Source organism: Miniopterus schreibersii (genome assembly GCF_964146895.1).
Source record: "Miniopterus schreibersii genome assembly, chromosome: 11".
Lineage (NCBI taxonomy): Eukaryota > Metazoa > Chordata > Mammalia > Chiroptera > Miniopteridae > Miniopterus > Miniopterus schreibersii.
This window is the reverse complement of record NC_138111.1, coordinates 28,011,287-28,134,678: the sequence shown is the minus strand read 5'-3', so window position 1 is coordinate 28,134,678 and position 123,392 is coordinate 28,011,287. Positions and strand designations below refer to the sequence as shown.

Genomic DNA, 123,392 nt, shown 5'->3' with positions numbered 1-123,392 from the left:
AGCAAACAATAGATACACCAAAAGCCTAGGAGAAAAATCTAGGGAGTGAGATTTGGGGGCGGGGGAGAAATAAAGGCTTTGAAAGGTTCTTGTGTATACTAGGGAATCTAGAAAGCCACATACATGGGAAGGTAAGTACACATGCTTAGAGAAGAACTGAGAAGACCATAAACTTTCACCTTTGGCTGATGTTTAGACTCAGCGCATACACAAAGCAGAGGTCAAGGCAGAGTTGTAAACAACCTAGCTAAGTGTGGAAGGAGTGATCCAACACAGATGATTGCAAAGACCTGGAGTTTTTTGAAAATCTCTGTCAAACTATAATTTTAAAGTGTAGTTATATAGGAGAAGTATTTAGAGGTTTCTAATTTTCCAACATTATAATTGTATTTCCAACTTACTCTCAAAAGATCCAGAAAAGAGAAGAAAGTTCACTAATTTAGTAATCATTTCTTAGGCTCTAATGTGTGATAGTTTGGTAGATAGCAGAGATCTGACTTGGACTTTAGCCCTGCCCTCAAGGAATTCATAGACTAGTAGGGGAACCTATCTAACTAAAATACCAGACAGTTTAAGGGCCATAAGAAGCGTAAAAAGGACCATGGAAGCTCAGTGGAGGAAGACGTTAAGGAATGGCTTCTTAAAAGAGATCACAGAAGCTAATTTTTGAAGGTTGCAGAGTTTCAAAGGAGAGAGAAGGGTAGAAGCTGGCTTTGATTGGTGAGGGAGAGTGACTGCTATATACCCATCTGTCAGTTACTAATGGACTCTCTTCTAGGTTTAGCTGGGTGCTTGGCCGTCAGCTAAACCTCTCTTGCAGATATGTAGGACAATGTGACTACATTCTGGCTGCCGAAAGGAAAGTGAGTGGAAGTGATGTTGGCAGTTCTCAGGTAACACCTTTAATAGGAAGCTACTTGACCTTCTCTTCCTCTTTGTAGTGTATTAATGATGAGTCAACTTTGACCCTGTGGATGTAATGTAATACCATGGGTGGAGTAACAAGTTGGATAGAACTGAGTTCCAGGGAACAGAGTCCCTGACCAGCCCTGCATGGTCTATCAGCTCAAATTTTTACCTGGGAGAGAAACAGAACTTCTGCCTTCATTAACCCACTGATATTTTTGTCTCCATCTAGTCAGTATCCTAACTAATAAAAGCAGGAATAAGAGAAGAAAGGCAATGAGAATATGCAACCTACTTGGAAAGCCAAACTCTCTGTCTCTTCTCTTTTTTTCTTCACTGCCTCTCTTCTAACCCATCTTCCTTTTTCTGTAGTTATATACACACACACACTCCTCCATATCCCACTGGTTCCAGATTTTCAGCTCCAGATATTAACAGACTCTCATCTTCTATGTTTTTCCTGCTTAATCCAGACACTAGTGAAACAGCTCTAAGGATGGAAACCATGTCCTCCCTCAGAGGCTCTCCCCAGAGCACAGTGAAGCAGTAGGCATCTGGCCAACGAGTGGACAGGCACATCTCTTTGGTCACAGTGGGCAGAGGGTATGGTTTTCTTTGTAAAATCGGATTTGTAGAGAACAGAGGAGCTGTATTGTTCCTGGGAAGCTTTCTTTCCATAAAAGAGCATTTTGAGGAAGTCTTCAATGTGACAATTACAAATGCCTTATGTTTCCCCTTTTCATCAAAACTTCTAATTTCTCTTCACTACAGGATATTGTAAGTATTGTTTTGGTCTTCCTAGTACCATTCATTTGGTAACAGAATCTAATTTTACTCTTAATTTTAATTCAGAGGGATTAATATTGAATGTATACTGTAATTGAAAATGTAATTATTTACAATAATATTAATATTATTAATATAACTGGTTTGGGTTGGGGCTGACCCAGCCATTTCACTCTAGGATTGAATATATAATCTAGTTCTGGCTCAAGCTGGAGGTATTAGGAAAAAAGGCTTTCAAAATCCTGGGGTTAGTACACTAGGAGGATATAAGGCTGAAGCTGCTGGGATCAATTTACCAACCCATGGAGGGAGCCTATCTAAGAATAAAGCGAACACCAAGGAAAACAACCAAGAGACAGAAGTCAATCCTGATGACTTTATCTGGGAACCTCAGACTCTATTCTATTTTATAACCCTTTATGCTTCTTAAAATATTATCATAGCACTGTTGTGCTTGAGCCTTTCAAAAACCCTGAGAAATAGTATCATCTACATTCTACAGAGGAGGAGTTCGAGACTCAGAGAGATAAGGGAACTCGCAAAAGCCATATGGCAAATTAGTGGCAGAGGCAGAACTAAAACCATATCAATTGCTACCCAATCCAACAGCCTTTCCCCTACATTACACTGTTAGGGATATCGTTTACCTCCTGTGGTGGGGAGATCAATACCAAGGCCCATCGAATTCTAGGAAGTTCATTCTAGGCACACGTAGCTCTGTTAAGTCATTTATCCCTTTGGTCCTTTGTAAAGCCCCTTCTTCGTCTTCCTTTTCAATGTTTTTATTGATTTGAGAGAGAGGAAGGGAGAAGGAGAAAGAGAGAGAGAGAGAAACATCAATGATGAGAGAGTCATTGATTGGCTGCCTCCTGCACGCCCCCTACTGGAGGTCGAGCCCGCAACCTGAGCATGTGCCCTGACTGGGAATCAAACTGTGACCTCCTAGTTCATAGGTTGATGCTCAGCCACTAAGCCATGCTGGCCAGGCAGCCCCCTCTTCTTGGTCAGAGCCAAGGGGTATCTCTTACACCAGATCTTGCACACCTGTCACTATGAGTGTACGGTCAGTGCTAGTGACAAAGGGTTCTCTCACTCTTCACAGCTAGTTAAGGATGGGGTCAGAATCAAGCAGTATGCACTATTCCAGGCTCTCAGGTCAAGTCTTAACATTATTGAATATGTTGATAATGGAATTGTCTACTATTAATGGGAATTCAGCTGAAATAATCACCAGGAACCCACAAGAGAGAAATTTCTGGCTGCAGCCAAGAGATCATATTTCAGCCAATTCTCCTTAATATATGAGCCAGATGGGAGAGGGTGGAGGCCAGCAGAAGAGGCAAAGGATGAAACATGATTCAGGAAATTGAAAAAGAGGGAGATGAGGAACCCTAGTGTTTCTGGGAAGGAATATCAAGATGTAGCACTTTGCCCAAGCAAGGGCCTTTCATATCTTCTATGTTTTCCTTCCTTCCTTCCTTCCTTCCTTCCTTCCTTCCTTCCTTCCTTCCTTCCTTCCTTCCTTCCTTCCTTCCTTCCTTCCCTCCCTCCCTCCCTCCCTCCCTCCCTCCCTCCTTTTTTTTTTTTTAGTAGTCTGGCTGTACAGGGATTAAAAAATGCTGGGGATTTAATTTCTCTAATTACTTGGACAACCATCTGTGCCCCACTTTGACACATGAGCCACTGCTCTGACGAAAGAACTACATGCTAATCTGTCCAGTCCTCCCTTTCTATAGCCTTCCCCACTCCTATCTCCTACCATCTGGCTATGGGATCGCTTTTGTCAGAGAGTAGGGCTGGGTGATGAAGCTCTAGATGGAAATCCTCTCTACCCAGTTGTGCCCTGATACACTGGGGACCGGCAAACAGAAGAGGACCATTTGACATCAGCCCACAATTTTAATTTTAGTATATGTGCTGCTGAAGTGAGCACCAGCCCACAATTTTAAAAGAATATATTTTTATTGACTTTTAGAGAGGAAGGAGAGGGGGAGAGAGACAGAAACATTGATGTGAGAGCAAAACATCTACTGGCTGTCTCCTGCACGCTCGTTCCTGGGGATCAGGCCCAAAACCCAGGTATGGGTGTATGAGATGATGCCCAACCGAGCCACAGCCCACTCTTGACCACCAACCAATATCCAAGTAGTGCATCTAGGTGGAAATCTACTCTGGCTGAAGGAGTATTTTTCCCCCTCCATGGAGACTTTTACAGCTTTATCTCCCTTTGCAGACCTGACTTAAGCTCAAGGCTGAGTCATCATGGTGAGCATGGGAATATGTTTTCTAACTTAAATATAGGCTAATGACATTATAGCAGAATTTTAGTAATGATATTATATTGAACTGGTTAAAATAATTTATTCCCACCCCACCAGGCATGGCTCAGCTGTTGAGCATCGACCTAGGATCCAGGAGATCACTGTTCGATTCCTGGTCAGGGCACATGCTGGGGCTGTGGGCTCGATCCCCAGTCGGGGGTATGCAGGAGGCAGCCGATCAATGATGACTCTCCCATCACTGATGTTTCTCTCTCTCTCTCTCCCTTCCTCTCTCTGAAATCAATAAAGATATATCTTAATAATAATAATTTACTCCCTATAATGAAATATCATGAACAAAGATGGATTTTTCAGGTTCCTATTTTATCATCTAAAATGAGACTATTGGTAGGCTGTTTGGAAAGAGGAGAAAGTTGGTTTAAATTACTGTTTTGTTTTTCTTTTCCAGTGAGCAGCAATTTTCCTTCATCTTTATTTCATCTCTTCCTTTCTACTCTCCTAAGAATATGGGGAGGAAATAAAATAGAGCTAAATGAAACAGGAGGAGTAGAAAATGAAGCAAGTTGCCTGCTTTTCTGATCAACTTATTCTTGCATGTCATTGTTCACTCTACCCAGCCAGTGCTGACTAATCTGCAGCCCAACTCCTCACCACAGTCTCCCAGAGCATCCCCTTCTTTACTGGAATAAGCCACACCTTTTGGTTCAGGGCTGGGACTGGTCAGGCACAAAGTCCATTAGGCGGATCTTGTTCTTCCCTCTATCAGTGTTTTACAAGAACCTCACTGTGAATCAGCATAAGCTCAGAGTTTTTCTTTCTTTCTCACAAGTTGGAAATGTTTCTCTTTTTCCTGGTAAACTTCCTAGCCTGAGATAGAATCATGAGAGTTCTGATCACATGACCAACAGGTTGTTTCTAGGAGCCCTGAGGTACAGGGGCTAGGGCCCCTAAGATCGGACGAATCAATGTCTGAAACACTCGGTAAAGTACAAATGTCAGTTTTAGGCAATTGTTTTAGGCGATGGACAACACAGACCTCAGCTCTTTGCCTTGCCAGTGGAAGCAGAAATCAGAGTTAGAGGGGCTTCAGAGATAAGCAAAGCCAACCCCTTTACTATGTAGGTGAGGAAACTGAGACTACCTCCTCTCATCAAGAGTGGCTGGGAAAGTGACAGCCTTCAGATTTCGGGGGAAAAAGGGCAAGAGAACTCCAGATGGGTTGTGTGTGCTGTGTAGTCGTTTGGAGCACTGGTTTTGGAGTCAGCAGGACTTGGCTTTGAAAGCCAGTGATACTGGGCAATAACATCCACTCTTTAAACCTGTTTCTTTCACTGTAAATTTGGGTTAATATTGTCTGCCTTATGAGACTATTAAGAGAATTAAATGCAAATATGGATATAAAACACTATGCTTAGAACATATTAAGCTTTTGAAAAATGGCTAATATTATGTGTTTCATTGCACCATGCTTTCTTCTTCTAACCACTGACAGAAGAAATAAAGGAAATAGGAGGGCACTCACTTCCAAGGGAGCCCTGGCTGCTCTGCAAGCCTAAGTTAGCTGGAATATCCAAGCTACTCAGGAGACCCACAGCAAGTAATTACTTCTTTTTATTTATTTATTTTTTAAATATGTTTTATTGATTTCAGAGAGAAAGGAAGGGAGAGGGATAGAGAGACAGAAACATCAATCAGCTGCCTTGTGCACCCCCCCACACACTGGGGATTGAGCCGTAATAGGGCATGTGCCCTGACCGGGAATCAAACCAGCGACCTCTTGGTTCATGGGTTGATGCTCAGCTACTAAGCCACACTGGCCAGGCTAGTAATTATTTCTTTTTATTGATAAGAAAACCAAGGAAGAATGGAAATTTAATCTTCTACCATGGTATAACAGAGCATGAATTTTGAAAGCAGGGTTTTGACCTGAGTTCAAATGCTGGTTATGCTGCTTAGTTGCTTTATGATCTTGAGAAAATTCAATAACCGTTCTGAGGCTTTCTAAGAGATGTTAATACCTATAACATAGGGTTATTGTGAGGAGTAAATGAGATGATGTATGTATATGCCAGACACATAGTAAGTTGTGGTGAAATCTATTGTTTTTGCCTATTCTAGTATCTAATTTCCCTTTTTCTAGTAGCATATTTTTATTTCTCTTTGGGGAACTACCATTCATTCCCCTGCTGCACATTTTAATAGTTGCTCTATTAATAAAGGTACCCTATTGCCCAAGCCCAATGGGCATATGATCCAACTTCAACCAGCCCAACCCTTGTTTACTGTATTTTGAATCCTTTGTAGAGTGAAATGGAGATGAAAAATGGTTGAAGATGATTCATCCCAGATGTCACCCTGAAGAGGCTCTCCAATATTTCTTGCCATCTGGATCCTTGGAGCCACCTGGTTCTTGTCTTTTCTAAGGCCTTGTGCTGCATTTGTTCTTTCAAGGCTATGAGCACCCCCATGTCCTTCCAATGACTTTCTTTTTCGATATCATATTAGCAGGAGTCAGTTTCTGTTACTTGCAACCTTGGAACCCTAAATTGCTGCACAGATGTTTAATAAATGTTAGCTCTCTCTTACCTTCCTATTGCCAGCAAAGCCCCATACTGTCATGTTCCTCCCACCCCCAGCCCCGCCCATATAGAACAGTCCAGTGTTTCACCCAAACAGTGGACTTCTGTTGTATTTAGGCTGGAATTAGGTTTAGGTGTTGATTCAGTTGATGTTGCCAATCCCTCTGCAAATCTTATTAGTTCTACATTTAAGGCATGCAGAATCTATTCACCTCTTTCCTCTACTACTTCACTAGTGTAAGCTGCCCTCATTCCTTGCCTAGACTATGTAATCATTTCCTAACTGCTTCCATGTTCTCATCCTTGCACTTCTATGACCCATTCCCCACCCAGGAGCCAATGTGATTCTTTAATAAAAATAAATAAATCAGATCATTCCACACCCCACTTCTCAACCCTCCAAGGATTTCCCATCACATTTAAAATAACAGGACCTTGTAAAACTCTTCATGATCTGGCTCTTGGCCACCTCTTTGATCTCATTCTCTCCCACCCTCATCCACCTTCACGGCTCTTCACCAATACTGGCCTTGCTACTCCTTGAACATGCCAAGCACATCCCTGTCTTAGTCCTTTGTACTTGCTATTCCCTAAGTGTCCCCCTCCCCATGTATTTGTATAGGTCTCTGCTCTCCCACTAGCACATAGTGGATGTGCAAAGATAGACACTTGTGAAATTAATGAATGGATAGAGTTCTGATACATCAATAAAATGGGATGTCTGAAACTGTTAGAAAGGAGTAAGGCAGAATGTGCTAATAGGGAATGACCTCTAAGGTATAATGTACTCTAATATAAAAAAAAAGAAAAAATATATAGTGTATTGCAGGTAATAGACTTCTAGTTGTATTAAATATATATACATTTCTGGAAGTTTACACAAGAAATTGATAACATCGGTTGACTCTGGAGTTTAGGGGTATCTGTGAGAGGGAGACTTACTTTTCACCGTATATCCTTTTGTACTACTTGTTAAATCACATTCATGATAAAATTGCTTCTTCAATAAAAACTAGCAATCTAAAAATGTTACATAGTGACAAATAAAATAAAATAAATATTAAATAAACCTAAGACAGTAATTGTTATAATTTGGTACCATTAAATTTTACACCCATTTTTTTGTCTGCTTGAGATTATAGTGCTAAATTTATTAAAATGCATTGACCTATAGTCAACACTATTTTTTCTGCCATAAGTTCTAATGTATTTAAATATGGAGTCTGAGCAAAAATTATTTTGTCTAGCCCCCTTCCCCCACATTAAAAGTCTTAAACACTAACATGGTTTCTAACAGCTCAAGGCTGCATCCCTAGGATAATCCCCCTCTCCCTGACCTCCCTTAAAGCACTCACCTGTGAAAGCTCAAGGCTGCCAAAAGAATTTATTATTTGCTCTATCCAACTTGACTTTAGGCCCCTGACCACCCTTTCCTAGAGCATTTACTAAAAAGGGCTTACAATTGTGAATCCTTCTTCTGTTCCTTTGAGATGAATCTGTATCTCTTATAACTCCAAAGTGTCTTTCTCAAGGACCTGAAAGCTATTCCTTTGAAACATAATCATCAGGAAGGATAGGACTTCCTCCCCTAGTCTCTGTGAAAAGATAGAATCCTAACTTAGATATAATTGCCAACTAAAAGACACAGTTGGCTTAATTGGCACTTACATTGACCAACCCTTTTGTAATTTTTCAATTCCCTGACCCTGCTCAGGCCCCCATCTTCCCCCTGCTAACTCCCTCATTCTCTCTTTAAAATGCCCCATCACCTCTGTACCAATAGAAGTTGAGTTCAGTTCATGCTGGACTCTCTTCCCTATTGCAGTAGTATATTATTGATTAAAATCTGTCTTTACCACTTTAATTAGTGTCCAGCTTTGTTTATCTTTGACAAGTTCTTTCACCAGTCTTAGGGAGTTTCACTCTATTCACAAGCGGCTTAGTATTCAGCAGCAGACTCAATGGGACCACTATGTATATTTCTGGTTCTCTTTTCCCATGTAGCTCTTTCTTCTCTGGCACTCTGCCTTGCAAATTCCAGCTGTCTCAGTCTCCTCAAATTTGATCTCTGTTTCCTCAACTCAACAAAACTGCTGTGTTCTGCTTGGGTTCCCCCACCCTGAGCTGTAGTCTGGAAAGTGACTCTAGGCAGAAAGCCAAACTCGTCTTCTTGTTTTCCTTCTTTCAGGGTTCATAGTCCTACAATGCTTATTAGTCCAGTGTCTGAAAATTGTTGTTTCATATATTTTGTCCATTCTTTTGGCTGTTTATCACTAGAGGGAAAGTCCAATACTATTTATTCCATTTAATGAAAGTTATAATCTCCTTTTGATTAACTTTAATCCATTTAATTTAATTGGGTTGGAGTAAAAAAAGGAAAAAAAAAGATATACATCATAAAACTTAAAAGGCAAATGCCATTTCTAATACATTTGACAGACTATTAATATATAGAATATATGACAGCTCTTACAAATCCATAAGAAAAGGGGAAACAATCCAGTAGTAAAATGGGCAGGATAATATCAAGCAATAAATGCAAGTGTGGGAAAGGAAGAAACTTTCCTCTCCCCTTCAAGTTTCTTTAAACTGGTCTAATAATTAAATTGACAGGTGACAGGTTAACATAAGAAAATAACCAAATTTAATTACATACCTGTGCATGGGAACCCTACATACATGACAGGTTCAAAGACAGAAAGGGAAAGTGAGGTATATATGACATTCTGATCTAAGGATGAAGTAAGGGCTTAGAGGGGTCAAAGGTCATTGCAGGATGATAAGGGCAGATGTTCAGTAATTAGTAGTTTGCCCTGCCATATAGATAGATCCAAAAAAAGTTATTTCTGGTGATAACTCTTATTATGGGCAAGAGCCCCCCCCCCAATTAAATTCTTTAAGGGAGAGAAAAGTTTCTCATGAACCCACAGAGACTTGATTACCTTCCGCTCAAAATAGTTCACATGCCAAAATGGCACATTTTGGGGAGGCCTGTTCTGAACCCTTACAAAGAAATACACAACACAAGGAAATACAAATCAAAATCCAATTAAAAACCATTCATAGCTCTGGCCAGTTGGCTTAGTTGGTTGGAGAATCATCCCGTATACCCAAAGTTTGGGGTTCAATCCCCAGTTGGGGCACATGCGGGACTCAACCAGTCGATGTTTCCCTCTCTCTAAAAAAATCAATGAAAACATACCTTTGGGTGAGGATTAAAACCAAAACACCATTTATCACTCTTCTGGCAAAATGGAAAAGATAATTTAAAACATTGGTAAGAACACGGCAAAACAGATACCTCCACACACTTTAGTTCTAGTGTAAATCGATTAAATTAATAGGCAACTTGGGGAACTAGGGAAGCCTTAGTGAGTGGGAATCCATACTGTTGGACCTATGAAAAGCCTCCATTCCTGCCACTATGGCTACTTTGTTTATGTGCCCATGTGCCTGCTCTGGGGTGGTCAATGACAGAGGGTTACTGTTATCAATAGGCTAAGTCATCTTCTTTACTTGGTTGTGTATTGCCTCTTCTGTAGTGGAGTCTCAGATACGCATTAACATATTGTGAACTGAATTGTGTCCCCCCTTACCCCACAAATTCATATGTTTGAGCCCTAACTCACAGTACCGCAGCATGTGACTGTATTTGGAAAGAGACCTTTAAAAAGGTGATTAGGCTTATAATGAGGTTGTTAGGGTGACCCCTAATCCAATCTTATAAGCCAAAATTTGAAAACACAAACAGGCACCAGAGATGTGCATACACAGAGGAAAGGCCATGTGAAGACCTGCCAAAAAATAGGCCATCTTTAAGGAATGAGGCCTCAGAAGGAACCAAATCTGCAGATACCTTGATCTTAGACTTCCAGCCCCCAGATGAGAAAATAAATTTGTTGTTTAAGGCACCCAGTCTGTAGCACTTTGCTATGGCACAGCCCTAACAAACTAATACTCACGTGATAGAAAGATCTTCATACTTCACACACCTTCCTATATCTCCACACAAATGTTTCTTTCTTAGACCTTCTTATTCCTGATTTTCCAGTCCTTCTCATTCAGATCTCTAACTAACCAACCAAGTCACTCACCACTGTTTACAGTTCTCAATACATCCTAACCTCAGACCACTTCTATTTCCATCAGAAGTAGATGCTTTAGCCCGGCCAGTGTTGCTCAGTGGTGGAGCATCAACCTATGATCCAAGGGATTTCCATTTGATTCCTGGTCAGGGCACATGCCCAGGTTAAGGGCTCAATCCCCAGTTGGGGGCATGCAGGAGGCAGCTGATCAATGACTCTCTCATCATTGATGTTTCTATCTCTCTCTCCCTCTCTCTTCCTATCTCTGAAATCAATAGAGATCAATAAAGACATATTTAAAAGAAAGAGAAAGAAGAAAGAAAGAAAGAAAGAAAGAAAGAAAGAAGAAAGAAAGAAAGAAAGAAAGAAAGAAAGAAAGAAAGAAAGAAAGAAAGAAAGAAAGAAAGAGGAAAGAAAGATGCTTTACCTTCCAAAGTTCACCAATTGGGAGAATTTCTCATCACTGTCTTTCAGGATCACCACTATGAGGCAACTACTATATTTTCTACTTGTACTCACCTACCAAGCTAATCTCCTCTGTTAACTGGGTCATAAAGGCATATATGGCAACAGATATGAGCTGAGTGAGAGGTGCCAATGTACACAAACAGCTGTGAATGACTTGGGAGTCTTTCCACTTGCTCATGCAGCTTACTTGTATTGCCTGGCCCTATTTGTGTCTAATCTTGAATGTACCATATCCATCTTGTGGCAGATTGCTCCTGGGCCCATCTGACTTTATGACTTGATAAGTCTAACAAACCAAGCTCATGATGGGCTGTTTTGTCCATGTGATTGATGTTCTATGGTCAGGCACTCCATCTTTACCATGGTCAAGGGCTGCTTTTCAAAAGATGTATAATTCTCTGCTACAAATTTCATAGCCTTATTCTGGAAACCCAGTGGTCTAGACTGTGATTGTTTTTCCTTTTTTTTAAAGATTTTTTTTTTTAATCCTCACCTGAGGATATTTTTTCCATTGTTTTTCAGAGAGAGTGGAGGGAGAGAGAAAGAGAAACATTGATATGAAAGAGACAAATTGATTGGTTGCCTTCTGCATACACCCCTACCGAGTCAGGGATCAAGCTTGCAACCCTTTGGTCCACAGGCTGACACTCTAACCACTGAGCAAAACTGGCCAGGGCTATAACATATTTTTTCAAGACTTTGTTTTTCAGAACAGTTTTAGATTAACAGAAAAAACTGAGCAAATAGTACAGAGACTTCCCATATTCTCTTAGCCTCACCACAGTTTCCCTTATTATTAACACCTTGCACTAATGTAGTACATTTAATGTTACAATTGATGAACCAGTATTGATGCACTATTATTAGCTGAAGTCCAGAGTTTACATTAAGGTCACTCTTTGTGTTGTATAGTTCTATGGATTTTGACAAATGCATAATGTCATGTATTCACTGTTACAGTATCAAACAGAATAGTTTTACAGCCATAAAAATGCTCCGTACTTCAGCTATTCATTTCCCTTCCCTAACTCCAGGTAGCCAGTTACTGTGTCTATAATTTTGCCTTTTATAACATTCTTTTAAAAAAAAATCCTCACCTGAGGATATGTCTTTTATTGATTTTAGAGAGAGGAAGGGAGAGGGTGTGTGAGAGAGGGAAACATCAATTGATTGTCTCTTGTATGCACCCTGACAGGGGATGGAACTTACAACCTGGGTATGTGCCCTGACCGGAAATCAAACTGGCGACCTTTAGGTGCACAGGATAATGCTCAACCCACTGAGCCACACTGGCCAGGGCTATGAAATTCTAGCTGCATAACCTTGTGTTCCATGGCTGGATAAATCCACTGATGCAGTTACATGACACAGAAAAGACTAGAATGGTAACAACAAACCTTAGATTCACAATAGGAGCAAATCAAACTTTGCTGACCTGGCACAGGATTCACTTGCCCATGTGCTCACACCTAATTCTGTATTTCAATGTTTCATTATCTTTGGGCAAAGGAGCCTTTTAGATCTCACACACTGCCTTGGAAACTGGAAGAAAACATCTGACACTCCCTGTGTTGGAAGAACCAAAGCAAAGCTGTAAACACCATCTGTCAATTTTTCCTTCCAAAGGAGTCTTTCCAAATTTGCAGGGGTTCTCGTTGCCAATCCTTTGTCACATCAGCACCAGAAGCAAATGAAATCATTGCGGTTTTAATGATGTTCTGGGTTAGGAGGCTGGGGTCCCAGGGCTTCCAGCTGCACATCCTCATAGGCTACCTCTACTCTCCTTCCATAGATGCCAGTCTCTAGCTCCTCAAGCAGGGCAGCCATGTGTGGATGTACACTATGTGCTCTGCACAGAAGTGCCTGGCTGAGGGGTCCAGAGACGGCTGAAATCCTGCTGCACTGTTTGCCAAGCTGTATACCCTGGCATTGCATCCACTCAGAGAGAGTGCCTTTTTCTATCTTGCACAAAGGCACAGTTTAGTGTAGTGACTGGCCTTGTCCTGGAGCTCGCTGAGTTTATTTAACTCTATTATTTATATGTTTGTCATCATCCTAAGGTTCTTGGTGCCTGAAATCTGGTCTTATTTGATCTCCATTCCCACTGCAGCACAGGGATAAGTGTGTAGTAGATCTCAGTATATTAGCTCAATACACTACTAGGGACATGACTCTTTTAGCTCAGTGCCAGGATATCCTACCCAAACCATTAAAAGAGAAAATTATCTTTTACTATTACTACTTATTATTAATTGGCTTTTACTCTTACAGGATGACTCTTATCAAGCTTCCTGCTGGGTTTTTTCCCCTCTTTTTTTTTTTTTTAACTAAGTTCCCTTTTCTTTATTTTTTTGTCTTTTCCCCTCCCCTTTCTACTAGATTTTCTCCTGTTTTTCATACTGGTTCTCCATCTCCTTCATTGATTCTGTAAACAACCCAATACTTTTTGAATTGGTTCTTATGTATTTGTTCTCACACCCATTCTCTGTTCTTTTTCTGAAAACTACATTTCCCAGCTCCTTTGCCAACTAGTTAGATTCAGTCAATGGGAGGCCCTGGCAGGAGATTGAAAAGTGGGAGGGAGAGAGAAGTCAGGGTAGTTCTTCTTTCTTTTATGGCCGTGGCAGCATATTCCAGCAGTGGCTGCCACCTTCTACATGGTGTCTACTTCTCCTTTCTTGGTCCCAAGTCTTACTGTCTACCCTACTCCAGCCAAGCCCTGCTCTCTCCAGAGCCAAAATGGATAGTTTGGTGTGTATTCTTTTAACCTTTTATCTATGCTTAAATATGCCTCCCTCTCTCCATATATACCTATACCCATATATACCTATACATCTGTCTACGGAGTTGTTTTCTTTCTGTAACAATGAATACAATAGGCATTATTTGGTGTCTCGATTAGAAAAGTTCTTCCCACTCATGATTCAAAAAATATTCTATATTCTCTTCTAACATTTTAGAGTTGTTGTGTTTATATTTCATGCTTTTGGAATCTAAAATCATCTTTATCCATTCATGGTCATTAGGATAATTGCATCTTCATATGATGGTCATCACATAGATCTTAGAATCAGAAGGAACCTCAGAGGTGACCCAGAAACCTGAGTCCTTAATTGTAACCTTGAGTTTATGAAAAAAGATAAAGGGTTTCAACCTGACCTCCAAGGTTCTCAGGATTCATCCCGACTTTTCTCTTGGATTTCACAGGGGAGAAGATGCCAGTGACTATCTACGGCCTTAGAACTGTTAAACCCAAGCCAAGTCTCTTCCCTTCTGGTCTCTCCAACCATATCTCTCTCTGCTGTCTTACATATAGCCTTTCCTCTACTTACTGATTCTTGATTTTCCTGGAACTTTCCTCCATTCATTTCTTTGCTCCAACTGCTTTGTTCTAATTGCTTTGGGCACCCTTCATTCTATTCTTTAAGGCCTAATTTAAATGTTTCAGTTCTCCATGAAATCTTTCATGATTTCTCAAGTCCACCTAACCACTCTTTCCTTTCTACTCCTCAGCCTTGGAATGTGTTACCTAGGGAACTCAGGTGATTATATGCCAGGTATCATCATTATCTGTACAACTAACTGTTCGATTCCCTCACTTGACCTCCTTCAGAGCATCTTTGTAGACTCATGGTGCCTGACACATGGTAGGACTTAGTCAATGCTGGATGGCTAAATGAATGAAAAGTTATAGAGCTGGTTACGTCTTTCCTGCCTCTGCTCTTAGACTCCCCAAAAGTCTAGTAGTATATGAAGGGAAGGAGAAAGTGAAAAAAAGAGGGAGGATTGTGAGCTGGTACTCCTTGGCCTGAAATCCTGTTTCTAGACCAATGTCTAGGTGCACTGGGAGGGGGAAGAAACTTAGCAGGAGTAGTAGAGGACTGGTATCCTGTTCAGCCTTTTCTGGCCACAGGTGGAGTTACTACTGGGATTAACTCCTGAAAACTGCCAAGTATGAGTCACTCCTAGGAAGGTGAAGAGGTATTTGTTTTTCCAGGAAATGTCCCCATTTTCTTCCCATTTCTTTGCCCCCCCCTTCTTAAGGATGGGGTGCCTTTATGGGGGCTGAGTGGCACATAGCAGGCTAGCCTGGGAGTAGGTAGTCAGCAAATAGACAGAGAAAAAAATATTATTGGATCAGGAGGCTTAGGCTGATGGGGTATCTCAGGAAGTTCCTGACTGATGGGGAAGGCTTGTCTCTGGATTCAGGGAGTCCTATTTTGAGAGGAAAGGCACAGGCCCAGCCCTCCAAAGGTTTTTCCTTCCTAATCCTCCATGGCACCACAGTCTTCTGATTCCTTTTCTGTTTCTCTGGCCACTACCTTTCTCTGCTTCCTCTTCCCATGCCCTATTGGTCAGTGTTCCAAAGGGTCTTATTCTCCGAAATTTTAATTAATCTGAATTTCCATTGTTCTAGTCAAACCTTCAAGAATTTGACCCAGGTCAAAAATCTTAAAGTCAGCCTGAGTTCTCATTTCCTCACACCATGCAACTAATTTATGAGCAAATTCTTTTTTTTTTAACCTCACCTGAGGATCTGTTTATTGATTTTTTAGAGAGAGAGGAAGGGAGACAGAGAAACATCAATGTGAGAGAGAAACATCGATCAGCAGCCTCCTGTACATGCCCTGACTAGAGACTGAACCCACAACCTAGGCATGCTCCTTGACCAGGAATCAAACCTGCAACGTTTTGGTGTCTGGGATGCTGCTGAAATTGAGCCACCCAGCCAGGGCTAATGGGAGCAAATTCTTATGGCTCTACCTTCAAAATGTACCCAGAACCTGACCATTTCTAACCACCTTCACTGCTACTGTCACTCTTGTCTACAGTACTATCATTTCCTGCCTGGATTACTGCAATAACCACAAAGTGCTTCCACTCTGCCCTTCTTGCTCAGTACTACAGTGATCTTGCTAAAAAAGTCAGATCATTTCCCTCCCCTCCTATGGTTTTCAGCTCACTTAGAGTAAAAGCCAAAGTCCTTAAAATGATGAAAAGATACTATGTGTTGTAGCCACCACCTGTTACCTCTCTGACTTCATCTCCTACTATTCTTTTCTTTGCTCACTCCATTCCAGTCACACTGGACTGCTTAGTCTTCCTGAAACATAGAAGGCGCGCTTCGCCCTCAGGGCCTTTGTACTTACTGTTCCATTGCCTTGGCCTGGCATTTTTTTCTTCTAGATATCTACATGACTCACTTCCTTCAGTTTTTTGTTTTTTTTTTGGTTTTTTTTTTTTGGTTGATTTTAAACAGAGAGAAAGGAAGGGGGGGAGGGAGGGAGAGAGAGATTAATTTGTTGTTCCACTTACTTATGCATTCATTTGTTGCTTCTTGTATGTGCTTTTATTGGAGATTGAACCTGAAACCTTGGAGTATCAGGACAATGCTCTTACCTACTGAGCTACCCAGCCAGGGCTCCCACTTCCTTCGGGTCTTTACTCAGATGTCACCTTTCCTGGCCATTCTTTTATAAATTTCAACCATGAATACTTCCTATCTTCTTTCCTGTGCTTTATTCCTTTTCTTAACACATATCACCATTACTATTGTTATTTTCTCTAGAATGTAAGCTCTGTGACAGCAGGGATTTTTTTTGGGGGGACAGTGTCTCTTTTGTATACTGCTGTATTCCCAGTGTGTAGAACAATATCTGCTATATTGCAGGAACTCAATAAATACTTGTTAAATGAATGAATAAAAAGTTTATTTGGCTCTGGCCAGGTGGCTCAGTTAGTTGGAGCACTGTCCCGTACACCAAAAGGTTGTGGGTTCGATTCCCAGTCAGGGCATAAACCTAGGTTGTGGGTTTGATCCCTGGTTGGGCATGGTCGGGAAGCAACTGATCAATGTTTTTTTTCTCTCTCTCCCTTCCTCTGTCTAAAAATCAATAAAAACATATCCTCAGAGAACCAATACAGTACATGTGTAAACTCACAATGCCTCCTGAACATCTCTCCAGAAAATTTGCCGTCATCTTAATCTCAGTTTGGCCAGTGACTTATTTCCCTTAGGTCTTCATTTAATCTTAGCTCTTTCTTGTTTCTGTTAGTATGAGACCTCAAAAATGTGGCTCCTTTTTTCATGATTTCTTCTCCCATATAGCAAGTCTCTTAATCTTGTAAAGTCAGTCTCCTAAATCTTGCTCCAGTTCATCCCCACTGTTTTTGCTTTAGTTCAGGTATGAGTCTTTTACTCAGTGAAGAAGACTACCATGTAGTCTCCAATCTATTTTATTCACTGATGCCATTTTAATTCTCCTGATGAAGAGCTTTGATCAGCTCACTGCTCTCTCCACAAGTCTTCTATAGGCAAATAATCTAGAATTGATGATTTATTATTTTTTGCTCACTTTAACAACCCCCTTCTGGAGCTCTCTCATTGTGAGTTAAAATAGCTGCATTTTTCAAAGTGCATATATTATCTCCTTTGGGGTTTTAGAGAGAAAACAGGGCTGGAGAATTAGACATGAGAGTATACACACTCTTTACATAGCCAGAAAGTGTAGACGTATATCTTTCCTAATCTCTTAGCAAAAGTCATTTTTTTCCAGATCAATTGATGCACCATTATTACCCTCTTACTTTTCCTAGAGTTATCTGTTTCTGTTTCTCCCACCATTTAGGAAATTTTCGGAACAAAGATTTATCTCCTTCAGTTATGAATCCTCTGTGCACCTGATTCCAGAAGACATCCAATAAATGCACAAGGCAGTATAGGTTTGGGATTGGATTACCTAGTTTAAACAGGTTAAATGGCAGAATTGGAGGATTTAGAGGTCACATTTCAACCCATCCATGTGTAAATGGAGAAAGTGAGGTCATTATCAGCAAGGATAGGTCTTGTACCAGGTCACTGACCCGGGACCAGAAGCCAGGCATCCTGATTCCCAAGTAGGTAAATATTTATGCTTCCCTTCGTGTTTCAAGGCTCTCGGTTCTCGCCAGATAGATGTCTACTGTGTCTATCTTCCAGCAGTGTTTTTAGTTCCCTTAATTCGAATTCATTTTCGCGCATCTCATCTGCCCTCCGCCCCTTCAACTCTGGTCCCTGCATTTCGTCCCGTCTCCCTAAATCCGCTTCTCCAACACTTACGCCTTGCTCTCTCAGTGACCCTCTCCTTCCTCGCTCTCAGGGTCAGCAGCATTCACCAGTTCCAATTGCAACGCTCCAGGCAGCAGGTGCCGCCTTGCACTGGAAGGGAGATTATTGACGTCACCGCCGGTTCCTCCCACTGGCCCGGGGGCGTGGAGCGCGGCGCCCTGACGTCAGACGCCCAAAGGGGCGGGGCGGTGAGGGGAAGGAGGGGGGAAGTAGGGTTTCAACATGGCGGCTGTGGTACTGGCAGTGCCTACGGTGACGGCTTGGCCCGGGGCGGGCAGAGTTGAAGGTGGTGGCGTTCGCTCTCCCTAGGGGCCGTGGGGAGCTCAGAGAGGACAGAGCCTGGGAGGTCGGCGGCGCCAGCACCCTTCGGCTTTTGGGACGGCGGCGGCAGCGGCGTTCAGGTAAGGGGGCCTCCTTCTGGGGGAGGGAGGAGAAGGGCGGAGTTGGGGGTAGGGCGCCGGTCCCGGGATACGGGTGGGGGAGGGAACCAGGGGACGAGACCGGAGGCCCAGCTGGATGAAAGGAGATGCAGTTGAGGGGGAAGGGGTGAGAAGAGGACAGAGATCCGTGACTTGGGGAGGATTAAGGGAGAAGGGTCGGAGTGAGGGGACCAAGTTCAAAGGGCGGAGGGCAGATGGGTTGTGGGAAAATGAGTTCGGATTAAGGGAACTAATACACTACCGGAATATAGGCTCAGTAGACATCTATTTTGCTGGAGTGAGAGCTCTGTGGGGACTAGAGGATGCCGGGGAGGAGGATCCAGGTTTTAGTAAAGAAGGTAAGTGATGTAGATTTGAGGGTGAGCTGGGGACGTGAGGTGCAGATTCAGTTCTCCCTGAGGTTATGAGATTTGGGAGAAAGGTAGTAGACTAGACGCGAGGCGAGTGATCTTTGGGTATAACTTTGACATTGTCATGTCTTCTCCAGGTATGTTTATCTTGCTGCTTTTGTTGTTTCCTGGGTGGAGACTTACCTGTACAGTCCACCTGAGCCTCTGAAACAGCCTCAGATTTTTCTTGTGGAACATTAAGTTACAGTTCATTTAGTTGATCTGTATCAGCGATCTCTGGCCTTTGTGTTGTTGCCACAGGTACTAGTTTCCAGAGTAGCCTCTTAAAAGTATGGCTGAGCATAAAAATAGATTTTATATTACACTGAAATTTTTGAGAGTTTTTAGACACCATTGTTGCAAACCAGATTTGTTAATTTAGTTAACTATTAAATATATTCTATTCTAACTCCACTTTCTAGTGTTTTCTCTCTTCCCTCAGTTGTGTATTAGTATTTGAGAATTTGGCTAGATATGATGGATGTTTCTCTTTAAAATTTTATCAGATTTGGTGGGGGGAAGAACAGGGCACTTAGTCTCTAGTGATAGTTAGATCTTTCTAGTTAATGTTTCAAACAAGTTAAACAGAAAGTTTCTGTTATTTTATAGCAAAGACTGAAATGTGCAAAGTCTAAAGAATTACATTGTCTGCATTAACTTATTTTTAAGTGGAATTTTAAAAATTATTATTTTGGAGAAGGGAGAGAGAAACATCAATTTGTTTTTCCACTTATGCATACAGTGGTTGATTCTTTTCTTTTTTTTAATGTTTTTTATTCATTCTAGAGAGAGAAAAAGGGAGAGGGAGACAGAGAAACATTGATGGGATGCTTCCTGCACCACCACCCCCCACTGGGGATCAAGCCTGCAACCTGGGCATGTGCCCTGACCGGAATTGAACCGGTGAGGTGATGCTCAACCAACTGAGCCACACTGGCCAGGGCAGGGGTGGTTCTTGTATGTGTCCTTACCAGGGATAGAACCGCAACCTTGACATATTGGGATGACGCTCTAACCAAGTGAGCTACTCTGCCAGGGCTTTAAGTGGAATTTTATAAATTAATTTTTTGTTTCTAATCTCTCCTATTCATTCTTTTTTCCATCCTATTCATTCTTTCTGTTATGTACTTATTTGACATTTATTGAATGCCTGTTGTGTGTTGCATTAATAAGAGCCATTATAATCATGGAAGTGGGAAAATTAATGTTTCTTTAGGGGGCATCTCTCACTGCATAGCAAATAGTTTGCTATGGCCTCATTGGAAGATAAAGGGTTATTATAGATGTGAAGACAGAGGGAGAAAATTAAAGTACATAAATAAAATAACTTTCTGAATTTTTCTTTTGTATTTGACTCATTACCTTATCATGGCATATTTATGTATATCTGAGAGAATTTATTTTTCATTTTGATTTTGAATAAGACTAATAGTATCCTGATAAAATAATATTAGGTCTGTAAACAATTCTCATCAATGGTTGCTAGTTCACATTTCTTGGACTGGCAGATGTCACTTTTATCTTGTATATCTTTTCTTTTAATGTCTTGACTAGATTAAGGTATTTAAAATGAGATTTCAAAGTTTAATTCAGTGCCTAAAATTCTCTTGAGTATTTTCTGCATTATAGATGTATTTTCATTAGCTCAGAGTGTAAATGCCAGTATTACAGGTATTTCCTATTCTCTAATTATACTGTTGAATGTTTTGAGTTTTTTCACAGGTAGATTATTTTAGTGTAAACTTTTTCCCACAGACCAACCAAAAAACCAACCATCAGTTTATCATTAATAGGTAATTTTCTTTAGACAATCTTTCTCAATAAATGCATACGGTACTGTACAGTATCTTAATGTATTAAATAAGCTTTTAATTAGGATAAAAAAAACCCTTGAAGTTTAGAAATCGACTGGATTTAGTTTCCCACATAGCATTAGAATCCCTACTTTTATATTATGAACGTAAGTGAAAATCTATCCTCTTCCAGAATCTAATTTCTTATAGGAAAGAGCCTTTCAGTTAGAGAAAGTAGTAAGGCGATTGCTCTTCTAACCTGTATACAGTGCACAATTTCTTGTAGCGTTGGAAAGTAATTTGAATGTAAGAAGAATGTTTTCCTATGAATTGAGAGTTACAATTTCAGTCTTTAAAATTTTTAGGTGAGGGTAGTGAGATTTGCAAAGGAAAAGGTGCTAACACTGGGCCTATGCTAATGAGCTAGGCATTGTTAAGCACTTCACATAACTCAGTCCTTGTACAGTTTGATCAGGTAGGCAGTGACATGTATCCTTTTAGGATCAGAGAATTTAAGTAATTTAACTAAGGTTACAGCTATAAAATGGTAGAGTCTGAATTCGAACTCAGATTTGTACAAGTTTAATGCCCATACTGCGTCTATTACACCATTTTGTCCCTCTTAAGTGATCACAGGGCCATTCTAATTTCTCTCAAATAAGTTTAAGCACTTTCCAAAAAAAAAGTATGTTTTTATTGATTTCAGAAAGAGGGAGAGGGAGAGAGAATCATCAGTGATGAGAGAGAATCATTGATCGGGTGCCTCCTGCACGCCCCCTATGGGGGATCGAGCCTGCAACCCGGGCATGTGCCCTGACGGAGAATCTAACCGTAACCTCCTGGTTCATGGGTCGATGCTTAACCATTGAACCACACCGCCTGGGCAACACTTTTTAATTTTAAAGATGCCATTTAAAACTACTACTCATTGAAATAGTAGTGTTACTGGAATTATAGTTCATTAAAATTTTAGTCAACTATGATGTCATCTGTCTTCTAGGAGGAAATAACTATTTTGTATTTAACAAAATAAACTAGAGAAACTGGATAAGGGACTAAAAGTTTTCTTTTTTTGTATTGCTGAGTCAGGTTGGACCCAGTTCATTAACGGCCAAAATTTGTATTTGGCAGTATTCCGAACATGGTCTCAGAATTCTGGATTGGTCATTATCAGTTGCTTAATGCTTACCAAACACTTCCAGTTTTTGAGTCACTGAACTGGCTCATGGTAAATGTGAATATTGTGCATACAGAGTCACAAGCCAGCAGTGCGTGTTACGGTTGCTTCACTTCCTCCCCAACACTTGATATTTTCAGACTTTTAAATTTTTTTCTAATCTAGTGAGTTTGAAATGACATTTATTATGTTTTTATTAACATTTACTGAAGTTGAGCATCTTTTCATATGTTCATTGGCCATTTGTGCTGCTGCTTTGAAGTTTTGTGCCTATTTTTATTTTGGTTGTTTCTTTTTCTGATTGATTTTTAAGAATTCTTTATATATTTTGTATACTAATTATTTGTTAATTAATGGGTTGCAAATATCCTCTCAATTTGTGACCTATCTTTTCATTTCTTCATAGACTTTTGGTGAGAAAAGTTCATAATTTTAATTAATTGAATTTTTCAGTTCGCCTTTCCCCCCATGGTTTGTATCATGTCCTATTTAGGACATCCTTCTGTTTTTCTAGACATGCTATTTTAATAAATATAGTAGTATATCCACCTGTAATATGACATCTAATCTGACATTTAGTTCTAATGTTTGTTTGATTAGAAAGGCAAACTTCTTAGGAGATGCATTCCTATTGTCTTTGAAGTTATAGGGTTAGAGAGTTTTAAAAGCAGCTTAAATTGTGCCTTATATACAGGTTACATATATTTTTCTTTATAAATTTAATTAAATTTAATTTTTTCCATCCCCATTTATCCATTCTATGCTCTCTTCCACCTCCACCCTGCCCCTCCACAATCACCACACTTTTGTCCATGTCCATGAGTTCTATCTTTTTTTTTTCCTTTTTCGCTCAAGCCTCTCCTCCCCCAGATGTCTGCCTGCTCTCTATGAGTCTATTTCTATTTTGCTTGGTAGTTCAGTTTGTTCATTAAATTCCACATATGAGTGAAATCATAGGGTACTTGTCTTTCTCTGACTGGCTTATTTCACTTAGCATAATGTTCTCCAGGTCCATCCATGCTGTTGCAAAGGGTAAAATTTTCTTTTTTATGGTAGAGTACTATTCCATTGTGTAAATGTACCATAGCTTTTTTATCCACTCACCTACTCATGGACACTTGGGCTGCTTCCAAATCTTGGCTATTGTAAATAACGCTGCAACGAACATAGGGGTGCATATATTCTTTCTAATTAGTGTTTCAGGTTTCTTTGAATACATTCCCAGAAGTGGAATCGCTGGGTCTTAAGGCGTTCCATTTTTAATTTTTTGAAGTAACCCAATACTGCTTTCCACAATGGCTGCACCAGTCTGCTTTCCCACCAACAGTGTATAAGGGTTCCTTTTTCTCCACATCCTCACCAACACTTGCTGTTTGTTGATTTATTGATGATAGCCATTCTGACAGGTGTAAGGTGATATCTCACTGTGGTTTTAATTTTCATTTCTTTGACGATTAGTGACACTGAGGACTTAGGAGTTTGATCCTGGCAAAGATGTCATAATATAAAGCATCCACCAGATGTTAACTATACTGCAAATATTGTTTACAGTATACCCTTGATAGGCATGTCCTTAAATCTTTGAGAATCCTTGTGTTAACTATCATAGTTTAGAATGTCCCTCATAACATACAGAAAAGTATAATGGAAAAATTTTGGTTACCATCAGATTTGAGAGCAACAAAGTTAGAGATTTGGATTCCAAACTCAGTCTTCAGCTACCTTTAAACTCCCAGTCTTTTTCTGTTATTATTGGCTGGCCTCTGTTAACAACCCTTTGGAGACTCGAGGTCTGGCTGGCTTAGCTTATCTTATGCTGCATCTCATCATCATGGTCTTGGTTCCAGGCAGGGTTTGTATTCTTCTAATTATTTCTCCCCTCATTGGTAAGAATGGAATCTTCCTAATCCTATCACCTTCCTATAGTTTGGAGTGTTAACATTTCCTTTTACAATTTGGTGGGGGAGGATATGAGCAGTAATTTATTTTGGTAGATTATACTTGATACTGCACTTTATAAGGTGATTCCTTTCTATGTGTGGGATTCAAAGTCAAATGTCAGCCAAATTACAAATTATTATATGAAGTGGACTTTAGGGGTAACTTGTGAATTCTCAAAATTGGAAATGTTTAATTTCTTCCATCAAAGGTTATTGTTTTAATCCTCACCCAAGGGCATATATATTTTTTCATTGCTTTTCAGAGAGAGTGGAAGGGGGAGAAAGAGAGAAACATCGATGTGAGAGAGACACACATCAGTTGGTTGCCTCCTGCATGTGCCCCGACCGGGGCTGGAGATCAAGCCTGCAACTGAGGTATGTGCCCTTGATCTGAATTGAACCTGAGATCCTTCAGTCCTCGGGCCGACACTCTTAACCACTAAGCCAAACTGGCTAGGACTAAATGGTGATTTTTAAAATTTCAATTTCTGATGATTCATTGCTAGTATATAAAAATGCAGTTGATTTTTATGTACTGATCTTATGTCCTCCAATCTTAGAAATTTTGCATTAGTTCTAGTACTCTTTTATAGACTCCATTTTTTTAAAAATATGTTTTTATTGATTTCAGAGAGAGGAAGAGATAGAAACATTAATGATGAGAGAATCATTGATCAACTGCCTCTTGCACACCCCCTACTGGGGATCGAGCCTGCAACCCTGACATGTGCCCTGACTGGGAATTGAACTGTGATCTCCTAGTTCATGGGTTGACTCTCAACCACTGAGCCACGCTGGCCAGGCCCACTAGATTTTCTACAGATAATGTCTGTGAAAAAAAAGACAGCTTTTACTTGCTGTTTTCCAATTGGGATACCTTTCCTTTTTCTTGTCTTATTGCATTGGCTAGATCTCCAGTATAATGTTGAATAACAGTGATGAAAGTGGACATCCTTGCCTTATTTCTGAACTTAAGGGAAAATTCTTTTACTTTTAGGTATGATGTTAACTGTAGGTTTTTTTATAGATGCCCTTCATCAACTTGAAGTAGTTCCCTTCTATTTTTAGTTTGCTGAAAGTTTTTTGAGGGATAGTTACTGGATTTTATGTTCTTTCTGTGTCTATTGAGATAATCATATGATTTTTCTTTTTTAGTTTGTTAATATGGTGAATTACATTGATTTTAAAAAATTTAATACATTTAACCAATCTGCATTCCTGGGAAGATCCCTAACTCATTATGATATATTATGCTTTTTGTATATTGTTGGATTTGAGTTGCTAAAATTTTGTTAAGAATTTTTGCAAAAAAAAAAAAAAGAATTTTTGCATTTATGTTCATAAGGGATATTGTTCTGTCATTTTTCTCTTGTAATATCTTTGGCTGTTTTGGTATCAAAGTAATATATGTCTTATAGAATGATGGGAAGTATTCCTTCCTTTTTAATATTCTGGAAGAGCTTCTGGTATTTTTTCTTCCTTAAATGTTCGGTAGACTTCACCAGCAAAGCCATCTGAACCATGAGTTTTCTTTATGAAAGGTTTAATTTTTAAATCCTCACCTGAGGACATATTTTCCATTGATTTCTAGAGACAGTAGAAGAGAGGAACTAGTGTTGGGAGAGAGAAAGAGAGAGAGAGAGAGAGAGAGAGAGAGAGAGAGAAACATCGATTGGTTGCCTCCCGCACATGCCCAGACCAGGGTGGGGAAACTGCAACCGAGTTACGTGCTCTTGACTGGGAATCGAACTTGTGAGCCTGCAGTCTGAGGGCTGATGCTCTAACCACTGGGCCAAACTAGCCAGGGCTATGATAAGGTTTTTACCTACAAATTTAATTCTTTAATAGATATAGGGCTATTGAGGCTATTTATTTCTTCTTGGGTGAGCTCTGATATTTTGTGTTTTGAAGAAATTGGTTCATTTGATCTATAGTGATGTTCCCTCTTTTATTCCTGATCAGCTTTTCTTTTTTTTCTTTCTTCTAATGAAACTTGCCTAGGGTTTCTCCAGTTTTATTGACCTCTGCAAAGAATTAGCTTTTGGTTTTAATTTTTCTTAGTTATTATTTAGAAAAGAATTGATGCTTTTTTATTTAAAGTCAGTGGTATTCAGATTTTTTTGTTAGGCTGGCCATCTGTGACTTTATTGTGTTATAGGCATGTTGCCAAACTTCCTGCATTGCTTACAGTGCCAATATTTTCCACTTTTCTGGAAATAATGTACAGTACTTATAGATAAGTTAACTGACTTGCACCTAGCTGGATAATGTGTGCATTGTATTGAAAGAGTTTATAATATTGTACTGGGGAGATAAGATTTTTAAGATTTATGTTTATATTTGTATTAGAAGTAGTTACATAAATTTCACATGTTAAGCAAACCCTCTGTATTTGGAATTTCCTAAGCACTTTGACAGAGTTTCTGCTTCTGTGATAGAGCAAATCAATATGTATGTTTCTGGCTTTGTTGTTGGTAATTCCAGTTAGACACTGGGGTATTACTTTAAGTAATTTGGTTCTAGTAACCTGGATATGAACATGGTAATATTAATATTTTGTTAATAGACATTGTCCACTGTGTTGAAGTTTTTGTAATGTGCTATGATTTTCTTTTTCAGTCTAAAATAAAATATACTAATATCCTTATTCTTTTTAAAACTTTTCTGAACTATATGTGATGGTAAGAGGAGAGACTTAATGGAAGACTTTCTTATTCTTTGGAGTATGGTAGAATTTTGGTTATTTTCCAGGGGCATTTCAAAAGATTCAGTACATATGTATGCTGGAATTATACATATATACACACACATATATAAACATAAACATACATATAAGTATATATATATATTTTAATCCTCACCCGAGGATATTTTTTTCATGGCTTTTTAGAGAGTGGAGGGAGGAGAGAAAGAAAGACAGAAAAGGAAAAACATTGATGTGAGAGAGACACATCGATTGGTTGCCTCTTGCATGTGAATCGAACCTGGGACCCTTCAGTCTGCAGGCTGACGCTCTATCTAACCACTGAGCAAAACTGACTAGGGCTTGAATGGGTTTCTTACTTGGTGATGGCCTTTTGGTAGCAGCTTTGTTCTTTAGAGTAAATATAAGAACTACTCATATTAAAATAAGGTTAAGATTTAGGAAGATGAGAAGGTGCCAGTAGACATTGGTAACACTTGCATTATCTTATTTAATCTTTTTTTTTAAAATATGTCCTTATTGATTTCAGAGAGTGGAAGGGAGAGGGGGAGAGAGAGATAGAAACATCAGTGATGAGAGAGTCGTTGATTGGCTGCCTCCTGCACGCCCCCTACTGAGGACTGAGACCGCCACCCGTGTGTCCTTACTGGGCATCGAACCTGTATCCTAGGTCGATGCTTAACCACTGAGCCATGCTGGCTGGGCTGAATCTAAGATCCTTTAGATTCATTTGGTAATAACATTTAATATATTATTAATATTTTTAAAATTGTAAGTAGAATATGTTGAGTTTTGTTATCAGAGAGGTAAATGATAGCCTGTTTTGATAGATACCTATAAAGCAACTAAGATTAGCCAAAGGACCTGCTGTATGCTTTGTGTTCCTTTATTAGGAATCCTTTCATATTAAGATTTCTCAGTTGTAAAATGTAGAAGGAAGATTCTTTTGTGTATGTATTGTGTGTACCTTCAGCTTTAGAAGTAGAGCTTTTATCACGTGACAATCTTATGTAGATTGCTATATATAATAATCTGAATCAAAATCTGTTAGTTGGTAATGTTCAGAGGGAGAGGTACCGTTGATGATTTTGTTTCCTGAACTTTAAAAACAAAGGTGTCTTTTCTGTAACATTTCCTATCCTAACTTCCCATTTAAAATTTGTAAAAAAATTAATTTTAGAGAGGAAGGGAGCGATAGAGGAGGAGAAAGAGAAAGATCGATTTGTCTGAAAACAAAGTTAACACCCATATAACTATCACTCATACCAACATATATACAACAAAAATCACACATTTAACTATTAATATGTCAATAGTAGGCTATACTACATGAGAAAAAGCTTTCCTCTCAGTTCTCAGAGCCATTTTGGAGCCTCAGTTCCTTCATCAGTAAAATAAGGGTGGTAGACTGAGTAACCAGTCAACCCCGAATAAATCTATAAGGGTAGAATAAAATGAAGGGAAAATGTTCATGTTTCCAAATTAAATTTTCAGCATTCAAGATAGGTGATATCATCATCTACTATACACAGTAATTTTCAAGATGTTTACTGGCAAGATAAAAAGCTGGCAACCATAGAGCAGCGGAAACCCTCCCCCTCCAAACCGCCTATTTTATTTTGTTTTGTTTTATTTTTATTTTATTTTATTATTTTAAATATTTTTATTCTTTAAGTGTCACATTTCTTTTTTCTTTCATTTTTAAAAATACTTTTATTGATTTTTAGAGAGAGGAAAAGAGAGGGAGAGAGAGAAGCATTGATATGAGAGCAGAACATTGATTGGCTGCCTCCTGCACACCCCCCACCAGTGATTGAGCCCACAATTGGGCATATGCCCTGACGGAATCAAACTGGCAACCTTTTGGTGCATGGGACGACACCCAACCGAGGTGACACCAGCCAGGACCGCTGAGAGGAAAGCTTTTTCTCATGTAGTATAGCCTAGTATTGACATATTAATAGTTAAATGTGTGATTTTTGTTGTATAGATGTTGGTATGAGTGATAATTATATGGGTGTTAACTTTTTTTTCAGACTTGAAATTTGATGATCCCCAAAACCATCTTTTTCTGTAAGTTGGAGAATTTTCTGGATTAATTTGTATCTTGGGAAATTTCTGATTGCAGCTCTTGTAGTATAAATGTGACTGTGATAGCTTACTGAGATACTAAATTGCTGTTGTGTATTGGGAAGCTGTTTGTAGGGTGTCATTTCATGTAATAGTAATTTAATTATAATAGGAGAAAGGAAAGAAAGAAAATGAGAACATTAATACAATTGCCCTTGGGCTTTCTCTTCCCCTTATGAAAGGGCCTGGGTCTTGCTAGGATGTTTGTTATCATTCTCCTTGTCTCCTTCTTCTACCTTCCTTCCCCTACTCTCTTCATCTTTCCCTTTTTCTATTCCTTACTCCATGTCTTCTGCCTCTTGCACTCTAGTGCCTCCTTCTTTCTCTGCAGTTTTCTTCTTGTTACCTATTTCCCTATCTCTTTTTGTTTTTAGATGTCTTTAATCAGTGATTCAAGTTTTAAGTTATTAGGTTTTCTTTCTGTAGCATTTGAACTTAAGTGGCATGGAACTGGCAAAATAGAACATTGTTGTTGAATTTCCTGGTTGCTTCAGGGAGTTCTACATTTTATTACTGTAAAGTTTATGAATGAATACTGTGTGTGATTGTTTTTTCTCTTGATACTTTGCCTTTAATAGACATCTTTATATTTATTTTTTGGTGGAAATTTATGCTTGCTTATGAATTTTTTTCTCCCTGTGTGCATTTACAGTTATGCATTGGGGGGCATATGTGTTTTCTTCAGTCTTGTTTTGTGCACATTTTTTACATAGTTAAAGTAATTCAATCCAGCCTGTAAAAACATTTTAAAAATTATACTTATTTCTCATTAATTATATGCTGTCAGTAAACATTTAATGCTATCATGACCCATCTTTTGAATTTTTCATAATTTATTCATTTTCTGTAATTGAACATTTAGATTATAGGAAGTTATTATAAAATAAATGGTTATAATTAAGTAAAATATAGGAAGTTTATGAAGAAGCTTATAAAGTTGATCCTAAGTAGCTATTAAGATGCTTGAGAGGCAGTGAAATTTTACTGCATATCAAACAGAAAAATCTTTACTGTAAGTGTTCAAATATGGATTTTTTTGTATTCTTAAGGTTTGTGGAAAATATAATAGGAGTTTAATTCAGTGATCATCTTAATATTAGGAACTCCCTAGGAAATCTACATTTTATCAGCTCTGTCGAGGCATAATTTTAAAGAATTTACACCCTTTTATTTAGTAGTAAAGGTTACTATATTTTAATTTTCATTTACTATTCTTTCTTTAATAGAAATTTTGCTTTGTGTCAGATAATGTGCATGCTTTAACATGGAGGGTAGGGAGAGGAGTTTTCAATTTGCATTTCTCTAATGAGTAATGTTGAACATCTCATATACTTCTTGGTCATTTGTATATCTTTGGATAATTGACTTCAAATCCTTTTGCCTATTTTCGGATTGGGTTATTTTTTAAAAATTATTGAGTTGTAGTTATTTGTATGTTCAAGATACAAATTCCTTATCAGATATATAATTTGCAAATATTTTCTCTCATTCTGTGGGTTGTCTTTTGGTAGATCCTTTTTAAAAAAGCCATTAATCCATTAAATTTGGTGGAGCTTCTTTAAAACATCCCTGATGTTAGCTTGTTTGCAAAATTATTTATTAAACTAAAGGCTCAAGCAGCCTCTCCCCAGCCATTTACCTCTCAAAAACAGCTGCTTCTTCGATAACAGCTGATATCCAGTAATATCAATAAATATTAGGGACACAGAGATGAAAATGCTCATTTTTTGCACCTGTCAGAGCATATTCACAGCTCTCATTGCTGAATGATTTGATACTGCTTCTTTCCCAGCAGAGATTTAGAAAAACACATTTCTGGTATGTGCCTGTGTGGGAAAGTTCAGGCTGCCAAGAATCTTGCTTCTGGATTTAAGTCTCTAAGTATTGTTGTGATTTATGTATGTTATGATGACTCTAGAGACTGTAAGAGCCTATGAAATGTCTTCTGCACATGTAAAAAGGTTAAATCATTTGTTGGTTCTTTAAAAGTTGATGATCTATATACTTTATAGTTTTAACTTTCTATTAACTAGATTATCAGCCAGAATACTTCATCCCCACATCCTGCTGCAAACTGAAACTTTAAAAATAAACCTTTAAAGAAATTGTAAAATAATACCTGTTTGCCATAGAATATCAGAATCTGTAGAAAAATGATATAAATTATTTTCAGTCCTACCACCTAGAGGTAGGACTTTTCTGATTTTTTTCTTTTCACAGATTTTAAAAATATGACTTGTTTCTTTTGAAATCGGAGAATGCTTTTTACATAATACTTTTTATCCTTAAAGGGGTTGAGTATAGTCTTTGTCTTCTGCTCAATATTGTTATTAAGTCCATAGCAGTTAGCTAACCAGTAAACTCTCTGTGAGAAATAGAAATGACATAATTGTTTGCTATTGATACTTTAAACTATACTTGAATGACACTTGCTGGCAAGTAGTCCTTAATATGAGGAGACCTACACTTCTGAGTTCACTGGACATTAGTACTAATATATGCCTCTTGCTATAGTTAAGACTTTCTGCCTAATGCAGAACAGTTAGATAAGTTGGAATATAAAATAAGCTAGGGAAGTGCCTCTGAAATGTCCTTGTCTAAGTTAGAATCAGGAATGGGCTATTGGAAGTGGTTTGTTCTGTCGGTTTGGTAACTGCATCCCCCCCACACACACACTAAAGAAAGTTAATTTATTATCCTACAGATTATAAAATTAATGAATAAAATTCTCTTTTACCAGTAAGTAACATTTCTAGTTATTCCATTCATAAGAGCCATTATGAAAGTGAAAAGATGTCACTCATTTGTTACTTTCCTTTCCTCTATACCTAAATAATCATTCTTAGTTGCACAGCTTACCAAATTTAGAGCTACTCTTTTTTTTTTTTGGTAACAACTTTATTGATATAACCCACATGTCATACAATTTACCTATTAAGAATACAATTCAGTAGGGTTTAGCCCTGGCCAGTGTGGCTCAGTTGGTTGGAGCTTTGTCCTGTACATCAAAAAGGTGGTGGGTTTGATTCCCAGTCAGGGCACATGCCCCCAGGTTTCGGGTACCATCCCTTGTCAGGGTGTGGGAGGAAGGCAACTGATTGATGTTTCTCTCACATCGCTGTTTCTCCCCCCCCCCCCCGCCCTCCATCTTTTTCTCTCTCCCTCCCTCCTTCCCATCTCCCTTTCTCTAAAATCAATAAAAAAACTGAGTTAGGAAGTGTTCCCATCTCTTAAAAAAATAGTGTGTAAGTACATTTACAGGGTTTGGGAATCATCATCACAGTCAATTTTAGAACATTTTCATCATCCCATAGAGAAATCCTGCTAGTGATGGTGACTACATTTTAAAAACTGTTTTAGCCTTGCTCTATGTTTGCTAAGTTTAGAAGGTATTTTACCAGTTAAAGACATAGTATTAAAATAATGTTTCTTGTATTTGCACTTTTTAACTTGTCTTTTCCTAAGCTAAGAGAGGTATAATTGATTTACTTTGACTTACAATTTATTTTTGCTTTTAAATAGGGAAGAAGTCCATTGTTAGAAACCGTATACATCACTGTAGAAAACACTTGTCCATCAGGCAGAAAGCATACTAATAGAATTTGGTACAGCTGTATAATTTGTTATTTTGAATTTTGGTATTTTAAAAAATGAAATATCCTTCCACTAGGATGGGTTAAAATATTACTAGTATTATTCAGTGATTCTATTTTATTTAATTTCAGTGTGATAGGTATATATACTTTTTAAAACATTGAAATATAGTTTACATATAGTAAAATTTATCCTGTTTAGTTTTTAGTTCTGTGAATTGTGACTGATGTGTATAATCATGTAACCAGTAGTACAATCAAATATAGAACAGTTCTATCAACCTAAAAAAATTTCCTGTATTCCCTTTTATAGTTAATTCCCTCTGCCACTATCAGTCCCTAGTAGCTAGATTACTTTTCTGTCGCCCGTTCCATAATATCATAAATGGAATTACATGGTATGTAACCTTTTGAGTCTGGCTTCCTTCACTTACCACAATGCATTTGAAATTCATCCATAGTGTTGTGGTGTATGAGTATACCACATACAGTTTACCCGTTTAAAATGTACAGTTCAGTGGCTAGACTATTAAGTTGTATAATCATCACCACAGGTTCCTTTTAGAACATTATCATCACCCCAAAAAGAATCCTTGTAACCCTTAGCTGTAATCTTTCCATCCTTCTGAGTTAATTTGTATATATGGGGCAAGGTATGAATCAAGGGTTATTTATTTATTTTTTTTGCATATGAATGTTTGGCACCATTTGTTGAGAAGACTGACCTTTCCCCTTTGAAATGCCTTTGTACCTTTGTTTAAAATCATTTGGCTGGCCTGGCTGGGTATGGCTTAGTGGTTGAGCATCAGCTTCGGATCCAGGAGATCGCAGTATGATTCCTGGTCAGGACACATGCCCGGGTTGGGGGCTCTCTCATCACCGATGTGTTTCTCTCTCTCTCTCTCTCTCTCTCCCCCTCTCTCCCTCCCCCTCCCTCCCTCCCTCCCTCCCCCTTTCCCTTCCTCTCTCTGAAATCAATAAAGATATTAAAAATTAAAAATAAAAAAAATTTCGGGTTTAATTTCCTGTCAGGACACATACCTAGGTTGCAGGTTGAGTCCCTGGTTGGGGCGCGTACTGCATGCAACCGAATCAATGTTTCTCCCTCACATCAACATTTCTCTCTCTTTCTCTTTCCCACTCTCTCTCTCTAAATCAATAAAAACATATCTGTGGGTGAGGATTAAAAAAATACTAAAAGGAAGAGAGAGAGGTTAATCAAAGAACTTAGATGCATGTATACATGACTTGTGGACACAGACAATAGTGTGGAGAAGACCGAGGGGGGCAGGGATGGATGCCTGGTGGTGGGGTTCAATGGAGGGGAAAAAGGGGGGACATCTGTAATACTTTCAACAATAAAGAAAAAAATACTTAAAAAAAATCCTGTGCAAGAGTCTGTTTTTTTGTTGTTGTTTTTTTAAATATATCTTTATTGATTTCAGAGAGAGGAAAGGAGAGGGAGAGAGACAGATAGAAACATCAATGATGAGTCATTGATCAAGCCCGCAACCAGGCATGTGCCCTGACCGGGACTCAAACCCTGATCACCTGGATCCCAGGTGGATGCTTAACCTCTGAGCCACACCCAGCTGGGCAAGAGTTTAATTGTTTTGAGTAATTTTTACAAGATAGATGCAGTATATTTGCTTAAACTTTCAGTGAAAAATAAATCATTTTCACTGTGATGCCTTGCAATATGTTATAATGCAGGCTAATAGATACTATACTATACATTCATATACTTACCCTTAATATTTTTTCTGCTTATGTCTTTGGTAAGTTAAAGGTATAAATACTATACCATATCACGGGAGATAAACTAGGTTGAAGAGAGCTCAGAGTATTTGTGCAAAAAAAAGACTTTGTACCTACTTATCTAGGGGTTGAAAGTACAACGATAATCAAGCTAGATGTGTGGTCTTATGTTTTCCCATTTCTTTTGAATTTTATACAAAATTAAAACAGTACAAAAGGTTGTATGTCATTCATTCCCCACTTTAGAAATTTCAGTCTTAATAGTTATAGTTAATTGCCAGTAAAAGATATATATTTGTATAACTGAGTAAAGTGGAATATCTTCCTTGTTCTATTATTGACTCAGTTTATATCAGGAATATGTGTGCTTAGTAATTTTTCCCTTTTGATAGTTTGTATGTAAATTGGTCAGTGGCTGGTATGCTATTGTCATTGTTTTTTCAGAACATGCAGATTTCAGAAATGTTTAATTTTTCTCTAGAAAACCAATTTCTTCCCCTTTCTGCATTTTTTTTTGAGACTTTGGAACTGAGAAGTTTGAGGACTGTCAGTCCTGTCACCTTTTATTCACCTTTTTTATAGCCTCGGTTTTCTTTTTCTTTTTTCAAAGTTTTTTATTTGTATTTTTATTGATTTTTGAGCGAGAAGAAGGGAGAGAGAGAAACATTGACTTGTTGTTCCACCTACTTATGCATTCACTGGTTGATTCTTGTATGTGCCCAGACTGGCAATCAAACCCGCAACCTTGTTGTATCAGGATGACACTCTAACCAACTGAGCTACCCAGCCAGGGCTCAGTTTTCTTGTAGTGATTTGTTTATATTCTCTCAAGGCATCATGCACCTAAGAAATATTTCTTTGTTTTTCAGATTCTAAATGGCTTCTAAGAAGTTGGGTGCAGATTTTCATGGTAAGTAGAATGACTATTAGATGTTATGCTTTTGAGTTTTGATTTGATCAGAGAATTTGAAATCACTTATTTAAGTGCTCCTTTTTGTTTATTTAAATTAGCAGCTTGAGAAAAATAAAATTGTACAACAAGGTAGCATATACATCCCCTAGGACTTCAGATAACTTTATATTTTTTTACTTTGGAAATTTTTTTTTCAGTTACAGTTTACATTCGGTATTATTCTCTGTATTAGTTTCAGGTGTACAGTGTAGTGGTTAGACAATCATATACTTCACAAGATATTCCCCCGATATTTCAAGTATGCATACATAGTTATTACAATATTGACTACATGCCTAATGATGTAATTTACACCCCTGTGACTATTCCGTGGCTACCAATTTGTATTTCTTAATTCCTTCACCTTTTTTTTTTTAAATCCTCACCCAAGGATATTTTTTCCATTGCTTTTCAGAGAGAGTGGGGGGCAGAGAAGGGGAAGAGAGAGAGAGAAACATTGATGTGTGAGAGAGACATCGATTGATTGCCTCCCACATGCACCCCAACTGGAGCCGGGGATCAAGCCTACAACTGAGGTACGTGTCCTTGACCAGAATCAAACCTGAGACCTTTTAGTCCTCAGGCTGACGCTCTAACCATTGAGCCAAACCAGCTGGGGCTGTTCTTTTTTTTTAAATCCTCACCTGAGAATGCTTTTTGTTGATGAGAGAGAGAGAGAGAGAGAGAGAGAGAGAGAGAGAGAGAGAAACATTGATGGGATTGGTTGCCTCATGCACACACCGTGACTGGGGATTGAAAAACCTGGCTATGTGCCCTGACTGGGAATCGAACCCTCAACCCTCTCGTGCGCAGGACAACACTCCAACCACTGAGTCATATCAGCAAGGGCTTTGTTGTTGTTTAGCAGTATTTTGAAGTATTTATCATTCTCCATTTCAGGTGTGAAAAATTCTAAACCTTTAGTTAACACTTTATAATATTTTGGTTTAGTTGCACCCCCTCCAAAGGAAGTAATATACTATGAAATAAGTCATGATTAGTAGATCAATATATTATAGAAGTATCAATAGTAGTAGTTACAATTTTGCATTAGAGACTAATAGTTTACCGTCATTTTTTAAGATATGACATTAAACAACATTTTTATCCTCACTTTGGAGGAATGGAGGTGCCTAAGAAGTTATAGTTAGAGACCTCTTTTCATATAGTAGGAGATAATCAAACACCAGAAATATCCAGACAACGCACTTATTTTTAAAGGGGTTTTAAAACTGATCTTCCATTTTATTTTAATTTTTTATATGTTTTGATTTTAGAGAGGAAGGGAGAGGGATAGAAAGATAGAAACATCGATGAGAGAGAAACATCATTCATTGGCTGCCTCCTGCACCCCCCCCACTCGGGATCGAGCCCACAACCTGGGCATGTGCCCTGACCTCTTGGTTCCTGCGTCAGTGCTCAGCCTCTGAGCCACACCGGCCAGGCTGATCTTCCATTTTATAAATCATGTCATTGTAAGAATGATTTGCTAGACAGCTTAGCAACATGTGTGTCTGCTCTTCTGATCTATGAGGTCGCTTGATAGTATCACTCAGGTGATTCAGGGTGCTGCAGTAGTCAGTGTGGTGTTAACTTGCTTATATACTTTATACAACAGCTTTAATATTTTGAATCGCCATGTACATATTACATTTATTACTTATATATATTTTGTTAAATCCTTTTGGAGTTAAGTCATTCAAACTGTGGAATTTGCATTTTATATAACAGGTCAGGCATCAGATCTGCCAGGTAAGTTATCCTATAGTTTAAGGATTATTACAGGGCTCTTTCAAAGTACAGTAAAGTGCTGTGTAATGACATTTTGGTAACAACAGATCGAATATAGGATGGTGGTCCCATAAAATTGTAATGGAACTGAAAAATTCCTATCACCTGGTAATGTGGTAGCTGTCATAATGTAGCACAACAATGCATTACTCATGTGTTTATGGTGATGCTGGTATGAATAAGCCTCCTGCACTGCCACTTTATAATAGTATAGCACATACAGTTATATACAGTACTTGATAATGATAGTAAACAGCTATGCTGCTGGTTCATGCATTTACTGTATAATATTTTTTATTGTTATTTTTGAGTATAGTGTTTCTATTTATATAAAAAAGGTTTGTTGTAAAACTATGCCCTGCTATGCTGGGAGCAGCCTCAAACATCTCATGTTTACTGCATCTCTTGATTGCATCATTTTCTCTTGTGCTTGATTTAATCTTGTGTTGTTTTGCTCGTGATAGCCACTAGTGTACAAAAATCCACTGCTAATGTCTCAGTAAGCAGCCACACTGAGTGATTGATTTAGAAATGAAATTAAGAGTGATCATGTAATCTTGAAGAACAAGAACAAAGTGACAGAAGCTGTTAAAAGACCTGCTTCATTGAAGGCAATAAGAGTAACAAAAATTTGAGAAGGGCTTATATCAGACGTGGAGAAACTTCTAATGACCTGGATTGAAGACCAGACATATAAGTGTATCTACCCTCTCAGCACTGTGATGATCATAGCCAAAGCCAAAAGTTTGTTTGCGATGTTAAAAGAAAAGGCTGGACCTGACTATGATGTTGCATTTACTGCTAGCTCTGGGTGGTTTAAATGATTCTGGAATTGTTATTCATTACATAATGAAAAAGTGAATGGTGAGTCTGACAGTGCTGATGTGAAGGCAGCTAAAGAATTTTTGGAAATTCTAGATGTGCTGATTGTGGAGGAAAATTACTTGCCAGAGCAAATATTCAATATGGCTGAAACCTCCCTATTCTGGAAGCAGATGTCTAAACGACTTTAATCTGTTAAGGAGGCCAAGTCAGTGCCAGGTTTCAAGGCTTTTAAGAAAGAACGGTCTTGCTTGGGGGCTATGTTGCAGGCTACAAATTGAAACACTTTTTGATCTGGCACAGTGAGAACCCCAGAGCCTTCAGGCATATTAGTAAGCACACACTGCCAGTGTACTGTAGAAACAGAAGTCATGGATGACCAAGCTCCTCTTCCAAGATGCTCTTCTGAATTACTTTGCCAGTGAAATGGAGGAGTACTATTTGGAAAGTAACATACATTTCAAGATTTTTTTAGTGTTGATAATGCTCCTGGACATTCTCCTTTTATTGGTAATATTTATCCCAAAACCCAATCTCCTTCCAAATACCACTCTTTGATGCAATCAATGGGTTAAGGAGTTAAAGCAGCTTTTAAGGCCTACCGCCTGAGGAGGACATTTGCCCAGGCTTTTCCTGCAGTTGAGGAAGACACTGATGCAATTCTGGAAAGATTACAACACCTGGGACTGCATCAAGAACCTTGCTTGAGCTTGGGGTGGTGTCACCAAGGAATATATGAATGGCATCTGGAAGAAGACACTCATGAGGCTCATCTATGACTTCAGAGGATTTGCCAAGCATGAGGAGGTTGCAAAAATCAACAAGCTGTGGTTGAGATGGCAAACATCTTTAATCTGGGTGTGGGTGAGAATGCCATTGAGGATCTCCTAGAGGTGGCTCCTGAGGAATTGACTAATGAGTTGTTGGAACAGGAACATGTAGCTGAAGAAGAGGCAAGAGAAAGCGAAACTGCAGAAGAAAAATAACCCCCAAGAAAATTTACAGTGGAAGGTTTAGCAGAAGCTTTTGTAGACCTTAACAAGCTCCTTAAGTTGAAAACATGGACCCCAACACTGCAAGATTTTCATTAACAGGAATGTTTATGGTGCCTTATCTGGTTAGGAGTAAATCTGATGAAAAAAGAAACAAACCAAGCAAACTCCTGTGGACATATTTCTGAAAAGAGTGACACCTCTTCAAGAAGAGCCTGAGGCAGGTTCTTCAGGAGGTATTTTAGAAGGCAGCATTGTTATCATGCGTGTTATTTCCCCTGAAGACCTAGTGGGGCAAGATATGGAAGTATAAGACAGTGATGTTGATGCTCCTGTTGACCCAGTGTAGGCCTAGGCTAATGTGTGTGTTTGTGTCTTAGGTTTGTTTTGTTTTTTAATCCTCTTTGAAGGATTATTTTTTTAATTGTTTTTTGAGAGAGAGAGGAAGGGAGAGAAAGAGAGAGAAAGAAAGAAACATCGATGGGAGAGAGAAACATCGATTGGTTGTCTCTTGTATGTGTCCCAACTGGGATTGAACACGCAACCTAGATATGTGCCCTGACCAGGAATCAAACCCCCAACCTTTTGGTGTATGGGACAACACTCCAACCACCTGAGCCACCTAGCCAGGGCTCTATATTAGTTTGTAACAAAAAAGTTTAAAAAGTAAAAAAAATAGCCCTGGCCAGTATGGTTCTGTGGTTAGACTGTTGGGCCGAGCACTGAAGGATCATGGGTTCAATACTCAGTCAAGGACATGTACCTGGATTGCAGGTTCAGTCCCTGGCCCCAGTCAGGGTGTGTGCGGGAGGCAACCAATCAATGTGTATCTCTCACATCAATGTTTCTGTCTCCTCTCCCCTCCCACCCCATCCTTTCCTCCCTTCCACACACTCTAAAAATCAGTGGAAAAAATGTCCTTGGGTGAGGATTAACAATAACAACAAAAGTAAAAATATAAAAAATTTAAGCATAGGAAAAACTTAAAGAATTAAGGATCTATAAATAAAATATTTTTGGCCCTAGCCAGTTTGGCTCAGTAGTTAGAACATTGGCCTGTGAACTGAAGGGTTGTATGTTCGATTCCAGTCGAGGGCACATACCTTGGTTGCAGGCTTTATTGGCCACGGCTCCAGTTGTCTCTGTATTGCCATCTCTGTTGAAATTCCCCATCTGCTCACACATGTTCACCTTTTCCATTAGATCCTTTAACATATTTATTATAGTTATTTTAAAACTCTGTAATAATTCTAATTTCTTAGCCATCTCTGGATTTGGGTCTGATGACTTGTTCCTCTCTTGATGAATCACATTTTCTTCTTCATGTGTCTTACTTTTTTATTGAATGCCAGGCAGTGTATATTAGAAAGCACATTTTGTAGGTTGTCTGACTTGATTTTGTTGTTAGGATGTGAGTAACACTTCCTTCCTACTTCATATTCTCTAGCAGATCTCTGTGTAATTGTGTGTGTGTGTGTGTGTGTGTGTGTGTGTGTGTGTCTGCCTGCCTGCCTGACTATCTGATTTTGCAGGTGTTATCTGATTTAGGCTTTAAGGTAGTGATAACCCAATCATGGAATTGCAATTTTTCACATAATTTTAAGTTTGACCTGTTCTTTTTCAAAAATCTGTTTGAATGAATTTGAATTAACATTAAAACATGAATTAATCATAATTTATTTGCTACCTTTAGGAATTCTCTTCCATATGGAATTGTAGCCCCCCTCCCCCCCAGAAAAACAAGTGGGTCACAAAATAAGCATTATTAGCAGTTTAGAAAGAAAGAGAACAGAATGAAGCCTTCCCAGAATTTATGAGTCATTACACACGCAGCCCAGTGTCTTCCACCATGGCATAATGCAAAGTGATGTGCAGAACCTGACTTCAAGAACTGCCACATCTACAATCATCAGAGATATGTGTTTTTGTTTTTGTTCTCCCTAAATTGAACTTAGGTAGATGGGCTCAGACATTTTAGAAAGATTTTCAGTAATAAAGACTGAAACTAAAGGTATTTGGGGTGAGCCAGGAAATTGTTAGCCACAGTGCTGCTTAATTCTCTGCTCCATGTGGTTGAGTTTTTATTGAATCTGTTTTAAAAAATAAGATGTATTGAGAAAAAAAGAGAAATTGATGTGTTTAAATAGATATTGAAAAAAATGAGTAGTTCCTAAGGCATGGTTATATTTGCAAAAAATATTCTTTGTAATGCTCACAGCATCATGATTATTCAAAATGTCCATTATTCAAAAGGTTGCTTTTTTTGTTGCCATCTCTTTAAATGCCTTTTTGCTCTGTATTTCTTTCCCCTCTTCCCAATAATCACACAGTGCTCAATCCCTGTTAACAGAGTTTAAAGGACTAAGGAAATAACCTTGCCATTGGCTTTGTTAAAAGTGAAATGAAACTGCCTTTTAAAGCAGATACCTGTAATTGGTGCTAATGAAGGTGTTTAAAGGTGTTGATCTGGTCTGTCCCTAAGCTAGGGCCTAGTTCCATTTATAGAATGTTAAGTCGTCAGTGTATACAACCCTGTTACAGTTTTCTAACTGAAAGGTAGGCAAGGAAACTGAACACCTTTCTTGAAAGATATTCTCATTTGGCTCAGATATCTTTAGTATTTTTTGTAAGTAGCCCCCCCTCCCCCAACTCTCCATTACCATATAATAGAACTGTTTAAGAAAATTTTGTTAGTATTAATGTGGATAGATTTTCTTATACTTGTATATGCTTGTGTTACTATGGATAGGATTTTTTGTAATATGTGTGTATCATATAATTAAGTTACTTTGAATGTATACTTAAAATTTTCTTAAAAGACTTCATTTTCTTGTTAACTTGATTGTCTTATTTCCAATACTGCTTAGAAATTGCTACTTTCAGCTTTGTTTCCAGTTAATTAGGGTACTAGCCAAAGTTAGAATATAACTTCCAGGAACATTTGAGCATCCGTTTTCATGGAAGACAGATAAAAAAAAATTTTAAATTAAAAAGAACTTTGTTTTTAATCTCTGTAACTAAAACATTTTATAAGTGGGAGAAGGTTTTAGTGTTGTAACCAGCACTTAGTTTTGTTGGCAAGCTGTGATGCTACCTGATTTTTTTTTTTTTTTTTGCACCTGTTACATTTTTTTTCACTTTGTTCAGAATCTTAGAAATGTGCTTGTGTCTTGCTTGAGTACTCTATTAAAACATTTTCATGACTAGCCTTGCATTTTAGGTAAATCATTTTGAATTTTAATAAATATCAATTGAATGTGAATGTGGGGGTGAGAGTTAAATATGAAAGAAGTATAAGACCTTGTCTACTTTATTTGTTCTTTACTTATTGAGCAAATCTCATCTGCCAGACATTATACTGAACTTGGGGGATGTAGATATGAAACATTTATCCCTTTATTAAGGAACATTCAAATTCTTACTCATAATCTTTGGGTGAAGTTAAAGGAAACGAACTGTTAACAACACAGAGGTAAGACCTGAGGTGGTATGAACTAGGTGTTCTGAGATTGAGAAGGGAGGTGTTCTTAAAGCTCATTCTTAAAGGACTAAAAATTATTAATCACGTAAAGAGTGACAGGAATTGCCAGCTGAGAAAACAGCACTTGGAAATTTTCCTAGAGTGTTAATAATTATGGTTATGCCCTAGAAAAATTGTTAACTTGAATAGCTATAGACTTAATTTGCAAGCTGAGTGAGGAATAGTTAAAATGTTGTTTTTAAGTCCTCACCCGAGGAAATTTTTTCCATTGCTTTTCAGAGAGAGTGGAAGGGGGCGGGGGGGGGGGCAGGAGAGCAAAATATCTATGTGAGAGAGACACACATCGATTGGTTGCCTCCCACATGCGCCCTGACCAGGCTGGGAATCGACCCAGCAACCAAGGTACATGCCCTTGGACGGAACTGAACCCGGAACCCTTCAGTCTGCAGGCTGACGCTTTATCCACTGAGCCAAACTGGCCAGGGCAGAATGTTTTGATTCTGGCTGGGGTAGAAGCAGGGGTCTTCTTCCTGGTGGAGGGTTTCAGGTATATCAGAGCAATATCTACATCAGGATTGGGAATGATGACAAGATTACAAATATATCTTGACCTTGATAGGTCTTTAAATTGATAAGAGTTTTTAGAAGGGAGAGAAGTCATCTTCATGGAAGAGGTACATTGTCTTATTCTGTCTGTGAGTATGCAAGAAAATACATTAGTGTGAGGCCCGGAAATACGCTTTATTTTAGTAGCTAATATTCAAAAAGCAAAATTCATTTTATCAACTATGTTTCATTGTCTGTGATGGCCTGCCAATAACTTAGCCACAAACCTAGTCCAGAAAAGAAACCATGGTCCAGTTTAGAGTGTATTGATATTGAGGGTCATATATAAGAGCACTCATTTGATCTTATCCTATAAATCTGTGATGGTGTCCTGGTCTTTCTGTACTATTCAGCTTAATAGGCAGACAACCTTTAGGGAGTTAAAGCAGTTTAGTTATGTATCCTGATAATTCAATTCTGATTCCCATGGTCTTGTTTAGTTTTTCCTTTTTCATAAGTGCTGTGCTTCTATAGTATTTTCACACCTGTCCAGATTGTAGCCTTAAAAACAAAACCAGAAAAAACCTAGAGTAATTCTTTATATTAACTAAAAAGTGATTCCTACTGAAGTAGAGAAATCCTAATCAAGGTGGTTCTTTTGTGGAGATTCTTTCATCAGTTCAGCAGTATTTACTAAATGCCCAATATGTGCCAGGCAATGTTATAGGTTTTGAAACTACATCAATGAATAAAATTGTCTAAAATACTTGCCTACAAGGAGCTTACATTCCATTGGGCAAGACAGACAACAAGTATAATTAAAAAGTGAATTATATAGTATGTTAGAAGGTAGTAACTGCTATGGGGGAAGACAAGATAGATGGTAACATGGGAGTGTTGCAGTAAGGGTGGGGTAGTAATTTTAAATAGGGTAGTCAGGGCAGACCTCACTGAGAAAGTGACATTTTAGCAAGGACTTGAAGGCGGTAATGGAATAAGTCACATGAATATCTGAGCAAAGAACATCCCAGGATAGAGCAGCCAGTGCAGAATTTTTGACTTATGTTTGAATATTATGGTTGATGAACAGAGAATCACTGTGACTTAGTGCAGTGAGTTAGGAGTTGAAGGCAGAGAGGCTGTGAGCATTGAGGAGGCCTTTTGGGTTACTATGAGTACTTTGGCTTTTATACTATGTGTAATTGAAAATAAACCCTACTATGATCAAATAAGATTTCTTCTTTAGAGATACAGGGTCAGGAGAAGGTAAGCAGTCAGAGAAGGAACTTCTAGTCTTAGGATAGCATAAATTAATGTGGTATCCTAGACATAAACTTATAGCAAAACAAATAATAAGATTTTTGCTGATATTTTCTACTTTATTTTTGATTGTAGGGACTTTCAGTTACCTTGATGATGTCCCATTTAAGATAGGAGACAAATTCAAAACACCAGCTAAAGTTGGTCTACCTATTGGCTTCTCCTTGCCTGATTGTTTGCAGGTTGTCAGAGAAGTACAGGTAAGTGGTGATTTTTAAAGTTTAGTGCATTTAAAAATTTGATGAATAAGAACTTGATGTATAGTGAAATAGAAAAAAAATATTCTCTCTTATTTGTATTTCTTGTAGCTTCTGTTATTGCCTAGCTCACATTGTGTGTGACACACACACACACACACACACACTTGTATGTCTGTTACGATCTTGTGTAATTTGTTAGGTTGCATATTTCTGGGATTCTGTGCCTTGTCCGAAACAAATGCCCATTGCCTATGTGACTTGCTTATTCACCTCTTTTCCTTTTCTTTACTAATATCCTCATTATCTTCTCAGTCACTCAAGTTAGATAATATTTTTCTCTTGACTGTCTCCCCCCTTTACTGCCTAGTCTATCCATGTTCCCTCCAAACTAGGTTACTTGGAATTAGTTGAACATACTTGTATATTACCTGTCTACCATGCTTTTTCTCATGAGCTGTTATCTCCACTTGGAATATTTCTCTCTCACCATACTGAAAGCTATTGCTCTTCTGGAATTGTGCTGAAATGCTATCCCCTCAAAAGCTGCTTTCTCAACCCTCTCATCTTTAAAGCTCAGTTATATATAAATTCTCTCTCTATATAGAATTACTTCTTGAAAGCAGCAAATAGCCCTATGTTATGTGACTTCCTTTCTTCCCTCAGTACACATTTATTGAATTCTTGCTTTTGAGTGGTGCTCTGTTAGGCTGAGGATAGAGAGAAATGCCTTAATCACTGTCCTCAAGGGGTTTACAGTTTAGAGGAGTCAAGTGGAAAAAGAGTAAAGTACACTACTTATTCAAACACTTCTTCCTGTAACTTAAGATTTTTTTAAATATACTTTCTGTCAAAGTTGTTTTGTTTCTGGGGGATTTACTAAGGCATCAGCCTGTTATTCTAAAAAGTATTCTTTGTTATATCTTTCAGTCTATATGCAGTGAGTAATCATAGTGGGAATATTTCAGCTATATTTTTTAAAACAACAGCTTTATTAAGATATAATTCACATACCATAAAATTAACCCTTTTAAGGTGTGCAAATAAGTGGTTTTTAGTATATTCAGAGTTGTATAACCATCATTATGGTCTTCCAGAACACTTTCATCACCCCCCAAAAAACCTAGTGCCCATTAACAGTCACTCCCTATTTTCCCTTCTCCCACAGACCCCTGCAAAATACTAAATCTACTTTCTGTCTCTCTAAATTTGCCTATTCTGGATGTATTTAAATGGAATAATATAACATATAGCCTTTTGTAACTGGCTTATTTCACCTAGCATAATGTTTTCAAGATTTGTTCATGTTGTATGAATGAAGTATTAGTACTTCATTTATTTATGGCTGAGTAACATTCCATTGTATTGATAATACCATATTTTGTTATTTATCAGTTGATATTTTGGTGGTTTCTGCTTTTTTACTATTAATAATGCTGCTATGAACATTTGTATACAGGTCTTTTTGTGGATATATGCTTTCAGATTTCTTGGGTATATACCTAGGAGTGGAATTGCTGGGTCATATGGTAACGATAATCTTTTCAGGAATTGCCAGACTTTTCCAAAGTGGCTGCATTATTTTATAATCACACCTACACTGCATGAGGGTTTCAGTTTCTCCCTGTCCTCTCCAGCTCTTGTTATTTTCTGTCTTTATACATCCTTGTGCAGTAGTCTCTTACTGTGGTTTTGATGTACATTTCCCTAATTACTAATGATGTTGAATATCTTATATATTTTTGAATACTAAATTGATTGATATTCCTTTTGTTTGTGGAGACTTTAGTGGACCAGGAAAGATACAGATTTCTCTTATAAAGTTTTACCTTGTTTTGTTTGCCTGGTGACTTTTATTGATAACAACAAATATTCAGTAAACACCTCTGTGTGTGCAGGATACTATTAGCAATATGATTAAAAAACACCCTCATCTTCTTTCATTAGTTCTCATATTATTCATCACTTTGTTGATCCATTAAAGAAACTTGTTTTGAATGCTGTGAATTTTCTATTTATTTGATCAGTGTTCACTATACTCATAGCACCCACTAATAACAAAAGGGGATCTCTGAGCTCTATTCCTGTGTGGGCCAGCTGAAATGTTTTTGTTCTCTAATTGCAGAAAAAGCGTTAAGTTTTGACTGCCTGGGGTCTCAGACCGTGGGGAATTTGGCTGTGGTATTGATGCTGGATCCCTCCCTATGCAGGAAGAGTCAGACCTAGAGCCATAAACAGCTAGCTTGAAGCTTCCTATAACTTTGTCATATTTGCCATTACATGGTAATACATATCAATTTTTCAGTTGAAAATTCATCAAGGGGAGTCAGCAAAACCCCCCAAAAAACATACATAACCCTTGCAGCCATGGTCTGGAAAGTTTTCATTGAATGTGGTGGTGGTAGCCACAGTGGTCTTTAGTGTCAAGGTTTAGAGTAGATTCTGTTGTCATTCATTCATGGGCTGGAATTGCCATGTAATAGCTGTGTAATCTTGTACAGATTGCTTAAACTCCCCAAACCTCATTTCCTCTGTAAAATGGGGATAATTAGTTTTTAAGGTTGCTATAAGGATTAAATAAAATAATGCACTTATAATGCTTACTCTGGTTTCTGGTACTCCATAAATTTTTTGCTGTTATTATGTATTATAGTACACTCAAACTACATTCTTATTTTTTCACTGTAATATTTCTGCTATCTTTTCCTGTATTTTTTCTATGTTCCACATATTCTACATTACTTTAGTAAATAAAAAATAAAAGCTCAGTGAAGTTTTTTTTAAAGGAAAGAAATTTCCAATTATTCTTGGGAGTAAAACATCAGACACCTGTGTTTACAGGGAGCCGGAAGTTGGTTACAGCCTCAGTTTCTGGTAGCCCAGGTGTTTCTGAGGCCCAGCAGCTGGCTCAGGGGTGTAAATAAACTTGACATGTGCATTTCCAGGCTTCTCTTGTGTTGTTTGAAGCGGAAAGCTTGGGAATGACCAGAGGTGGTTTATTATTATGTTTCTTCTACTCTCTTTTCTCTCCTTTCCCTCTCTTTTTTACTGTTAATATGTCTCCAACCTTGAACATGCACACAAGACATTGATTAGCTTTGGTGCTTTAGAGTGAACACCATAGGTTTTGTTATCTTCTATTCCTAGGTGAATTTTGTTTCTATATAATAGGTGTACTTTTTCAAGTGTGCAAATGAAATTTTTGTAAATTTAGCTATACTTTAAGATATTGTTAAGTTAACCATGAAGTAAATCCTTGTGCAATTTACTTTGTAAAATCTTAATTTGAATATGTCTAGATTTCTTAATAGCAGTTTTCTTGCATTTAGAGCACAATCTGTTCATTATAATTTGATGGTGGTTTAAGAAGCGTAGAATCTTTAGATTGCCTGGGTTCTACCACTTAACAACTTTTATTACCTTGGGCATACCCTTTGTAAAGCATGATAACAGTAGTACCTACTTTAAAGGGTTGTTGAGAAAATCTAGAGAGCTATTACATAAACTGTGCTTTGAATCATTTGTGGTACCTTTTAAGTGCTTCTTAAATGTTAGGGATTGTTATTATTGAGCACATTATTTATTAGGACATGTGCTAGATAATAGAGACCTTAAGGCTTAAAGCTCAGTTTGCTGCCCACAAGAGGCCTGTGATATTGTTGGGGAAGTGTTTAGAGAAAGATTAAAGCTACTGTGGTCACATGTGTTCTGTATCAGATGATAGAGACAGATGCTTTGTAACAGTTCAGAGGAAGGAACAGACCATCAGGAAAGCTTCGTAGAGGAGGTGGCTAAGCTTTGAGCCACCAATGAAGACTTCTAGGAAGGGAAATGGCCTGAGGAGCATACTTTGATTAAATCTTATAAGATTAGGAGGCCTTAGTCCTCCTGAGTGGAGATCATCCAATACCCCTTAAATGCTGCATTGGGGAGGGGCAGACATCTGGGTTCACCCCTTGTTTCTCTGATATATCTTTGCAGTATGACTTCTCCTTGGAAAAGAAAACCATTGAATGGGCTGAAGATATTAAGAAAATCCAAGAAGTCCAGCAGGAAGCAGATCGCAAGGCTGAGGAAGCAGAAGCTAACGTGAATTCTAAGAGTGGCCCGGAGGGTGATAACAAAATGAGCTTCTCCAAGACTCAAAGTACAGCCACAATGCCACCTCCTATTAACCCCATCCTTGCCACCTTACAGCACAACAGCATCCTTACCCCGACTCGGGTCAGCAGCAGTGCCATGAAACAGAAAGTTCTCAGCCCACCCCACACAAAGGCAGATTTCAATCCTGCTGACTTTGAGTGTGAAGAAGACCCATTTGATAATCTCGAGTTAAAAACTATTGATGAGAAGGAAGAGCTGAGAAACATTCTGGTAGGAACCACTGGACCCATTATGGCTCAGTTATTGGACAATAACTTGCCTAGAGGGGGCTCTGGGTCTGTGTTACAAGATGAAGAGGTCCTGGCATCCCTGGAGCGGGCAACACTAGATTTCAAGCCTCTTCACAAACCCAATGGCTTTATAACCTTACCACAGTTGGGCAACTGCGAAAAGATGTCGCTGTCTTCCAAAGTGTCCCTCCCCCCAATTCCTGCAGTAAGCAATATCAAATCCCTGTCTTTCCCCAAACTTGACTCTGATGACAGTAATGAGAAGACAGCCAAGCTCGCAAGCACTTTCCATAGCACATCCTGCCTCCGCAGTGGCACGTTTCAGAATTCCCTAAAGCCTTCTACCCAAAGCAGTGCCAGTGAACTCAATGGTCATCATACTCTTGGGCTTTCAGTTTTGAACTTGGACAGTGACACAGAGGTGCCAACTCTGACCCCTTCTGATATCTCCCAGATGCCTTCCCTCTCTGTCTTGTCTGTGTGCACAGAAGAATCTTCATCTACAAATACAGGTCCCACGGTAAGCCTTTTAAATCCCACTAAATTAAAGGTCTGATTTCTAAATTCTACCCAGCAATTGCCACCTTCACATTCTTTTCAAGGTTTAGGGCAAGATGGGCATGGCCAAATTGACCTTGCTTATATAAGTATATGTAGTTCTGGTTATTTTTCTGAGGACAAGGATTATTAGTTCTGTACCTACCCTGGTTGATATGGGCTTGTTCCTGCCTGAGTCCTTTGGTCTTTTCCTTTGAAAAGATAATGTATGTCATGTGAATAGTGTTTTCCTGCCTAATCAGTTTCTTTGCTGCATGTCTTGTGTTTGCATTTTTTAAAAGGCTTTCCTTTTTTGTATCTTTTAACTTTTTCCTATTACCTTTCTTCATTTTTTTTTTTTTTTTTTTATGTTTGTTTGGTACTCTTCATTATATCTTCTCCCTACCTCATTTTTCCTTGAAGTTTGGTTCTTGTGTGTACCATGGTTCAGCTAATTTGAGGTTGTTTCTTCAGACTGGGTGGTACCTTAGTACCTGAGAGATAATTTGTATTGGAAGTCCAAGCAAAACAGAAATTTGTCACTTTTAAACCTATAGGTTTTAGTACTGCCCCCCCCCCCCCCAAGAATTTTGCAGTTTTCTCCAAAGGGAGGGGGAGAGGGAAGGGGAAGGTGGGAATTCAGATTTAATGTTGGAGTATGGGTTGATTAAAAAGTTGCCTAAAATAGTAAAAAGATGTTGCTGTCTTCCAAAGTGTCCCTCCCCCCAATTCCTGCAGTAAGCAATATCAAATCCCTGTCTTTCCCCAAACTGGACTCTGATGACATTAATCAGAAGACAGCCAAGCTAGTGACATCTTTTCATCTTTTAGAAAATCTGGTTGTCACACAAAAAAGTTGCACATGCAGTGAGATTACTTTGTCACAGAGTATAGGCTTAGCTCTTGATGTGGTTGTTTCAGCAGCACAGAATATTATTGTTGCATTCTAGGATAGAAACCATGGAAGTCCAAGAACCTTTTGCTATACCAGTCTATAGATTCTTAAAATGACAGCCTATCAAAGACAGTATTTAGAGCCAGAAAGGAGCGTGGTTGTATTGGTGGGATCTCTCAGATACCAAAACAAGCCTGCTGTTAGTTGGTAGAAAGCTGAGCCTCGGCCTGCTTATAGCAAGAGTAAGGTCCCAGCAGTAGCATTCTTGGTAAATTACTGTCTCTGTGTCAAGTGCTTCCATTGTCAGGAGAGCTCACTGCTGCTTGTAACTTCCATGGACCTTGGCCAGATAAACTCTATAGAGTACAGAACACTCTGGTGTTACCTTCTAGGAATGAGCTTTCATCCTAACCCCTCCTGGTTCATTGTTGGGCTGTGGTCAGCAGGATACTCCTTCATGACTTATTGTATACTTTAGAGAAATTAAAAGCACTCTGGGAAAGATTGGGGATTCTCAGCCACTCCCCACCCGCCACTCCCCCTTAAAGCTATAGTAACCATTTAGATGAACTAATGACAGAGCTCTTTTTCAAACCAGAGCACTCATCATTCTTTGACCGACCTGATTGTGAAGTTTCTTTTGGATCCATTCATTTTAGGGTGGGAAGGGCCCTGTTTCTTGCTGGCTTGGGGACCTGCTGCCTTCAAGGGGCAGATAGAAACAGAACTGGAGTTTGGTGTTCTTCTGAGGAAATCATGACCCTTATCCCTAGAGAGCAAAGCCTGGTTTCCATCCTGCCCTCTTTCTTAGTTTGTCTTTGAAACTCACAGTGAGAACCTTTCCCAGTGAGAGAGACTCTTCCCTCAGAGATAGTGACTTGAGGCCAGGGGTGGTGGTGGTATAGTCAATTGGGCTATTATTACACACCCTTCACTTAGGAACTCCCAGGGAAATATTCCTGGAATTTGGTTCTTGTTGGCTATTTTAGGCCCAATGTTTGGGTCTTTTTCAGATTTTGATTTCATGTTACTGTTTATATAAACTAATCTTAATAGTTGAGAAATCCATGGGATCATCTTAAGAGAACAATCTTATAATATGCCTTTATTCTGAGTCCAGTATAAAACTACCTGACCTAGCTCTAGCCAGTGTCTCTTCCCACTGTCCCCCAACTGCTCAGGGACCTTGCTCTGTTTACAGGGTAGGCTTATTCCACCAGTGGATTTTCTTTCTCCAGGTGTGAATACACTCTTCTTACATAGTCATTTCAGCGCAGTATTTCTGGCTTTTCCTTTACACTTTCGAGTTCTCAATTTACTAATTGTGGCCAATAAGCATAAGATTAGTGCCAGTTTTCTTTTAACTTGTATTTCAAACAATATTTGACATATAGAATCTCTTAGCATTAGGTGTTTGATCAAATCTCTTGATCATTCTTTTGTTGCCATTGCTTTAATACTTTAAAAGATCATCTTCTCCATTTCTAGATTTTAAAAATGGATTTATTTTTATCAAAGTAATACAAGAACATTTCAGTGAAATCAAGTAGCATTTAAAAGGCTTATATTGAATCCCTAGCCAGGTGGCTCAGTTGGTTGGAGTGACTACCTGCACACCAGAAGGTTTCTGATTCCATTCCTGGTAAAGGTGTGTTTGGGAGGCAACCAATCAATGTTTCTCTCTCTCTGTCCCTCCCTCCCCCCTCTTCTCTCCCTTTCGCTCTCCCTTTCCTTTACTCTCTCTCAAAAATAAATGAAAACATACCCTTTGGTGAGGATTAAAAAAAAAAAGGCTTATATTGAAAAACCGTGGCTCCTTGCCTCAACTGTTTCCAACTCCGGTTTTGCTTTCTGTTAGCCAGGCACTTTAAGCTGTTTCTGCTGGAATTTCTCTTTCTTTCTTTTTTTTAAATGTTTGTTGATTTCAGAGAGGAGGTGAGAGGGAGAGATAGATGGAAACATCAATGATGAGAGGGTCATCAATTGGCTGCCCTCTGCATGCCCCCTACTCGGGATCAAGCCCGCAACCCAGTCACGTGCCCTGACCAGGAATTGACCCGAGATCTCCTGGATCATAGATCGATGCACAACCACTGACCCACACCAGCTGGGCAGGATTTATCTATTTCTAAGTAAAATGCTTATATTGTTTTTTCTAAATTTATCCATTTTAGACAGTTTTATACTTCCTTTTATAGTTGCTGAGGATTTAGCTCTTATAGTAGCTCCTCCTCCACCTTATTCCCAGATCCTCCATCACATTTATATCCCAAATTTTGGTAAGTTAATGTTATTTATTCACAGTATTATGAGAGGATAAATATGTATTGCCAAATTCAGATAGTATATGTGATTATTTTCCCCCCCAGCTTTTTCTTTCTCATAAATTGCCCTGTTTAAAAAGTTGGCATAGTTTCTTTGTATCCATTTCTGATTTTGTTCAAATGCTCCAGAAGACCTATCAAAGACTTAATGGTAATTTTATTTTCCCATTCAAACATATTGGTTACCCTGTCAGGTTTTGAGTCCTCGAATATCCAAAAATGTCTTAATTTTACCATCATGTATGAATTAATAGCTTGGCTGTATTTAAATTTCTTAGTTGAAGATCATTTCCCTTTAAGAATTTTCAAGACATTGCTTCTTTAAAAAAGTTTTTCAAAAATTGAAGTATAAGCTCCACGGATCTAGTATTCCATATTCCTGTGCCATTCTAAATTGTTCTTCCCACCTTGCCCCCAAGCTGTTGGGATTTTTCCCCTTTATTTCTGGATATTTGTATTTTACCAATGATGGGCTGTGTTCATTCATTGTGTTAGGCGCTCCTTGATCCTTTCAAACTAAGGCTCAGGCTCAGTTTAAAAATCTGGGATTTTTTTTTTGGTAGTGGTGGAGGGATGTCTTTGATAATTTTCTGTTCATTTTCTGGAATTTCCAAAACCGGATGCTGTATCTCCTTGTCTGTTTTCCTAATTTGCTATCTTTTTCTATTTCCTAGCTCTTTGTTTTACTTTCTGGGATATACCCTGGACTATCTTATAACCTTTAAAAATATCTCACAACCTTTTAAATAAAAATTTTACTTTATCATATTTTAAATTTCCAAGTGCTTTGTTGTTGGAGGCTTAGCTTTCTATTCCATGTTTAAGAGTGAGGCACTAAAATAAAAATAATCAAAAGGGGAGAATATGTGAAGTTTAATGATCAGCAAGCACAGCCCAACACACATATTCCCCCCTTTTGATTGTCGACAGCAGACTCCCCATGCCCCCATAAAAAAGGAAATAAAGAAAATTTTGTTGAAACACTTTTCCTGGTTCTTGGGAGCTGGGCCAAGCTGCAAAACAGCTTGTGACCTTGTTCCCATGGTAGTTTGGTCCTTTGGCCTTCATGCCTTGGGCCTGAGTCATTATCAGAAGTGATGGGAGGAGGTAATCATGGGATTTTGTCTGCCAGTCAGACTGGGGTTAGTAGGTTGGGTGGCAGGGAGCAGGCTGCCTATAGCCAGTGCCGTCCACATTCCAGTCCTTAAAGGACACAGCCTCGTGTGGCTAATAGTCCTTCAGCCCTGGCTCTGTAGGACAGCAGCTGTAGCGGGGAATCGAAGCACAACATGGGGCAAAGGTGGAATACCCTCAAAGCTCTGGGTCTCTGAGCTGGCCGTGTGTGGGAACAGCGCTCGCAGTCTGCCCAGCCCAGTGATAGAAGTGAGGATAGAGACATTGTTGGGAGAGGCAGCTCCAGACTTTGGGGTATTTGAGATGAACGATCCCTTCACAGCCTAGGAAAGGGATAATGGAGCCCTGGGGGGTAATTATGGCAGCCAGCTTGGGCTTCAGTCCTGTGGGCAGTCTCAGAACTTCGACTCAAGCCCAGGGGATTTGGGTATGGAAGGGCATGTGGCTCTTGTGGTGCTTTTTCATTCTGCAAGGTGGGCTGAGGGCAGAGGACAGCCACACTTTCATAAATGTCTTCCCAGCGTTTCAGCTGGAGCTTCCCTACTCTTCATTCCTCTTCAGGATGTCTTGCCAGCCACTTGGCCCTTTCTCCCAGGCAGGCTGCTCTGACTGGGGCTTTGATTAGTGTCAGAAATGGCAAGCCCCTATACTGGGCCATTTCAGTGACATGTCTTCTGGGGCCCACATCTTCTTGTCTTGATCCTCTTGTTTCTCCACCACCAGGCCACACCTCCTAATTTCTCAGTGTCACAAGTGCCCAACACTCCCAGCTGTCCCCAGGCTTATTCTGAACTGCAGATGCTGTCTCCCAGTGAGCGGCAGTGTGTGGAGACAGTGGTCAACATGGGCTACTCATATGAGTGTGTCCTGAGAGCCATGAAGAAGAAAGGAGAGAATATTGAGCAGGTGAGCATTTGATTGTCAGGGGTGGGGAAGGTTGTGGGGGTGCGTGGTCAACCATAGAGTGGTCCTAGACCTCTGGAGCTGAAGTAGTGTCCTGCCTCTATCCTAGAGCCCCTCAGACTTACAGCACCAGTGTCTGTTCCTGTGAGTTTGGGGGGACACTAAGAGTACTTTGTTGGGGGAAACCAGCAGCCTCAGCAGCAGTGTCTCTGCTTTGGGGCTGCTCTGGAACCTAGGCTGAAGGAAAGCCTTGAGAGTATTGGAGTTGTTGGACTGTTACCCAACTAACTCCCTTCTCTGCTCCTCCTGAGTGCACACGCTAGGGTTGAGGTGGTCATCTTTCTTCCAGAGATGTTTATACTGTCATAACTGCCCAGGGAGTTCCAAAATAGGGTACTGGAGTCCTAAACCTTAGGTGCATTTTCTGACTTGAGCTATTTCTTAGAGGAATATCCTGCCCAGGCTGTGGAGTTAATGTTCTGGGAGATATGAGTCAGCTGCAACAGGAACTCCTTTGAAAAATGATTACTCATGTTTAGAAGGGTGTGCCTGTCTGTCCAGCAGATAGTCACTGAGGTCTTGCTGTGTTGGATACAGATTAAGTCACAAAATCAAGTCCTGCCCAGGATCTAATAGGGTGGGGAGCACTTGCTGGCTTAAGACTCTTGGGAAACAGGAGTGGCAGTAGGTGCTTAGACCTCGTTTTTTTCCGTAGATTCTCGACTATCTCTTTGTACACGGACAGCTCTGTGAGAAGGGCTTCGACCCTCTTTTAGTGGAAGAGGCTCTGGAAATGCACCAGTGTTCAGAGGAAAAGGTAGGAACCTTCATGCCCTCTGGAAAGGAGGAACAAAGTAGTCCTCTGGGGTGCCCTCCTGGCCCACAATCCCCTTTCCCTACCAGTGACTGCAAGCAGAGGAAGTTGAAGCACAGAATCTCCAAAGTGTCCAGATAGGTGTTTGGCTACTTTGGGTGTGTTTGGCTCAGATGAAACATTGAGTTGAAGACTACCAAGAATCCCAGAGAAGGGAAGGGGGAAAGTGACCTGGGCAAAAAGCATACTTTTGGATGACTGGGAAGATTGTTAGTCACTCTGCCTAGCTTGCTGCCTGGAGAGCAGCTGTTTCTGGGTTGAGTATCTTACCTTCGTGGAAGTGTGGATGTGGGTGGAATGAAGGTTAGCAAGAGTTGGGGCTGTAGCATCAGCCTGTCCCCCAGCTTTCTTCACAGCCCTCCTCTGCTTGCTAGGGGACCTCAGAGAGCCTCAGAAGGCTCTGGTAAAGAATGCAGACTCCCCCAAGCAGCCCCCTACACACACATTTCTCCACTGAGCCATTTGGCCGGACCCTTCTTTAATCTGTACTGTTCTGTCTCTTAGATGATGGAGTTTCTTCAGTTAATGAGCAAATTTAAGGAAATGGGCTTTGAACTGAAAGACATTAAGGAAGTTCTGCTATTACACAACAATGACCAGGACAATGCTTTGGAAGACCTCATGGCTCGGGCTGGAGCCAGCTGAGACCAGGCCCTGCCTAAACCCTGCCACGGAACCACCCCTGCAGGAGGCCCTGAGGAGCCCACCTGTGGGGAAGGAGAAGGGGCACACGTCCAGATTTTCTTTTGGGGGTGGAAGGTCAGGTGTGGAGACTACTTGCCAGTCTCTATGAGCTTAGGCCCTGAGCTGGGGAGAAAGTGGGAAAGATTTGGGCATGTGAATGCCCTTAGAACTGTTTTGGCTCCTTCCATATTAAATGTATTTGTATTTTTGAGAAGTGTCCTTCCCACCTTGGCTCTCCAGAGATGTGTCTGGTTTTTCTGGGGGTCTGTTTGTCCTCAGCTGAAAACTGGCCTGGCTGCCAAAGGAGTCGTGGAGAAAGGGTGGGAGGGCCAGACTCAGTGCTGCTCTGGGGCTAGCTGCTTCCCTCCTCTGCACTGGTAGACTGAACTCTAATCCAGGTTGAGTGCAATTGAAAGGTTCTTCCAGGGTTTGTTTATTTTTCCCCCTTTTAACAAAGTCTCTTAGTGTTACACTGGTTCTGCAATGTCACTGAGGTGCAAAGAATGCCCTTTTCTCCATGGAGTCCTGAGTTTGCCTCTTCTGCCAGGCAGTTACCATGCTTCCCTGACCCAGCCTATTTCTTTTGGTTTGGTTTGGACCACAATCCTCTGCTACCAGGATTTTAGAGCCTCTTGCTCTAGGAAAGTTGTCACATTAAGAAATCATTGGCCCCTTCCCAGCACATTGAGTTGGGGAGAAACAGACCATGATTTAGTTGTCCAGCACTAACTCCACCTCAGTTCTCTTTGGAGAACAGCCTCTCCCACCAGCCCTCTGCTCTAGGATGATACAATAACACCTAGTCATAGAAATCAGTCTTTTTGGTTTGTTTTATATTATGCTGTACATCATTAAAGATCTAAATACAAAGGATATACAGTCTTGAATCTAAAGTAATTTGCTAACTATTTTGATTCTTCAGAGAAAACTACTAATAAAAATCTAAAAGGTATGTCCTGTTATCATAATTTCTTTATCGCCAAGGGCTGTTTTACCGGGGCAGGTGTATGTGTGTGAAGGGATTTCCTGCTTAGATTTGCTGGGAATGAAGGAGGACCTAACCATTTTCTGTCATTTCAATACTTTCTTCCCACTCTAGGCCTGTGGGACCCAGGAGCTGGCCCTCCAGTTTGCCCTGGTTTTGGTTCACAAAGGCAGGCCCAGAGGAAGGCCTGTTTAAACCTGATGTAGCTTGGTCTCTAGGCCAAGGACATATGTCTTCCTGTGAGACTGGAGGTGACAGGCTGGGCCTTCAAGGTAATTACCCACAAATGAGGAAGAAGTCCCTCTTCCTGTGATCCCAGGCGTTGATGTACTCTGCCACAGGCAGGACTGGATTCAGACTGCTTCACCAGCTCTCCCTCAGTGCTGTTGTAGCTGACAGAACTAGATTTATCCTTAAAGTTTCTTGTCCTTATACTTAATACTGTCCCATAGTCCTCTTGTGCTTTTGGCTGGAGGTGGGTTTAATTCATTCAGTGATCACTTGTGAGAGTGCAGAACCTTTGGGCCAGGAAGCACCAAGGTGGAAAGAGGCTGCCCTCTTGTGGTCAGATCAGGTGTGGCCAGGGGTTGACAAAAGTTAGCAAGGAGTAGCAGGGCTACAGTCTCAGAAAGCAGTTAGTCTCTCTTCTGGCCTTTAAAATTAATTAAGCCCTTCTTTTAAAACCTTTAAAAGTTATTCTTTACCTGTAGGAAATTAAAGTTTCACAGCATAATGAGTGTCAGGGCCAAGGCTGTGACACCAAATCTCAATTTGACCCAGGGTGGCCTTGGTTAATAATGGGCCACCTGGAGGCCACTTTGTATTTCTTGTCTTAAGCTTCTTCCTGATAAAAAGATAGCAAGCAGAACTCAAGTGAAGATATGTGTGTGTGTGTGTGTGTGTGTGTAAAAATTCTGCTTCAGAGTCTCAGACTATTGACTAGAACACCCAGTGCCAAGCTGGCTCTTTTGAGAGGGAGGAGTGGACCAGGGTGATCCTAAATGAAGGTGAGGCTAGGAGATGGACTCGCCTGAGAACCGTCAGCTCTTCACTATTCCATGAGTGGGTATGGTGGGTAAGGATCCTCAGGAGCCTGGAGCTGCCAACAGGTATATGAGGGCTATTGGGGCTTGTAAAATGTTGAGATGGAAAAGCAAAAGGCAGAGATGGAAAAAAGAATTGGACTGCAGGAAGGGAGAACTGAAAGCATAAAGCCTATCTCACATCAGTTGCTATTAAAGAAAGACGTAGCAAGTCAAGGTTTATTCATTTTACATTTCAAAAGCTAACCTAAAGCCCCAAATAATGGGGCAGAGCTCACCCTGCCCCTGCCCCACTAGCACCAGTGTTTTTATTTTTTGGCCGAGTCCTCATGACAGGCACAAAATTCACCTGATAAAGCTCGTGGGCTCAGCATGTTACCTTTACCAGCTTGTGACTACTGACCTCTAGGTTACCACCAATTACCCATACCGTTACTTTCAAATTCAGAAACATCTACAGGGTTATTATTAGACCCAAGTGTGTTTCCACAGACAAGGGGTAAGACAAATTCTCTCTCAGTCCCAAAGAAAACGGAGGAGCACATTAAGATGCTCCTGTGCTTGGAATTGATGGATAGAGAGGCTTGTCCCTGAGAGGAGCTCGGCCCAGCCAAGGCCATGTGTGACTGTGGAGAGGCTAGCATGGACAGGACCAGGGAGTGGGTTCTGATATCTGTAGGGATGACCTGGCAGAGGCCCTCCATCCCCTCAGAACCTAGCACAGGCTCTTGAGCTGCCCCTCCCACCCATACTGGATCTTGCTCTAAGATACCACTGTCCTTTCAGGGGCCTCAGACAGCCTATGGCAGGCCAGGTATAGCTGCAGCTGGTTCCTCAGACTCTGGATGCACTTGGACTTCAGAACCATGATTTCATCCAACTGGGTGACAAAATCTTCAAAATCCTGGTACAAGAAACAAAGGACAAATGGTGCTGTTGCTGGCCCTCTCCCAGATCTGCTTTTCTCTTGCAGGAAGATGTTAGAGCCCAAGCCCCTCCAGCTGGGAAAACCTGCAGGACAGTCACTATGGCACAGGGTGGGGCCCACTTCTCTGCATTTGAGACACTTTATATGTAGAGGTATTTTTCAGGGTAGGGAGTATTTTCGTAGAAGTACCTCTAGTCTGCAAGTGGTTCATTGTTACTGTCACAAGGAGGGGCCCCAGTAAGCCACTAGGAAGGCAGAATGGTGAAGGATAGAAGCCGGAAGCATTTTAACCTGGGAATGGGGAGTGTAGCACCATCTCCCACCTGTTATTGCACTCCCTCAAGCTATCCCAGAGGAGTGGAAAGAGGAGACCTAAGGTCCCAACAGTGGTTAGTGTGTGACAGCAAACCCTTACCCCACACCTAACCACAGCAAACAAAGCTGACCATCAAACTAGCTACAAGCTAATTCCCAACAGCCCCTGAGTGTCCAGCCAAGGCCACTTACATTAGGAGCCAGCTGGCTCATCAGGGTCTCTTCCTTGAAGCCCAACTCAGCCATTTCATCCAGCTGTTCCTGGTGTGCTCGGATGACCACCTGCCTGGGAATACCAGAGGGGATGCTGTGAGCCTTTGGGCCTCCCATATCTCTTTTTGGAGTTGAGCACCATTTCCAAGTCAGGAGCTAGCTCTGCCCAAAGTGGTCAAGGCTTTTTGACCAGGACCAGCTAACCCGACCTCCTCCCTTCTCCCCCCTCCCCTGTTCTCGGAACTAGGAAATAGCAGTGAGATACTGGGAGAAACAGGCTTCTGGAGCTGTCCCCTACCTCCCCAGGTACACTAAGGGACAGGCCTAGGTGCTGCTGCTACAGAGGAGCTGCCTACAGCTTTTCTGCAGAAAGGCTCAAGGCTGTGCTTCTGCAGTTTGCACACTTGGCACAAGGTAGAGCCTGTTGCCTAGCCTGCCGTCACTTCTACTTAAGGTATTCTGGGACCAAAGCAAAGGTGTTTGAGCTAGAAGCCAGAGGATCTGCCTTTTGTCAGACCCTACTGATGGGTATAGACCACAGAGATAAGATTGTCTGCCTGGGAGAGGCGTGCCCCTCACCTGTACATCCCTGCATGCCCTTTTCTTTGTCTACGGCCCTGGCCTGAGCACCAGTGAGCAGCAGACAGACAGCTAGCCTGGTATCAGGAGCCCCAGCAAAGGGGGCTGTAGCCTCATAAAGGAAGTATCTGTTCCCACAGGTTCACCCAGCCCTCCAGCTCCTAGGGGCCCTGCTAGATCTTTCTTTCACATCCTCTAAGGCTGCTGTCTCATTTCTGCTGCACCATCCACACACAGCATCCTTTGGGGAAAGCAGCCTCCCCCCCCCATTTTTTACCTTCCCTGTCTTGGAAGGTAACCCAACCTGTCTTAGCTCTGGGGGCACAAGGCCACAGCTGTTGGGTCCTCGGGCAACACTTCTAGGAACACAGACCAAACAGAATGAAGAGGATTCTGATCTCACCAGAGTTCATAGGCCTACTTACGGGGACAGATCCTTCCTTATCGCTCACATCTCTGCTTTCCCAGGCAGAGGGCCCACCCACCCTGGCAGGCCTGCTCCAATTCATTTTATTCCTGCTATTCATGTCAGATGCATCTAGGCAGACTCCCTTGAGAAGCTGGACAAAGCCTTTCTCTAGTCGTACTACAGCTGACACAGCTAACCACAGCCATTCCCAGAACAGGCAAAATGTTAAATTAAGCTGGGGTTGGAGAGGGGTGCCAAAGGGGCTCATGTCTCAGGGGGAATGTCCAACTTACTGTGCACGTCCCAGGGTGGGCTTGTGCAATGCCCCAGCAGTCTTGGGAGAGCAGCTGGGAACCAGCGGAGAGCCTGGCCTTGCTAAGTGCCTTTGGATTGGCCTATGTTTGAGCCATTCCATGTCCTCACTGTAGCAGGGCAACTTGATGGAGTCTATGGACAAATCCAGCTCCTGCCAACTGAGCCCTGTCAGATGCTTTCTCTCCTGAGCCCAGGGCTGGTCAGCCATATCACTGCTTCCTGTTCGTTGGGTGGGTGTAGGCTCACACTGGGGTCCTCCAGTGTGTATGGTAGGTACGGGCTTTCCCGGGAAACCCTGGGAGCTGTTCAGTTCTGTCTCCTCAGCATCGGCATCACACTGCTCACTAGCCACGTGCTCCTGGGAGAAAAGTGTAGTCTCTCTGCTCTGGTTGACTTCTCCCAGATCAATCTCCCTGTTGGGCAGCTTGTCAGATGGGTGCTGACAGATGGGTGATGGGGACAGAGCTGGAAGATCAGCACCAGGCTTATTGTCAGGGGGAGATGATGAGAGCCACAGGTGCCCACTTGCCAAAGACACTGGCAGGACTACCTCTTGATCACCAGGTGACACTGTGTGGCCCATAGCTGGCCCCCCTGTGCCCGCTAGACTGTGTGTAGCCCCATCCTGGGCTGGCTGGTTTAAGGAAGGAAGGCCCTCATCATCAGGGTTCTCCAGGAGGGACACAGTGAGGGGGGCCATCAGTTCAGAAGCATGTTCAGAACACATGCCTAATTCCTCTCTAGAGTCTTCTCCTTGGAAAGGGTTACTGTTTTTCATTATTCTGGTTGCCACATTTGGGCTGCCTTCACTGGGTTCTCTCAGAGATGTGCTGACTGTGTCTCTTTGGTCTGGGGATCCAGCAACTGCAATGAGGGATAGTGAGGAAGTGAAACCATCTTCCTTCAGGGATGGCGAGCTGCCCTCAGCCTGCCCAGGAACTTCACTTCTGAAGGCATCCTGTTTGAGATCAGAGGTTGAGCTGCTGCCTCTTTTCTGGTTATATACAAAGTCTACCTGTGAGCAGTAAGGCTTCTCTGCCAGTTTGTCTCTGGGAGAAGGCCCTGAGGAGGTAGAGTCCTCTTCTCTGCTCCAATCCAAGGGCACCTTACTTGGGCTGTGGCTGGGATCAACTGCTGTTCTTCTGTGGCTTGTGGGATCCCTGGAGTACATCCAGCTTCCAGTTAGATCCTTCTCATCACCATCTAACCCGGGGCTAAAAAACAGACTCTGCTGCCTTCCAGTCACCTGCTCCTCAGGACCCTGTTCCCTCTGATGAAGGAAGAATGAACCTTCGCTATTCTCCAGGGTGTTTCTGTGCTTTGTGGTCCTCTTACTGGAGACATGTGAGAAAGAATCTTCACTGAAATCACTGTCATCAAGGTCCTCAGCTTGGCCTCCATCATGACTCTCAGAATAAGAGTGTGAGGGAGGAGGAGTCTCATTCTGGAACTGCTCCTCTTGGGACCTGTGCTGGCATAAAAGCCTTTCCAGTGGTTGGTACTTTAACTTCTGTTGGAGGAGAGGTGGCTGCTGGAACTGCTGGTGGTAAAAGCGCAAATGTTCCTCCCTCTCCTTTTGATGTGGAGGTATGTTTGTCCAAGCTTCAGAGGCAGGCCTGGCAAGCGTGTCCCCCTTGCTGCCCTGACTGTACTCTGCTAAGTGGTGGATGCTGCCAAAGGAGAGATCAACTCGTGACACAAGCTGCTTCTGCACTGGCTGCACAGTCTGCACTTTCTTGCACTTGTTGGTCAGCTTACCATGCATCAGGTCTTGTCCTGGGCCAGGGGCCCTGCCTCCCCACCTGAAGGCAGTTTTGTTGCCGATTTGATTTTTCTCAGAGCACAATGAAGCTGACTCTTCTTCCCTTTTTTTGGCTAACTGTCCAGACCGCACAGTTCCTTTGACAGGGCTAGTCTGAGTGACCCACTCTTGAGGAGGACTCCCTCTGGAACCACCCTTTTTACCAGGGGCTTTAGGTGCAGAAGTAAAAGGGATGTTGGGTGGGTGGCTGGCCAGAGGATGGGCCTTCCCTCTTGTGGAGCCAGGTGCCACTGTAAGTGACTGCTGAAGCCCCAGCTTGACTTTTTTGGGAGAACACTTGTCCCCTGGCAGGGCCACAGGGGAGCTCTGAATTCGTTTTGGAGAAGAGTTTCCAGATGTCCGATTTCGACTGGCAGCTGAAGTGCAGCATTTGATGCCTTTCTTTAGTTCTTTGACCCTGTAAATGACCATTTTATGTTAAATGTGATTCTTCACGTTCTATAATTCCTTCCCTACAGCTTTCAGGGAAAACAAAACCAAAGCAAAGTATTACAAGGATTGGGAGTTGTTTTTTTTATCTGGAAAGAATATGAAAAAATGGGGAGATGCTATTTCAGCATGAGATTCCTCTTTCTACTTGAACAAAAAAGACCAATGTTGTCTCTGAGGATATAAGCATGCACCCAACATTCCATAATCAGAAGATTTTTGGAAATCACCACAGTCCCATGTGAGGGACAGGCCAGAAGAGCTGGTGTCAGAACTGCACTATGTCCAAGCAGGGCCCACTCCATACTTCCTGAAGATGGGCCAACTCAGGAGCTTCATGTCTTCCACTCACCCATTCATTATTCTACAAACAGAAAATAGAGCCCTCTTTTCCTGAAAACCACCTACTTTCAGGCTTCTGAGAAATGAGTTCCCTCAAACCTGCTAGACATTTCAGGAAGCAAAAGCCCTCTGGAAATAAGCAGGCTTGTGCTAATACCATTAAGGGAAAAATGACCATTCCCAGGGTTTCTCAACCTTAGCACTAGTGGTATTTGGGGCCAGGTAATTCTTTGTTGTGGGGGATTGTGCCGTGCACTGTGGGATGTTTTACAGCACCATTGGCCTCTATCCACTTGATACCAGTAGTACTTCTCCCCAACCACAACAATCAAAAGTGTTTCCAGACATTGCCAAATGTCTCCAGGGAGGCAAAATTGCTCCCCAGATAGAGAAATAGAAAACCATGCCCTATTCCACAAGGGAGTTTTAGAGAACACAGAAAAAAATCAGAATTCTGCTAGGATTCAGTTGCCAAGATCGAAGTCTCTTACTCTATGATACTTAACACAAAAACACTGTAAAAAATTAGGAATTACATGGAGTGAAAATGTAACTCTCCAGTGGTTTGTTTGTAGATTCCACATTGAAATCCCCTAGGAGGGAGCAGTACTTCTGCCTGGGGGCTCCTGGAAAATGTCTTTTCTATTGTTTTGATTTTTTAAGAAGATTTTTAAAAACATTTTTAGGGAGAGAGAGGGAGAGAAAGAGCGAAACATTGGTGTGATAGTGAAAAATTGATTGGCTGCCTCCTGCACGCCCCCTACTGGGGACGGAAACTGCAACCTGGGCATGTGCCCTGACCAGGAATTAAACCAGCAGCCAGTGGTATTTGGGGCCAGGTAATTCTTTGTTGTGGGGGGCTGCACCTTCTTGGTGCATGGGACAATGTTCAACCAACTGAGCCACACCGGCTGGGCCATTGTTTTAATTTTAATCCAATCCTCAATGGGGGCTAAATGACCCCTCTGGCCATTTCTGAAAACCAAGATAGTAAATCTGACACTGAAACTTGATTTAAATCTTCCTTTTATGTCTGAGAAGCAAGGCAGTCAGATAACACAGCTAAGCAAAGAAATGTAGCAAGACATAATTGTGTCCATGTATGGGCCTTTGCTTAGGTGCTGCAGTAGGGCACGCATACAAGGAATGGGCTGACAGGTGCCACAGCAAGTCTAGATGGTTCCAAATTACTTCCTGCTATTAAAATTTGAGCTATTTTAGTTTCATTAAGAGAGAAACACCAAAATTCCTCCAAGGAGTAATAGTAAATCTAGAAACCTGAGTGCCAGAAGGGATCTTACAGGTAATTTGGTCATTGATGCTAAATTCTTCTAATGTACTCTGCCTGTTTCCTAAATCACTCCTGTCACTGAGCTCTCTTCTGATACACCTGTTAGGGGTCTAGCTGGAACTTTATTTTTAGACTATTCAGCAACATTTTTCTAGTATGTGGAGAAATGTAAATTTTAAATGAGAGAAAATTTAAAAATAAGCAATAAAATCATCCTCATCCTGTATGTGCATAGATTATCACCTAAAATTAACTTAGGCCTCATTTAAGCACATAAAATAAATGGCTTTCATATTTATTTTCAATAATTTATCAGACTGCTTTGAATGGGAGATATTGTTTCTATTGTACTTTTTCTATTCTTTTGTGTGTGTTTTTTAAACCAAAATTATTTCAAATAATTTCTTAATTGTATTCAATACATCCCCTATGATAAGGGGTCATTTTCATCTTCCTTTGCTGAGCATTGAGAGGAATGTTTTGTTCTCTGCTCCTGATGAAGTTCAAGCAAATGATATATCTAAGATTTGGGGACTGGGTGGGGTTATGAAACAAGATCGGTTTAGTTAATAACTGTTGAGGCAGGGTAATGAATACATGGAGGAAAAGAACTTCAAGCCATAGTGGTTTTTTGGAAACAATTTTGGATCATCATACATCTTCTATCTGATCTCAGTTTGGGAAGTAGCCACTTTCTTCTAGCAGTGCCAGTGTGCTGGCATTAGGAAAACCATGTAATAAAGGAAACCTCCTTCAGGAAACTTATTTGGGGGACCTACTAATATTACTATTGTTAAGGTTAACATATATTGAATTCTCACTATGTGCTGGGCATAGTGCTAAGCTCCTCATACATACTACCTCATTGTTCCACATAACTGTTATATGAGGTAGGTGCTATTACTATTTCCTTCTGGAAGGAAAGTGGGGCTCAGAGAAGTTGAAAACTTGTTCAAGGCCACTCAGCTAGCTAATGGCAGAGGCAGGGTATTAGCCCAGACAGTCTGACTCCAGAGCCCACTCTTGTAACCACTTTGTAAACTCTCTCTTCTATCTAAATGAGATAAGGTACAGAGAGGACCTCACACAAGCCCTGATACCCAGGAGGAGCCCCTCCTTTCACTTGTGAATATTTATTGTGCATCTACTAGGTAGCAAGTATTGTCTGGGCAGCAGATATATAGTGGAGAAAAAGATACAAAAGGTTCCTATTCTCATGGAACTTAAATGATAGCTCATCTTTCCTTTTCAATGAGTTTCATAAAATGCCATGGATACTAAAGATTCTTCAACAGTAATTAAAAAAATGGGTTTCCCTCAAATAGTTTGTTAACCTTGGAGACAACTTCTAGGAGACTAACAAGGAGGATGTAAGACAGGACCAGGCAGCAAAGTGGAGGAAAGGAGGTAATGAGAGCATCTCGCATCTCATCCACCGCAGGAAACGTGACCACAGTGTAAGGGGCACTAGCTCTGGCAACAACTCCCAATGAGCCCTTTTAAAGAGCCCTTTTCTGGGCCTCAGACTATTCTTCTATAACATGTCTGGGTTGGTTTCTTCTAAGTGCTTCTGCCTTGACAAGCAGTATGCATTCTATCCCTTACAATTAGGGCAGAGGCTAGTGGGAAGATTCCATTCCAGAGAAAGATTTCATCTCCCATTAGCCATTTAAAAGCTACCGAACATGGGAATGTATCACCTTCCTCCTGTCACATTCATACTTATAAAATGTCAGGGCCTCACAGGTCACATTTTTCAAATGACCAATTGCACAAAACTCTGGTGATAGGATCACTTCCCCAAGAACGGACTTGTGGAGCTCAAGGTCAGATCCCTGTGTGTGGCTGTAACACAGACACACACACATGACCTGCCACCTGAGAGGGGCTCACCGGTCAGCATAGCGCAAGGTATTCAGAGTGTGTTCAGTGGCCATGTGGCTTGGTGAGATATTGGCGATCATGCAGGTTTTGGCATTGCCGATGAAAGAGTCTTTCAGGACCTGTCCAAAACAGAAGGCAGGCCAATTAACAAAGGGCATGTTGACTACTTATTGGATGCAGGACACTGGGCTACAGTTCCCCTTGTCTACAAAAAAGGAAATTCACAAAAGAAGAAACACAAATAATAAATACAAAAAAGGTATTTCATCGCAAATCAAAGAAATGAAAACCATTATAAAAACTAATACTTTTTTCATCCATAAGATTAAGAAAGATTCAAGATACCCTGCCCTCTGAGGGCCTAGGGAAATGGGCTCTTATCCACTGCTAAATGGCCCATGTACTGTGTACCAAGCTTTTGGGAGAGCAGTTTGTCAATATGTATCGAAATGTAAAAAATGCACACACTATTGGTTTGGCAAATCTAGGAGTCTATACATGAAACAAACTAGGTAATTGTAAACTGAATACAATACAGTCATTCAAAATAATTATGTATCTATCTGTACTTAGGTACATGGAAAGACCTAAAACCATCTTAGAGTGAAAAAGATATGATTCTATAACTCTATAGGTGGATCTTCATATGGATCTAGGGCAGAGAGATGCCTGGAAGGATGTTCACCAAAATGTAGCAGTGGTTGTCACTGGGAGGTAGGATTTTCAGGTACCTTTCCCCATCTTCTTTGTATGTATTGTTTAAAATATTATTATTTTAATTAAATAGGAACACATTTTCTGGGATGAGGACTAATCACCTATAAGAAGGGTTTCCTAGGTCCCTGGTTGAAATCATGTTTGAGAAGACACACTCTAACCCATAGCTCACCAACTCTGCCTAGTAAGGAGCTATGTTATTATAGGTTCTGCCCTAGCCCCTGTGCAGCTGCTAGTCTAGCTGCACAGAGTGAAAACCTCTCCCAGAGCATAAAGATCTTCACCTAGACTGCCCTCTACCTACTCTGTCCTCTAGTGTGCACAGGACATGGTGAAGAAAGGAACCAGGGACAACCATAACTGTATTCACAACTGGTTGTACCTAGGCAGATCCCCCCATGGGCCATCTTCTGCAGCAATTACAGATGCTGACTTACTGGTGTTTCTGTTAATAAATATGAAGCACATTTTTCATGACAGAAAAACAGATGAAAAAATTACCTATAGTTCTACCACTCAGAATAATCAGTTAACAAATGCATAATTTTTCTGCATAGTTTTTACCCATCCCATATTTTAAACTATAGATCTTGATCATCTTTCCTATCAGTACATGTCAAAACTATCATTCTTTTTAACTGCAGCCATTAGTTTTTGTATTGAAACACTGGTCTAAGTCTTACAGCTACGAAAGTACCAAGTATAGCTACACCACACCTCCTTCAAAGGCTCAGAGACTCCATTAAATCAACAAGGTTTCGCCTGGCCGGGCGTGGCTCAGCGGTTGAGCATCAACCTATGATCCAGGAGACTGCGGTTCGATTCCTGATCAGGGCACATGCCCAGGTTGCGGACTCGATCCCCAGTCAGGGGCGTGACCCTCTCATCACTGATATTTCTATTTCTCTCTCTCCCTTTCCTTTCCCCTTCCTGAAATCAATAAATATATATTAAAATAAAATTAAAAAATCAACAAGGTTTCTTTACATTAGAAATAGGCAGAAAGCTGTTGGATGATGACCAAAAGAGCACTGCTGTCCTCATGGGAGTCTGGCTGCCTCGTACCGCAGATTTCTCTGCCTGAGGATGCCCCTCTCTCCTCTGAGACTAAAAACTGGAAGGAACATCTCTTCTCCCCCTCCCCCATGCTTAGCATCATGCCCTGCTGGCAGTGGATGCTCTGCTGAACAAACAAATGAATGGAAGAGGGAACAAATGAATGAACCAGAACAAACTCAAAGCTCACATTTAACTTTACCTGAGTTAATTTGCTTTGCCGGAAGGGAGTATGAGTGTGTTCTTGATCCAATGCTCGGATACATTCCTTTAGCTGCAAACACATCAAATACCATATGCAATGAGAGAATAACAGATCAGATTTTTCTTACATTCAAAAGAAAGCCAATCCCCCAAAACAAAAGGTCAAATGCCCTGGTAGTTTACTGTTCAACAAGAAAAATCAAGCCAGACTGGGACACATGATACTAGCTGTGCCTAGGGAAAGTTTCTCCACCTTAAAAGCTGTGACTAGCCCTGACAGCGTGGAACAGACAAACCCACAGGTCTTCCCGAGTCTAAGCTTGTATTATATAGCAGCAGTTCTGGTTTGCAAGCTGCCTCTCTTTCTTCTCATACTCTTCCCAACTACAGAAACATTTATAGTAGAGAAAATATTTATACCACTCCCCCCACTTCCCCGGTCACAGGTGCACACCTGTAACTGTAGATTCAAGTGTAGATTAAGATATAAGTTGTCTGAATGGGGCAAGAGAAATTCTAGAGCCAGAGCTGGGAAGGAACTGAGAATCACCTAGGTCTACCTCCTCATTTTAAAAAAGCAGGGATTGTGGCCCAAAGATAAGAGCATGTCACTTGCTCCTGGGCATAGCCTGTCAGACAAGTGCTCACAGGACATCACTAGTGCCAGCAGAGACCTGGATATGCAGATCTCCAAGGGGCAACAGGTAGAGCAGGGGTGGAGGGACAAGATGAGAGAGGAGAAATCTATTACTGAGTCATGCATCTAGGCTAAAAGGCAGTAAATGAAAAGGAAGGGAGGAAAGAGAATGGAAGGAAGCCCTTGGATGTGCCAGTGCTGGGAGTTCACCAAGACAGGTAAGTAGCTTTGAGAGTTTGCCGTGGCTGTTCTTGGCTGCAACCATACACGCCTACAGCTAAACCTTATCTATCTAAGAAGCTGCAGGTATAAAAAGGTATAAGGGAATTTCAATTTCCTCTTTTATTGCAAACCAATCCAATATCCCCAAACTTTAGCACAGGGAAGATTCTCCAGAATGGATGAACAGGTAACCAAACCATGCCCCTGAGTTCCATCTACCCCTTATATACTCAAGTCTAAATGCGGCCGCCAATCCCTATGAGGCCTTGGGAAATGGAAATAGACTTTACTAACCACTAAGAATATCCAAGGAAAATACACAGGAGAGAAACAAGGGGCACCTTTGTGCACCTCACAGAGTACAAGATTTTGATCCTATTCTAGATGGCTTGTTTCCAGGCCCCTTTACATGCTATTGCTCATGTGTGATAGGCATAGTCAAGCCCTAAAGGGTTGTATGACTTCATAGGTACTCCTTGCCAGGTTTCATAGTTGATTCCTGGACCATAGTTTTGTTGTTGTTTTTTTTGTTTGTTTTTTTAATATATTTATTGATTTTAGAGAGAGGAAGGGAGAGGGAGAGAGAGATAGAAACAGCAGCGATGAGAGAGAGTCATTGATCGGCTGCCTCCTGCATGCCCGACTGGGGATTGAGCCCACAACCCAGGCATATGCCCTGACCAGGAATTGAACCGGATCCTAGGTCGATGCTCAACCACTGAGCCACGCTGGCAGGGCCTGGACCATAGTTTTAAATATGAGAATCACAGATTTCTAGCTAGAGGCTATGGACCCTTGGCCAATTTACTTAACCCATCTGAGCCTCAGAATCCTGAACTATAAAGTGGGGATAAAAGAGCTTGCTTAACTTACTTCGCAGAGGTGTGAAGACTAAACTGACTAGCATATAGTAAGTGCTCAAAATATATTGGTTCTAGGGTTCCTTGGAGAAATGGCTGACTTCAGCATTAGGGCTGGGAAAGTATATACAAGATGAGAGTATGACATCTTGTAGTGCCAAAAGGCAAGAAGATGCTCAAACAATGATGGGGTATGTCAAAAGGATATAAGGGCCAATTAGAAAGAGCTCCCAATAGCCAAATCTGGGACAATTTGAGCAAACAAAATAAATAATGATGGAAATGAATTATAACCTAGCAATAAAATAAATATCAATTTACTGTCATAAATAAATAATCTAGTAAATAAATAAATCGAAGAGAAAGAACTCTTTCTTACAGCAATTCCAACTGGAATTCGCAATTCCAATGGAAATAGAGAATCCCATCAGGTAAACACTACAGTAAATGTTGCAGGTAAGAATCATCAATGGATGCTAAAATAAGGCAGCAAAAGTGTGATGTAGCCCTGGCTTAGTGGTTAGAGCATCAGCCCGCACACCGAAGGGTTGCAGGTTTGATTTCTGGTCAAGGGCATGTGCTTAAGTGGCAGGATCGATCCCTGCTCAATCTGGGAGTGTGTGGGAGGCAACCAACTGAAGTGTCTTGCTCACATCGATGTTTCTCCCTTTCTCCCTCTCTCCTTCCCTCTCTTCTACTCTCTCTAAAAAATCAATGGAAAAAATATCCTTGGGTGAGGATTAACAAAAAAAGAAACGAAAAAGTGCAGAACAGTGTTTACAGTATGCTACCTTTTTTTCCTAAGAAAAAGGGGTGAATACTATATATATATATATATATAAAAAGATTATCAAAATGGAGGAAAAGTAAAAGTTGAGGGGATGGGATGAACACTAGAATTCTCTGAATGTGGCTTGTTTTACAATTTTCACTTTAACTAATATGAAGTGATAAGCTTAAACACAGAGAGAAGAATTATTCCAAGTGGTTTCCCAACACAATATTATGATTATATATCCCTAGTGAGATATAACCTAAGGATAAAAAGGAAACTGCAGCCTGGTCGGGCATGGCTCAGCGGGTTGAGCATCAACCTAGGATCCAAAAGACTGCAGTTCGATTCCTGGTCAGGGCACATGCCTGGGTTGTGGCCTTGATCCCCAGTTAGGGGCATGCAAGAGGTAGCCGATCAATGACTCATCATTGATGTTTCTATCTCTCCCTCTCCCTTCCTCTTTCTGAAATCAATAAAGATACATTAAAAAAGAAAAAAGGAAACTGCAAAGAAATCTTAATCTGAATTCAGTTATCATATTAGTAATAATAGCATTATTTTGAAATATATATATTGAAATAGAGCAAATACATTACATTAATGTTTTAGGATTTAAGAATTCTAGCATAAGAGAAAAGGGAGAGAAATACAAATTCAAAACATTAAGCAAAAACCCTACAATCTTTTTATTGCTACTTAGCCTCACTGCAGCTTTCTTTTTCATTAAAAATTGTTTTTCAGCCCTGGCTGGTGTTGCTCAGTGTTTAGAACATCGGGTCATGCACTGAACTGTCGCTGGTTTGATTCTCAGTCAAGGGCAGGTACCTGGGTTTCAGGTTCAATCCCCCTTGCCCTGTTTGGGGCTTGTATTGGAGGCAACCAATCAATATGTCTCTCTCATATTGATGTTTCTCTCTCCCCCTCCCTCCCTTCCATTCTCTGTCTTAAAAAATATAAACATATATATACACACATACATACATACATATATATACATACATGTATGTGTGTGTGTGTGTATATACACACACATATATATGTATGTATGTATGAACAGGTAACCAAACCATGCCCAAGTTCCATCTACCTCTTATATACTCAAGTATATAAGTGATGTTCATCAATGGCTCTAAAACCATTAGGTGAAAAGGCTAATGGGAAACTTTATAATGGAAAAATTAGGCTGACAACACTTGAATCTTTCTTAATTCTTAAAATCACAAAAAGAAACTAGACATTTTGTACCTCTTAATGTGTTCCTACAGGAAGTCTAAGAATGTCCCATGAATTATTCTTGAGAAAAAAAAAAAAGAATCGAAATCTGATCAATCCTCTAGATCAGCACTTCCCCAATAGAAATATGTGAGCTACAAATGCAAACCATATATGTTATTTTAAATTTCTAATATCTGCACTAATATATATTAATTATATTAAATACATAATCTTAATTATATATTTTAGTTAATCTGATATATCAAAAAATATTATTTCAGCATGTAATCAATATGAAAAAAGATATATTTTACATGCTTCAAAATCCAGTGTGTATTTTACACTTAGAGTATATCTCAATTCAGACTCGCCACATTTCAAGTGCTCAATAGCCACATGCAGCTTAGTGGCTACCATACTGAACAGCACAAACATAGATCTTAACCACTTTATAGAAAATATAAAGGATAGAGTACCATGTTACACATCAACATGGGGATGTAGTCAGCCTAATCTAGACTTTGGGAAAACTTATAGGATAGTGACCCAGTTTTTTTAAACAAATACATTGATATAAAAAGAGAGACAGAGAGACAGAAGAACTGATATGGAATAAAAGAGATATATCAACCAAAGGATCTTATTTGCATCTTGATTTGAACAAACCAACTATAAAAAGACATTTATGGGCCCTGGCTGGTGTCCTCAGTGGACAGAGCATGGGTGTTCACACTGTAGGGTCTAAGGTTTGATTTCCAGTCAAGGGCATGTACCTGGGTTGCAGGTTTGATCTCCAGGGTAAGGGAGGAAACCAGTGGATGCCTGTCTCTCACATCAATGTCTGTCTCTCTCCCTGTGTCTCTCTCTATGTCTCTCCCCAGCCCCTTCCTTCCCTCCTTTCCACTCTCGCTAAAAATCAATGGAAAAAATATCTTCGAGTGAGGATTAACAAAAATAAAACCAATCAAACAAAAAAAAGACATTTATGGGACAACTGGAGAAACTATAATACTTAAATGGATAATAGATGACATTAAATAATTATTTCTTTAGGTATGAAATGGTATAATTATATTAAAAATAAGAGTCCTTATCTCATAATGAAATATTTGTGGAAGAAATAACATGATGACAGGACTTGCTTTAAAATAACCCAACTAGGGAAAAGAATGTATTGGTTAGATTTTTCACATGTTGGAGCTGGGTGACAAGATTTTTGAGAAATCATTATACTATTTGTTCTAGTTTTTTATGTTTGAAAAATTAATACAATTTTAAAACTCGATGAGAGGGAGAAAGCTTACCTAAGTTAACCATTCAGCAATTTCAGAAATATTTCTCTATTCCTAATTGGCATGGATTGACCGGGAGCTTCTGAAAGAGTTGCCTAGAATTGCTGAGAATTTGACTGGGCAGCCTCCATCTCCATGCCTGGAATTCATTGCCAGTTGAGAGCATGTCCTTGCTCTGTTGTTTCCATCCCACCCTCATCCACTTTGGATAAATGTAAAGAGGGGGAAAATCTCTCAAGAAGGATTTTTAGATTAAAGCTTTCAAACAACTTACAGCCAGAAGACTCTGGTTAATTTCTGCGCCTTCCATCTTTGTCTGTCTATCTGAGTCTCTGGCATCTGCTGCTCTTTCACTGCCAGCCAAGTCAATGAAAGAGATCCTAGAGAAAAGACACAGCAGGGATGATTTCTTTGGCGCTTTGGTTTATTTCTATATCAGTCAGCATTTTGTAATAGTCGGAAGAAATTAACACTGGCCCATACTCAGGGGAAAAAAGACATTACTGTCAGCTTTCCAAAAGTATTGCAAAATTCTAATCTGTCTGCTGCTGCTGGCACCATTTACCCAGACACTTTCGTTGGTTTTAATCATTCGTGAGCAAGTATGACTGAAATTAATAAGACAGTCTTTCCATAAGGTTAAATGACCACAATGTAAATCACTTAGGGGACCACTTAGATAATTAAATAGAAACTTTTGTGGGCTACTTTCCAGCCAAAAAAAGAAAAAAATAAAGGAAGGAAGGAAAAAAGAAGACTCATTACTCAGAGGTGAGATAGGCTCATCCATCAGTGTGGCAGAGTTTGCTAAGATAGCACCAGAGAAGCAATGAATGTACCCAATTGTCTTATGGCTTCTTTCAAGAAGGATGGATTAATTTTCCTTTTTTTGGCCTGTAAGCTCTCTGAGATGCATGCCCTGCTCTTCCTCTACTGATACTGTGTTTCAAGTTAGAAGCAATCAATGTTCCTTTTAATAACTTAGGGTTGACCAACAATAGGCCATTACTTCATGGTTAATCAACTGATGGCACTTCAGTACAATGATTTATTTCAGAGCTAACAACTCTACTCTGTATTCCTGAAATAAAGAACTCCATGGTGGCAGGGTGTCCTGTTGTTGCTAACACATATTTCAAAGTCACATTAGGAAAAGGCAGACAATGCAATTCCCTGAATATTTCCAGCTCACCTGCCAAATGTCCGCTTGGCTGAATCTTTAATCTGAATTTGGATGATAGCATGGGAGCGGGAGGAGTCTGCATTAACTCCAGTGGCCCCGGTGCTGCGTTCCTTGCTGCCCTTCAGAATCACCTGAAAAATAAAATCCATAGGGTGACTTCCCCAAGGAGTAAACAAAGCCCTCCAGCTCCCAAGAGTGGGCTGAATGCAATAGAGACCAGACATGTAACTTTGTCAGTACAATGCAGTTTTTCCCCTTCATGTTAAAAGCTGCCTGAACACTAAATCATAGAGAGTAAATACCCAACAGCAATGAAAACAATGTGGAATACTAATCTTGGGGGAGAACATTCAATAGCTCGAAAGCTAATTTAGTTCTTGATCTCATACATTTTTTTAGTATCTTTGATGGATTTAACCTGACAAAAATCCCTAGGGCATAACTTGGCTTCAAAGCAAGGTGCCATAATTCCCACCTATCTTAGTAACTGAAACAAAGGACAAAAATGTGCATCATGGAATTGACTGATCACATCCACCTGTTCCACCAGGATGCAGTCAGTCATAAAGGGGGTCAGGCCTGATGTGTGGGAACACGGAAATGATGAGTTATTGCAAATGCCATGAGTCCATGATTTTCCTTGAGACCAATTACCCTCCAAACAGGAATAAAGACTAACCTGGGTCCCCTCTGGCCATAGGGAATGGGGGAGAGGAGGTAAAACCTCAGGACTGGCCTCTAGCCACTGAAAACACAGCCATATATGAACATGCTGCCCCGATTTTGGATAGAGGGAGTATTAATTTCTGAGAATCAAAAAGGTGAAAAACTTTAAACATATTATTTGATAGAATCCTCACAACAGCCTAATGTGAGGTGATTATTATTATACCCAGTTTACAGTTGAGGAATAAACTCAGAGGTTGATTTCCTCACAAACAGCTGCAGTGTGGCAGAACCAAATCTCACATCCAGCATGTATGACTCCGAAGCCCATGTGGTTTCTACTACACTGTGGGGCATTGATGATAAATTTATTTATATTGCAGTAAATTAAGGGTAAAAAAGTCCTATCTCATTTTTCCACAGTCTCTCATAATTTTAATTTATATCACATTGAACACAGCTACAGTTTCCAAATTAAGAGTCCAAAAGTTGTCAGTCAAGCTTCCACAACAGGCCAAAAAATATCTTAACAAGTAAGGGCTTGTGCATTTTAAAAACTTAAGTAACTAATAAGTTCCTCCATGGTCTGAGAAATAGTTATGTTTTTACAGATTAATTGTGAGATTTAGAATTATATTTTAGAATGAAATTTAGAGTCATACTGTGAATCTACTAATTTTGTAAATAGCTTGCAAAAAGCTTAGAGGGACTATCTGATAAATCCTGTGATGACAACCTATTAATTTATAAAACTAGATTATCAACTACATGAATAGCATGTTGCTGCTAATCAGAAAAGTCAGAGCAGTAATCCCTCACACTGAGTGTGGCAAGTGCCAAAAGAAAGTACTGTTAACTAAGCTTGGATGCTGGTTAGTTCACTTAAGGCCATATATGTGACTGAACCATCTAGTTTAAATGCACTTCCTCATCCTAGCTTCTCCCTATCACCCCTTCAAGCTTACACAGATTGTAACAATACAATGATGATGGACCATCTTAGATTTGTATTGTTCTTTATATCAAACTTTTTTTTATTAGAAAATTAAGACATTAATTTTCCAACTTCCTGTGGAAAAGTTGGAAAATTTAGGAAAAGGGTACAGAAGAAAATATATACCTCCCATAATCCCAGAGTTAACAAGATTCCTGTGCATTTCCTCCTAGAGTTTCAGGGTTCTCACAGTTTTGTTTTATCTTTTACAAACACCATGAAGAGATAAGAGAGATCTTTTAAATCTCCACATTTGTGTAAGCAATATGCTTGATGGATAAGGGAGGGATCACAGAAAAGTTAAGTGACTTACCCAAGGTCACATAGATAGAATATGGTCAGGCTAGGGATAGGAGCCAGGTACCCTCTGCCACATGTAATGATGATACTTCTGCTGGCACCTAGTGAGAGCTCTGAGAAGCATCAAGGCTACACCTGGTCAGGAACTGTGGATATGGACAGGAAGTGGTAAGGATGGCCTTGTGGTGAAATTCACCCCCAGAGGAGTCAGGAAAGACTGGCTTCTGGGGTTCTATAATAGAGTTTTGCACTTGGCTTTTCACTGCATCTTGTCTACCATGATGTACTAGGTACCTGTGAATACTTTCAAAAAACCTAACATGTTGTTGAGGCAACCTTTCCTGACTAAATGCCTTTTAGGGAAGGCATGAAGGAATTTCTGGTCCTTGGTCCAGTTTCCTCACCTTCAGTAACAGCCTGAAATCATCATGACTTTCAGAAACTGGGGAATAAAGCAGCTGAGCTCTGAGGAGTAAAAAATGAGGCAGTTTGTGAAGATTATCAGACAAAATTTTGTAAATGACATACAACTCAAGTGTAGCAGTTAAGAGACTGAAATCTTAAGTTAGACTATCCGGGTTCACATGCCAGCTCTAGCATATGGTTGTGTGAACTTTTGCAATGTGTGAACATTTGCAAGTCACTTAACATTTTAGGGTCTCATTTTCTTACCTATAAAATGGTACTCTCATAGTACCATAAATGGCACATAGTAAGTTTTCAATAAATATTAATTTTTAAAAAGATACTAAAGAGCTAACATCTCCATGTAAACTTCCAAAACTTAAACTATTTTCACAAATGTAAACCAATAAGTTTCATGGGGAAATAGAGTTTTAGAGATCAACATGAGATTCCACGGGCTCCCAAGTACAAGAAAGGAAAAAAAAAAGAAAAAGAAAGGAAGGAAGGAAAGGAGGAAGTGAGGGAGGAAGAAAGAGAATAGAGAGAGAGAGAAAAAAAAAGACAATTTATTTTGGGTAAATATAAGTCTAGGAGTAGCCCTGGCCAGTGTGGCTCAGTTGGTCAAGAGTTGTCTCATGCCCCCCCCCCCCCCAAAAGGTTGCCAGTCAGGGCACATGCTCCGGTTGCAGGCTGGATGCCCAGTACGTGCAGTGCAGGAGGCAGCTGATTGATGATTCTTTCATCATTGATGTTTCTATCTCTCTCTCCCTTCCTCTCTCTGAAATCAATTAAAAAAATTTTAATATTAAACAAAGAATAATAGCTGTTACAAATTGAGCTAGCATCACAGTAAGCATTTTATGTACGTTATCTCATTTCCTTGTCTATTATTAGACCCAGTCATCTACTATCATCCACATGTTTCAGGTTCAGAAAAGTAAAGGACATGTTCCAGGATATATGGCACTAGGCCCCAGCTCCGTTTGGTTATAAGGATTTAATCATCAAGCTTCCTGCACAAATATCAAAGAAGACCTATAAGTACTTCAATAAGAGACGCAATGTGTATAGATTAAGTCTCTATCACTGGCATACAACTGAGGCTCATCTAGGGTAAGCTCTTTCTATGTGGGCCTCTGTTACCCATTACAGCCAAGGAAATGATAAAAATAACAATAATAAAGCTGCCAGTGTGAGTCAGGTAACAAGTGGCCCTATCTGAGTGAGCCTGAGAGTGATCTGTGAGGGAAACACTTGAAGATGATACCTGAGGGTGACACTTGAGCAAACACATGGGTGATACCTGAGTGAGCATGAACAGTGACACCTGAGAGATAGTGAAAGTGTGACATCTGAGTTAGCAAGTGCTGTTGTTTCGAGTCAATAAATGTTTATGAGGGTAACTGTGTCAGATATTCATAATTCATACCAACTTTCCAACTTGATCTCAGCTGGCTTTCTTCTTGTACAACCTCATATACTACAGACTGAGGGTATCAATGGCAATACGCTGACTAACGAGAAACTTCTTTTTGTTTTTCTTAGGAAAGAAACATACCTTAGGATAGAGCAGTGCCATAAACTCTTCCAGGGTGAGAGTGTGATTTGACACCAGATTGCCCATTAGCACAGTTACGGTCCATAGCAAAGGAAAGGGGACTTCCTCTTAGTGTTTGCTCCTTTCCCATTGAATTGGTCCAATCTCCAGGGACAAAGGCATCATGAGGACCAAATCTCTTGAAACTCCCAGCCAAAAGAACAAATGGCTGGGAAAACTGGGGCCAAGGGAATCAGTGTATGAGAAACAATTTCCTTAGGACTCCACAGTGGAGGGAGTTCTGGACAGGTAAGAATGGTCACAGTCTCAGGGAAGCCCCTTCAACACATCCCCCACACTTTTGTTCTGTACCTGCCTTTGCAATCCAAGGGGCTCTTGGCTCTTAGGTGACCTCTAAAACAGCCATACTCAGGTGCTAACTTCAGGTTTTGGATCCCAGAAATCTAATAATCACACAAGTATGAGGTCCCATTCCTTAAACAAAATTTACCTATTTGTCCCAGGAAAAAGAAACTGTCAGGAAAAGACATGTCATCGGTGGGCCACCCTGCCATTTCATGCACCCAAGTCCATGGAGGGGTACATTGTGAAGCTGTTCTAAAGGTGAATATTGTCAAGTACCCAGCTTGTCCTTCCAGTCTTCTCCCTTTGACTCTAAGCCAGGCTTGGTGGATATACTAGAAGATGACTATGATGGCTGCATGTTAGAATCACCTGGGGAACTTTTAAAATAACACCCACCTTCATACATTGGTGGTGGGAATGTAAAAATGGCGCAAGCACTTTGGAAAACAGTTTGCAGTTCTTCAAAAAGTAAGACCCAGTAATTCCACTCCTAGGCATATACTCAAGAAAACTGAAAACATACTTCCACACAAAAACTTGTACTTGATATTATTCATAATAGCCAAAAAGTGGAAATAACTTACATATTCATCAACTGATGAATGAATAAATAAAATATATCCATACAGAATATTATTTAGCCATAAAAGGAATGAAATACTGATACATGCTACAACATGAATGAATGTTGAAAATATATTAAGTGAAAAAAAGACAGAGGCAAAAGGTTATATATTATAGGATTCTATTTATATGATATGACCAGAATAGGGAAATGCATAGAGATAGAAATTAGTGGTTGCCAGGCACTGGAGATGCAGGGGAAATAAAGAAGTAACTGGCTAATGGTGTGGGGTTTCATTTTGACATGATGAAAATGTTCTGGAATTAGATAGTGGTGATGGCTGTACAACTTTTTGAAACTACCAAAAAAAAAAAAAAAATCACTCAATTGTATATTTTAAAAGGGTGAATATTACGGTATGTGTATTATATCTTAATAAAAATTGTATTAAAAAACCACTGAAGTGTACACTTTAAAAAGGTGAATTTTATGGTATGCGAACTATATTTCAATTTAAAATAATAATACCCACATCTGGGCTCACCCTTGAGAGATTCTGATTTAACTGGCCTCACATGGACTCAAGCAAGCATTAAAAGACATGATGGAACTAGAAAGACAAGCCATGGAACAAGACAACATGCTTACGACACAAAACACTGACAAAAGACTCATCTTCAGAATATACGAATCAGCAAAAGACAGATGACCCAAAAATGAAGAAAAAAACCCGAACTGGCATTCCCAAAAGAGGAAATTAAAAAGATAAAGTTAAAAATATGAAAAGCTATTCAATTTCAATTTTAATCAGCAAAATGGGAATTAAAGATATAATTACACTTTCAAACAGGCAAAAATTCAAAAATCAAAGAAAGTGTTGGTGAAGATGAAGAGCAATGGGTTTGCTCATATACTGCTTGTGGGAGTGTACACTGCTTTGGGAAGCAGCTGGCATCTTGTAGGAAAGTGGAAGATATGCATTTCACAACATAACCTAGAGTTATGCTGGGTACTGAAATACATGTATAAGGACACTGACAGCCATGCTGTTCAGCAGGGCCCCAGATAGAAAGAACCCCAATTGTTCATTAACAGTGGAATGGTTAAATAAACTGCTACATTCATATGATTAATAACTGCAAGTAAAAATGAACAAAACTCAAAAGCATAATGTTGAGAAAAAGCAGCAAGACACAAAAGAATACATACAGTGTGATTCTATTCGTACAGAATTTAAAAAAACAACAGGTGAGAACTAAGTTATATCTATGGATAACAGATAATCGGTAAAAATAACAAAGAACAAGAAAATAATCAGCATAAAAGTCAGATAGGGGATATGATTGTATTCTTGTGGGGTTCTGCAATGTTCTATTTCTTTTTTTCTTTTTAAAATATGTTTTTATTAATTTCGGAGAGAGGGAGGGAGAGGGAGAGGGAGAGATAGAAACATCAGTGATGAGAATCACTGATGGGCTGCCTCCTGCAAGCCCCCTACTGGGGATCGAGCCTACAATCCAGGCACGTGGAATTCAACCATGATCTCCTGGTTCATAAGTCGATGCTCAACCACTGAGCCACACCGGCTAGGTATGCAATGTTCTATTTCTTAATGTGAGTTCTATTTCTTAAGTTGATTATGAGGGCGCTTGTTTCTACTATACATTTTAGGTTTTATGCATTTTTCTGTATAGTGCTATTTTCCACAATAAAAAAAGGTTAAACCATTTTAAGTAAGGAAGAAATCCCCCTAATGATCTAATGTAAAGCCAGGTTGAGGACCACTGCATTAAAGGAAGGTTCACCAGAAATATATCTGTATATAAGCTAATAAGTTCCCAGAACAGGAAAAAAAAATCTAAATATTCTAAACTATTAACAGTAGATATCTCAGTAGAGAATGGGGAGTACTATACAGTAAGTTAGAGAAGACTTTATTTTTCTATCATATATTTTTTAATGTTTAGATGTAATAAGGAGCAAGGGTTACTTTGGTTATAAAAAGATAACTTTTAATAAAAGAAGATTTTAAAATACCTTTGGAAGGATACACACACAAAAACTTAAAAAAAAAGTTTCTTCAGGAAAAAGCAATGGAAGGGATATTTTCATTGTACCTTTTGAATTTTGAACCCGTGAAAGCACTACCTATTAAAATTTTTATTCAAAATAAGAATATTTCTCTCTAGCAGCTTTTCCCAGAGCCCACTACTCATTAGCAGCCTTTGAAACTGGTGCAAGAGTATCCTCTCATGCATTAGGTTTTCCCAAATCCCATACCTCCCACTACCATGGCAGTGAGACAACCACCATATAGAGAAAAAATCAATCCTCTAAGAGGAGGACTCACATTTTATAAATGTGAAGTGGTGTGCTTGCCATTGCCCTTTGCCTAACTAAATCTGAGTCCATTATACTTGCTAGATAACAAAATGAATTCTTCCCCTGTACTTAGGCTGCTACAGTGGTATAGTAAAGAAGGGAGAGTTACCTCCAAGAGGAGCTCCACACTATCCACCTGGAGCTCTCGCAGTCCCACAATCTGTACCACGTGCTTGCTATCTTCTCTTGCGAAGAGCCTGCAGAGGCAAGAACATGGTTGGTATGACAGAGCTGCTGTAATAGACTTTGTTTTTGCCTCCCCAGAAACCACTCCCCCACCAATAAGTAGCAGTTTTGCCCTCTGGGTGGGATTGATGTGCATTCTCCCCAACCATTCCCACACCTCCTGGCCCCCACCCAGGGCTTCAGACATGGTCCTTGATTGTTGTAAACAAATCAGCATCTTTAGCTACAATTAGAAGAATGAAAGTATAGGAGGGAAGGGGGAAAAAAAGAATGAGTATATAACTCAGATCTATGCCAATCAGTGGATAGTGTATTCCTGCCTAGAGTGACTAGTTCAGGAGTAGATATGGGATCTTTGCAGGTCCAATAAAAACAAAGTCCTAATCTCTGGTTGTTACGTGCCTGGGGGTGAGGTGCTCTCACTCTCTAGAAATGAGAGCATGTGGCCCTGAGAGCAGTTGCAGCCATGTAGCATTCAAAAGAGAGACAGTTCTGGAATAAAGTTAACACCATAGAAGGTAGAGCAGAGATGGAAAGAAACTGGGTCTTTATAACACCCCTGAGCTGCTATAGTAAAGACCCTAACGCCTGACTGTCTGTCCTCTAGGCTTTCTAGTTACATGAGCTAATGACTTCCTTAAATGCTTAAGACAGTATATGTGGGGTTTTATTTTACTTGCAACATAAGCAGTCCTGATATATCTTCTAAGGAGCAAGGAAGAGCTGGTGCTGCAACCGAATGCCTTAGGCTTGCATGTAAGGTAATGAGTGGTTATAGTCTACCATCATCATTAAACCAGACCCATCAAGGGGCATGTATTTAATCTATCAAAGACTCTTAAAATTATTTTTTCCCTTAATAAGATACTGATTAAGGTTAGGAATGAAGCCTGGCTGGCGTGGCTCAGTGGTTGAGTATCGACCTAGGATCCAGCAGATCACAGTTCAATTCCTGGTCAGGGCACATACCCAGGTTGCAGGCTCGATCCCCAGCAGGGGGTGTGAAGGAGGCATCCAATCAGTGACTCTCTCATCACTGATGTTTCTATCTCCCTCTCCCTCTCCTGTCCTCTCTCTGAAATCAACAAAAATACATTAAAAAAAAAAAAAGGCTAGGAATGGAATTCCATTTCATGAAAAAAGAAATTTTCTCCAAAAAAATTTGTTCTTAGCCTATGATTCCCTAAAGTTTCCAAGTATTTACAAGATTGGAGAAAACAGTTCACTGATGCCCATGACTGTTCAGAAAACAACTCTGTTAGAATAGTTAGGCTTCTGGAATAAAAGAAGGATCTAGCTTTCAGAGCCCTCATGTCATTCCTGAACATACTTCCCGGGTCCTATGCCCTGAGCTCACCTCAGAAAGGCTCCTAAATGGACACCTAAAATATACTGCTAGATTTTTAAATCCTATAAGCAAGATTTCTTTTTTTTTTTAATCCTCACCCGAGGATATTTTTCCATTGCTTTTCAGAGAGAGTGGAAGGGAGGGAAACACTGATGTGAGAGAGATACATCGATTGGTTGCCTCTTGCATGCACCCTGACCAGGGCCAGGGATGAGCCTACAGCTGAGGTACATGCCCTTGCCTGGGACTGATCCTGGGACCCTTCAGTCCAGGGGTCAATGCCCTGACCACTGATCCAAACCAGCTAGGACTCTATCACTTTTTATACAAGGGTATAAAAACAATTTGTCCTCTACTGTAGTTTTTTTTTAATCCTTACCCTAGGATATTTTTTCCATTGCTCTTTTCAGAGAGAGTGGAAGAGAGAAAGAGAGAAACATTGATGTGAGAGAGGGCTGACGCTCTTAACCACTGAGCCAAATCGGCTAGAGCTTGTCCTCTACTTTTAAGAGTTAATTGGAAGATCCTTAAACTCTGGTTTCTAGTTTAAGAGGTGGACTGTGCATATATACTTTTATCTACATTTGTCAAAGCTCCGTTATTATTATAATAATTATTATATTTTATTAAAAAAACAACAGGATGAAATAAAACAGCTCTAAACAAACAAGAAAGGGTGCTATCAGTAGACCAGGACATTTCAGAAGTTCCAAAATGGGAGGAAACAAAGAGATATTAGCCAATTAACCAGAGATATTAAAAAAAACAAAAGCCCCAAAGCCCAAGACACTTGCAAAGTAAGTTTGGGTCTTCCCTAGTGAGCCCTAGAGAAGCTTAAACCCAGGATTAAGCATATTCACATCCCCTTGGCTATAATTAAAGAATTCAAGTATACAGGGTAATATACCTGGGTCATTCATTAAAGAATTACACTCACAACAACTGAATAATCTGACTGTCCTTTCGCACAAACACATAAATAGCACAACAGTGGCTTTTATTCTGATGCCAACTATTCTTTAAAGGAAGTAGTCATTCTGACTGAAAAGAGCCCCTAAATAAGGTTGTTGGGGCTTGGAAGAGAAGCTGTGATTAAGCTAACTTGAGGCTTCAAAACCAACACAGAGAGGGTAAAAAAGGGAGGCAAATTTTTGCGAAAGCAACCCCAGAGTGGGACCCTCCTTTATTTGGCACAATGGAACCCCAAAAACCTATATATTTTCTAAATTGTGGGAGACTGTCTCTTTTTGTTGGAATAGTCCACAGGCCGATGGCTTGTCTAAACCCACTCCGTGGCCTTTCCAGTTATGCTACTCCACACTCTAGTGCCCCTCTACAATGGGGGCTAACCCTATCATGCTTTCATTACTGAACTGGAGCTGCTCCTCCACCACCACTCCCCATTCCAGTGCTTGCCTGGAGCTCATAGGACTTTCATGTCCTTTCGGACAGCTCCATAGAGGCTTGGAAATCTTTGTTGCGGGGCTAGTCTATTTTACTGATTTGGTTTCCCCAGCCTTCTACCATGTTCAGCCTCAGCTCACTCCTCTCCACCCAGTGTAGCTACTCCCAACATGTCTCATGTCTGGTTAATTCTGTTATGACAAACTTTTATCCTTCCATCTCCCCTACTTCTCCTCTCCCCCTTTTTCCCCAGTCAGTCGATACCTTAACTTCGTTGCCTCCTACTCAGTCATCTGTTTCAACCTAAGTAAAATTTTGTTATAAAAATACAATAGGGATTTAAAATCAGAGTTACCGAATACATTTCTAAGTTACTATTATGTTGCAAGGGCAATAGGTTAAGTCTTATAAGAGTTAAAAGTCTCATGTGAAGTAAAGAGATTTTCTTCTCTTTTTACTGACTTAAGAAAACTATCACGAAGCTTACTCTCACATTATTGAGGGGGAAAAACCAAAAGAAAGTGGAAAACATAGTTCTTCTGGTATAATAATAGGTCAAAGGAATAAAAAGGGATTTAAGTATATGTTGGTTTCCTGACCTCCTGAAATTAGATCTTTTTCATAGATCAAAATAAAAGAGACACTCTTTGGATAAACATTAGAATATTGATCACTTTAAAAATACTAATGAAAGGCAAATCTACACTTTTCTCTAGCTGAACTGACAGTTTAAAAAACATGTATCTGGCTCTCATTTCACAAAAGGGCATTAATGTACCAAAGACTCATTAAATCCCATGAGTCAGTGGGACTCTGGCTTAAAACAATGATGAATAGATTCACAGTTTCCCACTCATATCCAGTACCTTTTTCTCCTATTTAGGAGGTCATAAAGCTGTCCACAGTAGATTTCATAGAAGCTGATCCACACAAAGAGATGCCTTCTTGGCTGGGACACTTCTAGTTGCCTGAAGATGTCTTTTGCAGCCAGAGCATACAGTCCTGGGTTCTGATGAGTTCCTATCATGGTGTAGGTCTTTCCAGCACCAGTCTGTCCATATGCAAAGCAAGTGGCATTGCCTCTAAGGGAAGAATAATTTAAATAGCTTATACATAAGAGAAATAGTAATCTACCCATAGATTTTTAATGACAAAAGTGAGGCAGAAAAAGACTCTTGGACAAAATTCAGCTATAAATATACAATCCTTTAAAGAGAGGAGGGCTTTACATTACAAAAACACAGGAAGAGGAAAAACATTCTCAAAGCAGCACATGAGTTTTCTGACAGGAATATTATGGGACTGGTAAGACCATAAGACAACTCTGGAAGATAAGGAAACGACTCCTAGCTTTAGAATAGAGGTGGGGAACATACCTATGGAATCATTTGGTTTGGCCCTGCCAAGGCAACCACAGGTGAGACTCGAAAGTCAGTAAATCTAGGAGCTTTTTTCAGAGCAACATAAATTTATATTAAGTGAATCATAATAATAACGTAAATTTTGAGGTACAAGCAAGGCCCTTGGCAGAAAAAAGGTTCCCCATCCCTGCTTTAGAGGATGCCAGAGAACATGATCTTGTGTTAATCTGGAAAGATAAGTTTGGAAATGTGAGAATCAAAAGATGGGAGCTAATCAGATTTAAGCTGCTTCAAGCACAGACCAGTTAACTTGTCTTTTAAACCGTGGCTCTCAGCAGTGTGGGTACTTGAATACACTGGCAGAGGCACAGTTAGGAAAATGATCACAGAAGGATTACTTCAACACACTTAAAAACACCTAGCTTATCTTTGGAACATTTTAGGGAGAAGCTTTTAAAAGAAACAACAAATATGGACATGAGGAATCTCTGTTACACTTTATATAATTTATAGTTAGTTACGGGCACGCAACTTGCAACTTTCTTATTTATTTATTTGTTTGTTTGTTTGTTTATTTATTTATTTATTTATTTAACATATCTTTATTGATTTCAGAGAGAGGAAAGGAGAGGGAGAGAGAGAGACGGAAACATCAATGATGAGAGAGTCATTGATCGGCTGCCTCCTGCACGCCCCCGACTGGGGACTGAGCCCGCAACCCGGGCATGTGCCCTGACCAGGAATTGAACCCTGATCGCCTGGATCCTAGGTCTATGCTCAACCGCTGAGCCACGCCCGGCCGGGCTCTTATTTATTTATTTTTATCGTTGAGAATATTACAGATGTCCCTCATTTTCCCCCTTCATCCCCCTCCACCTGCCTTCTGCCCCACCCCAGGCCTTCACCACACTATTGTCTGTGTCCATGGGCTACGCATATAAATTCTTTGGTTAATCTCTTCCCCCACCCCCAACCCCTTCCCTCTGAGATCTGTCAATCTGTTCCACGTGCAACTCTCTTATTTTTTATTGGTAATGTCTTAACATTCAAATTCTAACTTATTTTCAAAACTTAACTCTCTCAAACAGCACTCCCTAGATTTGGTGCATAGGAAATTGAACTTGAAAGATATTTTACTTTTTTAGCCTTCTCATACAAATAATTATAAAAAAATTTAAATGATGTCTACAAAACAATAAAAAGACAACAAATATGGGCAAATGAAAATATTTAAATGACCAATAAGCACATGAAAAGATGCTCAATATCATTAGGCATTAGGGAAATTCAAGTTAAAAATACAATGAGATACAGTTCCAAATCCATTAGATTAACTAAAATAAAAATGTCTGACAATGCCAAATATGGTGAGAATGCAGAACTTCAGTTCTCATATATTGATTGCTGTTGGGATATAAAGTAATGCATGTAAAACTGTTTGACATTTTTAAATAAACACACCTACTCTCTGACCCAGCAATTCCATTTCTAGATTTTTTATCCAAGATAAATGAAAACATGTCCACAAAAAGACTTGTATAAGAATGTTTATACAGCTTTATTCATAATAGTCCAAAAATGGAAACAACCCAAATGTAAATCAACAGGAAAATGAATAAACAAATTGTAGTATATTCATAAAAGGAAATATTACCCAGCAATAAAAACAATAGGTACATGCAACAACATGTACTAATACAAAAAAACACATTGCTCTGGCCAGTTTGGCTCAGTGGTTAGAGCATCGGCCTGTGGACTGAAGGGTCCTAGTTCGATCCCAGCCAAGGGCACATACCTCAGTTGCAGGCTCGCCCCAACTGGGGCGTGTGAGAGGCAATCAATGTGTCTCTCTCACATCGATGTTTCTCTCTCTCCCCCCACCCTTCCTCTTTCTGAAAAGCAATGGAAAAAATGTCCTTGGGTGAGGATAATAAAAAAAATACATTATGTTAAGCAAAAGAAACCAGGCATAAAAAAATCATCATAGGCCTGGCCGGGCGTGGCTCAGCGGTTGAGCATCGACCTAGGATCCAGGAGATCGAGGTTCGATTCCCGGTCAGGGCACATGCCCGGGTTGTGGGCTCGATTGTAGGAGGCAGCTGATCAATGATGACTCTCTCATCATTGATGTTTCTCTCCTTCCCTCTCCCTCTCGGGTTCAATTCCTGGTCAAGGGCACATGCCTGGGTTGCAAGTTTGATCCCTGCCCCAGTAGGGGCAAGTGCGAGAAGCAACCAATCAATGTGTCTCTCTCATATTAATGTTTCTCCCCGCCCTTCTACTCTCTTTAAAAATCAATGGGAAAAATATCCTCAGGTTAGGATTAACCAAACCAAACCAAACACCTAATTTATAGTGACAGAAAGCAAGTCAATGGTTATATACTTGAGGATCACGGTGGGAAATTAACTAAAAAGGGAAACAAGAGCATTTTCTGGGGTGGTGGAAATATTCTGTATCTTATTCCAGGTATTGGTTAGCTGGATATATGCAACTATCAAAACTCATCAAACCTGAATACTTCTTAAGATCTGTGTATCTTACTGCATGTAAATTATACCTCAATGTTTTTAACATTATAAAAGTTATTTTAAAAAACAAAAGTAAAAATAGTCTGGAGTCAGTGACTCTAGCAGATTGTTTGACATACATGCCTACATTTTAAATATACAACAGAAGCCCCCTACTACATTTTCTGTACCATTTAATGTTTATTAAATATAAATAATTATTTCAAAATTTTAAAAATATTTATGAAAAGTGGATAAGTGATAGTAACTTTATCTATCCTACTCGAAGGAAAAAAATTAACGAAACTATAGCCAGAATACATAACTCCTAGTATCAAAAGTTCAAACTCACTACAACCACTTAAACCTTTTTATTCTGAGGATTTTGATGAAATTATATTGTCAGCTTATATTTTTCCACTAAGCACAGAGAATCAATATCATCAGTGCAAAAGAAAATTTTGCTGAAAATTCCTAAATGCTTGGTAAATCCTAGAGACACAGAATTTTTCAGAAAAGACTAATTGAAATTTGTGAGATCAAAATACAAATTCATGTTTAATTCAAAAGAACTAAAAAGCATAGGTGATATTTATTTTTTAAAATATGACTTATGGAGAATAGAAAATAAAAAGCAAGAACAGCAAAAAATTACTATCATACCCGTTGAAAATATGCTGAATGAGTGGGTGAGTAGTCTTCATGTATACATCCTGATTGGTGCATGCCTCACCAAAGACTTCATCAAAATAAAAAACATGCTGAAAAAGAAATTTGGTTTTTATAGAAGGAGACATTTTCTTCACCACTATCCTAGTTAACACATAATAAAGGAGGCACAAATACATTTTTAATTAATAGTAACTGACCATGACAAACTTAAAAATAAGCAATCAATAACTGTCAAAAGACAGGGCCTTCTACTTGACATCTCTTAGATATGTTCTTATAATGTAAAAACAAAGACACACAATTTTTGTTCTCTTCTAAGTGAAATAAATTGATGAGTACAAGAGTGAGCCAATCCTCCTTAGGTCCAGGAAAGAAACTGAATTCTATGGAGATTATCCTCATAAGCCCAGCCATAACTAACATTTTTGACATTTGGGGGGAATTCTGGAGGAAGACCTCCATTCTATAGGTTATATAGCTTAGCTTTTTTTTAAAATCTGCACCAAGGATATTTTTTTCTTTTGATTTTTAAAGAGTGGAAGAGAGGGAAGGGAGGGGGGAGAGGGAGAGGGAGGGGGGGGAGAGAGAGAGAGAGAGAGGGAGGGAGAGAGAGAGGGAGGGAGAGAGAGAGAGAGAGAGAGAGGGAAACATCAATGAGGAGACGCATAGCACATGAATAGGTTGCCTCCTGCATGCCCTGGCTGGGTAGCTCTCGGATGGTTGGAGCATTGTCCCAATATGCCAAGGTTTTGGGTTCAATCTCTGGTCAGGGCACATACAAGAATCAACCAATGAATGAAGTGGGACAACAAATTGATGCTTCTCTTTCTCTCCCCCTCCCCTAAAAAACTAATCAATCAATAAATAAATAGTTGGAATAAAACATATACAGGTTTATTTCCTTGTTTTTTCACTTATTACGTTGAAAGAAAATTTAATGGTAAGTAGTATAGCACACTACATGTATATGATCACATATACTAAGTCGCAAAAGATTTGAAAGGATAGCATATTTAACAAACACAAACATATTGTATGAATTCCTAAATAAATTTAAAAATAAAACCCAAAGAATCTTGGATCAATATTTATTTGCTAAACCTCCCTTTTCTTCTCTCTACTTAAGAAAGGAAAAAGGTGTGTGGGGGGCCTCCCAACACTTTTATATTACAGCATTGATAGGTAAGGACTTTGACCTATGAGAGCAAAGGTCCAAAGTTCAAACAGCAGAGAAAGTGCTATGGAAACTATGGGTATTCAATAAATATTGATCAATGGTAATAACAAAGAAGTAAGGTTATTGTGTTTTGGGATAATGGAAAAATACAAAAGATAAGCTGATGCCTCCCAGAGGGAATTATTGTGACAGAAGCATCATTAAGGCAGTCTTGGGTAGATGGTGATTGGATAGGGCTATTACTATGGCTGTAAGTAGCTATGGAACTAGATATCATTACAACTAATTGTTCATCTCGACCATCTTCAAAATAAGTATCTCCCACCTAGACCTAATAGACTGTGCATTGATTAGCAATCGATAAGGCTGTTAAAGTGATTCGGTTAGTTATATAGTAGCCTAGTAATTTAGTGCCCATAGAAAGACTCAGTGGATTATTTTGAATGTTACTTTTAACCCAATTTTGATAACCAAAGAAAAACAAGATGAATGCAAGTGTAAAAGAGGGGGAAAGTGTTAACAATTTGATTTCAGTGTTAAAGGATTTGTTCCAGTAGAGTAAGGCTAAGGTGAATTGCTAGTTTGTCAGGTTACTCACCACTTTTTTTCTCTTTACCAATCATTGGATTTTGAGGTGAGAGAGAGCGAGCAGTGAGAGAGAGACAGACAGATATTGAGAGAGAGAATAGAATGAATATAAATGTCTTAGGGAGGCAGATTCAGAATAAGAGAAACTCTTAATTCCCAAATCTTAACTTCTGGTGGATTATCCCTGGTTTCAGATTATTCACAATTGCTTCACAATTTTAGGAGTGCATAAGTTACCATATCTTCCATCTTTGGGGTTTGCTGCTTCCTTATGAGACTGAAGAGTTATTAGTTTAGAATAAGTTCCTTTCAATACCACACCCTTTCTCCTTGGACTCTTCATGATCATTCTGGCAGGGAGTGAACATCTTTTTATTTTGAATGTTTTTTTTATTGATTTCAGAGAGAGGTAGGGAGATGGAGAGAGAGAGAGAAACATCAAAGTAAGAGTCAGCCCAGTCAGGCATGGCTCAGCAGTTGAGCATCAACCTATGATGAAGGAGATCACAGTTTGATTCCTGGTCAGGGGCACATGCCCAGGCTGTGGGCTCGATCCCCAGTGGGAGGTATAGGAGGCAGCTGATCAATGACTCATCATTGATGTTTCTATCTCTCCCTCTTCCTTCCTCTCTCTGAAATCAATAAAGACATATTTTTTTTTAAAAAAATTCATTGATCAGCTGCCTCCTGTGTGCCCTCTATTGGAGATTGAGCCCGCAACCCGGGCATATACCATGACTGGGAATCTAACAGTGACCTCCTGGTTCATAGGTTGATGCTCAACCACTGAGACACCCCGGCCAGGAGGGAGTGAACATTTTTTTTGCGTCTGAGCAACTAGTGTTTTATTTAAACCCTTATATGTTAGATGTGAAATTATATTCACCCACTGCAATCTACCCTGTACAAAGTGTTCTTCTCAAGGAGCCCAATTTCTACCAAATCAAGTCTAAATTCAAAGACAGTTGAGAATCAAAATAAGCAGTTGGCCGGCAATCTGGGGCCTTGTTGCTCGAGAATATATCCTCCATTATTAAACTCCAGACTCACACTCAACAGAGTGAGAAGTTCACATTTTGAGAGACGGGCAAGAATTGAGAATGTGTGATCATCTTGTAATAACTTTGGGGCATATGCTCAGTGACTAGTCCTATCACCACTTTATGACTTAAATTCTTTTTATCCTCTCATTCCCCCTCTTTTTGCTGAATATGTATAATTAAACTCACATAAAGCATGTTAAGTGGATGTAGGATACAACACTATTGCACTAGAGTGGAGGAATTATGTTTTTGTATCCCTCATTGCACTATATTTAAAAAAATAAAGGCCCAGGGTATCAATGATTTAAGGCACAGTCAAATCGGGGATGGATGCCAATACCCAAACCAGAAACTGGATTTTAGAATTTGTATGCTGCCATTCAAACAAAAAGCAAAAATTTGACATACTTGATAAATATCAGTTCCAAACACAAAAAGAAAGCATCATACCTGCAGAATATATTGTGTGAGGTCAACTGCTTCTTTCTTCTCGTGAACAAGTAGAGTTTCTTTGTCTTCTACAGTAATAATATTAATTTCTCCACGACGTAACTCCCTCATGCCCAGAGGGCGTTTTCGAACACAAACTCTGATTTTCTCCATCTCAGTCCAAGGATTCTCTTTCTCTGAGGTGTTCTGTCTGACATAGTATGTTAACAAGTGGGCCTTAATTTTTAATAATTGGATAAGGCTACTTAAGAAGCATCAGTACATTTTGTTGTAAATTAGGTTATATATTTATATACATATATTTGCATATTAAAGTTTTGACACTGAGAAAGTTATTGGCTAAATTCTCCTGATTACTTCTCTCTATCCCTATTCCACACTACCCTTTGTCCTTACTGAAAAAAACAGCAAAAAATCCCCCCTAAACTCTAAGAATTTGCTTTAGCTCTAAAACATGTGTTTGGCTTCCAGATGTGGTGTTCCAAAAGGCTTCTAATGATGGATGATGGAGGCTCTTTCTTTATGCCCCCAAAACTCAGGCTTATCAAGCCTCAAAATCTAATGCAATATGCTGCTACTACCCATCCAAGCCCTTTACAAGACCCAAGCCTTTGTTTCCTTTCAATCCGATTATTCTCGTACATTTGTTTTTTTGATCATTCAATATAATCTTTTTTATCCTACCTGAGTTTACTGAATACTTTGAATTAAGTGGTAGGTTTTGATGTACTTTTCCCTTGTCCCTCCTAGATATATTCTGTCTTGTTCTTATACTTCCTTTTTTGCCCACCCCAATATGTATTCATTTGTTAGAACACAATTCTGCATTTCTTCTTCCTAGGAAAATTTTATGACTGGTTCTGTCGACCACTAACTCATTCTTCTATTCAGCTGCATTTCTTCTCTGGCTCTGACTTCAGTGAACTCATCAATCTTTTTTTTTTTTTTAATTTATTTTATTTGAACTCATCAATCTTAATATCCAGAATATTTGAAGCAAACAGTCATTGGGGTTAGGGATACAAAGACCTACTTAACTCAACTACATGTTCTTTTTCTTTTTTTAAACTAAGCTTTATGTTTCCTGGTTGGCTGAAGTGAATTTAATAGCCTTAAAAAAATATATATCCTATGGATTATGTAATTTCCCCCCCACTGTATAAGGCTAATTAACTATTTTACCTTAACAGATGCACTAGATGTATCATGTTACACCACAATAAATAATAGAAATAGGCCTGCTATAGGAATAATCGTAGATCCTGGCACGTAGCAGCTGCTTGATGTACGTGAACAATACCATCTTTCTCCCATCTGGAAAGTCCCAAGTCTACATTAATTTTCCCCTATCAAGGTATTTCTATTATCAATGCAGAAGCTGCTCACTATCATTTTCTGTAAATGAGGAGTTGGTTGCACTCCTCTGGTCATAAAGAGGCCTGCCTTTGTCTGAGCTACCCTCCCTTCAAAAATAAATAAATAAATAAATAAATAAATAAATAAATAAATAAATAAATAAGATAAAAACACATTATTACCTGATAACAGAATGAGGGATTCCATAGTTATACCCTGAAACATGAGAGACTCTTTGAATAATGGGAATATCACAATCCCCCAGTATTGGAGAAAAGTGATTTGACGACAAGAGTGAAGTGTTAGTTTCTGTTTGCCCATAGGAATCAGCAGCTGTGGCATTCAGAATTCTTGTTTTTGTTTGGTACTGGGAATCATCTGGTAACATTTGCTCCAGCACTTTTAGGTAACTAGACTTCTGTTCATTTGCAGAGAAATCTGATAAGTTGCACATTTCAAACCCATAATTGCTGGTAGTTCTGTCTTTGTTGTCAGCAAGAGAATCAAAATGCAACTGTCTGCGAGGTCCGGATCTGGGTTCCTGAGGCTTGATGTACAGGCTTCTTGTCTGAAGAGGATGCTCTGGGCTACTGACTGCTTTATCTTCTTCCTGCATAATCTTAATGATTTTGATAAGTTGGAAGAGCCGTTTGCGGTCGTTCATGTCATGGACTCCTAATTTGGAGTAGTCCTTCATTGTAACCTTTGCTAATTCATCTATTTTCTGAAGGCCAAGGGCAGTAAAATGAGGATAATACTGTGCAAGTTCAGCTTCACAAAGACATTCATACAACCAGGATGTCATTTTTGTGAATAGGTTTCTATAAACTCTGAAGGAAAAAAAAAGTCATTCATATGAAATACAGTATATATAATACAATTTATTCCTTTAAAAAATGAAAACCACAAAACATGCAGAAAAATCCATTCTAGCATACCAAGTTTTCAATAAATATATTTTTCTTCTGAAATGATTAAACAGCAGAGTGCATAAACAAAAATGCTTATAATGCGTTTGTAGAAACAGATATAGTTTGTTCATCTGCTTAGTAAAAGAGACTTTCATTTGTACATACACATAGCTACAGGTGCACACACTTAATACAAGTCACTTACTTATTTCTAGGGAGTTCCTTCCAACCTTGCAATGTCTACTTAACACATGTCACAAACTACTGAAACGTTGCTCCCAACCACTGATTGTAGCAGGACTAATTTTAGATGTTCAAGTTAACGTCAAGGCATGTTGCACAACTGTTTCCATGATTAATGAACAAAGGCTAAGAACTCTTTTAGAATGAGAAGCAGAATTAAATAGCAAACCACAGAGGATTACAAACTAATATAACTCTGAGGAAATCACATTTGTATCTGCTGAGTACTGGTAAAAGTTAGTTGTATAAAGAGGTAAAAGCATCACTAATTCAAAATCTACTGATTCACGATTTCAGATCATTCTAAAAGTTAGGTGGCTGCAGAATATGAATAAAAGAGTTTACCTAGGAAATTAATACTATGATCAAGATTTTTAAATGACTGCACATTAAAATGCTTAATATGCCTAGATATTTAAATAAATACTAACAAATGATGTGGTAATAACATATAATCCTGGTCTATTATTAAAGTCAGGACCCTGAGGAGTTTCTCAGTACCACTGTTAAGTTCATGAGAACTTTCAGGGTTGTTGTTTTTTATTGGGGGGGGGGTTGAAATTCATTATTAACTCATGGGTTTTTATGTATTTCATGTATTCCAAGTAACTGTCTTAAGTCTTTGACACCTTTGTCTTGTATATTTCCTAGCCAAAACCTAAAATTGGCTTCCCTCCAAGAAACTAGAAGCAGCTGCCCATTGTCCAACATCCAGCTAAAGGTTATACATTCCCAGTAAGAAAGGATAGAGAAAGGAGAGAGGGCCTGGGGATTAGGGAAAAAGGGAAAGAGTGAGCACAACCACACTGGCCCTTCTTTTCCTTTTGGAGATCAGGAACAGCTCTTTACAGCCACAAGTAGCTAATCCAGAAAGGTCACTACTCCTTTCATATTTGAGTTACTGAATAGTCTCTCTAGGTCAATTTCTAGCTTCATGTCAACTCCAAACAATTAGTTGTGGCTTCTGGAAGGACTTATTAAGAAGGACTTTGAGGCATTTATAACCATTAATAGAATACAAAATGAGAAGCTAGGGCTGGAGGGTATCAAGTCGTTTCCATTTTATTTCTTTGCCCCCCGTTTGTTACACTGTGACTATAAGGATATAAACAGAGTTCTTCAACATAAAGGTGATAGGATATAATAATCACTAAGAAGCAGAAACAATCAGACAACTGGAATATAGGGCCAAAATTGTAGTAAATTAAATATTTCAAATATTTTAAGAAATTTCTCTGATCTCAAATGTCTTCTACCACTACTAGTTCATAAGGATTTATATAAAAATGAGAGATGGGTAAAGGAAGAGTTAGATGTCAAGGTTGCTGACTGTTGATTTGGTTTACTGGAGCATTCCTACTATCATGGCTCTAACATTACTGGGTAACCTATAGCAAAGAAGGCAAATACATATAGCCTATAGATACATATCTGTGCTGATCTTTTCCCCTCCCATATCCATGGCAAATAATCCAAATCCATTTCAATGTTCTTTCTTTTTTTTTTTTTTTTTGCTAATTCTCACCCAAGGATATTTTTTCCATTGATTTTTAGAGAGAGTGGAAGACAAGGGGGAAGGGAAGGGAGAGAGGGGAGAGAGAGGGGAGGGCAGAGAGGGAAACACTGATATGAAACACATTGATTGGTTGCTTCCCGAATGTACCCCAAATGGGGCTGGGGATGAAACCTGCAACCCAGGTAATGTGCCCTTGACTGGGAATCAAACCAGCAACCCTTGATGCATTGGCCAGTGCTCTAACCACTGAGCCTTGCTGGCCAGGGCTCAATGTTCTTTCTTATTAAGCTCTGAAACAGCCTCAGAACCCCCCTTTTTGGGTGTGTGTGCACGATACTATACAATTCCACGAGTTGTAACAGTTATACTGTATATACCTGTAAAACCTCTACCACAATTAAAATTCAGAATATCACCCTCAAAAGATTCCAGATTCCCTTTACATCCATTCTTCCTGCTGCCCCTGAACCTAGGCATATTATACATTAGTTTGCATTTTCTAAAATTTTAATATAAATGAAATTATACCACATATTCTCTTTTGTATCTGGCTTTTCTCAGCATAATGATTTGAGACTCATGTCCATGATGTGCATATCACACACACACACAGACACACACACACAATTTTACTTAGGAGGAGAAAGATCAAAATAGAATGAAGCAATGAGTTGCCCAAGATAACACATCTCTCAAGTGATATTTCTAAGATTGGAACTTAGGTCTTCTCATGGCTAATCCCATGTTCTTTTCTCTATTCCATGCTGCCTCTTTCAGAAGTAGCTGCAAAGATAGCCCCATTGCCAGCCCCCTTAACAGGCCCACTATCTATCCAGCTCAGTAGACTGGCTGCTTCCTGCAGATCTGTGAGGCAGCATGGAATCTCACAGCTGCCACAACCAGGAAAATGCCCTGCAAATCAGGTCCACTCACATTCAATGCCACAAGTATGTAGAGTTCTCCTTTGTGACAAATCCAGAGTCTGCTAGGTCTCAGCTGTTGGGGTAACAATTAGAAATAGTCTTGAAAGAAATCCAGTTGGCAAAAATTCAAATTTTCTTATCCTGGTGGCAGAGAAAATAAACTGGAAGGGGAACACTTTATACACAATAAAGGAAGTTTATTCACATTCCGGGATGTGGAAAAAAATCCAACTATTTAACATGCTCCCTCCCGCTCTCCATTTGTCTACCTAAACTATGTAATTCTACCCACCAAAACTGCCTGAAACTGAACTTAAAATCAGATAATTCTCAGGCATTTAGCTGTGTGACCTTAAGCAAAATCACTTAGTTTCTCTGAATTTCATTTCCCTCTCTCAAAGGACACAGTAAGATATTTATGTAAAACTAAGCTGAAAGTACTCCATAAGGATGGGTCCATGTTCTCTTATTCAGCACAGGATCACTGTGCCTGGCACGTAGGAGTGTTGACTTTTTAAAAACAAATATATGCACCATATAAATGACTTTTAACACTAATAAAGGATGGTTTCTTTATAGTAAGTCCTCACTTAACATTCTTGATAGGTTCTGTAACTAAGAGAAACAATGTATAACAAAACCAATTTTACTATAGGCTAAATGATAAAAACAAGAGTTAAGTTCCTCTGGCATCTCATCAGTGTTATAATGAAACATTATTCGAGGACCTGCCATATTTGACTGATAAAAAGCTGAATATATAACACAGAATTAAAAGGTAAGGGATTAGAGATACTGAAGTAGATCTATTATAATTGCAAAATATACTAATTAATAGTAACACTATTAATAACACTATATGTAAGCTTCTATTAACTTAAAACTGTTTCATTAATGACAAGTGTACATTTCTTTCCTTCATTGGCATAAATAGTTGACATACATGCCTGATTACCATATATAATGTGGAGATAGATGATGTTACGTATCAAAAGACTAATACTTGATACACAGTCATATGTATGTGCAGTCTTAATGACTTTCTTTTACTCAACTTTACTGAGGTATAATTTACATATAATAAACTAGACCCATTTTAAGTGTAAAGTTATATGAGTCTTGAAAAATATTTACCCATGTAACCACAACATCAAAATAAAATCAAGACAATCCCATCAATCCCCTCTAAAAGTTCCTAATAACCCTTGGCAGTCAATCCTCTCCTACACCCTTAGCCCCAGGTAATCACTGACGTGGCTTTTTGTCACTGTAGCTGAGTTTTATTTTCTAGAATTTCTCATAAAATAAAATCATATAGTGTCATTGTTATTTTAAACTTGTACAAGACACAGAGACTGAAGAGATTTTCCACTTTGTAGAAAATCCACTGTGTGATTTTCTTTCTTAGGCCTTAGGAAACAAGTTAAAATGACCATACTGCCCTGGCCAGGTAGCTCAGTTGGTTAGAGAGTACTCCCAATACACCAGGGTTTGGGGTTCGATCTCCAGTCGGGGCACATACTGGAAGCAAACAATGAGTGCATAAATGAGTGGAACAACAAATCTATGTTTCTCTCTCTCCAAAAAAATCAATCAATCAAAAAATTAAAACGACCATACTGTTTTTCTTTTTTAATTTTTGACCATAGTGCTTTTCATTGCTCTTTTTCCACTGACCTAAATGATACCTGCTAATAAAGAAATTTCTTAAATCTAATTTTTTTTTATGTCAACCTAAGAAAAACAAGGAATTAGTGAAACAAATATACATATGGAGTCAATGACTTGGAAAAAGTATTCTATATTAAAAAAAACTGTCTGAAACCATCTCATGGATAGATAGGATGCTTTGCTAAAAAGAATTTTGTCTTCTACTTTTAGGTGAAGAAAATTCAGTAACTAACATGAATCCAGGCGCAGATATTATAATTTCAAAACACTTGAAGAAAATATCAGAATCTACTGTTGCCTGCTTTTATAATTGTCCAGATTATTCAATATTTCTAATAAAAGTTTTAAATCACTATAAAAAAGTACAAAACCTAAATCTAAACTCTATATATTCCTTGCCAATCAGAAAAACTGGGGGGAAATGGCCCAAGTTCTAAAACATTCAAGTTATTTTTACTTTCACAAATTCATGTAACATCCCAAATACTTCAATTATCAAAGAGGAAGTGGGGGGAAAAAGGGTCAATAAATCCCTCTAGAACATCATCAAATTTTAGCAACTTTCTTGAGATAAAATTCACAACCATAAAACTCACGTGTTTAAAGTATATAATTCAACAGTTTTGAGTTCAATACAGAGTTGTGCAACCATCACATTTTAGAACATTTTTATTACTCCAAAAAGAAACCTTGTAATATTAAATTTTACATGTTACACTAGCATCTAAAAGGGAAACGCTCTTCCCCTAAAACATTCATTGCTATAATTATCAATACCAAAATTAACCATGGAAGAAATTGAGAAAAGGTATTGAAATTGTCTATAGAAATTTGAGCTGTGGTTAACAGTTGTCAAGAATGCACATGATAAATACTTTTTCAGACTCTTCAAACCAAGACTGAAAAATCTCGAGAGCTTTACTGGGTAAATTGGAAGGGCTTAACAAACATGCTCTAGATAAGTGTGATAGCCAGTTTTTAAAAAGTAATGCAATATAAGCCTAATAATGCATAAACCAAAGCCTACTCCATTTTATTAAGATGCTTAGAAACCCTATCCTTACTTATTTTAAATAAAAAAACTTGTTTTTTAAAAAAGCCTTACTCACTTGTACATGGATTTCATAGTGCCACATAATCTTTGTTATTTTTATAATGGTTAATTAAATAATTGTCTTTAAAGGTATATTTATTTTCTTATAAAGAATACAGAGAAGACATTAAAGTGTGGCTTTGGGTAACTTTTACAGTAGCTGGAAACATTTGTGTGTTCATGGCCTTTTAAAACATAAAAATATTTAAAAATTTTACAAAAATAATTCATGTTCCCAAGTTTTAAAAAAAATTTCTCCAACAACGTAATTTCAAATTATTTATCCTGAGCAACTCCTGAAATAACTAAAAGTTCACAAATGCCAGAGATAACCAGATCATTTGTGAGGTAATTAAAAAATACAGCCAAACAGTAAACAGAACTTATATGTAACTAATCCTAAATAGAACCTGATAAATACAACTTACAAAATTCTTTAAATGACCATGAAATTTTTCAATAAATATTTCTGCATGGAAAACTTTTTAAAAGGCACTCTCAGCAAGTTACAGTTAGGAAATGTAAAAGGATAATATCTACTTCTAAATATGATTCTATTATGTTTGAGAGAAAGTTCTTAATGAAACAGCAGAGAACATACTGTTCCTTAGAAAAAGAAAACTAAGGGGCAGTGAAGCAGGTTATCTTCACCAAGGGAGGGGAAAAAAGGTGTGGAAGAAAACAATACACTAAATTAGAGAAGGCAGAGAGTTATGGAGAAATTTCAGAGTAAAGGAACATGGGGCTAAATCAATAACACTGAAAAACTGTTTGGCATTATCTATGAAGTTGAGTATTATACGATCAAGCAACTCAACCTGAGAAAAACTTTTTGCACATGTGCTTCAGGAGGCACATACAAAAATGTTCATAGCAGCACTATCCATAAAACCCCAAACTGAAAGTAATCTGAATGTCCACTGGCTGGAGATGAGATAAATACATTTGGCATGTTCAGATACTGAAATATTATACAATAATAACAAAACAAATTAACAGCTACCCTAAACAATTTATCAAGTCTCAGAAACATCATGAGGAGAAAGACAAATCCCAGAAAACAATGTATCTTTCTATAATGCTCAAAAGCAAGCAAATCTAATGTATTATCCAGGCATCTAAACACAAAATGTAGGATAATGGTTACCTCTGAGGGGAGAGCAGGGAAACAGGGAAAAGGAGAAGAACACAGGGATGTTATGTGCTAGGTCTTGGGTATTTATTCATTTTGTCTTATACTGTATAACACGTATGTTTCATACATATTCTTTGGTATGTACCATATTATATTTGTATAAGAGAAAGAAAAAAAATCCTACTAGCCAGGTCAGTAGAGATCATCTCGTCTATAACTTACCTACTTCATAATTATATTCCTTCATACCTTGCAGTTTGACTCGCATAGTGTTTACGTTTTTTTGAATTAGTTACAATATTTAAAAACCAGGAGCAATAAAAAACATCCTGTTTCTGCTTTTCTTAAAAATTAATAGATACAGTTACATTGGGCCTACAATAAAATAAGGTAACATCAGACCTAAACTGAGTTGTGGCTAGTCTTTAGAAAAGCATATACTATTCTATAGCCCATGATCCCCTGCTCCTGATTCCTTTATTCCCAACCAGCTTTACTTATTTACATTAATTAGATGGCATTGTGGGCATTTGAGTTTGAGAACCATGATCAGGTCTAACACCCTTATTTTATGTGGTAACTGAGGCTCTGAATGATTGACTTGCCTACATCACACGGCTTTGGTAGGCTAAACCTTAGTGGCCTTTTCAAACATCTTACTATTTTCCACTCTCTACTTACTCAATTATATGTTTTAGTTTTAGTTTTAATTTTTTCAAATACAAGCAAAAGTTTATATAGAAAGTCACAGAGGTCCCACTGGTATGGCTCAGTTAGTTGAGCTTTGTCCCATGAACCAGGAGGTCACAGTTCAATTCTAGGTCAGGGCACATGCCTGGGGTTGTGGGCTCAATCCCCAGTAGGGGTGTGCAGGAGGCAACCTATCTCTCTCTCCCTCTCCCTTGCTCTCTCTAAAATCAATAAAAACATATTTTAAAAAAAGGAAAAAAAAAAGAAATTCACAGAGATAGAAGGGAGCCGTGGAAGAAGTGAGCCAGATGGGCTGTATGGGGTCAGAAAATAAGTTACAGAGGCAAAAGAAGGGTGAGAGAGAGCAAGAGCGTGCGCGAGTGAGCGTGCATTTAATTATATGTTTTAAATGAATATGCTGTTCCTGAAAATAAGGGACTACATAGGAAGATCAGCAGACATTAAAGCATATTATTCACTCTAATTATTATAAGTAGTACGAAAATATGAGGACTAAAATAGCTTCTGTCTGCCAAGAAATATTTCATCTGAGTTCCCCTAAACTGTGACAATGACAACTTTTTAAAATACATAGAATGGCTTTATTGAGATATAATTCATATACTATATAATTCACCCATTTAAAGTGAATTAAAAAAATAATAAAGATAAAGTGAATTCAATGGCTTTTAGTATGTTCACATATTAAACCCCCAACCCATTTAGCCTTGGGCAGCCACTAACAATGGTCACTTATTAAGGGATTACTAACAAAGTCCTTAGGTCCACTCTACAATGAGCCCAGCTGGGGTGGCTCAGCAGTTGAGCATCAACCTATGATCCAGGAGATTGAGGTTCAATTCACAGTCAGGGCACATGCCCTGGTTTCGGGCTCAATCCCCAGCAGGGGGTTGCAGGGGGCAGCCAGTCAATGACTCTCATCATTGATGTTTCTCTCTCTCCCTCTCCTTCTTCTCTCTGAAATAAAAAAATATATATTTAAAAATAAAAACCCAAACCAAAAAAATGGGTACAATGCAAACCCAACATTCTCAATCAATTTTCATTAAAATGTTTCTGTACCCCATGTTAGGCATAAGGTCCTTAATTAAGAACACAAGAAATTCAGTTATTATCAGTGGGAGATTAAGAGGTGAATAATACAGTATATATGTGTCCCCCCAACAAGGGAATTAGTTATTTCAAACTCTAGTGATTATTCTATCTATAGACTACTGATCTCAACAGAACACAAGTGCTATTAGACAACTGCTTAAAATAACAGCTGTGAAGGAATGAGAATATATGATACTTAATGAAATTCTTGAGGCTAGATGTGGATTTTGGGACACTAATAGTGAGTTATACACAAAAGTAGTTTTTAAGAGATTGTTTCTTTTTGTAACTAAAAAAAAGTTTCAAGTGTGCTGTTAAGTAGCTAATGCTTACAATTACTGCAATTCTTTTCAAGAGCCCCATTGAGGTTATTAAGTTTCTATGTTCGGTGAAAAGCATGGAAGCAATCACCTAAAAATAAACATAACAAAATTGTTGAACCCAGTTATCTTAAAACAGTGTAAGTATTTCTCTAAATGTAGAGGTTTAATTTTGAAAGACTTTCCAGTAACAGGTGGTAAACAATATTAAGTTTAAATTCAGTGCTTTATTTTTAAAATCGTAGTCTAATCCAACTGCAGAGTTATCATTTGCAGATTTTTGCCATTTTGCACTTATAAAATACTTTCAACAAAATATATTTCATATATTTAATTGGAAAAATAACTACGGCAATCAGTTTTTATAAATTACTGATTCTTTTACTCAGTGATACAGATTCTTTTACTCAGTGTTACATCCTTTTGGGAACCGTTGCCAAAATGGCATGAGGATTACTTCTAAAGGAGGAATGCTGAGAAAGCAAAAAAAAAATAAAAAATTAAAGCAATAATTACATTCACTGAAATCTAAATTATTAATATATAATTAATTGTGCTACTTGATTAATCTCCTAAGACTTATGATGGATGTCAATGATCATATCTCCCATTTAAAAATGAAGAGAGCCCAGGCGATCAGGGTTCGATTCCCGGTCAGGGCACATGCCGGGGTTGTGGGCTGCAGCCGATCAATGACTCTCTCATCATTGATGTTTCTATCTCTCTCTCTCCCTCTCCTTTCCTCTCTCTGAAATCAATAAAAGACATATTAAAAAATAAATAAATAAATAAATAAATAAATAAATAAATAAATAAATATGAAGAGAAACCAAGGCATAGATAATTCATTAAAAACAACTCTATGAAAACAACTATATGAAAGTGGACATCCATATGTTGGCTATACAATTCGATACCATTCATTTTATTGAATCAAATCACAGCATAAGAAGGTAACTAATTTAAAAGACTATAATAGATGCAGCTCCTCATTGCTGGTGAAATTGCAACTACAGTCTTTTTGGCCTGGATACTGTGCAATATTATTAAGTGGGTACTTCCAGAATTCCAGTGTGACTTTAGTTCACCTCACAATAAAACTGACAATGTTAGGGATGTCTAGCAGCAAAACCATGCAGGAATCACTATCAAAATGTCCCCATGATTGAGCATTTGAACTACTTACCAATAACCAAACTCATGACCTCCCCATAAAATCTGCCTCTCCACATTTCTGTTCCTTGGGGAGTGGAGTTGGGTGAGTAACAGTACCATCCATTCAGTCACTCAGAGCTAAACTTGGAAGCATCCTAGACTTCTTCCTCTCTCTTTTATCCCAACTCTAACCAGCAAATTCACTCAATTTAATCTCTTAAATATTTGTCAAATTTCCCCTCTACTATCCTCATTACTCTTGGTACTTCAGCCCCAGTACACTTTACCTTGATCTTTACATGTCTCCTAACTGCTCTACCTGCCTCCAGTTTTGCCCTCTCCAAACCATCCTCCACACCACAGAGCCAGATCATTCTTTTGAAAACACAGTATGACCATGTTGCTCCCTTATTTAAAACCTTTCAGTAGCATCCTGTCACCTCTCTAAAGGACAAAATCCTTAGCATGTTCTACAAAGCCTTCCAAAATCTAGCCCCTTCCTCCCTTCCTCCCTCCCTCTCTCTCTCTCCAGTTTAGTTTACTTGTTAGACAGTTTTATTTCTCTGTGCATTTATTTACATTGTATTCTTAAATAGCCTCCTCCCACTCATTAAACCTCACTTTACCTGTCTACCTCTTACCCATTTATTAAAACATAAGTGAGGTCTCCCACTCATGAAACCTCACTTTACCTGTCTACCTCTTACCCATTTATTAAAACATAAATGAGGTATTTTCTGATGTCCCTAGATATAGTTGGATGTCCCTTCTGTGTTCATATCATACCTTTTGCATATCTCTATCACTGCAGTTACATTCTGTAATAATTATCTATAAGTATGTCTATTTCCTCCACTAGAATATGATCTCCTTGTGGTAATAGAATGTGTCTTATTAATATTTTTATCCCCAGTATCTAAAACAATGTCTGGAAATAATAAACATTCAATAATTATTTAATGAATAAGTGAATAAATGTCCCTACACTATTTTAAAAAATATACAAAAACATTTGATACCACCTGTAGTCATAGGTGGTAGGAACTTTTGTATCAGGGTAATTTGATTGCTCAGGAAAATCTGGCAGAATTGGTGGTGCCCTGACTCACTGCTCCTGAGCAACAAAATGAAACAAGATTGTATTACTCAAATGAATTGCTATGGACACAGCTATGGTCATAGTTCCAACAAGAATTTTTTATCCAATCATTCAAGAAATAGTTTTTGAGAGCCTTTTATGAGCTAGACCCTCTTCTAGACATTGAGGATACAGCAGTGAACAAAACAGATAAGGTGACTGTTCTAAACATGCTATTATTCTAGTGGGAGGAGATAATCAAGAAAGATAACTTCAGATAGTAATAAGTGCTATAAAAAAAGTAAAGTAAGGTGAAGGGTCTACTTCACATTGGATGACCAGAAAAGGTCTCATTCAGAGGGGAACATTTGAGGTGAAATCTGAAATAATATGGAATCATTTATGTGAAGATCAGAAAGAACATTTCAGGAGAGCACATTGGCTCTAAGGTGTAAATGAATATAGCCTGATCAAGCAAACAAGAGAAGATCAATTTGATCAAGCAAACAAGAGAAGCACAACGAGAGGGAGAGTTGTATGATATCAGGACAGAAAGGTAGGAGGCCAGATAATGACGGTGTATTGAACCATGTCATGGTTTCTGAATTTTAACTTAAAATGAAACAGGAAATCACTGGAGGATTTTAAGTGGGGAAAGGACATGATCTTTAAAGATCACTCCGCAGTTCTGTGGGGAATGGATTATAGAGGGTGGGCAAAGAAGGAGGAAGATGATTTAGGATACTACTCAGTTAAATAAGCAAAAAGATAATAGCGACTTAGAAAAGATGTTCGCTTCTTTAAGAATTAATTGAGATATAAATAAAGTGTTAAATTCAGTATCTGATACATAAGCACTGAACAATAAAATGGTGTGAAAACACAAACCCCCCTCCTCCCAAATAAATAAAACGGTGTGAGATAATAGAAAACATATATTGGTCTCTGCCCCTAGTTCCAGACCCAAGGCTCCTAAAACCTTTGTAAATTCCTAAGTGATAAAGCACCAGGAGCATCTTTTGTTCTGAGGTCACTCTGGGTGGGTTCCTGGATGGGGCTGGTCACCAGAAAGACCCAGCCATAATTAGAAGCTTGAAATTTTCAACCCTACCTCCCATTCTTCAGAGAGGAGAAAGAGGTGGGAATGGAGTTAGTAACTGATCACGCCTATATGATGAAGCCTCCACAAAAATCCCCAAAGTTCAGTGAACATCAAAATCCTTGAGAATATAACTCAGGAAGTATACGATGACGACAATATAAGTATAAGAAATAGAACTATATTATTTATTTAACAAAATTTGTTGGGAATCTACTCTGCACAAATTATGAACAGATTTGCTAAGTCAACATGGGAAACTGAATTAATAGATCAATTAATCTGTAAGGGCTCTGAGAAGAGTTCAACCCCTCACTTTACAAACAACAAAATTGCAGTCCAAAGAAATAAATTGCTATATCTGTTGAAACTGCTACCTAAACTGGAACATGAGAGGATCATGCCCTAGTTTGCCCCAAGGACATACTATGAATAGCAAAAGTTTTCATTAACAACATAAAACAAAAGTTTTAATGAAATGTTATGTGGGCAGCACAATAATGTACTATGCTAAGAAAATGTAATATTTACATAAAGCCTTTGGTATAGTGCTTTGCATGGGGTAAATGCTCAATAAATGGTAACTATTACTTCCGCCTATATGGTCTTTGGAAGGCTGAGTGTGTAATGTCTATCTGACATCAACTGTTTAACTTCATAGTAGAGCCACAGGAATTCTAATCTATTTCAACCCTTTGATTTTCCAGATGGAAAAAGTGAGGTGCAAAAGGACTAAATGACTTGCAAAGCCAGCCATAGTGACTGAGTTAGAGACAGAGCCAAGACCAAACCCTGAATCCCCAGTCTGGTTTCCATTACAAGTACAATTTGGTAGTGTTCAAACTTTTATAAGAAGATAATAACACAGTTGCTAACGCCTTACTTTTTCAGTTCCGTCTTAAAGTCTTCATTGAGTTATGATTTTAATATAAGAATCATCACAAAGCAGGCTGAGTATATATTGTCTCAGGAATTAACAATGAAACAGTCTTGACAACGCAATTCTATCATGGACACCTGATGAATGACAGCTACCAGAGCAGCTGTTACATGCCTTGAAGTAGAGAGACTAGAAGAGGAAAATAAATAGAAAGGAGAAAATGATTTGAAGTATTTTCCAAAACACGCTTAAAATGTGACAATAGCTGTGGGTCACTAAGAAACTGAGACACTCTCTTGGCATATAGCAACAACAGAATGGTTTTAAGCACAGACTAATAGGGAGGGAGTTGGAGAGAGTTGTAGCAAGTTTTCATTTTCACAGAGTGGAAAGGACAACCCTGAACTTTCAAGTCGTTTTGCATATGAGATTAGTGTTTCCACCCCGTACTCCCACAAAATAAAAAAATAATCTCTGTATGGGAAGGGGAAATGGGATATGGCATAGAGGGGAATCCTCTATCTGTGGTAAATTAAACTCATTTCCTGAAAATTTTACTACAGGGATACCTTGTTTTATTGCGCTTCGCTTTGTTGCGCTTCAGGAGGGTGCGTTTCTTACAAATTGAAGACAAGACCCTCCACCAGCAAAAAGATTACTACTCGCTTTACTGCGAGACTCCTATTACGGTGGTCTGGAACGCAGGGCGCAATATCGCCGAGGTATGCCTGTTTGTGTAAGACGTTGTGAAAGATGCTTGCCTTGCCTCAAAAACCTCAGAATTACATGGGAGAAGGGAGGAGAATGGGGTTCGTGGAAGTATACAAATAACCCAAGGAGGAATAGAAGCGCTCTAAGAGAGGTTCCAATCAGGGATATGGGTTCAACGGCAGGAGGACATCGAAACTCAGAAAAGGCTTCATAGAAGTGGAGTTCAAGATAATCGCCGAAGAGGAGGAGGAGTGGGAATAAAGGATAAGAAAGCTAGTGTACGCTCCGGCAACCGGGAGAGGCCAACTCACAACAGCCAGCTTCCTCACGCGCTCGGTCGGCGTCCGCCGCACCGCCGTGCCTCTCCCGCGGGGCAGGGGCCAGCCCTACCCCGCCCCGGTTCTCTCCCGCCCCTTCTCACCTCGGAGGCTTCCAAATTTCTCCACGGTCAATCCTGTCTAAGGACAGAAGACACGAGAGAGCCCCCAGGCTGGCGACTGAGGTGTCTTGTTAACTCACGAGAGTGAGGCGGCGGCCAGGCCGCATCCCCATGGTAACGCCGCCAAGCGCGGGTTCGAACGCCCGCGCCGACGCCAGCGAGCCGGCAGTCCCGCATTGTGCCCCCAATGGGCATCCAGGGAGCTCGTTGACGAAGGCCGCCTTCTCCTCTAGAAGCCAATCAGGGATCCGAGAAAACAGTGGGCGTGACCCTCCATTTCGGACTTTCAACCAATCGTTCCACTTGAGAGAAGATCTCGCGACATTCTAAGAGAGAGAAAGGCAACTTTGAGGCGGGTCGAGGATCCTTCTGCTTCATACTATTGGTCGCCCAATGCTCAATTGCGCTCGCTGGATTGGTCAACGTATTTCTCGTCTCCATCCAGGAGTCGCCTCCTTCCTCCCTCAGCTTGGGGTGAGTAGCCTTAGAAGGGGCCCTATGTGTTTAATTCTCCTTGGAGCGATTGGGGCTCCGGCTCTGCAACTGACTAATCTCGCGTCGCTGCAGGGTCAAAGGTGGGCACGCTCTCCTCCTGTCAGTGAGACTTGGGCAGGCCAAGCCCCAGCCGCTCTCAGGACGTCAGTTTCCCTTTGTGCTCAGAGAGAAGGGAGGGTTCAGTGCCCGTTGAGCCTTGCTTGCCCCCTTGCAAGTGGTCACGGCATGGGTCGTCGGGATCCCAGAGTTTCTGGATTTAGGGCTCAGCGGCCCGAGCGCGCCACACCTTCCCCTCCCTGGGCCTCAGCTTTCACTTTGTTGTTAACTTAAAACCTTGCCCCCTTTCCAAAAGAGATTTTATATTTTCTAATTGCTTCACTTATTGAATGGAAAATATGGCAATTGCAGCAGAAGTAAAGAAAGTCATAGAAGAGTCTCATTACCTAAACATCACTTCCTTTTTCTTTGTTCAGGCCTGGTTTGGGCCCTATGTATTATATTTAAAACATATAAGTAAACTGCATGCAAACAAATAGCCAAATGTACCACTGCTACTGTAGAGCTGAGGTAAAGAGCAATGATGTTGGGAGTCAAACAGACCTGATTTTGAGTTATTACCCAGACACTTTTCTGAGCCATAGTTTCCTTTTTCCTCTTCTAAAAATGATGGTAATGCCTCAGAGGGTTGTTGTGAAGATTAATTGAAATAGTGAAGGTGAAGCACTTGGCACAATGCTGGGCAAGTAGTAACTCCTCAAAAAATGGTAGCTATTAACTAGCCAATGAGCCAGTAGACTTACTGTAATTGAGTACCCAATTTAGATCAAACCTTGTCAGTTAAAGAAATAATAATTAGGGAAACAATCCATTCAAAAGAGTGAAATCTCTTCTTCCTACCTATATTATTTCCATTGCTTTTCAGAGAGAGTGGAAAGGAGAGAGAAACAATGTGTGGATTGGTTGCCTCCCCCATGCTGGGGGGGGGGGCGTGGTGGTGGTGGAGCCTGCAACCAATGCATTGTCCCAGACCCTGCAGAATCGAACCTGGGACCCTTCAGTCCACAGGCTGATGCTCTAACCACTGCACCTAACCGGCTAGGGCCCTAGTACCTATATTAAAAAGGAATTTATCTCGTGGGACCTTTTACATAAGGAATTTACACGGTATGATGAATGGTGTGTTCGCCAGCAGTTCTGCAGAAAATTTGAAAAGCCTTTTTAAAAAAATATATATATATTTATTGACTTCAGAGAGAGGAAGGGAGAGAGGTAGAAACATCGATCAGCTGCCTTCTGGAGGCCCCCTACTGGGGATTGAGCCTACAACCAGGGCATGTGCCCTGACCAGGAATTGAACCATGCAGTGCATGGGACAGCACAGGCAGACTTACCCCAATGGAGTGAGGTGTGCTGCAGAGGTACCTACAGTGAGGACAAATTTTCTCTAATGGAAATTTCCCCTTTGGGAAATGAAGAGATGGGATCAGAGGATCACTGAACTCTAGACCCATATGTCAATTTACCTTGTGGTTAGTCTATAACACTTTTAAGTTCAACTTGTCCCAAACAGAAATCATTAGCTTACATTCTACTCCCTATTCTACCTACTTCTCTTCTACCTAGTCATCCAAACCAAACACCTTTTTTTTTCTCCCTCTCTTGGACAATGAAACATCAAAGAATGTTGATTTTCTCTTTGAGATATCTCTCAAATTCATCCCTTCTTTCTCACTGCCTCTGCCTGAATTTAACTCTATATCATTTGTCATCTGGACTATTGGCAATAGGCTTGTAACCGATTGTCTCCTTGCCACCAATCTTTTCTTCTAATTCATTTCCACCTTCCTGGCAATTCATTTCTACCTTCCTTGCTTCCAGAATGTCTTTGTAAAATGTCAGTCTGGCCATATTATATCCCTTATTGCTGTCAAAGACTCCTTATTGCCTGCAGAATATAAACTAAGCTGTTTAGGAATGGAAAGTCATCTTGTGCTTGAGTCTTTGCCCACACTCCTTCTTTTGCCTTGAGTGTCCCTTGCCTCCACCTTTATTTTTCTAGTCAACTCCTAGCCATCCTTCAAAATCTTATGGATTTTGACCTAAAGATAATCACTCTTTTCTTTGCTATGTTTCCATCTTACACATACCCCTGTGATGCACAAAACACACTGGTGACTTGTCTAAGTATCTTTCACTTTCACTAGGCTGTGAACCCCTAGAAATCAGGGGCTTTGTAGTATTCAGCTTCATATCTACTCTTCAATCCTGTCACACTGCCTGTCACATGGGACACATTTATTTAAGATGAATAAATAAATCTCTTCAGGCTAATATTAGAATTTTCCGTGCTTGCTTTCCAGAATTGTACAGCAGATGGCACCAACAGGCCACTTAACAGGTTCCTTTCACTAGGAATGATTTTTAACCCAACCTTGTCTGACTTTGGCCTCATCCTAGAAGCCAATATTAATGTCATTGCAGGTGAAATCTCCTGTTTCCTCCCTCAGCCAAATAGCAAAGATAGCAAGATGACTTGGCAGCTTGGTCTCTGAGAAAAGAAAGTGGCAGATATCCAGGGAAAGGTGCAATTGAGGGAATATTTTCTTTGTCTCATTTTAGTCATGGTAGTTGGGGTTTTTTTCTTTTTGCTGTTGTTGTTACAAGAAAGAACTTTATTCATAGATGGGTGGCTCATTTCTGTCCACTCCTTTGAAAGGGAAGAAGGGAGTTAGAGAATCAGAGAAAAGAACATTATGATGTTGGAAATAAGGGAAAGCTGAGCAGTTAGAGTTGCTTGTGAGCCAGCATAGTTGGCCCTCCTCACAGTGGAATGGCCTGGGCAAGTTTCTTGGACAGCAGCACCTTAAGTTAGGTGCTTGTGTGCTTGTCCAAGGCTAGCATCAAGGGTGTTCCCAACACTTGGTACTTGGGAACTCCCAGGCTACTGGGTTTGGTTTTGAACATGTGGTTTTAGGTTTCCATTTCCCAGGAAAAAGCAGCGGAGGCATAAAAACTCTTATCAGAAAGGCCAAGTGTAGGGACCTCAGGCTACACTTTACCCCTCCAGGGTTGTTTTTGGGTACCAGGCTCTTCATCTACACACCCCTTCAACTAAAACATGTTCTGTGGAAAGGATTCCACCAGACATCTTAAAAATTCTCCATATGAATATAGATCAAAGACTGGGGATTTTGGAACTGGAAGTAATTTTATAAATCATTTGCGTGTCCTCTCTCAGGACCATTTGTGTCCCCAAGCCCTGCTCTTTCATGGTAAGGAGAGCTATATAAGGGAAAAGAATATAGGCGTTGGAGTTAGCCTTACTTGGATTCAAATTCCGCCATTCACATATCGTTTAGGCTTTTGGGAAGTTATTTTAACCTTTTGAATCTCAGTTTCCTCATCATAAAATGAAGATAATAATGCTTATCATGAAGAATTGTTTTGAGCATTAAAAAAAGATAGATGTAGCCTGGCCAGCATGGCTCAGCAGTTGAGCATCAGCCTATGATCCAGGAGATCTCAGTTCAATTCCCCATCAGGGCACATGCCTGGGTTGCCGGCTTGATCCCCCAGTAGGAGGTGTGCAGGAGACAGCCGATCAGTGACTCTCATCATTGATGTTTCTTATCTCTCTCCCTCTCCCTTCCTCTCTCTGAAATCAGTAAAGACATATTTTTAAAAAGGTAGATGTAGCCCTGGCCAGCGTGGTTCAGTGGTTAGAGCGTTGGCCTGGGCACCGGAGGTCGCAGGTTCGATTCCCAGTCAAGGGCACGTACCTAGGTTACAAGTTTGCCCCGGTGGGGTGTGTGCGGGAGGCAACCCATTGATGTGTGGCTCTCACTTCGAAGTTTCTTTCTCTCTCCCTCTCCCTCCCCCGCCTCCCTTCCCCCCCTCCACTCTCTCTAAAAATCAATGGAAAAAATATCCTCTGGTGAAGATTAACAAAAAAAAAGATACATGTAAAGAACCTGGCACAGTGTAGCTGGCACAGTGTAGATGCTTAATTGATAAGATGGTGGCAAGAAACATTTCTGCTAAATGGATTTTAGACTATGAAATACAAGTTGGGAGAAGATTTGGGGAGCTCTTTCAGTATCTAAAGGTATATTTGAGGGCTTCAGAGTTGAGCTATGCTTGCAATAGCACTCTGATTAATTTGATGAAAATACTGGAACACAACGCATCAGTATAGCCATTTATCTATGAATTATTTTTTAGCACCTAAATCCTGAACCTCCTAGGCTGTGAAGGAATTGTATATACAGAGAAAGCTAAGAGCACTTTTCCTTAGCTTCTGGAACCTTCTGATGACATCGAGGGTTTTTTTTGTGTGTGTTTAGGTTTTTTAACCACCTAAGGCACTTTGCCACTTTTCTGAAGTGTGAACTGCCTGCTGTCAGCCTGGCGTTCTCACCTCAGTAATCCTGGCTGCAAGCATATTTGCATATTGGATGCTGTGTTCTTTAATCTCCTGAGATTTAAAATCATTTGGAGTGTGTGTGTGTGTGTGTGTGTGTGTGAGAGAGAGAGAGAGAGAGAGAGAGAGAGAGAGAGAGAGAAGGGGAGGGGAGGGGAGGGGAGGGGAGGGGAGGGGAGGGGAGAGGAGAGGAGAGGAGAGGAGAGGGAGAGGAGAGGAGAGGAGAGGAGAGGAGAGGAGAGGAGAGGAGAGGAGAGGAGAGGAGAGGAGAGGAGAGGAGAGGAGAGGAGAGGAGAGGAGAGGAGAGGAGAGGAGAGGAGAGGAGAGGAGAGGAGAGGAGAGGAGGAGGGGGGAGGGGAGGGGAGAGGAGAGGAGAGGAGAGGAGAGAGGAGAGAGGAGAGAGAGATGCTTTCAAAACCCCAGGACAGATTCAGCTCTGTGGGCTCCAGAAAAACAGAAAACCTCCAACAATACCTCCATTGACTTTTATGTAAATGGCACTCTTTAGAAAAACACTGGGCTGTTTCCCAAATTCCCAGAACATACCCTGAGCATTTGTTTGAGTGAGGGGTGGAGAGAGAGTTCTGTTGAGTCAATGAACATCTGTTCAGGGCTGCTGTGCTGAGTCCCAAGGAGACAGAGCTCATGGTCTGGCTCTTCCCTGCCAGAACTAGAGATTTACCATACTAGGTATGTGTGCTTGTGGCTTTGTACTGTATCTACTTAGCTAAGCTGGAACTAGGTTTCCCAGGATTCCCTTCCTGTATTGTTCCAGGTTATGGTTGACCTCAAGAAAATTTTATTCAAGATTTGGAAAGCTGAAGTGAAGTAGCTGCCAGTATACTGTGAAGGACAGAGCAGGATACCAGGCATGGTTGCAAGTGCATGCTTTTGACACTGATCTGCTGGCTGATATTGTTTATGCATAATGGCACCAAAGCACGCAGCTCCCCAACTCCACTGAATCTCCTCCTTCAGCTACTCTGAGTCCTGAGCCAGGTGTACATTGTGGCAAAGAGCTCCAGCTTCTCCAAGTCACCTGCGTCAATGAGCTTGCAGACAGTGGAAGGAAATCACGTTTCAGTTTGTCCTTAAGAGTTCCAGTTGTCCTCATAGGTCCTAATTTGTTCTCACAAGTTCCAGTTTTCCTTGTTCTCCACAGCCAACTGCTGGCCTTGCTGACCTATAGAGGCTTAAGGCCCTACACCAGATGCAGGGACAACAGAGTTGCATGGATTTTTCCCTTAACTTCTGTTACTGGGGAGACTGGGAGACCTTGGTCTTGTCTTCTTGAGGGAAAGATTTCAATCAAGAGACAAAGTGTAGAAAAGAAAGCAAGAATTTATTGGCTGCAGCAAGAATTTATTGGCTGCAGCAAAAATATACTTAGGATGGTGAAGCAAGGAAGGTGCATAGAAGTAACAGGAGAGTCTAGCCTGGGCTGCCTTGGCTCACTGGGAAGTCAGAGAGAGAAGGGGACAGGTTTGGGGACCTTGGAGACAGGTTCATAGGGTAAGCCCAGGACAAGCTGCTCCTGCCCATTGCTCCCCTGGTTGCAAGTCTCGTAGGGTCCCCTTGGAGGGGAGAAAAGAGAAGGAGATGGTGCTGGCATGCTCCCCTGGCGGGGGCAGGGAGATCACGCACATTGGGACCTTCATTTTCAGGGGTTTTAAAGGCTGAGTGTTTAGGGGAGCTCTTAGGGGTGGATCAATAGACTATTCATCAGCTTTCCAGGTGTGCTCTTTCAGGGTCGTGGTCTCCACTGACTGGTCAGTGCCAGGGCAGGGAGTCAATGTATCTGGTCCTGAGTCAGCCACAGAGCCACTTGTCTGGTTTCACTGCTTATCTGTGCCTGGAGCTGAAATACAACTGAGGCCTAGATGTTATCTTTAGGGGCTTCTAAACCGCATGACCAGCAATATGCTAGGAGAGAACAGATTACCCTGGGGAAAAAGTTCTTGTTTTCCCAGTTTTGCCCCTTGTAGGTATCTGGGGCTTTCTGCCTTGGTTTCTGTACCCTAATTTCTATACCTAAGTTTCTGTACCCAGCCCATTGAACACAAACAATTTACTCTCAAGTGTCCTTGGTTTAGGGAAGATATGATTTACTAGGTGGCTTTCAAACTGCTATGTAACAATCTGTCTCAGTCTCCCTATTCTGCTTGTCCTGGAATTTTCCTAGATTTTACTATGCTATATTCTTCCATACTTGCACAAGGTCTAATTCCTATACTAAATATTTACTTTTCTGTTGCTCATAGTGTTTGGCTTCTCTCACCAAACTCTATAGTAGAAATTTATTCAAGCCATGTGAAAGGCCCAGAAGATGGGGTGATTAGAAGCCAGAAGGTTTCACAGAAGAGGTGACAGCTGAGCTGCTTCTGAAAGGATGAGCAGGAGGTAACGCTTATGTGGCAGGAGGGAGACATTCTAGAGAACAGCTGGCTCAAGCCAAGCAATTGAAAGGACAAATAGGAGTTCTGCCTTTATAGAACTGTCCTCTCCATGAGTTAAGAGGACAGTAGGTAGAAAGAACATTAATCCTAGCTCTTGGTCCTAGCTCTTCTGGTCTCATTGAGATGAACTGTGGGTCGATCTGATTCTTCAATATTGTCACTCCTGCACACTGGTATCTACTGAGATACATTTTTGCTAAGGTGCATCCTTGATACTCCCCTAAGCCCTCTCCCCATTGGAAAATATTGGCCTGTTCCCCTCCCCCATTGGCTCCACATGGCCACCCCAGGCCTGTCTTTCTTGGCTCCCCCATCTTTATTTCCCCATGCTGTGTTGGTGATGACAGTGGTGTGAAGGAATGCTCTGGGGCTTCCTGTCCTAGGCAGGGAGGGCCCTGTGCCCTGTAGTCTTGGATCCCAAAGCTTATCTAGGGGTTCTAACATTTATTCCATGGGACTCTACCCGAGGCAGGGATAAGGTGCTCTACACTTATAAGTTGCTCATATTTTATGTGCATCTTGATGGGACTTGGGGGAGAGGGGACAAGGAATGGAATCAGACACCTGTTTCTGCCTATAGCTGGAACCAGTAATTTGAAACCTTTGTTTCTAGAATGGGGAAAGTTGTCAATGTAAATAGGGAAACCAGGGAAACAGAACACAATGTTTAATAAAACTTGCTACCAGTTTAAATATAAATTTTTAAACTCAGACAGGATCACATTATACATGCTATTCTAAAGTATACTTTTTTTTCCCTAGTATGTCTGAAAATATTTTTGCAAGCAGCATAATTGGTTCTACCTCATTTTTTTATGGCTTCATAATTTTCTTTTTTTTCAAACTATAAAGGAAAGTTTATTTTGAAAGTTACAGAGCTAGTAGAAGGGCCCTTGGAGCTTAGGAGAAAGAGGGAGAGAGAGACACACAAGAGAGGGAGGAGAGACATGGGTGTGGTTTGGTAAAGAGGGCCACGCTCATAATTTTCTGTCATATAGATATATTGTACTTTTTAAATTATTCCCTTATTGATGGATATTTGTTTTTGCCTTTTTCTTCTTTTGATATTATAAACAAAGTTGTAATGAACATCCTTGTGTGTGTGTGCATCTTAAACATATATTTCTGGCCCGGCCAGTGTGGCTCAGTTGGTTGAGCATCATCCTGTGCACCAAGAGGTCACCGGTTCGTTTCCCAGTCAGGGCACATGCCTGGGTTACAGTCTCGAACCCCAGTAGGGGGTGTGCAGGAGATAGCTGATCGTTGTTTCTCTCTCATCAATGTTCCTGTCTCTCTCTCCCTCTCCCTTCCTTTCTCTCTAAAATCAATAAAAACATACTGAAAAAACACACATACACATATATTTTTATATATCAGAGTGCCTAGTCTGATTTGCTGAGTCTAAGGGAATATGCTATGTTTTGATATTCATAACCAAATTGCCCTCCTATGGGGATATGCTAATTTACTCTCTCACCAACAGTGTATAATAACACACAGACCATTTCAGAAACCCCTTTTGAGATTATTTCCAATCCTTAAAAACTCTCCTTACAGGTTTAGAAAGGTTTGAAAAGGTCGAAGTGTTGGGTGTGTTTGGTTTTCTGGTAAGGAACTGCTTGCTATTCCCTAGATTAACATTACCATCTATTGGCAGTCCTGAGAATTGCCCTGAAACAGGTTTCAGTTTGGGTTTTATTTTTATGCCTTTGATAGATGCAAGCTCATCTTGATTGAGTACAAACAAGGGGGCCGTAGAGACCATTAGGTCCTACGTCAGCCACCTTCTTTGCAATTAGCTCTGCTGTCTTGAGTACCAGCTCTTTCTTTGGCCCTGGAATCTTGCGGACAAGGCCCTACTGACTCAGGCCTCCTCCTGCATGGGCCACTCTCCCAGGCCTTCACTGCATTTGAGACACCTAGCTGTCTTTCAGTTCTGCCATTCTACCTCAGGACCTTTGTCCATGCTGTTCCTTCCACCTGGAGCATGCCTCTCTCCTTCCTTTTTTCAGCTTACCTTTTACTCATCATTTACTTCTCTGCTCAAACATCCCTTCTTCCAAGAATCCTTCCTTGATCCCTTAGACAAGGTCAAATTGCCCATCATACATTTTTCTTTTATAGCACATTCCTTATTGGCAATTGTTATTTTTTTTCATCTTCACCCAAGGATATTTTTTCCATTGCTTTTCAGAGAGAGTGGAGGGGGGAGAGAGAGAGAGAGAAACATCAGTGTGAGAGAGACATAGATTTGTTGCTTCCTGCATGCACCCTGATGGGGCCAGGGATCAAGCCTGCAACCAAGGCACATGCCCCTGGCTGGCCTGAATCGAACCTGAGACACTTCAGTCCACAGGCCATTGCTCTAACTGAGCCAAACCAGCTGGGGTGGCAATTATTTTTTAATTTGCTTATTTAATCAAAGCCTACCTCTTCCACTAGAATATAAACTACATGAGGGCAAAGGCCTAGAACAGTACTTAGTACATAGTACGTGCTCAATAAATATTTGTTGAATGAACAAGTGACACAAATTTTTCTCTAGCAGGGGACATCTGTAATACTTTCAACAATAAAGATATATTTAAAATCTTTTTTTTCTTTAGCAGGGCCTTACATAAAACATCTTTCATATTTTTGTTACCTTGATGACATGTCTCGATTCAGATGGTAAATTTTTTTTTCAGTTCTGCAGATATTTCTACTCCTCTCCCTTCCTGTCTTTTGTTGTTATTGTTGACATATTTTTCTGAAATAGAAAAAAAAGACTACATGAAATGGAAAAGACTAAAAAAGTTTAGTCTTTATTGTATTGCTGATTATAAAATTAGTAAATGTTCTCAGTAAATTTCCAAACAGTACAGAAATATGTGGAGTAGAAAATGAAAGTCTCCTCATAATCTCATCCTCCAGAAAACACTATAGTGATGTGTATCTTTCCAGACATTTTTCTATGCATATTGAAATTTATTTACATACCAGGCACTGTTCTAAAGCACTTTACAAAAGTTAAGTCATGCAATCCTCACAGCAATCCTTTGAGGTAGAACTGTTATTATCCTGTCTTACAGATGAGGAAACTGAGGCTTAGGAAGTAATTACACAGTGAATAAGTAGCAGAGCCAGAACTTGAAACCGGGCTCCAGATTCATTCTTGACCACTATGCTAGTTTGCCTCTGATGGCATGGGAAAGAGACTTTCTACTATGTATACCCTTTTTGAACTTTGAACTTTGAACCTTGTGAATGTATAACATTCTAAAACATGGATAAAAGACTAAAAATATTGGTGACAAAAAAGTATACACCAAGCTACCTTTCCTAAGTGACCCCCTTTGAGCCATCAGATATATTGTTGGGATCTCTTTGCTCCAGAGACTCAGGCTGGAGGCTGAGGAAAATAGGATTGTGGATTTGATGATAATATTGTACTGCATCTCTCCCATTTCCAGCATCTCTCCAGTTTCAGGGTTTGCTTCTGAAGATCTCTAGTCTCTTAACACACATACCAGCCCTGTGTTTTAGCAGGGAGACGTGGAGGAACTGGGATAGAGCCACACCGACAGGGTGAGGCCAGCGTCTTACAGTTACTCACAAAGGCCCATCTCTGATTCTTGGTTTCTCCCCATTGGCCCTAGGTAAGCTGCCTTTTTCTGTAGGTGATGAGGTCACTGTTAGCCGGTCTATACTACTCTCCAGCACCGTAGTGCTACCCCCGCCCCCATAATGGATTTTCCTGCTTTGTGTAACTTCCCAGTGCCCCCCGTCTTTATTAAGCTCTCAGACAGACCATGGCCCTGAAAGCGTGTGGCTTGATCATCTTCCGAAGACGCCTCATTCCCAAGGTGGACAACACTGCAATTGAGTTTCTGCTGCTGCAGGCATCAGATGGCATTCATCACTGGACTCCTCCTAAAGGTACGAGTAGCCAGAGGGGCTGGCTCTTGGGGAAATGCCAAGTGTTACTCAGAAATCCATGTTGCCAGGCCCCACACAAGTCTTGCTTCCCAGTAATTGTGCAGCAGGACAGCGTGAGGTGGGTAGAACTCCCTGATCCTTTTTCTACATACAAGGTCTCCATGCTAGGCTGGAGCAGAGCTAGATATAGAACTATGTGACTAAATCCCAGGGCAGAAGCAGAACCTGTGTGTGTGTGTGTGTGTGTGTGTGTGTGTGTGTGTGTGTGTGTGTGCAGAACCTGTGTGTGTGTGTGTGTGTGTGTGTGTGTGTGTGTGTGTGTGTGTGCAGAACCTCTGTGTGTGTGTGTGTGTGTGTTATTCACCAGAGCGCCAGAACTCTGATGAATGGCTAGGAAGGAGGAAAGGCATTACTGGGCTACAGGTCTGGAGCTCAGAGTAAACAGCCCCTAGAAGGGAGCAGGGTGGGGGAGTGGGGTGGGGGCGGTGGAGGTGAACAAGGATCCAGGGGTGGAGGAAAACAAGGAAATGGGAACAGGAAATAAAATTTGCACATTTGAGTTTCACTAGGGAAGAACAAAGTGAAAAAAAGGGACAGAAGTGTTACAAATACCATGAATAGGAATAGTCACACTTGTCTCCTGATCTCCTAAGTCACACTGAAAGATTTCAAAAGACCTCTCTGAACTTTGGGGGGCTTGGGCCTGGGGGAGAGGTTACCCTGTTAATGTTGTTGGGCAGAATACTGAATAGCTGATGTTGGGAAGGTGTGCTTAGAGACCCACACACACACTTCTGAAGGAAGGTAAGACATCCTGGATCAGAGTCACTTCTGTCACCACCAGCATCCCTCTCATCTTCGTCTTTCGATGCATTACCCACTTGCCTTTGTGTGCATGGCTCCATATGAAGTGCCATACAGAGAAATTCTCCAGAAGCCATGAGCTAGAGTGGTTTTTAAGCCCAAACTGCTGGTTGCTTTATGTCAGAGCTGTGCAGCAGCAGCTGATTCAGGGCAATGCTGTGAGGACCCCTAGGAACGAGAAAGGCTAGGGTATAGCACTGTCTCCAAACCAAGAAGGGAACAGTTAAGAATTCCTGCTCCCCATGAGCTCCTGAACCAGGAGGCCCTCAGCAACTTGCTGGAGCCATGTGTTGACAGAGGCTGCCAGACCCCTCCCAGTCCTTGGCTCCTCTGGGCAAACTGAGAATTTGCAGGAAGAGCCTAGAGGCAGAGCTGAGGACTGTTCGAGTCTGCAGAGCTTCAAGTTCTCATACAACAGTTTCTTGGCATCTGTCTGCTTGGACTTAGGTCTTGCCAACAAATTTTCTTAGAACTGTTTCTCAGCTTGTCCTTAGTCTAAGTTCCCATCAGGACTTTCCCTATGAAACTGGAATCTGGTCTTGCTCAGTTAGAAAGATGAAAACAATTTGGAAAAGCCTTGATAGCTACTTGGAAACAGCTGCTGGTGCTGCAGTGTATGGTTTTGAGCATGTCTGTTAGCCCTGGGACTTTAGAGACCAACTGCAGACAGTGTTAACTCCTCACTGTGGATTGTAGGCAAAGTGCTCACTCTCAGCTAGCTCCCATCTGCCAAGAAGGGACTATCCCTCCTTGGGAAAAATCACTTTACGGTCTCTAAGGGAAAGGTGTCCCTGAGAACATGGGAGGAGGAGAGCTCCAAAGAATAAGAAAGCGGAGGTCTAAGGGAGTCCATCTCTCTCACCATCAAAGGAGCAGTATTCTAGTCTAGACTTGCCAAACACATGGTCTGTTTCACTCTCTGCAGAGAAGATGGGGTGAAGAGGAGGGGTTTCCCAGATACCACAGAACCAGACGCTACCTGCCCTGCACCCCATTCCTAGGCATGTTAGGATATTACCAATCTCTAGGCTCCCTTTAGCCTAGCAACAACTAGAAAAGTCACCAAAGATCCCATCTTTAAATCATCTAACATGGAAAATCCAGCTTTGTTGAAGATTATCTCTCCCTCCTCTTTCTCTTTTCTCCTACCCAGGCCATGTGGAACCAGGGGAAAATGAATTGGAAACAGCCCTGCGGGAGACTCAGGAGGAAGCAGGCTTAAAAGCAAGCCAGCTGACCATCATTGAGGGGTTCAGAAGGGAGCTCAATTATGTGGCCAGGGAGAAGCCTAAAACAGTCATCTACTGGCTGGCAGAGGTGAAGGATTATGACGTGGAGATCCGCCTCTCTCATGAGCACCAAGCTTACCGCTGGCTGGGGCTGGATGAGGCCTGCCAGTTGGCTCAATTCAAGGGCATGAAGGCAGTGCTCCAAGAAGGACACCAGTTTCTCTGTTCCACAGTGGCCTGAGCTGACTGAAACAGTCATTCGCCTGAGTAGGATTCTTGAGGGCCTTCTAAAATGAACCCACCTTCAGCTCCGGGGAAGGTTGTGCTGGTCTTTGACTCATCATAGCAAAGAGCAGATAGGTTAGTAAAATCAGCTGAGCACTCTCAGAGAGCAGGCAGAAATCTTAGCTGGGTGGGAAGGAAGGCAAAGGAGAAGTTAAAAAAACAAAAAGTGCATCCTTGTACTTAATAAACCTCAAGCAGTCTATCTGTCCTTTAACCTGTTGTATTTATTTCTTGGACTCTTGCCCTTTTTGGGAGAAGAACACTAAAGTGAATCGGAGCTCTGACCTCAGCCAGAGGGAATCCTGTGTCCATGCACTGTACCCCAGAGAAGCTAAGGGTGAGGGGCTCTTCTGCCTCTGGTACTCTAAGCACTCTCACTACACCCGCACTTAGACTTTCTACCTGTAGCTCAGATGGGATATGCAAGTGAGTGGAACTGGAGCACAGGAATGGGGTCTGTTTAGCTCACTAATGTATCTCTTCCCGCACCAGGCACATATGTTGTAGGTGCTCAGTAAATTTTTCCTAAAATAATTAGAGACCCAAGGAACTTTGGGACATAGCCCAGATCACAGGGAGAAGAGGAACAGGCAGCCCTGGGCTGCCACATCAGTGACACAGGTGCTTCAACCTCTTGGTCCAGTTTTTCCTCCAGGAGTGAGCATGGGCCTTGTCAGCATGACTGAGGTCATTGGCAAGAGGCATGCCCAGGTCTAAGGAGCTGTGCTGTGCCAC

At 40.0% G+C, this 123,392-nt stretch overlaps 3 protein-coding genes across 15 annotated transcripts; 2 read left to right on the top strand and 1 right to left on the bottom strand.

The window, feature by feature from the left end:
• Nucleotides 1-18,392: 18,392 nt before the first annotated feature.
• Nucleotides 18,393-56,936, top strand: UBAP1 (ubiquitin associated protein 1; the record flags this gene model as incomplete). Of its 9 annotated transcripts, XM_081152083.1 has the most annotated exons (9): nucleotides 18,413-18,615; nucleotides 28,694-28,730; nucleotides 35,008-35,048; nucleotides 36,822-36,842; nucleotides 44,118-44,242; nucleotides 48,221-49,153; nucleotides 54,247-54,429; nucleotides 55,142-55,243; nucleotides 55,805-56,936. In XM_081152083.1, 7 exons carry the CDS (start codon nucleotides 35,015-35,017, stop codon nucleotides 55,943-55,945), a joined length of 1,539 nt encoding a protein of 512 aa, XP_081008209.1. In that variant the 3' UTR covers nucleotides 55,946-56,936. The 9 variants fall into 9 exon arrangements, with proteins under 9 accessions (XP_081008215.1, XP_081008212.1, XP_081008211.1 ...); XM_081152086.1 differs by lacking the exon at nucleotides 36,822-36,842 and having other exon boundaries at nucleotides 18,397-18,615; XM_081152082.1 differs by lacking the exon at nucleotides 28,694-28,730 and having other exon boundaries at nucleotides 18,399-18,615.
• Nucleotides 56,937-58,216: 1,280 nt separating this feature from the next.
• Nucleotides 58,217-109,054, bottom strand: KIF24 (kinesin family member 24). 2 transcript variants are annotated; one of them, XM_081152075.1, is made up of 13 exons: nucleotides 108,973-109,054; nucleotides 94,193-94,840; nucleotides 92,655-92,844; nucleotides 89,388-89,485; nucleotides 85,720-85,935; nucleotides 82,025-82,112; nucleotides 74,710-74,831; nucleotides 73,792-73,897; nucleotides 68,515-68,586; nucleotides 66,549-66,658; nucleotides 60,750-62,990; nucleotides 59,448-59,541; nucleotides 58,217-58,916 (listed from the first exon to the last, which is right to left on the bottom strand). In XM_081152075.1, exons 2-13 carry the CDS (start codon nucleotides 94,813-94,815, stop codon nucleotides 58,776-58,778), a joined length of 4,101 nt encoding a protein of 1,366 aa, XP_081008201.1. In that variant the 5' UTR covers nucleotides 94,816-94,840; nucleotides 108,973-109,054; the 3' UTR covers nucleotides 58,217-58,775. The 2 variants fall into 2 exon arrangements, with proteins under 2 accessions (XP_081008201.1, XP_081008202.1); XM_081152076.1 differs by lacking the exon at nucleotides 108,973-109,054 and adding an exon at nucleotides 97,614-97,710.
• A 98-nt stretch (nucleotides 109,055-109,152) lies between these two features.
• On the top strand, nucleotides 109,153-122,871 carry NUDT2 (nudix hydrolase 2). Of its 4 annotated transcripts, XM_081152080.1 has the most exons (4): nucleotides 114,681-114,774; nucleotides 116,167-116,305; nucleotides 120,119-120,279; nucleotides 122,297-122,871. In XM_081152080.1, the coding sequence occupies exons 3-4, from the start codon at nucleotides 120,153-120,155 to the stop codon at nucleotides 122,611-122,613; spliced, it is 444 nt and encodes a 147-aa protein (XP_081008206.1). In that variant the 5' UTR covers nucleotides 114,681-114,774; nucleotides 116,167-116,305; nucleotides 120,119-120,152; the 3' UTR covers nucleotides 122,614-122,871. The 4 variants fall into 4 exon arrangements, with proteins under 4 accessions (XP_081008203.1, XP_081008204.1, XP_081008205.1 ...); XM_081152077.1 differs by lacking the exons at nucleotides 114,681-114,774; nucleotides 116,167-116,305 and adding an exon at nucleotides 109,153-109,464 and having other exon boundaries at nucleotides 120,139-120,279; XM_081152078.1 differs by lacking the exons at nucleotides 114,681-114,774; nucleotides 116,167-116,305 and adding an exon at nucleotides 109,314-109,464.
• Nucleotides 122,872-123,392: the final 521 nt, after the last annotated feature.

Bases quoted from the DNA above. Each gene is read 5' to 3' on its own strand.
- KIF24 (XM_081152075.1), bottom strand. From the start codon at position 94,815: ATGACATCCTGGTTGTATGAATGTCTTTGTGAAGCTGAACTTGCACAG. The intron at 89,486-92,654 runs GTATGATGCTTT...TTTCTTTTTCAG, and splicing joins TCACACAATATATTCTGCAG to CATGTTTTTTATTTTGATGA. The intron at 66,659-68,514 runs GTAAAGTTAAAT...TGTTTTGGACAG, and splicing joins GGCAAAGCAAATTAACTCAG to GTCCTGAAAGACTCTTTCAT.
- NUDT2 (XM_081152077.1), top strand. From the start codon at position 120,153: ATGGCCCTGAAAGCGTGTGGCTTGATCATCTTCCGAAGACGCCTCATT. The intron at 120,280-122,296 runs GTACGAGTAGCC...TCTCCTACCCAG, and splicing joins TCACTGGACTCCTCCTAAAG to GCCATGTGGAACCAGGGGAA.